At 39.9% G+C, this 144,179-nt stretch overlaps 5 protein-coding genes and 2 non-coding genes across 8 annotated transcripts; 5 read left to right on the top strand and 2 right to left on the bottom strand.

The window, feature by feature from the left end:
* The first annotated feature begins 2,316 nt into the window (after positions 1 to 2,316).
* On the top strand, positions 2,317 to 34,257 carry LOC131257145 (protein tesmin/TSO1-like CXC 5). 2 transcript variants are annotated; one of them, XM_058258204.1, is made up of 9 exons: positions 2,317 to 2,973; positions 10,168 to 10,281; positions 12,911 to 13,088; positions 13,853 to 13,924; positions 26,866 to 27,228; positions 28,099 to 28,199; positions 28,314 to 28,408; positions 29,065 to 29,493; positions 33,930 to 34,257. In XM_058258204.1, exons 1-9 carry the CDS (start codon positions 2,777 to 2,779, stop codon positions 34,139 to 34,141), a joined length of 1,761 nt encoding a protein of 586 aa, XP_058114187.1. In that variant the 5' UTR covers positions 2,317 to 2,776; the 3' UTR covers positions 34,142 to 34,257. The 2 variants fall into 2 exon arrangements, with proteins under 2 accessions (XP_058114187.1, XP_058114188.1); XM_058258205.1 differs by lacking the exon at positions 13,853 to 13,924 and having other exon boundaries at positions 2,321 to 2,973.
* A 1,788-nt stretch (positions 34,258 to 36,045) lies between these two features.
* Positions 36,046 to 36,116, bottom strand: TRNAG-GCC (transfer RNA glycine (anticodon GCC)). The gene has a single exon. It is a non-coding gene; the product is annotated as a tRNA-Gly (tRNA).
* Positions 36,117 to 78,171: 42,055 nt separating this feature from the next.
* Positions 78,172 to 98,589, top strand: LOC131257112 (uncharacterized). Its single transcript, XM_058258202.1, has 13 exons — positions 78,172 to 78,454; positions 89,151 to 89,221; positions 89,333 to 89,413; positions 90,029 to 90,157; positions 90,255 to 90,341; positions 90,587 to 90,640; positions 90,788 to 90,878; positions 90,992 to 91,062; positions 91,147 to 91,216; positions 91,519 to 91,571; positions 96,534 to 96,627; positions 97,470 to 97,567; positions 97,967 to 98,589. The coding sequence occupies exons 1-13, from the start codon at positions 78,232 to 78,234 to the stop codon at positions 98,057 to 98,059; spliced, it is 1,215 nt and encodes a 404-aa protein (XP_058114185.1). The 5' UTR covers positions 78,172 to 78,231; the 3' UTR covers positions 98,060 to 98,589.
* LOC131222481 (small nucleolar RNA R71) lies at positions 86,887 to 86,993 on the top strand. Its single transcript, XR_009160062.1, has one exon. It is a non-coding gene; the product is annotated as a small nucleolar RNA R71 (small nucleolar RNA).
* Positions 98,590 to 106,655: 8,066 nt separating the features above from the next.
* Positions 106,656 to 107,051, top strand: LOC131249139 (secreted RxLR effector protein 161-like). Its single transcript, XM_058249717.1, has one exon. The coding sequence runs from the start codon at positions 106,656 to 106,658 to the stop codon at positions 107,049 to 107,051; it is 396 nt and encodes a 131-aa protein (XP_058105700.1).
* Positions 107,052 to 113,775: 6,724 nt separating this feature from the next.
* On the top strand, positions 113,776 to 120,210 carry LOC131257129 (uncharacterized). The gene is made up of 13 exons (XM_058258203.1): positions 113,776 to 114,041; positions 115,025 to 115,095; positions 115,217 to 115,297; positions 115,968 to 116,096; positions 116,182 to 116,268; positions 116,496 to 116,549; positions 116,710 to 116,800; positions 116,914 to 116,984; positions 117,069 to 117,138; positions 117,441 to 117,493; positions 118,075 to 118,168; positions 119,049 to 119,146; positions 119,545 to 120,210. Exons 1-13 carry the CDS (start codon positions 113,966 to 113,968, stop codon positions 119,635 to 119,637), a joined length of 1,068 nt encoding a protein of 355 aa, XP_058114186.1. The 5' UTR covers positions 113,776 to 113,965; the 3' UTR covers positions 119,638 to 120,210.
* A 2,686-nt stretch (positions 120,211 to 122,896) lies between these two features.
* Positions 122,897 to 137,730, bottom strand: LOC131257096 (peroxisomal fatty acid beta-oxidation multifunctional protein). The gene is made up of 18 exons (XM_058258201.1): positions 137,492 to 137,730; positions 137,172 to 137,243; positions 136,398 to 136,460; positions 136,234 to 136,290; positions 135,991 to 136,058; positions 135,836 to 135,917; positions 135,673 to 135,728; positions 133,528 to 133,830; positions 133,315 to 133,401; positions 131,250 to 131,424; positions 129,009 to 129,130; positions 128,602 to 128,765; positions 125,782 to 126,036; positions 124,657 to 124,778; positions 124,425 to 124,546; positions 124,121 to 124,269; positions 123,773 to 123,911; positions 122,897 to 123,088 (listed from the first exon to the last, which is right to left on the bottom strand). The coding sequence occupies exons 1-18, from the start codon at positions 137,583 to 137,585 to the stop codon at positions 123,044 to 123,046; spliced, it is 2,175 nt and encodes a 724-aa protein (XP_058114184.1). The 5' UTR covers positions 137,586 to 137,730; the 3' UTR covers positions 122,897 to 123,043.
* Positions 137,731 to 144,179: the final 6,449 nt, after the last annotated feature.

Here is a 144,179-nt window from a genome sequence, read left to right as displayed (position 1 = left end):
GGGTTGGGCACTGGGTTGAGTTAGGTTGGGCGTTGGGTTGAGTCGAGTTGGGGTTTGGGTCGAGGTGGGGGCTGGGATGGGTGGGGTTGGGCCAGGGGCTGGGTTGAGCCGAAACTGTGTCTAAAGGGGCATTTGGATCACAAGTTACTTATACCTTAAGTAACTTATATTGGTTTTTACTTATTAAGGTGAGATGATTAAGTTTAAGTGAAAAAGTGAATTATAATTAATCATAAACCAAACTTGCTTATCTCAAATAAGTTACTTATCTACTATTGTAAGTATAAAATGTAACTTATTTGGTAGCGTAAGTTGCTTAAAATAAGTTACTTATGCTATAAGTAACTTATCTTAGTTTCTCCTTATTAAGAACATTAGTATATTTGGTAAATAGCTAATTTATAGGGTCCTTACTCTTACTCCAGCGGTAGACTCTTAGGAGTTTCAACACCTGGTTGAAGGTTTCGAGTACCCATAGGTGGTGAAACCCCACCATGGTGTGAGTGTGTGGCGGTGTGTGAGTACCCATAGGTGGTGAAACCACACCATGGTGTGTGTGTGTGGCGGTGTGTGAGTACCCATAGGTGGTGAAACCCCACCATGGTGTGATTGTGCGGTGGTGTGTGCGCGTGTGTTATAAAAAACAAAAAAAACCAATTCATAAGCTTTTCCTCCTTTTCTTTTCTCTTTAGCAACCTATGCAAAGTAAAAAAATACTAAACAATAAGTACTTTTAAGTAAAAAAGTTACTTATAACTAACTATAAACCAAACTTACACATCTGAAATAAGTTCATTTAGTGGCATCCAAACGGTCCCTAAGAGTGGCAACCTATCTAGCACACTTAAGGTTTATAGAGCATTTTTTAACATGTTACAACGGTTAGCCTGTTTGTTTTGTCCATTAAAAGCCAAGCCTGGGTTGCTACATAGTTTTTGTCGCGTGGGCTGGACTTTAAACCATGTTGGCCTAACCCGGCCCCACCAGTAGACTACCCTGGTCAATGGACGTGAGGTGCTAATCCAATAGATATCATACACGTGTGAACGGCGAAAAAAAAAATAGTGAAAAAATCGAGATGAAAGATAAAACCCCACAAAAAAAAATTGAGAAATTAATTGGGTTAATGGTCGGACCAGATCAGTCCAAACCCCAGAGCCTGACTTGGAAGCTGATCAACCCAACTTGGAGCTACGTTTTGATGTGGGTCCGGGCCGGGCTTGGTTAGTCCATGAGCTTATCAGACCGATAGAAAGCACTACTTAAGCATTAAGTATTTTTCAATAATCAATTCCCAAAATCATCGAATCTCAGCACTTCAATAATCAAACACGTGACCTTTTACATGTCAAATAAAATAAAAATACATATAAAAGCATATCAAGATTCTTAACATCCGACTCTAATAGCCTCTCTTATTAGCATCCGGCAGGAGTTCTTTGTACCTTATTTCAGTGCAAATTCATACGCGAGGTTCAAGTGGGCCCCACCTAGGATCACTGAGATGGTTGGATAAGAGGTATCGAACCTAATACATACTGTAAAATCGCCTTGATTCGATGATCACTACCATTCCAATTAGTCCTGCAAAAGTGATGGTACAATCACTTTTACACCTGCCGTCCATTTTTCATGCTCTTGTCTGAAAGGCCATGATGATACACTCAGCTAAACTTTAGTACATATGCGATCCAGTAAGAGATTTTCCTATCCAACGGTCGAAGTCATCGTAGGTGGGCCCACTTAGCTATTTGGCCCCATGTAGTTTGCACGGTTGTACCTTACCAAGAATTCTTACCGGACATAGCCTCCACTGTCCATTTTAGTAGTAGCGAAACACTGAATTACACCGTGCTGTTCAAGACCATGTAAGATACCGTACGCTTGAAAAAAATAAACTTACACATTCCGTGCAAATACTTAAATCCAACCGTCCAAAATATGAGGCCCATCGTGGTCCATCGCGTATAATAAAAAAAATACATTTATCTGACGATCCTAGATACGATCCATGTATAAAGATTTAAAATGGCTAGTTTTTACTTTCAAGCGTCACTTTGATGGCCACCCAACAGACAACTATGGTACTGGGTTCAGTGCTATTCTCATGTAGGTCCCATCCACACAAATTTGGATACTTGGGGCGAATGCACGTGCAATGCCGCACGTACATAGAGTAAGCGCATGAGTATGATATACCGTAATCCGGCAAAGTGCGACATAATTTCCTTCTTCTTTCTCTTATTATCCTTCTTAAATCTGACGGCTAAAAACCGACTATTTCATCATCTATGAATTTCAACCCTCCGATCTTTCCATGAATTTTACACCGTCCGATCCAAGAAAAAGCCTCATCCGACCATCAAATATTCCAATTCAATTTTCAAATAAGAGAGAGGGAGGACAAGAGAAAAGGATGTCCTCATTTGATATTTCTTCTTCTCTCCTTCCATTCTTCTTCCCTCTTCTCAATTTCCCAGCGCGAAAGAATCCCCTCCTCTATCCGTACAGATCGAGCCGCCGGAATATTAACCATAGTCGGAAATTACCGTCAGATATTCGCCGGATTCCGGCACTTCTCTGCAGCTAAAAGGGGACCTCACCACTCCTCTCTCCCTCTCGTCTGTCGATCTCTGATCAGAAGGTTCTGGATTTTTGGAGAATTTCAATGCGGGCGTCAGGTTTCTGCACTGAGGATTTGGTTTCCGGACGATGCGAAATTGTCTGAATCGAATTTCGTTCGTTTAAAATTTGTTCGTCATCAGATTCCGAGTCGATGGAGCAAAGCCTTCAACCGGCAGCGGCAGCATCGATTCCCGCGCTGGCGCCTGATTTCCCGCCGAAGAAGCTCGCTCGTCAGCTGGATTTCACGGCTTTGTACAGCAGCATGACGTCGACGCCAGCTGTCAGTTCGGGGCCGCCATCGCCACTGCCGCCGACTCTCTGCCCTCCATTGCCAGCCGTTGCTGCTGTGTGAGTTTCTTCTCAATTTGCATTCTCTCTGTCCTCGGATTATTATTATTTAAAATTTTGAGATCGGCCTCTCTCTCTCTCTTATATATGTTGAGGGTTCTAGAAAAGATTATATTGCCTTTTTTTTTTTCGTGGGATTTTTTTTTTTTGTGCCAGGGATGCTGGTATCTAGAGCTGAATTCAATAGTATTTAATATCTGATTTGGTTTAAATAAGAGAATTAATTTCGATGATAATAGCAGAAAATGTATGGAATGATTATTTTCATTTTTTGAATCCAACCTATAAATTGATGCCTTTTTCTTTTCAAAATACGCTACAAATGGATGAAGTTGAGCGGATCTGATGATGAAGATGATGGGGTTTTTTTCCCCAAGCTCGACCGGTCGTAAGCCTCACTCGACCGGTCGAGGGCTGGTGCACGACCAGTCGTGGACTGGCTTGACTCGTTTTCTAGCGAGTTAAGGTTTTGGATTTCTGAGGTACTCGACCAGTCGTGGGATGTGCTCGACCGGTCGAAGGTGCCGCCCGATTGGTCGAGGATTCTGCACGACCAGTCGAGCTTACGCAGATTTGAGTCCGGATCTTGTGCGGACTACTGAAATTTGAGGCGGTTTCGCCATGGTGCGAAATGGAGTTTCCTAAACTATAAATAGGGGTCCCTAGGGCTTTTCTAGGGTATGAAAGAGGTAATGCAAGAGGGTTTCCTAAAGCTTTGCAAGGATTTGCTAAAGGGTTTAGGGCTATCAAAGGAGAGAGAGAGAGAGAGAGAGAGAGAGAGAGAGCTTGTGGAAGGGATGTTATGCTCGTGGAGGTGATCTACTGTGCATTCAACATCTCAGCGCTTCTACGTCCTCGTGATCGGTGAGATATCTCCGTTTTTCTCTTATTCTCTCATTGCTTATCCACTCCCGTGGTTTTTACCTCTTTGAGGGTTTTCCACGTAAAAATCTCTTGTGTGGTGTGGTTTGTGCTTTGATTTATTTCATTGCATTATTATTCTATAATTCTGGTTTGTTATGGGAGGCTAGATCCTAAGGTTTTGTGCAAGGCCCCCAACAAAGTGGTATCAGAGCGACATGTTCATTGAACGGAGGGGATCGGTTTTTGAATCATGGAAGGTGGCTCATCAAGGATGATCAACCTCAATGGTTCTAACTGGACTATATGGAAGGTTAAGATGGAGGACTTGCTTTATTGTAAGGGCCTATATTCTCAAATCTTAGGCATATCAGCAAAATCCAAGGATATGTCTGATGATGATTGAAAGAAGATGGACTGGAAGGCGGTGGGGTTTATTAGACAATGGTTGGATGATTCCGTATTCTACCATGTGTCTATGGAGACCTCAGCCGCTAGCCTATGGCTGAAATTACAAGGGTTGTATGAGAGGAAGATAGCCGGTAATAAGATTCTTCTGATAAGGCGACTTGTGAATCTCAAGTTCAAAGATGGTGATTCTGTGGCTGAGCACATGAATGAGGTCAGCAATATAGTAAACCAGCTCTCCGCTATGAAGATGATCCTGGATGATGAATTGCAGGCTTTGTTATTGCTTAGTTCATTGCCTGACAGTTGGGAGACATTGGTGGTGTCTCTAAGTAACTCCGCACCAGACGGAAAGATATCCATGGAATAGGTAACTAGCTATCTCTTCAATGAGGAGATAAGGATGAAGTCTCAGAGGACTACTCAGCAAGAGGCCCTTGTGACATAGGAACGGGTGAGAGGAGAGAACAGGAAGGGCAGGAAGGCCCGAGATAAATCAAGAGGCAAGTCGAGTAACAGAAAGGATGTTGAATGCTGGAATTGTGGCAAGAAGGGCCACTATAAGCATGAATGTCGTAAGAATAAGAACGACAAGAAAGGAAAAGGAAAAGAGAAGGAAGATGAATCAGATTCCACTGTGGTCGCTTCAGATGGTGACGTTGTAGTTATTCTTTCAGCAGATCACGATGTATGTCTCACGGCTACGAGTCAGAACACCGACTGGGTGATAGACTTAGGAGCCTCGTTTCATGCGACTCCACGCATGGATTTCTTCACAAGTTGCAAGTCAGGTGATTATGGGACCGTGAAGATGGAAAATTTTGGCATATCGAAGATCGTAGGGGTCGGTGATATTTGTGTGAAGATCGATGTGGACTGCACATTGGTTCTCAGGGATGTGAGGCATATACCAGACCTTCGCCTCAACTTGATGTCAACGGGAAGGTTAGATGATGATGGCTATGAAAGCTGGTTTGCTGGTGGGCGCTGGAAGCTCATCAAGGGTTCGTTGATCACAGCCAGAGGAAAGAAGTGTTGCACCCTTTACAAGGCAAGTGTTAGTGTGTGCAAGGGCGAGTTGAACGCAGCGGAAGATTCAGCTATTGACATGTGGCACAGGCGTTTAGGCCACATGAGTGAAAAAGGGCTTCAGCTACTAGCGAGGAAGCGGCTCCTTCTAGACGTGACAGGTATACCTCTCAAAACCTGTTTGATTGTTTATCAGGGAAACAACATAGAGTTTCATTCGTTAAATCTGCTTCTCATGTTAATAAAGTGTATGCATTAGATTTGGTTTATTCTGATGTTTGTGGTCCTATGAGGACAAAACTTGGGTGGGGCATTGTATTTTGTTACTTTTATAGATGATGCATTTAGGAGGGTTTGGGTTTATGCTTTGAAATCCAAGGACGAGGTTTTTGGTGTGTTTAAATTATTTCATGCTATGGTCGAGAGAGAGACAGGTAGATCATTGAAGTGTATCTGCACTGACAATGGTGGTGAATATATCGGTGACTTCCACGAGTATTGTAAGTTCTTGGGTATACGGCATGAACAGACGGTTCCCAAGACCCCCCAGCATAATGGTATAGTGGAGCGAATGAATCGCACCATTGTTGAGAGAATCAGATGCATGTTATCCCATGTGAAATTGCCTAAGACGTTATGGGGAGAAGCAATGCACACAGCAGTGTATCTAATAATCAGGTCTCCATCAGCCCCGTTGAATGGAGAAGTACCTGAGAAGGTGTGGACTGGATAGGATCCATCGTATAGTCATCTTAGGGTATTTGGATGCAGGGCATCCGTTCACGTACCAAAGGACGAGAGGTCCAAGCTCGATATGAAGATCAGGCAGTGCGTGTTCTTGGGATACGGTGATGAAAAATTCAGTTACAGATTGTGGGATCCGACCGAGAAGAAGCTTGTCAGGAGCAGTGATGTGGTTTTCTTTGAAGATCAGTGTATAGAAGACATTGGTAAGCCAGAGAAGAACCAACCTAGTTCAGGTGAGCTAGAGGACATAGATCCGATTATTCCTCCCGTGGTGCCTGATGACGGGGGAGTTCAGCAAGGTACAGAGGATGAGGGAGTTCCTTCAGAAGATGGACCAGGGTAGCAGCCCCCACTTCATCCACCTCTTGAGCCACAGGTGAGGTCATCTAGGGACAGACAGCCGTCCAAGAGGTACTCGCCGCATGAGTACATTATGCTCACTGATGGGAGAGCCAGAAGATTGTTCTGAGGCCTTGGCCGACGAGTATAAGGGGGAGTGGTTGAAAGCTATGCAAGAGGAGATGAAATCCTTGCATAAGAACCACACCTATGATATGGTGAAATTGCCTAACGGCAAGAAAGCTTTGAGCAACAAGTGTGTGTTCAAAATGAAGGTTGAGCAGAAGAATTCATAGACGAGGTTCAAGGCCAGACTTGTGGTGAAAGGGTTCGGTCAGAGAAAAGGTATAAACTTCGAGGAGATATTCTCACCAATGGTGAAGATGACATTCATATGGGTGTTGTTTGGGTTGACAGCTAGTATGGATCTGGAGATAGAGCAGTTAGATGTTAAAACTGCCTTTCTCCATGGTGACCTAGAAGAAAAGATCTATATGCATCAACCAGAGGGGTTCGAAGTCAAGGGCAAGGAGCATATGGTGTGTAGGCTGAGGAAGAGCTTGTATGGGCTAAAACAAGCTCCATGACAATGGTACAAGAAGTTCGACTGGTTCATGTTACAGCATGGGTATGACAGAACGGAGTTGGACCACTGTGTGTTCACGCGCAAGTTTTCAGATGGTGATTTCTTAATTCTGCTGTTATATGCTGATGACATGCTTATCATGGAAAAAGACATCAAGAAGATCGACAGGCTGAAATAGGAGTTGGGCAAGTCATTTGCGATGAAAGACTTGGGCCCGGCTAAACAGATCCTAGAAATGGAGATAACACGTGACAGAAGTAGCAGGAAGCTTTGACTGTCACAAAAGCGGTATATTAAGAAAGTCCTAGAGCTGTTCAATATGAATGCAGCGAGGCCGGTCAGTACTCCACTGGATGGTCACTTCAGATTGAGCGACAGACAGTGTCCCAAGACGAATGCAGAGGTGGAAGAGATGCAGAAGGTACTCTACACGTCAGCTGTAGGAAGTTTGATGTATGCTATGGTGTGTACACGCCTAGACATAACATATGCGGTTGGTGTTGTCAGCCGGTATCTTGCTAATCCTGGCAAAGAACATTGAGCAGCGGTGAAGTGGATACTGCGGTATCTAAGAGGCTCATCTAGGTTGAGCCTATGCTATGGTGACAGAAAACCTGTGTTAGAGGGCTACACAGATGCAGATATGGCAGATGACATAGACTCCAGGAAGTCTACATCGGGGTTCATGTTCACGTTTGTAGGGGGAGCGGTTTCTTGGCAGAGCAAGTTACAGAAGGTCGTAGCATTGTCGACGACAGAGGCCGAGTACATTGCAGTCACAGAGGCATGTAAAGAGATGCTTTGGATGAAGAGATTCCTACAGGAATTTAACCTGTAGCAGGAGCAGTACGTGGTCTATTGCGATAGTCAAAGTGCTATACACTTGAGCAAGAATCCAAGTCAGCACTACAAGTTGAAGCATATAGAGATTCGGTATCACTGGATCAGGGATACTTTGGAACAGAAGGTGTTACAGCTTGAGAAGGTCCACACGGACGATAATGGGTCAGACATGATGACCAAGGCTTTGCTCAAGGGCAGGTTTGAGGTTTGTATAAATCAGGCTGGCTTGAAGAAGGTGAATCTCTCCTGAGTCAAAAAGGGGGAGATTTGATGGGATTTTTTCCCCAGGCTCGACCGATCGTAAGCCTCACTCGACCAGTCGAGGGCTGGTGCACTACCAGTCGTGGATGGCTCAACTCGTTTTCTAGCGAGTTGAGGTTTTGGATTTCCGAGGTACTCGACCAGTTGTGGGATGTGCTCGACCGGTCGAAGGTGCCGCTCGACTGGTCGAGGATTCTGCACAACCAGTCGAGCTTACGCAGATTTGACTCCGGATCTTGTGCGGACTACGGAAATTTGAGGCGGTTTCGCCATGGTGCGAAAGGGAGTTTCCCAAACTATAAATAGGAGTCCCTAGGGCTTTTCTAGGGTATGAAAGAGGTAATGCAAGAGGGTTTCCTAAAGCTTTGCAAGGGTTTCCTAAAGGGTTTAGGGCTATCAAAGGTGTGAGAGAGAGAGAAAGAGAGAGAGGAAGCTTGTGGAAGGGAGGTTGTGCTCGTGGAGGTGATCTACTATGCAATCAACATCTCATCGCTTCTACGTCCTCATGATCGGTGAGATCTCTCCGTTTTTCTCTTATTCTCTCATTGTTTATCCACTCTTGCGTGAGTGAAGAAGGTTGTAACGTTCAACTTCATAGTGGATTGTTGATCTGGACGAGGTCCCATGGTTTTTACCTCTTTGAGGGTTTTCCACGTAAAATCTCTTGTGTGGTGTGATTTGTGCTTTGATTTTTTTCATTGCGTTATTATCCCATAATTCTAGTTTGTTTTGGGAGGCTAGATCCTAAGGTTTTGTGCAAGGCCCCCAACAGAAGAAACAACATTGCATTTTCCCTCATAGTTCATTTAAATTGTGATCAAGTAATTTCCGGGAATCATATTTCTTGATTAAAGAAAAAAGGAAAAGATTGTCATTGCACAGTGAATACCAAGGGTTGGTACACACATCTCCAACGGAGGCGGGAATCTTAACACGTGTCTCAAAATGGATGGTTTAAATTTTGCATTTTGAAATGCTTGCTAGATTCCCCACCAACCTGCTTTTGGGTGCAAAATGTCTCTGGGTGCTCGCTATGCATATTGAAATTGTTCTTAAAATAATCCATCATTAAAGAGAGACTACCGGCACAATAATTACCGATTTCTCTTGATTCTTCCTCATTCCATATACTACCTTAGTTGTTTCTTATGCCCACCTCTAGCTCAAGGTTTTCATACTGGAAACCCAACTCAGACTCGATGTGGGTTCCTTGGCGGGCTGAGTTGTAACTCGATATTGAGTCCTTGATTGAATTTCCTGCTTACAAGGCATGTAATATAGATTTTGACTAGTTAATTGATTTTATCTTGTTATTAATTTTTACTTGGACTGAAAGAAACCTATAGTTACCCTTTTTACTTAGATTTAATTCAGTCAAGTTGATTATAGTAGTTTTATAGTTCATCACCAAGTTCATGATCCTGATTTTCTTATAGAAATATGGTATGCTGTATAATTGTTTTGATACATATTTGAGTATTTTCCTAAGGTCTAAAAAGAAGAGAAACCGATAAGTCCACAACATGCATCTCGCATCAGTCTCATGAAGTGGGTCCCACCTCTAAATAGCCTAATCGTTGATCTGGTGGGTCCCATCGATGGGATGGGTGATATAACAGTATCTAACCCATCAAATGGTTAACCATCATGTGAAAATGGGCAGGCAGTGCTTCCTATCCAATCAGGGAGATTTGTGAGCCATCTCCCATCGACCATAGGGTCTATGATATGAATGATTTAAATCACCAAAATGTGGACAATTTATTGGGCTGAGCAGATGTTTGATCGAATATTGTAATTCCTCAAAAATAAAAATATATTCAATGTCTCTTTGGTCAAGAAAACATTTGCAACACGAACGTTGAGGATGTACAATGAGGGCGGGTTCCTCCTAACACATTTATTTCATATGGTGACTCAGGTGTCTTTGATGATTCAGACTTCAAAAAGTCTTGGATACATCATACATGTATAAACGTGTTTAATTGTAGAGATATGCTATTGTCTATTGTGTAGTGATGTACTAATCGGAGCCCTTCCGAACAGCTGAAGTATCGAACATTGTCATTATTGAATTTTGTTCAATGTCTAACTCTAAACATTCTGATGTCTTTCTTTAGAAAGCCAGAGTCTCCGAGTTCACGCCCATGGCCCTATGAAGGAATTCAAGGAAAAGACGGTACTCCAAAGAAGCCAAAGCTATGCAATTGCAAAAACTCAAAATGCTTGAAGTTGTAAGTGAAACACCTTTTCGTTTGTGTTTTACTACTGAGGCTGGCATGGTATGTCAAAAAATGATCATATCATATGATTTAAGCTTGATGTTGCTATATGTTTCAGAAGAAATCATATTTTTATTCTTATAGTAAGGGGCTGTCTAAGTTTTGTTTTGTACAAAATTTTAACCAACTTTTGCATAATGATTTTGAGAGAGGGACAGACCGACCATTTACGTGCAATCCCCTTTGCTTGAATGGTGGTGGCTGCATTAGTTTTAGGGAGTTTGAACGGTGTTGGTGGTGTTAGGAGGAGGGAAGTGGTTAAAAAAAAAAAACCCACGATGACGGAATTAAATGAAAAATTGGGCCTTTTTTGGTTAAAATATTAATCAAGGCAATATTTTACTCTTCAGAAAAAAAGAAAAGAAAATCAAGGCAATATTTTTTCCAATTCTTATTTCTTAACTAAACATGGTTAGTTAAGAGCTAACCTTTTTTTAATATTATTTTATAGATAACTTAACCGGTGATCCATGCATCCAACCGGTGATCCATGTATCTAAACAAACCCTAAATGTTTCTAATAGGTTTATCGATTGTGGAGATCGTACCAGAACTTGTAGCACTTTTTATCATTTGTTTTGCTGGCCAATTAATAAGAAACTTTATATCACAAAATCAATATGCTTGAACTTTCTGTTAAGGAGGGCTTGATTTCCAAAAGCAAAACTTTGGGGATTCCATGCTTTGAATAGCAATATCATATAATCAACTAGGGGTTGGTTTCTCAAATAAGTTTCCATCAGTGTAAAGTGTTGCATTCAGAGTAACTTGAATCTCATGAAAGCATTAAGATTTAAGAGACCTCCAATGAATAACTGCATCTTGGAAAGCCCATTGTGTGAAACTAAGAGAATTGACCTTAAATACTGAAATCACTTGCTATTAGGATCCATAGGTGCATGATGCATATACTGCATTAGTGCCTTGAGTTCAGGGAAGGGTTGCCTCCCATAGGAATATAGCAACCTCATTGAGGACACTGGGATGGGCCCAGTTCCGAGGTTACCATAGCTGCCACCATCAATGTTATGATTGATGCAGCCTTTAGGAGGGCACATATGTTTACCCTAGGAGGGTGGCAGTCCCTACAATCCTGGGAGCAGTCCAACACTTGGGAGTAAGAATACTCCTTGAAAGTGTGGAATATGGCCACCCTTTCCCAACACCAAGCATAATCATGGACGAAAACATCTTTATCCATCTTGCTGAAAATGTTTTCATCACGTCCTAGAGATTCCTCATGGTAAACCCAAATAGGTTTGGACCTGTCTTTTTCCATGGGAGAAGCAAAAGATCCCTAAACCAGCAATGGAATTAGACTATCCCTGTCACTGACTAATTAACATGCTCCTAATAGCTACAACTTTTGCCATAAAGCAGCACTGGTTTACAAACAAGAGAAACACCACCTCTTGATCTGTACAAAGTGTAGTAGTCAGGAGGAGGCAGATGACAACATGTAGGCTGCCCCTTAATGACTTCAAACACAACAACCTGTTGAATTGGGCTACAACAGGCTGTGCTGTCCATGGTGAGCTAGGTATTGAGGCTTCCTTGCCATTGATTATACCTCAATGGAGCCCCTCCTGGGATGCTGCATGCATTATGTATTCTTGATTGAATATGACCTTCACCTTAATGATTATTGAATTAATACTCTATAGTTGCATGGGATTGTAAAGGTTCTGGGCTTCTTCTTCTTCTTCTTCTTTATTTATTTATTTATTTTTTTTTTTTTGCGAGAATCGACATTTTAGCATGGTTCAAAATTATCATAATCACTGTTTTCATCATCGTGATCTCCTAGAGACTCTGCAAAGTAGTGAATAAAGCTTGAGTACTCAAGGGGAATTTGACCTGTCTTTCTCCTAGGGAGTAGCAAAGGCTGCATAAACCATCAACAGAATTCGACTACCTGCTCCTGATAAGATAATATGCTCATACAAGCCACTTTTTTTTTAAACCATGAAGCACTAGTGTTGAACAAGAGAAGCACCATCTCCTCCCAATCCATACAAGAGCATAGTAGTGAGGACTTAGGACAAGGAAGATCTCAACATGCAGGTGGATCCCTCGTGACTTCGACCATGAGCTGCCAACTAGGAAAAAGCTTACACCTATGGAATGTAGTCACGATATGTGTACCCTCCATAATGATCTAAGAGAGGCTTCCTTGCCCTCATGAACTTGCCGTTGATGATACCCCAATGACTCCTTGCTGGTATGTTCATGCATTATGCATTCTTTGATCAAATATGACCTCAATGATTATTGAATGAATACTCTGTAGTTGCATGCGATTATAAAGGTTCTAGACTTTGTAGGTTATATATTAGTAATACACACACACATACATATGTATATAACTATATTACTTCTCATGTAATCAAAGACATGTTAGTATACACAAATGATACTGTTTGGTGGAAATGCTATCAAATTTGGCATGGCTTGATGTACCTTGATAAAATTGCATACATTGATGTGTAACATGCCTTAATTGAAAATTAGCATGCATTGCATCGCTTTATGCTTATGTTGCTGGTTTTAGCTGATGCGAATCCCAACAATGCATGGTCAGGTATTGCGAGTGCTTTGCATCAGGAATTTACTGCGAGGGCTGCAATTGTACAAACTGTCACAATAATGTCGAACATGAAGCTGAGAGGCATGAGGCCATTGAAGCTACTTTAGAGCGTAATCCAAATGCCTTTCGGCCGAAGATTGCCAGCAGTCCACATGCAACTCGGGATAGCAGAGTATGAATTTGGACTCCTTAACAAGTTTGGAATGTAAATCTTTCAGTTTCTAGGTTAAATTTAAAAGTATCTTCTTCTTTTTGTTGATGGGGTTATACTGTTTCATTGTGCACCTTGCAACACTGAACCAATGAACTGTTTATTTGTTAAATGCATGATGTTATTAAACTTACAAGCCCAACTTTAGCTGTTGAACTCTTTTAGTTTCTTCCTTTAGCATGATAATTATTGATTTAGCAAAATATGATATTCTATCTTTCAATGTCTTTTTCTTTATTCTCCATTGCTGGTACTTCGGTCATCATTTGTGATGCTAGTGATAAGTTTCCTTAAGTCTTGGGAAGTGACAACATAGCGATCTGAATTCAAAACCAAATGCAATATAAACTGAAACTTGCACTCATTATAGTTGGTGCAGTGCTCTGAATTAAAAAGCAAATGACAAGATAGTGATCTGAACAAAAACCAACTGCAGTAGACACTGAAACGTGCACTCAATATAGTCAGGAATGCGTGCATGTCCATGTGTAATTTGTGGAGCTGCAGATATGACTGATTTAAGCATTCTGTTATTCAGACTAGTTCACTGGAACTGAAAGCGTGCATGCATTCTTTGTGACAATGTAAACTTAGTATTCTTTTTCCTGTTATGTCCATCCTTAGAAACCTTTGTATTGCATATCTTTATCACCTTTTTTGTGTTTGATGTTTTTACTTCTGTATTTACCTTGTTATGTTTTTCATGCAACCTGGAAAATCCTTAGTATAAAAGGGTTTGCGTCTTCAGGGAGGCCATCACCTCACTATTAGGGTGTAAGCTTGATGTATCATGTAAGGTATTGAGTTGTTCTCATCCTTATCTGTTTCCATGTGTATAAATGCATACACCGTTTTGTAAGAGTTGGTTGTTCATTTAATCGTATGATTCTTCTTCACACGTTTCTCTTTTTATGCAGTTAATATTGCTTTCTTGTCTTATGCTAATTTTCACCATTCAAATAATCTTTTTATTTTTACTTTTATTTTTTTATGCACACACCTCTTTTTTGAAGTGAGACTAATCCGTGCGAATACACGCAATCACCCACAACCACGTGTATCGGGTAAAGCCAAGGAGGGGAATTGAACCCTCACCTATAGGGAGCAAACCTACGGTGAAGACCATTCGCCCAAACTTCAATCGCCCAAATAATCCTCTTTTTTTTTTTCCAAATCATAAACCTTTTTTTTCCAGTATTTCTCCAAATTGTAACTGATTCATAACCAATGGGCCAATATGGCATTGCTCATCTTATTTGTCTATCTGCATTATGTGTATATTGTGTCAGGTGTTAGGTCGTCTGTATGATGATCTGAGTTTGAGAAGTGTTTAGGTCATCCATGTGAGGAAAGATTGAAGAGGAGATTCATGGTGATGTTACAATGTGGCACACAAGTTTAGAGAGGGTTGAAAATTTTATTCGTCAAAGAACCCTCAGAAACTTACTGCTGTTTTCTTTCCAAGAGTGAAAAACAACTTAAATTGGAGCTTTTACAGAATTCTTGTGATATCAAAATGTCAGCCATTTATTCAAGGGTTTTGTGACACCTGTTGGTTAGAACGACCAATAGTGGATGCCGTATCTTCTCATGTCTCTTAACTCTAAAGAATGGAAAAAGACCCTTTTTTCTTTTATTTTCCTTGGTCTCAACACAAGATGTGCATAAGCCCAGGCTCATTATTGTCCCTCTAGCATGTGAGAATATCTTGAAATAAGCAAATGGAAAATAGAGGACAAATGATTTCAAGTTTCATTTATGCCATACACTGCATAAATGATCTACTGGTATGAGGACCTGTCATTTTCCAAAACCTTGCAAGGTTACCTTCGGAGCATCTAGCATTTAGTTTGATGATGTGGATAGTTCCTATTGAGATGAATCTAACCAATCTGGATCATGGCACCAATCATGCATATAAGCTGTAAATGATGCCCATGCACTTAACATACACTGAGGTGGACCATTTTGTAACTTGGGAGGCACTTCCATTGTTCAACATCAAATTGGCATCATGCAGCTTTAGCTCAAAGCTTTAAGCAACTCCATAAATATGCTTTCATTTAGTGACGAAAATTTTTCTATTGCATTATTCTACCCATTAGGTTTTATTGTTATTATATTTCAATATTTTACAGTTAGAGAAGCTGCAGTTTAGGTGACTCTTACCTTGGATTATTCTTTGTCAATACAACCTTATACTAATACAAGAACATGCATAAACAACTATCATTTGAAAATATCTTTATACGTGAGGAATAAGCATTTCTTGCACTTGGATATGTAACCTTGCCAGCATGTCATGAAATTTGTAACCATGATCTCCCTCGTTGCAGAGGACGTGATGTGTCTACCTACTTTGATAGGTTGGTGTCTTGAGTGCTGATTTCATTTTGTGGCTATCTGAGTGGATGCTACCTCTGTTAATCAACCTTCATCTAGTCACTGTAAAGACACATTATTAAGTTTACAGGATCATTTTTTTTTTACTAGGTGAACGAAGTAGCTGCTCATGCACATATCGAGTGTGAACTTCATTGTTTAGTTCTCATACCTATAGATGGCTTGGATTTCTAATCACAATTTGTGAGGACAGATACCTTTAGGAATGTGAAATATACTAGAAGTTGGATCAGTTTGGTACTTTGGTTAACTATTAATTTCCATTAGATTTTACGAAGAAAATGCCAAATGAGTGGAGGATAAGCATCATAATACATCTTGCTTTATGATTACCCGATTCACGTGGTTTGTAGGTGATTGTGTGCATCCGCAGAGAATAGTCTTGCCTAAAAAATGGGGCGGGGACAACCTGTTGTCAATAAAGAAAACCTCTTAACAAGAAAACAGGAAACGCACAAAGTTGCACCTACTATCGAGGGATTACACATTCACAATGGCAGAGGCTGGTGGAATAGAGATTAAGACAAGAAGCAAGGGGATCAGAGAGCGGTTTGGCTTCATGCCAGGGAGATCATCAATTGAAGCTCTTTTATTATTATTTATAATTTATTATTATTATTTAAAAAAAAAAAAAAAAACAATTGATGGAAATAGAGCTAAGGGGAAGAATCTCCACGTGGTTTTTATAAATCTAGAAAAAGCAGGTGATGGAATACATAGGGAGATTATAGGCTGGGTGATGAGGAAAACGGGTCACAGGAGGATATATTGACATCATTAAAGACATATGAGGGTAACATCACAAGAGTGAGAATGGCCTGTGGTGACATTGATTACTTCCTAGTAGCAATGGGCCTCCTTAATCCCTTGGCGCTGTGCACTTGTTTTAGATGACTTGATCGCTAGTGTCCAGGATAGGTCATGTGGTGCTTGCTGTTTGTAGATGATGGGGTAATGGTCCATGTAACCAGTGTAGATGTATGTGCGTGTGGGCCTATGACTGGGCCCACAGTTACACAGTTACATACACCTAGGCCTTGTGTGTTATGAGTCTTAATCTTCGTCTTTTTTCTATTTTATCTTTATTTTTATGCTTTCCTTATGTGATGCAGGACATGAAATTTAAATATGATATGTAAGATTTCAGGCTTAGATCATACTAATTCAGAACAATCACATAATAATTCCACATCACACACAAAAAGCTCAAACATTTAAGTAAAGTGGAATCTGCACGGGTCCAGGCCTACACAGGCTAGGATTGGATCAATAAAATTATGGACCAAACGATGCTCAAAGGGAAATAGAAATCAGCCTCACATGTATAGTAATCAGTTCCTAATCCAAGGGATTCCCCAATTTCAATTTAAGGAACCCTATGGTGAGAAAATGGGCAAGTAAATTAGGGATAATGCAATCTAGGGCTAGGGTTTATGAAAACTGGTATAAAAGAGAGAAAATAAGAAGGAAAACTTGAATTAGCAAACGTCCACGTGTGCGGATAGCGGCAGGGCTTGGCGCACGTGCGCACGAGCCTGGCCGCACATGCAGGCGGGGCCTGTTTCCCAAAACACTCCTTGGCCTTGGTCGGCCAGGGGAGGTCTCCAAACCCTCAAGTTTTATGGCGATTCGATGTACGGTCGAGGCGCAGTGCTCCGTCGAAGTTTTGGCCCTCCCATAGGGCCAGATTCTAGAAATTAGTTGTAGAGAGGCGAACAATTGCAAAACGGATTTGAAGCAAGGAGGGTCGTGGAATGGATGAAATAAGATGGAGGGGCGGATTGAGATAAACGTGGCTTCGCACCATGGTAGTTAGCCATTCGAAAAGGGAGGGCTTCGCACCCACTTAAATTTAGCCATTCGAAAAGGGAGAGCTTCGCACCCACTTGAATTTTTCCACAACCCAGAAACTCAAAGAGCAGAAAAACACGCAGGAATTTTTATTCAACTTCAATGAAAAAAAGAACTCCAAGGGGTGCCTATTTATAGGAAAATCCTATACCTCACAACTTGCGCCATGTGCACAACCTATTACTTGGCGATGAACTAAACTAAAATAAAAACCAATCAAAGAAATCTAAAGCGTTCATGATGTTCTAAATAATATAAATAAGCAAAACCTAAAATATGAACTTAATTCGACTAGTGGGCCATGACCATGAGATCCTATGATGGGTTTTTCTTGACTATCAGGCCCACTCTTTTGAATCAAACTTCATCTTCTAACTAGGAGGCCCTCCCTGGACGTCATCATCGAGCTAGATCGACGGTTAGAATCAGCTTATTACTTTTGAGGCTGCCTTCGTCCATTGAAACTTCTTCTTCTAAAATATAAACTTAATTCGACTAGTGCGCAACCTATTACTTCGAGGCTCCCTTCGTTCGTTGAAACTCTCCATTTTTTATGCAGTTCATGATGGGAGCCATAATGGAACTGGAACCTCGAATGAACCGCCTATAAAAGGTGGCTAAGCCGTAAAAGCTGCGCACCTCATGAATATTGTGGGGTTCAGGCTAATTGACGATGGCCTTGACCTTCTTGTGATTCGCCTATACACCCTTAGCTGACATAATAAAACTTAAGAAGATCACACTACTAGACAAAAATGTGTAATTCTTTAGGTTGGCGTACAACTTCTCGGCTCTAAGGATCCTACAAACCTGCCTCAAATGGTCGAGGTGTTGCTCCTTGGTCATGCTATAAATCAAGATATCATCAAAGTATACGACCAGGAACTTTCCCATGAAGGGCTTCAACACTTGGGTCATCACACGCATGAAAGTGCTTGGGGCGTTAGTTAACCCAAAAGGCATAACTAGATACTCGTATAGCCCATCCTTTGTTTTGAACGCCGTCTTCCACTCATCACCTGGGCGCACATGGATTTGGTGATAACCACTTTTGAGGTCAAATTTTGAGAAGATAGTAGCATTGACCATCATATCCAACATGTCATTTAGACGCGGTATGGGAAACCGATACTTGACTGTGATTTTGTTGATGACTTTACTATTAACACATCCTCCATGTGCCATCCTTCTTAGGTGTAAGAAGGGCAGGCATGGCATATGGGCTCATGCTCTCTCGAATGAAACCTTCCTCTAGGAGCTCGTTAATCTGCCTCTTCAACTCATCGTGTTCCTTTGGGTTCATTCTGTAATGCGAGAGGTTTGGTAGAGTCGCCCTAGGGATTAAATCAATGACACGCTGTATATCCCTCATAGGGGGAAGCTTATTCAGTAGATTATCAGCAAAGACATCACGAAGCTCATGCACTACCTGAATGGCCTCGATGGGTAACTCTACACTAGCCTCTGGGACACTCTTCCTAGCCACAAGGGTGTATACCATCGAGTCCGCCTCCGTTTCTTGCTCAAAGTCTTTGGCATTCAGGATATGGAGAGGTTTGGACTTAGACTTCGACTCTTTCACTTCTTTTGATCCGTTCACACCACTCTGTGTAGTGGACTCTTTTCTAGTCATATTCTTGGGTGGTAGAGGATTTAGCTTGACCTTCTTGCCCTCAAACCAGAATGTACACATATTTAAAGGACCAAATATGGTACATCCCTGTCATAGAGCAATGGTCTGCCCAGAATGATATGGCCAACATCCATAGGAACAACATCGAACCACAATGTGTCTTTATATGATCCAAACTGAATAGGAATAAGACAATGGTGCGAGATTGGAATAGAAGTTTCGTCAACTCAGGAGATTGTATAGGGTTGCGGATGGGCTTCCAGCTTTAAGCCCAAACGGCTCACAATGCTAGTTGATGCCACATTGGCATAACTACCACTATCCATGATCAACTTGCAACTCTTTCCCCCACATTTTGCATTAGTATAGAAGATCGTGTTGTGGTGCTAGTCATTAGTGCTCTTGGCTTGAGGCAAAACGCAACGCACAATTGCGAGGGTCGCAGACTCTTGCTCTCCTTCTTCCTCATCATTAGGGGTCTCCACGGGCTCATATTTTTCCTCTTTATCGTCACTCTCTGGGGGCACTATTTCTACTTGCCCATCAATAAAGAGTACTTTGGTGCCCTCTCTCGTGCCGCACTGGTGAGCAAAATGACCAAACCTCTGACACCTAAAACACTTAGTGGCCCCACTGCCACGTGAACTAGACCCAATAATCTCTTTACCCTTATCGTCCTTGGGCCTGGGCTGAACATTATTGGAAGGTTTGTTTTGGAATCTCGTGTTAGGTTTAGCCCCAGAGGGGCTGGCCTTAGCACCGGACTCGCGAAAGTCAAACCGCCTTCCCACAGACGCTTTAAGGTATTGCTCGACGTCCAACACTACTTGGTACAACTGTTCAATAGTGTCTATGTCTTTGGCGAGCAATTCTCTCCTAATGTCAGGACGGAGGCCCGTTTTAAACCGAGCAAGGGTGAGTACTAGGTCCTCATCAACCTCACAGCGGGTCGAGTACTCCTTGAATTTCTCAATATAGTCCGCAACACTCATGGAACCTTGTTGAAGAGACTGCCACTCCTCAATCAACCGTAAGCGATAAGAGAAAGAGAGGTACTTCTATTTAAGTGTTTATTTCATTTCTCCCCAATGGACTATTGAGAGTTCCCTCGCTCTTTCTTTCTTCGCTCAACCGTCACCCAAAACCTCTTTGCTTGGCCCACAAGCTTCATCTTGGCGAATTGGACTCGTCGAGTATCCGACATGTCATACCACTCAAAATAATGGTCCATATATGCCAACCAATATAGAAAGGCTTTAGGGTCCAAATGGCCATCAAATGTAGGGGCGTCTACTCTAACTCCTGAAGAGTTGTGCATCTGGGTTATATTGATTATAATGTCCCTCACGGGGTGGGTGCACAGGCACACGCACATGACTAACTCCTTGGCCTCCTCCATTCCTTGGTCTAACCTCCCGACCACCTGCCTGAGATTGGACATCTTCCCCAATGGTAGGGTTTGTCCCGAGGGAGGCCTCTATTTGGTCAAGGTTCTAATTTATGCGTTGTTCCAAGCGCTTACTCAAAGACTCGATCTGTTAGGACAGTTTGTTTAATGACTCTAGCAGTTACTCCATGTTTAGTGTAGGGTGCAAGCCAAAACCATGACTCATACGTGTGGGCATACACTTGCTAACTCAACCTAAGGACTTTCTATGACGACTATATACAACTAAATATGACTAAATGATCCTATAAGACTCTATATGAGGGAAACTACGCAGTGCTACTAAAATCGAGCAACATAGTTGTCGAAATAAGAGAATAACAGAAAGTTACAGCAATGTGAATTGCTAACTTCCTGCTAACAGAAATTTCAGCAACTAATATCAGGGACTATGGTCTGCTAACAACAGTATGTGATGAACTGGATGCATGAAGGACTCAAACAAACTAATCCTAACATATAATGTATTCCCCTATAAGAACCTTAAGCTCTGATACCAAATTTGATGCAGGACATGAAATTTAAATATGGTATGCAAGATTTCAGGCTTAGATCATACTAATTCAGAACAATCACATAATAATTCTACATCCCACACAAAAAGCTCAAACATTCAAGTAAAGGGGAATCTGCACGGGTCTAGGCCTACACAGGCTAGGAATGGATCAGTAAAATTATGGACCAAACGATGCTCAAAGGGAAATAGAAATCATCCACGCATGCATAGCAACCAGTCCCTAATCCAAGGAATTCACCAATTTCAATTCAAGGAGCCTTAGGGTGAAGAAAGAGATAAATAAATTAAGGATAATGCAATCTAGGGTTAGGGTTTATGAAAATAGGTATAAAAGAGGAAAAATAAGAAGGAAAACCTGAACCGATGAAAGTCCACGCGTGCGGACAGCGGCAGGGCCAGGCGCACGTGCGCACGAGCCTGGTTGCACGTGCGAGCGGGGCCCAATTTCTGAAACAGACTCCTTGGCCTTGGTGGGCAAGGGGAGGTCTCCATACCTTCTAAGTTTTATTGCGATTCGACGTACGGTCGAGGCGCAGTGCTCCGTCGAAGTTTTGGCTATCATGTAGGGCCAGATTTTGGAAACTGGTTGTAGAGAGGCGAACAACTACAAAACAAGCGGATTTGAAGCGAGGATGGTCGTGGAATGGATGAAATAAGATGGAGGGGCGGATTGGGATAAATGTGGCTTCGCACCATGGTAGTTAGCCCTTCAAAAAGAGAGGGCTTCACACCCACTTGAATTTAGCCCTTCGAAAAGAGGGCTTTGCACTCACTTGAATTTTTCCACAACTTAGAAACTCAGAAAGCAGAAAAACACGCAGGAATTTTTATTCAACTTCAATGAAAAAAAGAACTACAAGGGGTGCCTATTTATAGGAAAACCCTATACCCCACAACTCGCGCCATGTGCCCAATCTATTACTTGGCGATGAACTAAACTAAAATAAAAATCAATCAAAGAAATCTAAAGCGTTCATTATGTTCTAAATAATATAAATAAGCAAAACTTAAAATATGAACTTAATCTGACTTGTGGGCCACGATCATGAGATCCCATGATGGGTTTTTTTTGACTATCAGGCCCACTCTTTTGAATCAAACTTCGTCTTCTAACTAGGAGGCCCTCCCTGGACGTGTAACGTCTCGGAAAAATCCGTACAGGGACCCAAGTACCACCTCAGGCAGAAATCACCTAGGACCAAAACCTTTAGAAATTAGGTTAATATTAGCAAGTGCTAAACTAGAGTGCTTATGAAATTAGCATTAACTACTTTAAATACCATCTGCAAGACTCAAACTATGCAGTATCATTAACGCTACGTTACCCTGAAATCTAGAATCCATCCTTAAACCCGGTTGCTCTCGGGAGCACACCGAAACTTCGTATAGGACCTGGACCGCACGTCGAAAGTTCGATAACCGCAAAACCATACAGTTATGACCGCATTACTGGACTTGACAACCCCATCGGAAATCAAGTCCTGTGTATAGAAATGCACAACTTGAGCCCGGAGCAAAGTGTGAGAAATGTGAAAATATTTAGAAATAAAATCCGAATTTAAGTAATCTGAGTCGTGTCGCTTGCGGGCCAAATATAAGGATTCGGACCATCAGAATCTGACCCAAATACACCCTCGGATCAGGAGAAATGTCCCACACATGTCGGTGTACTTGTGACCCTGACCGATTGCTGGTGATCGTTAAACCGAAACTGGTCCGCCACAGCTGATCTGTAAATCCGATCGGAACGAAAACTCAGCCTGACCTAGATCCATGGTCAGGGAGCTTAAGTCCGACCGCACGTGGAAAAAGGGCCACCAGAAGTGCTCCGTTGGACCGGAACAGTCCATATTTGGATATAACCTAAGTATACCTTGACCCTGGGGCCATTTCCATCAGTCCTGGGCCTATATAAGGACCTTAAACCCTCTCTCTCTCACCCCATACGAATTTGAGAAACCCTAGGGGAGAGAGGAGAGAAAAGAGAAGGGAAAAGAGAAAGTGAGAGAGTGAGTTGGAGATTCTCCCTGGTATTCGATCCCGCTAGTCCACGCACTCAACCGCCATTTCTGTATCGCTATACAGGCGATTCCGACTCCGTACTTAGGTAAGAAAACCTAACCCTAACTTGTCTTAGGGTTTCCGACTAGCGTAATAGATGAATTAGCTAACCTATTCCCTGTTATAGGTTATTGTGGTGCCGTAGACAAGACTTAACTTTTAAAACTGAGTTCGCTACGAGTCTACCGGCGAAAGGTGCGGACTATAAACGTATAGGTTATGGTTTTCAAGGCTTTCAATGTCGGTTAATGGTTTATTACTGATGTGGGTGCTATTTCACATGCCAAATGCGATGTTTGTTTCGCGTTTCAGATATATATAAACTATGTGGAGTTTAGTGTATTCCATGTATTTGTAGAAAAGACCGTATACGTATGGAATTTGAAAATGTGTTGCCATGATTAATTGTCGTGTGTTTATACTAGTTGTATGTGTAACAACTCCTTGGTGAAGGGATTTACCCTAATACGTGCTATTACCAACATACGTCATGTACGTTGGAATATGTAGTCTAAGTGTTTGTAGAAATGTCTGAATGAGCAAGTACTTGGCATCAGGTACTTTATATGAGTATTGAGATAAGATTCTCATGTGTATGATTTCCTCCATGTAACTTATATTATAATGTCTGTTTTACTTATGAAATGTGCATGTGTAAATTCCTGTGTATGTTGTATTTCATAACATGCTCAAATAGTTGTAAGATTGGAATCATGTGTTTATTACTGCTTTGACTATTTTATACGAATACTTGTTGGAATTGGATATGTTTGGGACTACGATTTAGTCCAGGCAATCGGTATCAGATCTTGAATAAGTGGCTGAGGTTGTTTTCACCACACAAGATGCGTTCGATGAACCCGAGTTGTACTTTGATTGTCAGCAGTGGTTAGGCCACACGAAGTGCTCGTGCATTTCATGTCGATTAATTCGATGTGCGCTCGTAATAGTCGAGCTCGTCAAGCAGCCTGATTGACCCGATGTATGTTCACCATGTATGGACGCTACTGCTTGAATCTAAGGTACCAAACTCACCAGTGAAAACCCTTTTAACCTTGGTACCTCGATCCGCTAAGACTCATGAGCCGGGCATGGTGGTATGGGACATCGTGGTCGAGCTGTCGGCCTATGCTGGGGTGACGAGCCTCCCCGTATTGACCAGTGAGCAACCCAAACTCGTGAGCCGAATGCGGTGGTATGGGACACTGTATTTGAGCTGTCGGCCTACACTGATAAGGTGACGAGCCCTTTGTAGTGACCTCGAGCATACGCTAAGACTGCGTAGAGGCGACGAGCCCTTACGTGGCAACAGGAGTACACTAGGCTTGCACTGATAAGGTGACGAGCCCTTTGCAGCGACCTAGAACCGTATCATCGTATGAGATTTACTAGGATTGACAACCCTAGATTGGATCATCGTTTGAGAATTGATATAAGGGAGATACCTTAGCTTCCCAATCCTACTATATGAAAAAGACTAATAAGAACTTGGTAATCACGTTCATGCACCGCACTACATGTGCCGTTTGGCGTTGGGTAGAGCACTGAGGAAGTGACTGACATACGCGACCGTTAGATGAAGATCGCAGAGGGAGTGCAGTCGAGGGCATGCATCATTTAATCATACCATTCTTGCATTAATCAGAGTACTTAGGAATGTTTGATTGTATTGTTTTATCATTACTGCTTGACTGAATTGAGAGCATGTTAACCTTTGCTTTATTGTTCCACTGAGTTGATCATTCACTCCCACGTTACGGGACAGTGTTGTACACACCAACCAGACTCTTTCTTAGATGCAGATGGAGACCCGATTGATGAGGTGGAGGCGGACTTCGTAGATGATGAGGATGCTTTCTCCTATATGCAGTATTCTGGCGGGTTTACCTAGACCGTTCTGATCGGCGGGGCTTCAGGGTTATGCTTATAGTGGACTATTACATTTGACATTTTGTAATTTGAAACAATGCATGTAATTATTGACCTGGCAATGCATACATACTTTGGGGACCTATACTGAGTTATAACGCTATACATATTTGAGTAAGTCTTCCGCTTGCGTAGTACAACTGTCCCTGGATTATGTTTTGCTGATTTAGCTTAATCTTATTCATTTTTTATGCACTAATACAGACAACATCTAATCATCATTAAATATGTTGCATAAGTGATGCGTTGGAACTCGGGAGTTGGACTTCTACTCGACTCCCGATTTTCAGGGCGTTACAGGACGTCATCATCGAACCAGATCGATGATGGGGCCCTCCTTCGTACGTATGTATGTGCGTAGGGGAGGTGGCATGCGTGCGCGTGTGCGCATGATGTCCCCATCATTATGTCTCGTCTTCCTTTAATTTTTTTTCCTCTTAATAAGGGCATATAGTAATTGTACCCTTCTCCTATTGTTATAAATGTAGTTGGGCTGCACATGCCAGCCCCATGACCTTCTTTTCTCTCTCAAATTCTCTCCTCTAACAACCAGAGAGCGGGCAAAAGCTAAATCAGTGGTTTGGAGGAAGACTCTAGAATCTGATTCTAGAGGCTTAGAGACTAGCATAATCAAGCCGTAGTATTTGAAATGAAGTTTAAGTAAGAAGGTTATAGGGGCAAGGTGTTAGTTAACATCGATGGTTAAGAAATTCCTCAAAGCCATATGTTTCATTACATTGATTCTGTCATTCGAAAGGATGAGGAGATTGACGAGGATGTTTTGAATAGAATTAGAGCTGGCAGGAATGGATGAAGTGGAGGTGTCTCTTGAGTGTTGTGTGATTGCTGAACGTCCACCAAACCTAAGGTTAGATTTTATGAGGCCACTATTTGGCTGGCTATGCTATATGGGGCAGAGTGCTGGGCAGTTAGAATGCAACATGAGCAGAGATTGAGTGCTACAGAGATGAGGATGTTGAGATGGATGTGTGGGGAGACTGGGAAGGATATAAATAAGAATGAAGGCATATCTGAAGCAATCTAGCAGCCCTAATAAGAGATGAAGTGATGGAGAGAACATTGAGATGGTTTGGTGATGTGCAACAAAAACTGGAGACAACTTCAGTGAGGGGAACATTGATTGGGGTTGAAGGCCTGAAAATCAGGAGGAAGAGGCTTGGATTGAGGTGGTGAGAAAGGGATAAGTAGGCTTGTTCACTTACTAAAGATAGGGCCTTAGATAGGATTTATTGCACAACAGAATTTGTAAAGCCTGCCCCAAATATCTGAGACAAGATTCTGATGATGATGATCATTTGTTCAGTTTTCATGCTTTGCTGTAATTGCTCTTATTTTATGCCACACTTCTGAAGCTTTGTGAATCCTCCCTAACTGATGCAATTTATTTGCTATTCAACTTGTTCTGCGGACCGTCCTTTTCAAATGAAGAAGCAGTTTCTTCTTCAGAAAAGGATAGTAGGTGGTTGTTTGGTTGCTTATGTACAAGTGGGATTGGTCTACTTCTTTCTCCCAAGGACTCCAAATAGACAAATTGCCCTTTTATGGATTGCTTCCTATTTTCATGATATAAAAGAAGACTTTAATTGTACATCTGCCAAAAGATGTTACAGAGAGAGGTTATGCATCCTGCTTGCGATGCAATGCTGATCATTCCTTTCCTAACCTCTTTTGTTGATTTAACCCTGTTCAGTATAATGTTACCATGTCTTCTAAAGGATCGAATCTCATTCGACTTTGTATACCCTTTGATTATTTTCCTACCAAAAAGGACATCTTTAGTAAGAAAATTCATCTGTGTTGTTTGGATTTCTTTTAAATCGAACATTTTCATATCTGGTTACTTTCATTTACTTATAGACTGGTTCAATGAATCTAGGAGGAGGCGGGAGAATTCCCAGTAGTGGCAAGGCACAACAAGGGTTGTCACTGCAAGAAATCAGGGTGCCTCAAGAAGTACTGTGAGTGCTTCCAAGCCAACATTCTCTGCTCTGAAAATTGTAAATGCATGGACTGCAAGAACTTCGAAGGCAGCGAAGAGAGAAGGGGTCTCTTCCATGTCGATCATGGCAATGCCTTGACCTACATCCAGCAGGCTGCTAATGCTGCCATTACTGGAGCTATTGGATCCTCTGGCTATGCCTCCCCTCCAGCAAATAAAAAGAGGAAGACCCAGCAGGACCTCTTCTTCAGCACATCAGTCAAGGATACACCTGTTCACCGGTTTGGTCAGTTCTCACAGGTATTTTCTTAATATTCAGATCCTAAAGAGAGAAAATGTTTGATGGTTGACAACCGGCTAGGCTGGTAATTGGCTGGGCCCAGGCCAGGAAAAATCGATATTTTGAATAGGACGGGCATGAGTTCAAAATCTGGGCCTAAACCAACCCCAGGCCAGCCTGTTGCCAGCTCTACTCATGGTTGTGAATCGGAACTTCAATTGAATTAAAATGGTTTGAAAATGCCTGTTTTATTTTATTTTTTGATTGTCTTTTTGTTACTCAAAATGGTATTTGTTAATATTTTAAAAATATCTGCAAAAAATTCTTTTTAGAACTTTTTTTTTTTCTACATCTGAAAGTGCGGAAATTGCTACAATAATCAAAGTTACTTGTCTTTTTGTAAATGGCATTCTTTTACTATTTTTCATTAAAGTCATTTTGTTTCTTTTTCTTGTCTTAAAGCTCTCTTGTAATTTCATTTTAACATGGTTACTACTGCCATTGCTGCTACCACCACTAACACAGCTACTACCACCACAAATTATACGTGCAGACTAAATAAATGGTCTGCCTCTTTATCCAGATCAATGAATCAAATATCAAAACCTAATATATACCCACATGTGCACCTATTCTGTACTCACATGTGCACTGGAATTCATCACTATATGTGTTAGCCCATGAGAATTCTAATACACATAGATCCTTTACATTTTCGTTTTTGCTGGCTGCCTATCTATCCCAGATTTCATGGTTTCTGAACTCCTCTGATTCTAACTTCTGTTAATGTCCCTCGAACTCTTGTCATCCTTGCTGTGTGTAATATTCTGGATTTGGCTATTATACATATTCAAGCCATTTAACTTGACCTGGTTCCCAATGCATGCCAGGTGAATCATCTGAGGGCTACTGCACCCACCTCTTCCTTGTCTTCTGTTCCCGTAGCACGGGTTAATCCTGCAGCATTGGGGTCTTCGAAATTCACATACAGGTTTCCATCTGTTGTCCAATCTTCCAATTGCTGTGATTTTTTATGCGAACTTCTAGTAAGCTTTGCTGCTTCTTATCTTTACAAAAGTTCAACTCCATTTTGTTTGTGCTTAAGGTCTCTGTTAGCAGACATCATCCAAGCAGGGGATGTGAAGGAGCTCTGCAGACTTTTGGTTGTTGTATCAGGAGAAGCTGCCAAGACATTAGCAGGTAAATTAATAGAATATTCACACTCACGAAGCATTTCACTTTACACCGTATGTAGTATTTTCTGTCCCAAAATGAAGAGTATGCACAAATAGTAAGATCTTGTATAAGTTGTTGGCACTGTGTTGGTACTTGGCTGAGTTAGTCAGTTTGTTTAAAGAAAAACTCGACTAGGGCTTGATGAGGGGAGTCCGAATCTTCTCAGAACTTGATTGAGTACTTTATTTTTTTTTATTTAAAGATTGTGTTGAATCTGACTTATACTTTAATTATTTGAGTTTCCTGAGTGTGCATCCGCAGGGAATAGTCTCGCCTCAAAATGGGGTGGGGACACCCTGTGTTGTCAAAAAAAAAAAAAGAGTTTCCTGAGTACCCTTTCATTTATTTTTTCCTGTAAGTAGTTGAGCTTCTTCTTCTTCTTCTTCTTCTTCTTCTTCTTCTTCTTTTTTTTTTTTTTTTTGAGTAATCAATTGAGTTTTTCCGGTTTTAAATAAGAAAAATCATTCCCCTTGATTGATCAAAGTTTCAATCGAGTTGAATCGACTCACCTTTTCTGAATACTCAATTGTGTTTCTCAATGTTGGTTCAAGCTGAATCCTTCTCTGCTCTAGTGACTCTAATGTGACATCTTATTGACTGATGTGGTCGAAAATTTCCAGATGAGAAAGGCCTTACAGAGAAATCAACTGATAAAGAAAGTCAAACGGAAAGTTGCCTTGCTTCTTCAAGGCATGATGGCAACAGTTGCCCAAAAGAACCGGATGTTCGGGAAGCTTCAGCAGATGATTTTTCAAGTGTGAATCAGGGGGAAAAAATGGGCACGGATGAGTTGGGTTCGGATGGTGCTGATGTGCAGAAAGGAATGCCAATGTCTCCTGGAACACTTGCACTAATGTGTGATGAGCAAGACACGCTATTCAACACATTGGCATCACCATCTGGATCTGCTGGTCATGGCCGTGGGACATCTCTGTGCTCTCAGTACAGCAGCCAGGGCATAACAAAGATCTATGCAGAGCAGGAAAGGCTCATCTTGACAGAGTTGCGGGAGTGTCTTCTAAAGCTCATTGCCTGGGGTAAAAGACAAGGTAGGCAAGCCCCTCAACCTAACTGTAGATTTTTACTTCAGAGTCATAAACACTTGTGAAAAGTCGAATTGTGAAAGAGGAATGTTAAAATATTATATGATGCATGCTTCATGGAGTTCCAATGATTGCAGACCTAAAACGTCACTGTCCCATACACAGAACTTGTCTATGGTGATTGAGACTTTTTTTTTTTCCACGCACACACCCTCACACCCACACACACCACAATGGGTACTCAAGCCCATGACCTTAGTGTTGAAACTCATGTGAGTCTACCACTATAATGCAGCGGCATTTTCACATCGGGCTCAAGTGGGGTCGCCTGTGGGATGCAGGGGCACCCTTAGGGTGGGCGGGGCCCACGGGAAAGGTCTCGTGTTTGAGACTCTTCATCGGGGGTGATTAATGCGTATTTCACATTGGGCTCGAGTGGGGTAGCCTGTGGGATGTGGGGACACACTCGGGGTGGGTGGCCCGTGTGAGGCGGTACCCATGTGATTTGGGGGCCACCAGGGGGGTTCGGCCGAGGTTCTAACCCATGAGATGTGGGGCCTGGGCTATGAGATAAAGGAATTAATTTTCCATACTCTTAACAGTTCAAGCTTTTAGAGCAAGTGGTTAATTGTCCTGCATCATACTAAGCCATTAGTAAGGACCCAAGGTGATTGGGACTTTATTTGGTGAACCATCATGTGAATGGTCCATTACCAAAATTCAAGGTGATTAGACTAAGTCAGCCATCTCATAGATGGCTACAAAATGTTTATCTCTGCAAATCTAAGAAAAGAAAAAAGGTAGAACAGAGAGCAGTTGATATTGAATGGACAAAATTCACAACGATCAGGCAGTTAGGATTGCCTTGTCACTGACATATTTGGACTATGCCCATCTTGAATGAGCAAAATTCACAAGGATCAGATGGTTATAATTGTCATTTCACTGACATTTTCTGAACTGTGATCTGTGTGCGGCCTACCAGATTAATGGTCTTGATCATCATACACGTTTGTCACCTTTAAGTTGGGGGCTCCATTTCCTAGAATGTCTATGAAGGGTGCTTTATAGTAGCATTTCATATTGGGAAAATAACGGTGTCAATTTCTTAATCTGAAGTGTTGCTTGAAATGGCAAATGTATCATCGAGATAAGAATTTTTTCTCTATCTATCTCCAAAACAATTTATAAATATCTTTGCCAGTTAAGGGGCCAATTTTTTTATTTTTTTATTATTTTTATTATTTTTATTATTTTTTATACATTGATTCAGTGGCTTTTCCATGAGGAAAAGTACAATTTAAAAGAAAAAGTATGAATAATTCCCGTGCTTGAATTAGCTATTTTCATGCATGCAAGTTTCATGCACATGTCTATTTCTTTCATTGAGTAGGAAATGCCGAGAATTTTCCTCTTTTTTTTTTCATTTTTCTTGTGAAACTGCTTCATTGAGCATGTACCGGGCACACAACCACGTCTGTTATGTTAAAGAGGTATATGGTCCTCAACCTGAGGATATGCACAATATATGCTTGGGTGATGCATTGTACCGGTGTCGCCAATGGTTCACTGGTTTTTAACCGTTGGTCTGATGTGATTCCTGGGAGATGGACGTGTCAAAATTCCCAAGATTTGAAGATCCCGCCCACCAATCTGGGGTCTTTCTTTATAGGAACATGGACTGGTGTTGTATATCTTCCTAATTGTCTATTGAATACCACAAGTTGAAAGGTTAGGATTGTCCCACCAAGGAGATTGTGGGCAATAGTGCACCTGTGATTTGCCCAACAGACCAATGGTCTGCATCACTGAACCATGGGGCCCACTTGTACAAGTGAAAACCCAAGTTTGATATGCACTCTGATCGAGGATCCAAAACTACTGTAGTTAAAAAACTCAATTTACCTTTTGCTACACATGATAATATGATCCAACACCCATCTCACCATTCATGTGAGCCCCATTTTAATCATTCTAACACATCCACGTGCTGGGCCCACTTGGGAGTCTCTATTGCCCAAACAATACCCAGATTAGATGATCCTAACCATCCGATGCAGTCTTCAAATGCATGGCCCAACCAAAAAACTTTAGGCAGCAATCCGCTTTCAATGATCACAATTCCTTTAGGATCATCCAATCAAAGTGAATTTGGGCCACCGGCATTCCACTGCGGGACCACAAGTTGACTGTCCAGGCCAATGGATCAGATCATCCACATGTCCAATACATGGCTTTTGCTTTGTACTATGATGCATATGGGTTCTATAGGATCATTTTCTAATGTAGGGGCATTTTCACACTGGGCTCGAGTGGGGTTGCCTGTGGGATGCAGGGGCGCACTCAGGGTGGGCGAGGCCCACAGGGGAGGTCTCATGTTCGAGACTCTTCACCGGGGGTGATTAATGCACATTTCACACTGGGCTCGAGTGGGGTAGCTTGTGGGATGTGGGAATACACTCGGGGTGGGCGGCCCGTGTGACGTGGTACCTATGTGATTTGGGGCCTACGAAGGGGGTTTGGCCGAGGTCATAACCCATGAGATGTGGGGCCTGGGCTATGAGATAAAGGGATTAATTCGCCATACTCTAACAGTTCGAGCTTTTAGAGCAAGTGGTTAATTGTCCTGCATCATTTTCATTATATGCTAATTTTGTACTTATAGAGGAAATCTGGTTGTCTTCTTTTTTTTTTTAAAAAAAAAAAAACAAAAAACCTATGAAGAGAATTGTAATTGGCGTTGAAGAAAATGGTTTTCATCATCAACTTGTCTTGTTTCTCTACCGAGGACCTATATTGTTCTGGTATGCTCGGGTTTTAAGTTTGTACAAGTGGGCCCCATGATTCAGTGATCTAGTCCGTTGGTACATTGGGCTTCACTGTTGATGGTCCATGCCCCCAAAATCACCCTGATGGGAAAATTCAAACCTTGCAAGAGGATATCCACATTCAATTGCAGGATCGGGTGACTAGAATTTTCCAATCTGGTATAGTTTTGGGTTATGGTCTTTCTACATTGGGATCCAATAGATTAATGGTCTAGATCATGAAACCATGTGCACCACCTCTACAAATTGAAAACCCAAGTATACCATGCATGTCATGGAGTTGTGATCCTAACAATTCACACACACACACACACACACACACACACACACACACACACACAAAATGTATAGTGTATATAGAGGAATGGTCACAACTCACAACAAACACTAGGCAGCTCCACAAGGAGTAGCTACCATCCCCATTGGTGGAAAAGGGACTCACCCCTGAAATGATGGGACCTCCCCATGATTTCTGGCCAGCAAGGTTTGAATAATGGTGTTATGACACCATAACTGCCAATTGGAAATGGAAAACAGTTCTGGGCCATGGGAAAATAACCCCGTTTTTTATCCAAAGAAAGGAAGAGAAAAGAAAAGAAAAGAAAAGATGTTATAATCTGTTACTAGTGTTTTCGGTAGTGCTCGTAGCTTAGCATGTGGCGTAGCTAAAGCGCTGCGTAGCGTATGTAGGTAGCGTAAGCTACAGGGCATGTAGCGTAGCGTAGAGTGTGGCACAGGTAGCATACATTACCTGAAATTTCCTTTTTTTTTTAAAAAGTGTTTCTTCCATGTTAGTTCAACACCTATTTTTAAATGGTGGTGATTCATCCCTATCACATGTGGTACTACATTAGTTCAGTCCGGACCATCCAAATTATGGTCCATATCGTGGATAGAGCACTTAAATCAATCTGGACCATCCAAATTGTGGTCCATATCGTGAATTTGTGATGTTTCAATAAATTAAAAAAGAAAGAGATGGAGAGATTCAGCATGGAAATATGTGGTTGATGATCTAGATTCGCAGTCAAGAACTCAAAAGGAATTATGCATTTTGTAAATTTCATCATATTATTCTATTATTTTAATTAAAAATATTAAGTATCGTGCAGCTTACATTACAGGCTATAGATGGTCAAATGCTAAGCTATGCACTACATGCTATTTAAAACACTGGCTATAACATAATGCAATCATAGAATTGTTTTAAATGGCTTTCTATAAATAGTGGCTGTTATTTCTATGTATGACAACTGTTTCATAATAGCCATTTTTACATTACATAACACTGGTGTGACCGTGGGCTGTTACAATGGATGCTACGGGGCCTTTTCAAATCTTGATCCCCAGTTGTATAGCCAATGGGAAGTGTGGACCACCGAACTGAATCCAAAGACTGCTATACCTATCTTTCTGATTGGGGAGGCACTTAATGTATGAAATTCAAGTCTTGTTCACTTCCAGTGGAATGGAACTGAGCTTTACATGATCTGCTCTAGTTTTTTATTTTGCTCATAACCACTTTATCTGTCAGTGATATAACTAGTTAGATTATCCTTTTTTCCCACCTTGTGAATTCTAATTGATTTTTCTTCTTCTTCTGTTATGTTACAGAAACAAAGTATGCTTCTTTGGCTGCGAGAACCGAAACACTGAGTCATTCAGAACCATTTGTAGGTAATGGCATTCCAAGGGCAGCCGCCGCAGAGACATCTCCATCTGCAAATGGCGTCACTATCTCTTCTAATAACTGTCTTCCTCCCAAGGTCAGGCGCGTGTTTGGGAATGGAGAATTGAAACCGAAAATTGAGAATTTGGAGATGTAAAAGAAAACATTCAAAGCATGTCAGTGCATCTCTGTAAAATTGGGCCATGTCTTGATCTGGGCCATCTTGCAGCCATTGCTGCAATCATTAAGAGAATGTCATTCATGGTTCTGAAATCCAATCTTGGTCGAAGGATTAAGCATGACCTGACCCATTTTTGGTCATCAGCATTGCATTCAAGGTTTGCTAAGCCCATGTGCATGTGTACTTCCAACCCATCATTATATATGTCAGCACAGGTTCCCACGATCCTAGCCCACCATCAGGTGGGCCACAACATGTAGATATTCTAGCAGTGAATGAAAAAATGGATACTAGAAAGAAAAAGCCATCTTAGCAGTCCATTTGTTTCGTTCCCTGTGGCCCACCTGATAAATCAGCCTGCCTGTTTTTCAGGGAAGAATATTTATAGTCTGGCCCACATTTGTGGAACACTCAGTGGTGATGTTTTGGCCTGTGATCTAGCATTAGATGAATGGGGCTACATGTGTGTGGGCGTAACAAACCTCAATGAATTCATCGTTCCTTCCAGTCTTGTGCTGAGTATTTCTCCCTTTGCTCATGGCTCATGACGACTTCTCATTAGAGAAATGATATAGTGGGCCAGCGCATGCAAACATTCCCATGCACATGGTTGCGTATGGATGTTGGCGTTCACATCACCTATTTGGACTGTCCATTATGTCCAGTTGATTCTTCTTTCCTTACTGTGCAAAGATCACAGCAATTGGATGATCACAAAGACCCGAGACTGGACCTATCTCCTACAAACGGTCTTGTCCATCCATTTTTAATGCTGCCGACAGACAGTTTGGACGATCCAAACAGTGAGTCTTTTTCAAGGCAGGCTAATGAAATGTGGGCAGGACCAAATGAATGGTCCAGGTAAGTGATGTGGATGCTGATTAGTTCAAATGCAACTGTGTGCATGGGAGGGTTTTTATGCATTAGTCTGCTTGTGCATGGGAGGGTTTTTATGCATTAGCCTGCTGGAATTGGTGTGATTCAAAATGTAGATTTGGAAATGAAAACGTCACATTATAAGAAATTTAAGGAAATAGAAACCCATGGAAAAGAACACTAAATAACTTTGCTCATTTAACCGTGCATGATTTTATTTATTATTATTATTTTTTTTAATGGAAAATTAGATGAGGTGAATGGTTAAAAAGTGAGTACTCTTTTCTAAAAAAAGAAGAAGAAGAAATTCTTATTTTCTTTAGGGTTTTTTGATTCTTTCTATTTTTAGTTTGTGCTTATAAAATTCACAATTTTTTGAGGAAAACCATAGAATGGAAATTGATTTTCGCACGTCATATGGAAGATTGTTTCTTTCCCGCTTGAAGAAAAGTGTCCCACCAATCCAAACAGAACGTTAGGGATAATATCCTTATACTTGGGGCTGTAAATGCGCCATATGCGCACTGCGCCCAAGCCTAGCGGATTTTTTTTTCTCTCGCACCCGCGCATACCATAATGGGTAAGTGTTGTTGTGCCGGTTATTCTGTTGGGCCTTCACTAGTTTGTTGCTAGTCATGTCTACATGGCTGCACTGCTAGTGAATGTGGACCATCCATCCAGTTGGCTAAATTGTGGAGAGCCCGGGGTAAGCTGTTAGTGAATCTGGACCATACATCCGGTGAGCAATAGCCCCAATGGAAATTAAAAAAATCACACAAGGTGCAGAATCCTAGCTTTTATCCATAAAGGGTAATTTCAGCGAACCATTGCTTCCTTCAGCTCTACACATTGTACTGCTCGTCAATCTGGACTGTTCATCCAGTTGGGAAGATCCACACACGAAAACCAAACCAGATACACAACCAGAGCTTGTGTGTTCGGCAGGGTAAAAAAAAGAAAAGGAAAATCACTACTAGGAATTAAAAAGAATAATAGAAAAAAATTGCACCAGCCGGGAATCGAACCCGGGTCTGTACCGTGGCAGGGTACTATTCTACCACTAGACCACTGGTGCTTCAGATGGTGATAAAACATCTAAAAATATTATTAATCTTTTAAAATCGTACGGTTGTTTCGCACACCTGTTTTGCAGTCTAAGCCTAAAGCGAGCGGGCATGGGCCTGTTCCAGCCTCATTCCAAAGGGGGTGGGCACGGGCCTTTTCCAGCCTGGCCCATTTTCATTTCTACGTATGGTAGAAATTCTTCCAAAGGGTCCCTATGCAAAGGCTGCTAATTTCGGCCAAAAACTCAAGCGAGGTGAAGAATGAGTAGGAAGATACAGACGAAAGCGAGCAAAAAGGCTCCATCGGATTCAAAGCCATTGGATAGTGTGGGCCCCAGGCGTTGCGTGTATGGCATCCATCCTGTCCAGCAAGGCCGCTGCACCATAAAATTTGGATGCCCCAGAAGATCAGTCTGGTCTAATCATCAAGTGGGCCACAACTTAGAAATTCACAAGCCTCAAAGTTCGTGCAGCAGCCCAGTTGATGGTTTGATCAACCTGATTTTTTGGGCGACCATTTTCACGGTGGGGTGAGCCACTTGGACGGGTTGGATCACATAATCACATCAAGGTGGGCCCCACACGCGGGTACAACTAGTTGCCTATCTAGATAGGGGTACAACGTTCATTTGGTCAAAGAGAAGTGTGAGGGAATCTGTGAAACAGGCGAGAGGTAGGTACCATAAAAATGCATGACTGAGGAGAGGAGGTTGATGCGCATGGCTTTGACACTGCGACTCGTCCGGATTCGTTCAGGTCTGAGTCGACTCCAGACTCGCTGAAGAATCGGGATTGACTCGTACCGCTCCCAGATGAGTCAGAGCTGACTCGGACGAATCGTCAATCTTGGTAGCGAGAGTGATGCGGTGAGCCCGAACTAAAAAGGTGGATTTTGGACGTGAGTTGCCTGTGCCCCTGACGAGAAATTCACGAGGAATCCACCCCAACCATCTGTTTTGCTGGCACATGTTAGTACATGAACTAAAAAGTGAGGTAGATACAAAACTCAAATGGGCCACACTATAAGAAACAATGGAAATAAAAATGCCCACCATTGAAACCTTCCCGAGTTCCACTGTGATGCTTATATGCTATACAAACTGTTCATAGGGTCACTCCACTGAAATGAACTGAAAACACAAATATTAGTTTGATCCGAAACTTCTATAATCCCTGAAGGTTTCAATAGTGGACAATCAATCTCCGCTATTTCCTGCCGTGTATCTCACTTGAGTTTTCGATCTAGTCATGTTCTGAGTCCGCTGCCCGAGTATATATGAATGGAATTTGAATCTTTTGCTTGCCATAAATAAAAAAATTCTACCTATTGCAATTTAATTGGGCCATTTCATCACACTACATTTAATGCAGTGGTGTTAATAACGTCAGTAATAATGTGGACCAATTACATCAATGAAATCATGATTTCATTGCCTGTGGCACGCAGAGGATGGGGATTCATACAAACGGCAGCTATATTAGATGGGATTGGAAAAAGAATCCTGGTATTTAGGTCAATCTATTCTACAGTTGAAGCACGATTTGGGGCAGATGCCCTTTTTCTGGAAAGATGGACACTCGTCGCTGTTGCCATGGAAGTAATTTGTTTTCACATCACTCGAATAGCAAATGCTTTAAAAATGTAAAGTACATCACATGCATTCATTTGCATACTTCCATCGACGTCCGGTAGACTGCATTCATTTGCATACTTCCATCTACATCCGGTAGACGAAAGTATGCCTTTTCTCCGAAAAGATAGACACGTTGTTGCTGTTGCCCCAGTGAGCATTCTGTTTTCACATCACTTGGATAGCAAACGATTTAAATGTAAATTACATTGCATGCATTCATCTGCATACTTCCACATGTCTGGTAGACGGAAGTATGCCTTTTTGTCCGGAAAGATGGACATTTGTTGCTGTTGTCCTTACAAGCATTTTATTTTCACATGACTCGGATATCAAATGCTTTGGTCTGTTTGATTTTCCAGTGCAGTGGTAAATACCAGGTAAAATAGTAATAATTATTTCCCTGTGTATTTACAACGTATCTGATTTGGCTATTTACTTTTTTGACATGGAAATCAGAAACATTACAAAATATATATGAGTTGCACTGTGATGCATTTCACTTATCCACACCGTTCATTCATTATGCCATTTGAATTTATAGTATAAACAAAAAAAATGAGGTATATCCAAACCTCAAGTGGACCACACCATACGAAAAAGGGAATCGAATACTTACCATTAAAAACTTTGTGGGGCCACTGTTTCTTTTGGTGTGGGCCACCTGAGTATTGTATCTGCTTCGTTTTTTGTCTCATGCTTCAAAAAATAGTAGTAAAATAGATGGACAAAAGGGACATGTTATATACATTACTGTAAGAAACTTAGTTTCAATGGCACAAATACCTATAAATTTTGCAAACAAAGTAAACCATACTAATTACCTATTTCTAGGGTATTTACGCTAGCTTTGAAAAAACAAACAGGCCCGCCCAATGTGAAGAACATCACATGCATTCATTTGTTTACTACCGCCAATGTCCGGTAGACTCAATTACGCCTTTTTTCTGAAAAGATTGACACTTGTAGCTGTTGCCCTGGGAAGCATCTTGTTTTCACATCACTTGTAACGCAAGCGCTTAAAAAAAATGTAAAGTACATCACTTGCATTCATTTGCATACTTCCCTGTCGACGTAAGTATGCCTTTTTTTATAATTTTTTGTTTCTTGGAAAGATGGACACTTGTTGATGTTACTGTTGGAAGCATTTTGTTTTCACATCACTCCAATAGCAAATGCTTTAAATGTAGAGTACATCACATGCATTCATTTGCATGCTTCCGTCTACATCCGGTGTCTTTCTGGTGCACTGGGGAATAAAGAGAGACCAAAGTGATCCATCCGCTCTTGTTTTTTCTTTTTCTTTTTTGTCCCACTCGGATATTTAGATCTTCCTCTCATTTGGCCTGACATACTAAGGCAAGGTTGTGTAACATATGTATGGATTAAAGCCTATTTAGACGTGGGATTAGGTGAGATGGATTTGTTAAAATCCCTTTAAGGCGTTTTTGGATTCGCATATAGGGCTGTATTGCATTGTTATGCAATACGGCACATGTACCTCGGGCATTGTAGATTGTATGGGTGAGTCTTATCATTGATAAGCAGAATGTTTGGTATGGGATTGGAAATATAATAAGTGGATATGCCTAATTTATTGTTTGTTGAAGGATCAGACTAAAAGTGCCTTTAACTAGACCACATACAATACTTGCTATGGACCATCGATGGATTGGCTACCAGAACCTGACACCACCCAATGGTTGGTGTTCGATGCTCTGTGGGCCCCACCACGATGAATGTGTTTCATCCAAACCGTCTATCTACTTATACAGATCAATATACGGTATGATACCCAAAATGAGGTATATCCGGGATCTAAAGAGATTATATGGATCAATCTGTCTGTTTGTATGAGCCCTTCATCTGGGCCTATATGATTTAATCAATCTGTCTGTTCGTATGAGCCCTTCATTTGGGACAAGTTGGTAGCAGTTGATTGAGTGTTTTTCGACCTCCTAGAGGTCTCCACGCTCCCTGCATTATTCTTGTTTAATCGCTATGATCCATCATTGACAGGAGGGGTTGAACCACTGTCGTGGTCCTCACTATAGTCAGATGAAAGGTGAACCGTTTCAATCCCATATTCATCGGATTCAGAGTCAGAATTGAATTCATTTCTTGATCGTCATTGACCAGAAAGTGGTGATGAGTAAGCTGTGCTCGCAAATGACTCATGAGCACAGTTGTTGCCGAACATGAATGTCAGATCATTGTATTTGCCAATATGTTTCCCACACATTCTTTCTACGAATGGGTGAGACTGCAAAATGGGTAATGGAATCTCGTTAGCACATTTTCATTAAAATACTGAATTAAAGCTATATAGTATGAGCTGTGAATATTACTTACAACAATGTACCTATCCCACACTTTGTCAGTCGTCGTCACCATTAGGTTTTCACTGTCCTATCCAAACACGGAGGCATTCAGCATGTCTTGCATGGCTCAATAAAATCTTTTTAAGGTACGCAAGTAGTTTGAAATATATTTGTTCTCTAGATCAATACCACATCTATCAAAATTTTCTATTATTGTGGCCTTATATGCCTCTGGTTTGAATCCCATATAACTTTTCCGGTCGAGATTCACTTGTTCGACTAGTGCATTATTCATAAGGTCTGTCCATTGAATCCGCCATATTTTTCTACTACCTGTAGTTTTTTTTTTGCTGCTTGGTGTCATATTTCTCCTACTCGGGCTACCAATTAGCTTACTTGGTGATGCTGGGTTTTTTTAGGGGAGCTTGTCTCACGTTTAGGGGAACCCATTTCAATCTGACACCTTTTTCCTTTGTATATACTCCGTAAGAAATTCGTCTTACCTACGCATTAGTAATAGTTAATGGGAATAGGAATACATGAAATTAAGAATCATTGCGGCTTTACGAATCGACATAAAGTAAAGATTATGACATCCTGAGACAGAATATGAAGTCAGACTGTTATATTGCAGGTAGCAAGCAGGATAAGTTTATGTAATAATAAAATCCATGCACGATCTGAAACTACCATAACCATAAAATTTATCACAAATCCCATTAACCAAATACTGTTGTTAAAATAATTTTTTTTTACTGTTACACAAATAACGTTATACATAAACAGAAACTTGGCGAAGTCAATGTCGCTGTCGGGTCCGAGGGAGACCATTATTCCACATTCTATCTGCAATCTTATCCCTCTTTTTCACCCACTTTTCTCTTACTTTATTTACCACGCGAGATAAAACACGATCTTCTTCGGCCACACTTATATCCACAGGAGATGGCGAGATTTCCTTAGCACTGTCTGCAATATCTTCAACTGTTTCTGTAAATCCATCGTCACCACAAACACGAATGAAGTTGTGTACAACACAGCAAGTTATAATAATCTTTACTTGAATTATAAACTTGAACAGTGGTGTTAGAAAGTAAATTTCTATTTCTAAGTAGAGAGCATAATTCGAAGAACTTATCCTGACCCATTCTTAACTGTGTTAAACAGTCAACGTCACTCTTTTTATTGATTCTATTTATGAAGATACTTCTCTCAATATGACCACCTCTAAGAGATGCCTTCATACAATAACGCTGATAATATTCAGTAGCTCCTATAACACACGCAGACACTACAATCGCGGTTAATGCAACAGGTATTTCATTTTCATTCCATTCACTACTGGAAGACTAATCTCAGCTGAAGTCACCATTATGAGACCCCATTAGACAAATGGGAGAGTGACCTGTTATTTTTCTCAGTTATTTTCTATTTCTTATTACAAATGACACTTGATGACTATATGCACAGCTACGAATTCAAGCAGACATAAACTGAGTTCAAATCACAGCATATGAATTCTTAATAGGATTAACATATGTAAGATATATCTAAATTTGGGATATATTACAATCAGGCAGTCTCCGAAATATCGCATGTTATAATGGAGCAAAATGAATTATTGATTAGGACAAGTTTAACAGTACCATAAAGAAAAATACACATAGCCTGAAATAGGAGTGAAGAGTAAACATGTTTTGATTTTAGGGATGAATTAACAGAGTATGCTTACGCACCTATGTTCTTTGTTAAAGTGAAATGAACTGATTAGTATGAGGATCTGCACGTATGCAAATATCGTTGTCTACACCAGTGGTCAATAGTCAGACCTCAAAATATACTGATTTCAACAAGAAAATGGAAAATAGAATCAAAACGATATTGGAGCATCTTTATATTACAGCTTGCAAGACAAGAAATCTGGTTTGTTAGTCTTTCAGACATCATTCATATTCAAAGAATATTCATAGCATGATAGAATACAATAAATAAAAATAATGGTTTCAACATGCATCTTATATTTCTCATCTTACTCGGATGATGCATTCAAGACGTTGTATATTGACAAAGGAGTATTACCTTCTACAATCAACAAGCCACTGGAAGAAATAAACCCTTCAAAACATTTATGAAATAGAGGTTTTTTGGTGGAAGATGATGGAAAATAATAGCTTCTTATATGGTCATTCACGAAATAGAGTAAGCATCGGTAGATAGAGTTCATAAATCCAACACTATATGACATACAATGGTCATGTACCAGATGTCATGAGGTGAATCCATCAACTGGATTCACTTCTGATACGCATTCACCTCATTTAGATCTAGATAGTCAAGAAAATCAGAATGAAATGTATTGCAGGATACACCCTTTGCGTAGGATATAAGAGAGAACAATCTACATATAGACTCATCTCCTCCTGTAAAAGAGGGTACATGGAGAGAAACGATATCCACCACTTAAAGGATGGATATGCTCGACATAAAACCATGATCACCTTTTGTCCCTGAATGTGTAGTGGAAAGAAAATCATCTACCTTCTTTCACTTCTGTTGTTAGAGTAATCTGTATTGGGCGAAAGAAAAAGGAGATTTATGCCAGGATCAACCTACGATGAAGTCATCCCATCTTCTTCGTAGGCGAAGATGACGATGGTAACATCTGCCTCTACGTCTCAGATATAGCCGTAAAGACATAGTATCCTCTTGCACAAAGCTGGAGATGGACAGAGAAGAAGAACGAGAGCGCAGGAACCAATGACGAACTAAGCGCCGAACCTCTTTTCTCTTTACAGAGGCGGTGCAGTGCAATGAGGGAGTTGCACTGCCTGATGCATAATGAATGTACCAGCAAAATGCGGGTCGCTCTTAATGTGGTTCGGCGTGGTACTCATGCGCCACGTGTAAAGGTGGATTTCAATTCAAATTCAACCATACGATATTGTATTTTTTAATATTAAAATAATGCTGTACCACGTGAGCCGTTCATCCAAACACGCCCTTAGGGGGCATTTGGCGCATGGGTTTAAAGGGGATTAGGTGGGAGTAGGTTTTAAGATCCTATGGATTATTGCAAGGTCTTGCTTGGGACTCACATTAGGCATGAGTTGTGAACCCCTTCTTGGTGTCTGCGCTGGAGCAGGGGATTTCTGCGATCCAGCTTTGGATTTCGTGTGCCTAGTGGTCGGTGCTATGTGGGGCCCACTATGATGTGTGTGTTTTATCCATGCCGTCCATCCATTTTGAAATATAATTTAAGTACTTGATCACAAAATTGAGGTAGATATAAATCTTAGGTGGACCACACCATGGGAAAATAAGTAGTGATTGAATTACACCATTAAAAATCTCCTAGGGCCAATTGTAATGGTTATTTGACATCTAAGCTATTGATTAGGTTATAAAGACTTGGATGAAAGGAAAAGATAGTTATCAGCTTGATCCAAAACTTTTGCGGCTCCCAAAAAGTTTTTAATGGTGGGCGTTCAATCAACACTATGCGGTCCACTTGATATTTGGATCAAACTCATTTTTGGGCTCATACCATAAAATGATCTGGAAGAATGGGTAGACAGCATGGATGAAACACATACATCATGGTGGGGCCTATAGAGCACCAACCGGTAGTGGCAAGGTGAGTAGCCAATCCGTTTCCAGTCCAGACGTCTTCTCTTCCAAACGCGAAGTGGGATGGCCTCTAAGTCATGGGATTACACGACAATCCCTGACCCAATGTAATTATTACGTTTTGTTAATCCCATCCCACTTAAACCCATCTAATCCCAAGCTCCAAACACCCACTTATATATATATATATATATATATTGATATGTTGTAGGATTTAATGTAGATTTCAAAATCCACTATATGGATTGGCTTCACACTGATGCATGTGTTTTATTCATGTTATCTATCCATATGTGCCCCTTACATGTGATATCCGAGTCATATATGCTTATATGCGATCCACATCAGTTATGAAACTTGGTCCATAGATTGCAATTCCATGGTCATCCAAATGTAGGTTCTAGTTAATTTCATGTTTTTTGTAAAGGAAGAACTTCATCCCAAATGTGGGATGAGGTGGTCAAAATATCATAGTGTTAATTAATCTTATCTAATACAATTCCATACCATTTAATCCCACATAGTAAATAGACCAATGCTTCTCTCATACGAACAATTTCCTCCCAAATGTGTGAGATACCATGGTATTTCCAGATATGTAATCATTGTGCAATAATAGTGGTAATTCCATCTAATAAAATTTCATACCATTTAATCCAACGCCCTAAACAACCCAGTGTTTTATGCGTTTATTAGCTTTAGTTGGATAGGCTTGTGAGGGCTACACACTAACAGAAAGAAAGGTAGGAGTGGGCTACTTAGGCGGTAGGAAGTAAAACGATATCATTTCTTGATGTACCTATAATTCAAATAATTTATTTATAAGTACACATATTTTCAAAATTCTAAAGTACCACTAATCTATATTAAAATTTTCATTTAATGTCCAGTGAAATATTAAAGGCCATGAATATCTTGATACTAATTGCATGGCCAAAAATATCCAAATCCTTGGCCCATCGCATTATATATAGTAGAAAATTCTCTTATTAAATTCAAAATTTTTTTTTTTCCTATTTGATATACCAGTGCAAAAATCAATTTAAATGAAAATTTTGACCCAACAAGTATTTAGAGCACATGGAGGTGCATGTGACACACTCTAGGTTATAAAAATTGACTTGAAAGTCTAATTAGCAGCTATGAAATTAAATATTTCATATTAATTATACTAAAAAATGAGCAATCATTGGTGTGGATGGAAAGTCACATGAATTCACCATTTGTGATCTTTCCCTTCCAAACTTCAGTAGAATGATTGTAGCCATATAATTAGTGGTTGGGAAAATGTAAGGTCCATGTTCAGTATGCTAGAAAAGGTCTCCACATTGATATAAGACCTTCTATCATCGTGTGGCCCCAACTTTGATGGTCCATCCTTCTAAAATCACTCTGACAGGATGATTGATAGCATACGATTACTAGTTGACAAATGGATGGTTGATGTTGAATGTACTATAAAGGTTTATCCATTAATGTGGACCATATCCATCATGTGAGGCCCACCTCTTGTTGCCCATCTCTCACAAATCAGTTTGATTAGATGATTTTAACCATCCGTTATTTGTTTATGAAATGCTCAATTTACGTTGAGTGTACTCATTGATGTGATTGTGCATCTTGTGTGGCCCACCTTGAATTGCGTATCCCTCTCAAATTACTTTGATTAGATGATCCTAACCCTTCTATTAGTAGTTTGGGACATGACGGTCCAAATTAAGTTTGCTAGAAATATCTAAGCATTAATGTGGACCATCCATGATGTGTGGCCCAATTGTGATTGCCCATCCTTCTTAGAATCAAATTTGATCTAATGATCCTAACGATCCAATTAGTGGTTTGAAAGATGGATGGTTTATATTAAGTATACCATAAAAGTCTACGTACTTTTGATTGCCCATCTATCTCGAATGACTTTGATGATCCTAACCAAGGACGGTGGTTTGGGAATGGATGGTTCATGTTGAGAATATATAATAGAAAGAAATGTCTATCCATTAACGTGGATCGCCCATCATGTGGGGCCCACCTTTGGTTGTCAATCCGTATTGAACCACTTTGATTGGATGATACCATCTGATTAGTGATTTGGGGCAGAATCCAATATTGAGTATACAAAAAAGGCCTAATCATCGATGTGGACACCATGTGGGGCCACCTTTGATCACCCAATCCTTTAAAATCAGTTTGGTCAAATGAGACACAGGCGTTAGAATTATGCATTTTTAACGGCTAAGATCTTCCAGCTTAGAATTTATTTATTTTTCCACATGGTCAATCCATGGCGGTTTTTCAGATCAACGGTCTGGATATCGACTGATGGCGTCCCGGTGGCACGAGCTGATAACCGGAGGATATTGTGCTTCATCCTCGATCGAGGATGTGTACTTGCTACTTCTCAACTGGTCCCACTCATCAACAAACGCAGGAGATTTAAAATATTTAAAAGATATTTCCAGCCAATCGAAGGGTTGACTCTTTATTTTTAAAGAAGGATTTCAGGCCACCACATCGAAGGATTGGCATCTTTCCTGGCAATCTATGGGAGAGGACAGACTCTTGTCATAATTCACCACTATTTTAAAACGGTCGTGACCTTTAACCGTGCACATATGCTTCTATGGCATATACAGGCTGTTCAAACGGTTACCCTTCGAAAATTGGATGCAATAAATTTACGCTGAAACAAGGGTCATTATGAATTAACAAGTCGAAGGATATCCAAAAAATATTTATTTTTTTAGCAAAACTTTCTAAACTACTTTTGGAGTTTTTGATAGGTCGAAAACTCTTGTCAACAAGTCGACCTAACCGATCGAAGTGTCTTAACTGGTCGACTCGACAGGTCAATGGATTGTGCAGTTTTGTACGTTTTTGTATGGTTTATTTCTATTTTCGATTTTACTTATATATATGAGTGTAATTGGGATTAGAGTTAGGGCTAGACGTAATCTAAACCCTAGGTTATAATCCAGACCATAGATAGTGTTGATGTAAATATCCGGTTCGTCCTCTTTGACCTTCGTATACCTGCACAGAGAGAGAGAAGACAAAGGAGACCCTGGCTTGAGCAGGGGACCCTCCGATGCCAAAGTCAGGCCTAGATTCTGGGTCTAAGTATATTGATGAGTTTTTAGAGAGAAATCTTTTCATACCTCTCAAGGTGACAGGGGTCCTTCTTTTATAGCTGCGGGGGCATTTAATCGTACGCGGATTCTCTTCCTGATATTGTGCGCGGGATCTTCTCCTGGGATCACGGAGATAGGATCGTGCCCCTCTCGGGCCTTCATCCGATCCCGTGAGCTTCGGGGTCGGAGACCTTATCCCAAGATATCCGGGACGAGGCTTGATCTTGGATGGTCGATCTGGTAAGGAGGTCCGCCCGACGCATGCCCGGAATGCTGATGAGTCGTCCGATCCGACTCAACCTTTGTCTCGGTTTAGCGAATCATGCCTCGGATTTGGCGCATCCTTTGGTGATCCGAGGCATTAAGTCCGAGTCTGCGGACTTGTACTTTTTGTCCCCAACAGTAAGCCCCCCTACTCCGTGTGTTTCATATGACACTTAGGAGTAGTGAGCTTCGAGTCGGTCCACAACCCAGTCCGAGACAGTAGGTAGTCGTTCAATGCGTTCCGTGTGCCTTTGACGGGAGGCGGTTCGGTTCCTGACATCGCACGCGCCGTCAGCCGTCAAATCGCACATCCCGCCAATGAGGGTTGGACACGTAGCAAGGGCATTATTGTCGTCAGTCGACGAGCGCCACGTGTCGAGCGGGGGAATCGATGCAGGCATCGAATCATTTCCCCATTAATTACTTCCGCCGCATGGCCATCTTATAAATTAGTGGGGGTCCCGTATTTTGAACTTCTATTGCCATTCCTACTTTTCATTCCCTTAGGAGCCTTCTCAGTCTTTCATCTTCTTCCTTTCCTTTCTCTTAACCGTCAACGCTTCCTTTCACCATTTCCGTTCTCCTTTCTCCCTCCGGTGAGTTTCTCCTTCCTCTTTATTAGATAATAATGGCGGATAGGGGTTCTCGAAGTCCCCAGGGGGGAGCTTCCGGAGACGAAGGCGAAGCGCAACATTTTTGGACTGTTGCGGAATCGCCTTCCTTACTGACGGAGATAGCAGTGGATGCCAACGCTGCTTTTCTATCTGAGAGAGTCACTGAAGCTCCGGCGGAGCGCCCTGCTTCCGTAGCCCCGTCTCGTGGTGGGTCGTCTTTATTAACCCGCCCGGGAAGGCCTAACTTTCCAAGGGGCATGGAGGAAGATGAGGAGGAAGAAGATGAAATGTTGATTGCCGAGGGAACCTCTGATCCAGTTCCTGTCGATGAATCGGCGCACGCCGAGTCAGAAGGAGAAGGATCGGGGGAAGATTTAAGCGGTCCGGTTCCCTCAGTTTTAACTGAGGCGGACTTAGACAGAATCCGAATCGGGTATCACATCCCCGAGTCGGTCATCACCTATCTCCCCCGTCGGAATGACTTGCCGGATCACCCTCCTGCTGGGGCGGTCGCGATTTACCAAGTGTCAATGTAATGCGGCCTGCGTCTGCCCCTTCAGGCCATCGTCCGGGGAGTTTTGTCTCGCATTCAGATTGCCCCGGGGCAGATAGTCCCGAATGGGTGGAGGAACTTATTCGGGTGTGCGGTGTTGTGGGCCGAGATGGAACAGCCACCGCTTACAGTCGACGAATTTCTCCACCTGTACCAAGTGCGAGTGAATCCGAACTACCCTGGCTTCTACGTCTTCGCTGCTTGGCGAGGCGGAGGCGGTTCCCTGATCACTGACCCTCCCACTTCCAACAAACATTGGAGAGAGCGTTGGTTTTGGGCATGTGGTCGCTGGGAGACTGATGACTCCGGGTCTCGTGTTCCTCGGACATTTCAGAGAGCAGGTGACTTTGGGTCTTCTCTCTCTCGCCCTTTTTCATTTTTTGCAATATTCTGAGTCTGACGGGCTTGTGTCTGGCAGACATTCCGAAGAAGCGACCGAAGCTCGGCTCCAGTGCCTCGGCTCGGATCAAAGAGTTGAGGACGTTGGATCCGGCGGATAGGTCTTGGAAGGTGCTTTTACAGCCGGAGCGCCTTCACCTTACAGGTCTAGACTCGGAAGTCACAGGTAATTGAAAATGTATCTTCTGAATTTTTCAAATTTTCCCTGACTTACTTCGTTTTTTTTTATAGATCGGCCCGAGGCCCGTCCCAATCTCAGGATTGTTCACAAACCGGCTCCCTCAGAAATGACTAGAGCTCGTCCTCCCCTTAGGGCAGTCACGAAGTTGAAGGCTTCGCCGCGGTCAGTTCTTCTGTCGGAGCCTCGGCCGCCGAAGAGGCAAAGGGTCGTGCGGAAGGAGAAAGAGCCAGCGAGTTCTTCTGCCCCTTCCGTCATCGTAATTTCCGACCCGGAAGAAAGGGCGGAGGAGACGGCGGCCGCTGCCTCGGAACCTCAGGCGGCACCCGACTCGGTACACATTGAGACGGATGTTCCGAGACAGGAGGAGGAGGCCAGGGCCGCGTCTTCCAGAGGGGAAGGTGAGATGAGGACCGCGTCCTCCAGAGGGGAGGAGACGAACCAGGAAGGGTCGTCTGTCCTGCAGCAGGTGGTATCGGGGATGGTTCCCTGGGCCTTAACCCACGGGGGCGAAAGAGAGTTCGTGAGGCTCTACAACGCTCCGTCATCGCAAACCGTCAGCCATGCAGCAAGGGTGCTTTTTGAACTTGCTCCCTGCTTGATTAAGGCCAGCAAGGAGCTATCCTCGACTCATAGGCTGCAGACTCTTCTGTCGGAAGCCGAAGGGCGGCGCGAGGAGGCCGAAATCCAGGTCGGCGTCCTGACAGGCGAGGCGTCCCTTGCCCGGAAGGCTGCCGAAGATGCGAGAGCAGAAGCGGCTTCCTCCAGAAGAGCCTTGGATGAAGCGCAAGCAAAGGTTGCTCGGGTAGTGGCTCTTCTCTCTGAAGCTGAAGAAGAGAACCGGCGAGTTCTCGCAGTTCATGCTTCGCGCGCAGATGACTTAGCTCGGGCTAAGCTTGAGGCGGCGGAGCATATTCAGCAGGCCGACGAGAAGACTCGGGAGGCTGAGAAGGCCAGGGACCAAGCCGTCCAAGCTTTCCTTGAGTCGGCGGAGTTCGAGGACGAGAGGGACCGCTTGTTCCAAAGCGGATATCTGGAATGCGTCAAGGATATAAAGAAATCTTTTCCTGACCTTGACCTTTCAGAAATCGAGGGCGGAGCAGCCTCGGAATCCGAGAATCCGGACGCCGCTGCTGAAGACACTGCTGCTGGGGACGAGGCCGGTGCATGAGGACAGTTACTAGGGCCCTTCGATTTTTTTTTGCTTTGATGTATTCACACGTTGTATTTGTATGTGTTTTGACAAATGAAAGAAAAATGCTTAGCTTTATTCATTTGACTTGACTTTAATCCTTCTTAGTTCAGAATCTTTAAACGTTGAGTACCGATCTATGGACAGTAGACCTTGAGGTGTTCAGCGTTCCAAGGGTGAGGCAATGGTTGTCCGTTTAGGTCTTCTAGCCGATACGTTCCTGGTCGGATGGTGCCCGAGACGATATAGGGTCCTTCCCAATTGGGTCCCAGCGTACCCGACCCAAATTCCTTGGTGTTGGAAAATACTTTCCGGAGAACCATATCTCCCATTCGAAACCTTCTAATCTTAATTCGGGTATTGTAGAACCGAGCCACTTGTCGTTGCCGCGCCTCCGTGCGCAGCCGCGCCACTTCCCTTTGTTCGTCCAGAAGGTCGAGTCCGAGTGCAAGGAGTTCTTCATTCTCTTCTGCATTGAATGAGGTGATTCGAGCCGAAGGTAATCCGATTTCAACGGGAGTGACGGCTTCCGAGCCATAAGCTAATGAAAACGGAGTCTCTCCTGTGGCTGTTCGAGCTGTAGTTCGGTAAGCCCAAAGAATTTTCGGGAGCTCTTTGGCCCATGCTCCTTTGGCTCGGCCAAGCTTGGTCCGAAGATTTTGCTTGATAACCTTGTTAACCGCCTCAACTTGTCCGTTGGTTTGAGGATGATGAGGTGAAGAATAAACGTTTCTGATTCCGAGGTTGTCGCACATCTCGCGAAAGCTCCTATTATCAAATTGCCTTCCATTGTCTGTAACAATGGTACGGGGTACTCCGAATCGGCAGATAATGTTTTTCCATACAAACTCGATGATCTTCTGCTTGGTTATTTTAGCTAATAGTTCTGCCTCGGCCCACTTCGTGAAATAGTCCACTGCTACCACAGCAAACTTGGTCTGACCTTTTCCCATAGGGAGCGGTCCTATAATGTCGACGCCCCACTGTGCAAAAGGCCAGGGGCCAGTCATCGGTGTCAGTACCTCGGGTGCTTGCCTCGGAATTGCCGCGAACCGTTGACATTTATCACATTTTTGAACGAGCTTGCAAGCGTCATGTTGGATAGTAGGCCAGTAGTATCCTTGTCGTAGGACCTTATGGGCGAGAGATCGCCCTCCAGAGTGGTTTCCGCAGATTCCTTCATGGATTTCCCGTAATACATATTTTGCCTCGCTGGGTTTGAGGCACCGCAGCAACGGGGCGTAGTAACCTTTCTTATAGAGGGTTCCGTCGTGTATGGTGTAACGGGAGGCTCGGATCTTAATTCGTCGAACCTCGGCGCGATCCTCAGGCAACTTTCCTTCGTCAAGGTATTGACGGATTGGATCGATCCAGGATGGTCCCGAGTCGATTGTGTTGACGGCCTCGCCAATTGGTTCATTTACACTCGGCTTGTCAACGTATTCGATAGGGACGGACCTGGGTATATCATCTTCATCGGCGGAGGCGAGCTTTGCTAATAAGTCGGCTTTGCTGTTTTCTGTGCGAGGGATCCGAGTGACACGACAGAGCTAAAATCCATTGACAAGTTCTTTCGCTTTCTCCATGTATGCTCTTAATTGGTCTTTCCGTGTTTGGTATACACCGGTAACTTGATTAACAACCAACTGAGAGTCGCTGAAAACGCTTAGGTGGGTAACTCCCATACTAGCGGCGAGTCGGAGGCCAAGTAACAATGCTTCGTATTCTGCCGTATTGTTCGACGCCTGGAATCCGAGTCGTAAGGCATACTGTATATAGGTATTATCGGGAGTTTCCAGCACAACCCCCGCCCCACTGGCCTTCGCGTTGGAAGAACCGTCGACATACAGTTTCCATGGAATAGGGCAAGGGGGAGCGGTTGATGTCGGAACTGCACCGTCCTTCGGCGCATTATTTACTGAGAGTTCGGTTGGAAGCGTCCCCTCGGTGATAAAATTAGCTACGGCTTGCCCTTTGATTGCTGCCTTTGGTCTGTATTGAATATCAAACTCACTCAGCTCGATAGCCCATTTAGTGAGTCGGCCGGAAGCCTCTGGCTTCTGCAATACCTGGCGAAGCGGAAGATCGGTCATCACGATGATGGTATGGGCATGGAAATACGGCCTGAGCCGGCGAGAGGAAATTATTAAAGCCAAGGCGACTTTTTCCAAGCTTGGGTATCTCGTTTCTGCAGGCAGTAACGCTTTGCTGACGTAATAGACCGGCAGTTGCTTTCCTTCGGATTCTCGTATCAAAGCCGAGCTAACCGCTGCCTCGGATACTGCTAGGTAAAGGAGCAGGGACTCCCCTGATTCGGGTTTTGATAAGAGAGGCGGAGAGCCGAGATATGACTTTAATTGTTGGAATGCCGCTTCACATTCTTCCGTTCAACCCGTCGTTTGCCTTCCTTTCAATTGTTTGAAGAAAGGGAGACATTTATCCGTGGCTCTGGACAGGAACCGATTAAGTGCTGCGACTCGCCCGGTCAACCTTTGGATGTCCTTAATAGTTTTGGGGGATTCCATATCAATCAAAGCCTTTATCTTTTCAGGGTTTGCCTCTATTCCTCGCTGACTGACCAAGAAACCGAGGAATTTTTCGGAGCCTACTCCAAAAGCACATTTACTCGGATTTAGCTTCATCCGGAACTTCCGTAGGATTAGAAACATTTCTTCCAAATCATTCACATGATCTGCCGCGTGTATGCTTTTGACAAGCATGTCGTTGATGTATACTTCCATGGTTTGGCCTATAAGCCGGGCAAAGATTTTATTAACTAACCTTTGATAAGTTGCGCCGGCATTCTTCAAACCAAATGGCATCACTCGGTAACAATAAAGGCCTTTGTCGGTGACAAAGGTAGTTTTTGATTTATCTGTTTGGTGCATTATAATTTGATTATACCCTGAATATGCATCCATGAAGCTAAGGAGCTCATGTCCGGCGGTACTGTCTACTAGCTGGTCTATCCTCGGAAGCGGAAAGCTATCCTTGGGGCAGGCTTTATTTAAGTCGGTATAGTCAATACAGACTCGCCACTTCCCGTTGGATTTCTTTACAAGCACGACATTCGCGACCCACTCTGGATAGTGTATTTCTTCTATGAAATTGGCCTGGAGGAGTTTGTTGACTTCTTTCTCGATGATGGCGTATCGTTCAGGGCCGAGCGGTCGTCGCTTCTGTCGGATCGGTCAATACGAAGGATCGACGCTGAGTCGGTGAGTCACCACAGAGGGGTCGATCCCGGGCATATCTTCATGACTCCAGGCAAATACGTCGGCATACCTACGGAGTAGGGCTATCAGCTTTTCTTTCAAAGGGGAACGTAGAGACGAGCCAATTCGTACCGTCTTGGATCCATCCGTCTCGACCAAGGGGACCGAGACAAGATCTTCGACCGGCTGTCCTCGCTCATAATTCTCGCCCCGAGGGTCCAATGATTCGATCGTTAATATGTTGGTCGGACTTTTGTCGGCGGCTCCCTTTACAGCTATCATATAGCATCGCCTCGCATCTTGCTGGTCTCCTTTGACAATTCCGACTCCCGACTCCGTCGGGAATTTCATTGAAAGGTGGTATGTGGATACCACGGCCTGGAGGAGACTCAATGAAGGTCGGCCGAGTATTGCGTTGTATACTGAGGGTTGATCGACGACCAGGAAGTCAACCATCATCGTCGTCTGATGCGGGGCACTACCAGCAGTGAGTGGTAATGAGACAATTCCTTCGGGCAGCACCTGTCCTCCGGAAAAACTGATCAACGAGGTCCGAACTAGGCGTAGCATGGACCGTTCGATCCCCATTTTGTCGAACGCCTGAGTAAACAACACGTCTGCAGATGACCCCGTATCGACGAGTATCCGGAATACTTTTCGGTTAGCGATCGCCAGGGTGACGATCAACGCATCATCATGGGGGTGATGGATACCTCGGGCGTCTTCCTCAGTGAACGATATGCAATATCTTTCCCTTTTCTTCTCTTTTGGTGGCCGATCTATAATCATGAGCTCGGACTGAGGCTGACTAAGTTTTCTTGCATGATTCCTTCGTGCATTGTTTGAGTCGCCCCCACCTTGTGGACCGCCGATAATCGTCCGGATTTCTTCCATAGGCTGATTCTCGGTCGGGCGTGCCTCAGCTGCTCCAGCTTTAACCATATGTTTTCTGAGTTGGCCGTCTTTGATGAGTCGTTCGATCTCTTCTTTTAGGTGACGGCAATCACTTGTGCTATGCCCGTGATCACGGTGATAATGGCAGTATTTATCCTTGTCTCGCCGATTAGGATTACTCCTGAGCTTACCGGGCCAGTTAACAAAGCCTTCGTTTTTTATTTCCATCAATACCTCTTCCCGAGTCTTGTTCAGGGGAGTATATGTGGAAAATCTTCGATCCGGCCGTTTTCCTGACCTTCGCTCATCACGCGCCTGATCATCCTTGCGTTTCCTTCCTCCGGCCGAGTCGGCTTCCTTTTTGGCCGACTCTTTGGCCAAAGTTTTAGTTTCACGCAGGATTCGCGCTTCCTTAGCATTCGCATACTTGTCCGACCGTGCCATAAATTCTGCCAGAGTATCGGGGGGAGTTTTGTCTAGAGATGCCAAGAATGGTTTATCTCTAACTCCTTGCATGAGCTCATTGAGGGCCGTTTCTTCTGAATATTTTCGAACCTGAAGGGATTCGAAATTAAAACGCTTGATATAATCTTTCAGTAGCTCTCCCTGCTTTTGAACTACGTTGTTCAGATGTGCAGGGGGCTTCAATTTCTTCTTTCCGCCGATGAAGTTGGTGAGGAAGGCGTCGCTCAGCTCAGCGAATGAACTGATGGACTTTGGTTTCAACTGTTTGAACCATAGTCGAGCTACATCGGTCAATGTAAGAGAAAAGGCCTGACACATTACTGCATCCGAGGCATCGTGGAGCTCCATGTAGGTTCTGAAGCATTCAATATGCTCGGTCGGGTCGGTCTTGCCTGTGAAAGGAGTGATTTGAGGTAATCGAAACCTCTCGGGCAACCGTGCCTTCAATACCGAGTCCACAAAGGGGGACGCCTTCGCTTCGGACCCGGTTGAATATCCATTCCGGCCGTGTTTCATGTCCGCCATTTCTTTCCCCATCTCTTCCCGCACTTCTCTTTTAAAATTTTGAATATCGGCTTTCCAAGGTTCACTGCTCTCTGCCGTGCCTTCGATGGATGGGCGATTACGCCTTCTTCGCTCTATCTCGTGCCGAAGATCAGTCGGGGGTAGGGAAGCGTTGGCTGACTGCTCTGAAGATGGTTCTGATCGGCCTTGGGGTTGACTCGGCCGGAGAGACTGTGGCGCGGAAGGTTGAGGATCAACCGCCGTAGTTGGTACGTGCGCCTGGGGTTGTGTTGTCTCCCCTTGAGGATGTGGGAGCGGCTGCATTTGTTGCTGATACATTCGTTCCAGCATCTGCTTCATCACATTCATATCAGACCGGATTTCTTGAACCTCCTTATCCAACCGTCCATCGTCGCGACCTCGCGACTGGATCCACCGGCCCTTCAATCTCATTCAAATCTTCCTCTGGGACCGTCCTTCTAGTCATTACCATTGAAACCAATATAGAGATATGAGATGGCTTTTTTGTACGGTTCCCATAAGCTATTGATGCAAATATCTGGTTCGTCCTCTTTGACCTTCGTATACCTGCAAAGAACAAGACAAAGGAGACCCTGGCTTAGCGGGACCCTCCGATGCCAAAGTCGGCTAGAATCTGGGTCTAAGTATATTGATGAGTTTTTAGAGAGAAATCTTTTCGTACCTCTCAAGGTGACAGGGGTCCCTCTTTTATAGCTGCGGGGGCATTTAATCGTACGCGGATTCTCTTCCTGATATTGTGCGCGGGATCTTCTCCTGGGATCACGGAGATAGGATCGTGCCCCTCTCGGGCCTTCATCCGATCCCGTGAGCTTCGGGGTCGGAGACCTTATCCCAAGATATCCGGGACGAGGCTTGATCTTGCGATGGTCGATCTGGTAAGGAGGTCCGCCCGACGCATGCCCGGAATGCTGATGAGTCGTCCGATCCGACTCAACCTTTGTCTCGGTTTAGCGAATCATGCCTCGGATTTGGCGCATCCTTTGGTGATCCGAGGCATTAAGTCCGAGTCTGCGGACTTGTACTTTTTGTCCCCAACAGATAGTTTTGTAGAACCTTGATTTAACCATACAAATTCATAATCTGTGGTAGGGTCCAAGTCTAAGGGCATGCGCACTTCCTAATAACACTAGAAGGCAAGTCGACAAATAAAGTGATGATTCTTCTCCTTGAGCTTTTCATTTTTTCATTAGCTTAAGTTATAGTTTTTATGTTAATTTATAATTGATATCTCCAGTTCATAGTCACATGTGTTAGCTGGTGGAAATTGAATTGTTGTATTATATGCTTTATGATTATCCTATATAATTGCTCATGCTTGTGGATTTCCTTTTTGTGGATTGCTTATGAACTTAAACCGGTACATTAGTGGAAAATTTTCACATATGAATGTACATCCATACTTGGGATGTAACTTGATTAGTTATGATCATAATGGACCTTCGACTTGGTGGTTATTAAGTGGTGGTCTATATGGATCATTGATGTGGGCCTACTATCGAAGGTTGTTGTGTCCAATGGTTTTCAAGGATGGTCTTTTATCACATGGTTCTGATACTCACCCCATGTGGCCTACTTTGATATCGACCAATGTGGCTCTGTTATAGTATTTTTCCTATATAGGTTCGATGTTTTATACCATGCAACTATGCGATGGTAAGCCCTATATACTGTAATATGATTGGCCACTAGCCGACAGGTTTCCGTTAAACATCCTAAGATGGTAGTCTCATGAGCTGGGGATGGTGGTATGGGACCTATGCCCGAATTGTCGGCCTACGCTAGTGACAAGCCCCCGTAGTGACCTTTCAGCTTATTTAAAATGGCTGGTTATAATTGGATTAATAACGGATTGGCTAATCATGTATACATAGCATAGACCAGCATCTATTGCTATCGTACGTGATGTACGTATGGTTTCCGACTGGATGATGTACCCAGGTTCGATGATCCCGACTGGATGATGTTTCCTACGTTTGATGATTGCATGGGTGACGGCCCACTGTCCGCACGGATGAGCATCCCTGGGGCGTGATTACATTCACGCACCCATGCATCTAATAAGACTATATCATGTATTGATTTGTATGTTTTGCTTTATAACTATGCTTACCTAATGCAACAGTGTGTAATCTTGAGAGGAATTCACACTGAGTTGGTCACTCATCCATCAAATAAATATAACCGTACAGGTAGCACAGGTGGCTTAAGTGATTTTCAGGTTCGGGCTGATGAGGAGCCGGGTTCAAGTGCCAGAGTTGCATTACTGTATCTACCTTGAGAAGCTGAGGGATCTTACGGCTCAAATTTGCTTGCATTCTACTATTTCTCATGTATTGTATCATGTAATTTTTGTATTTGTTAATTTTGTAGACATTGGTTTGTATAAGTCATTATGGGCAACCACTTGTATATTCTAAATGGAATTTGAAATTTCTCTTTATGCTTACTTGTCCATTCTACTCTTATCTGCTTACTCTGACTTTGATAAAATAAAAATATATACTCGACTTTGACCATCCTTTAAGGTTAACACTCGGGTTTTTGGAAAACAAGTCATGTACTCGGGTCCTGAAAACACGGGGCGTTACAAAAAACTCCTAACTCTCATGAGAGACGGTACCATCTCTACGTTCATATAGGTGAAATCTTTCCAGTGTCTCCGTTACTATAAGACACTTGTCCTATAGACTAGATTTCATTAAGAGTTCTAAAACTCAACCCTCTTTCGTAACGCTCAACACTTATCTATTATGAATAAGGTTTTATAATTTAGTGCTGAAAACTTTTCACATATCAGTGACTTGTTCTTACCCATTAAACCTAAAATTAGAGATTTTCTGACTTTAGGTTGGGTTACCATCATTGGTAGAACTCTAGTTGAAGAGTTTTAACCCTATCCCTCTAGATGTAGCCTTTACTACATCTCTCGGTAGAGGTTTAGTAAAAGGATCTGTCAGGTTATTGCTTGATTTCACATAGGAAATAGCTATGATTCCATTTTGAATCAATTGTCTGACATAATCACGTCGAAGACTGATATGTCTAGACTTTCTATTATATGTGCCGCTATAGGCTCTAGCTAATGTGGCTTCACTATCACAATGTAGTACACAGCCGATATAGGATTTATACAGAAAGAAATTTCTAATAGAAGATTCCTTAGCTACTCAGCCTCTTTGCGTGTTGTAGCCAGGGGTATAAATTCAGACTCCATAGTCGAGTACGTTATGTAAGTCTGTTTCTTGGATCCCCAAGATACAGCTGCACTTCTTAGGGTGAATACCCACCCTATAGTAGACTTGTTGTACCCTGCACTTGATATCCAGCTTGCATCGGTATATCCTTCCAATATGGCAGGAAACTCTGAATAAAATAGTCTTAAGTCTTTGGTTGCTTTTAAGTAACCAAGGACTCTATTGATCGCATTCCAGTGTTCAGTACTGCGGTTACTAGTAAACCTACTAAGTTTACTCACAACATATGTAATATTAGGTCTAGTGCATTGCATAGCATACATAAGACTCCCTATAGCACTCGCATATTCTAATTGTGCAACTGTTCTTCCAGTATTTTCTTTTAGCTTGATACTTGGATCAATGGAGTTTTTGCTTCCTTTATATTTAGATAGTTAAACTTGTGTAGTATCTTCTCAATATAATGAGATTGACACAAAGCATAACCCCCACAATATTTTTTAACTTTGATACTTAGGATGGTATCAACTTGTCCGAGATCGTTCATTTTAAATATGAAAGATAGAAACCTCTTTGTTTCAGTCACACCTTCCATTTTATTATTTATTATTAACATGTCATCAACATACAGACAAATAATAACAATAAAATAGCTACCATCTACTTTAGAATATATTCAATTGTCTGCTACATTATGCTTGAAACCATGAGATAGTATTTTTGAATCAAACTTCTCATGATACTGTTTTGGTGCTTATTTTAATCCATACAAAGATTTGACTAATCTGTATACTTTGTTTTCATTTTCTAATAGAATGAAACCTTCAGATTGTTCCATATAAACCTCCTCATTGAGGTCACTATTCACGAATGCGGTCTTTACATTCATTTGGTAGATGTGAAGATGATGTATAGAAGCCAGCACAAATAATATCCTAATGGATGTTATCCTATCTACAGGAGAATGTGTCAAAATAATATATTCTTTCTTTTTGTTTAAAACCCTTAGCTACTAATCGAGCTTTAAAGGTTTGGATAGTCTCATCAGTGTAATATTTCTTCCTAAATACTCACTTACAACCTATGGGTCTAGAACCTAGAAGTAAGTTTACTAGTTCCCATGTTTAATTTGACAGTATGGATTCCATTTCATCATTTACAGTTTCTTTCCAGAAAGCTGAGTCTCTAGAGGATACAGCCTCTTTATATGTTTTAGGATCATCTTCTATAGTCATCACTATAGGTATTTTTCTAATAATATTTTCTCTATCTCACTCTACAAGATGGAAAATAACACGTTGTGAGTCTATGTAGTCATCTCCTAGACTCTTCTTTATTCTTATCCTTTGACTCCTACGAGGTTCAACAGGAGCTTCCACTATTTGTGGAGCTGTACTGTTTGGTTCTCTATCAGAAGTTTGGATTTCATTATCCTTTGACTCCAAGGATAGTGAGTTCTCAAATAACTCAACGTCTCTTAATTCTATTATTGTATTAGATTCTATATCTAGAAGTCTATAAGCTTTACTATTTTGTACATACCCTACGAAGGCGCACTTAATAGCTCTTAGTCCTAACTACGAAGGCGCACTTAATAGCTCTTGGTCCTAACTTAGTTCTTTTTAGATCAGGAGTTCTGCAGTATGCAAGACACCCCCATACTTTTAGATATCCTAGGTTAGGTTTTTTACCTCTCCATGTTTCATATGGAGATATTTTATATTTGTTTAGATGAAATTCTGTTTAGTATATGGCATGCTGCAAGCAGTGCCTCACCCCATAGATTTAGTGGTAACTTTGCTCTTATTAGCATTGAGTTGACCATTTCTACTAATGTTCTATTCTTCCTTTCAGCTATTCTGTTTTGTTGAGGTGTGTACGGGGCTGTACATTGATGTATCAGTCCATGTTCTTCACAGAAGTTATCGAATTCATTTGAGAAGTATTCTCCTCCTCTATCACTACGGAGAATTTTTATCTTCTTATTTAGTTGATTCTTTACTTCTGCTTTATATATTTTAAACATGTTCAATGCTTCATCTTTGTTCTTTAACAGATAAGCATATACATATCTAGAGCAATCATCTATAAAGGTTATGAAGTACTGTTTACCTCCACGAGTAAGAATGTCATTTAACTCACAGATATCACTATGCATAAGATCCAATACTTGAGACGATCTTTCAACACTTGGAAAAGGTTTTTTCGTCATTTTGGATCGTATGCACACTTCACATTTATCGGTTTCATTATCTATTTATGAGATTAAACCATTCTCAGCCATGAACTTCAAGGTACTATACCCTATATGGGCTAGTCTATCATGCCACAGTCCAACGGATTCAACCATATACACAGAAGTGCTACTTTCATTCAGAGAAAACTTAACCATTCCATTACAAGCATATCCCTTTCCGAAAAAATTTCCATTTTTAGACAGAATCAGTTTACCTGAATCGTAACCACCCTTATGCCTAGTTTTTTCAGAAGATCCCTAGAAACTAAGTTTCACCTCATGTCTGGGACATGCAGTACATTAGTCAAAATCACTTTCTTTCCAGAAGTGAATATCAGTTCGACAGTTCCTTTGCCGACGACCTTTGATCGGACTTCATTACCCATTTGGACTTCTTAACTATCGGTCAATTCCTCATAGGTTTTGAAGGCTGATTTGTCGTAACACACATATACTGTAGCGGCAGTATCATACCACCAACCTGAAACTTTGCCTTGGATGGTATTCGCCTCATTGATCATAGCCACAATATCGCTTTCTTCTACTGCACTTGCCTCTTTTTTAGACTTGCGATATCGGTATACTCTAGCATAGTGCCCGGTTTTCTCATAGACATGGCATGGGCCTTTGAACTTTTCGTTCTTCTTTTGGGCATTTTTCTTGAATTTCCCTTTGTTGGGTTTTAGCGAATCGTCTTTCTCGGGATTCTTGTTATTAGTGTTCTCTACTGCATGTACCTTGGACGAGGCATTCACGTTATCATTCTTTTTATCGCGGTTACGGAATTCTTCCTCAATTCTATGGTATTTCTGGATTTGTTACAGTGTGTAGTCTTCAGTTTTATGCAGCAACTTCTTTCTATAACCTTTCCATATCGGAGACAATTTAGCGATTATAGCCCCGACTTGGAATGATTGAGGAAGATCAATTTTTATCGCTTTGATTTTGTTTACTATTAGCTGCAGTTCTTGGATTTGGGGTAGCAGTGGTTTATTATCTACTATGCTGAAGTGAAAATACCTGGCGATGAGAAACTTGTTGGTACCTTCTTCTTCAGCCTTGTATTTGAACTCCAAAGCGGCCCAGATCTCCTTTACTGATGATGTTTATTGGTACAGATTGTACAGGCGGTCAGAGAGCGTGTTCAGAATGTGTCCTTGACACAAGAGTTCATCTTCAGCTCGTTTGGTGCAGGCAGCCACCTGTTCAGGTGTGTCTGTGTCGGATGCTTTAGGTTGCGCTTGCAGATTTGGATCTAATATGTAATAGATCTTCAGCATCGTCAGGAGAAATTTCAACTTGTCTTGCCATCTTGTAAAATTGGTTCCATCAAACTAATTAAGACGTATCAAGTCCTGATTCATCAACTTGATGAATGAAACACTGTCGGCTTCCATCAAATAACGCTTTAAGATTGTTGGAAATTATACAAATTGATATAATTTCTGTATAATGTGGAAACCAAAAATTGTAAATAAATCTGAAATATGGACAGGTTGAAGCATGTCTGAAACGCTGTCCTTAAAGCGTTATTTGCCCCTACTCAAGTGAATTGAGTATGCTGATTTGTTACAGGCAAATCGCTTCTAGGATACGACGAGCCTGGCGTGGGTCTGCGTTCAGCAAACACGAAGGCCCACCTATTGGAACTCTATTACACTCAATCTGACAGAAATACAATAAAAGAAAAATCTCAGAAGAAAGAAAAAAAAGAAAATTATGATTTAGACCACTGCACTAGTTAAGTCTTCAGCCACTGGTTCAGTTGAACCATTCTAGACCACACCGTTGGTCTGTTCTTCTTGCAAAGGTTTAACCGTTGCTATTTTGCTGGAATTACTGGAGTATAGATAGAGAAGTAGTGAGCTGTCTCAATTTGTATGGTAGTGCTGGATTAGGTTGTGAGATGGTTTGGAAACCCATCCAGGCCCTCCTTTTATAGGCTATGGTGGCTAGGAGTTATGGTCCAGGAAAATAAATCCCATGACCATTTTCTGGCTGTTGGAGAAAACTAGCCGTTTTATGGTCGTTTTCTGACTGTTGTACATGGGCCATTAATCTGCTGCATGCTGACTGTTGTGAGACAACAGCTAGCCGTTTTCTAGCTGTTGTGCCAGCCATGCAGCAATTCAACTGGACCCTGCACTTATGACACAACTATTACAATTTTTTTACAACAGCTCTTTTTTCAGCCCTCGATATATTTTGGAGGACTCTCATTCAGTCCTCTAGTCTCTCCTTCACCCAGCCATCTGCCTTAGCCACTTAGTCGCACCGCGACTCGCACAAGTCTCGCTCCGGTTCGCGAAGGGAGCGACCCGCACACGTCTTGCTCCGGTTCGCGAAGGGAGCGACCCTCTGCGACACGATGCGCATGTGCGAAGTGCGCCACTAGTACCTCTATAGCTACACTGCCTCACATGCCCACGCCCTCGCACCGAGCCAGTGCCTGTGCCCAAGCCCGAGCGCGAGCGGCTGTTCCAGTGCTACGCGCTAGAACACGTAAGGTCCATAGTCCTTGGAATAGGTAAGTAAATATTATAATACTCCACTCTTTTCATTTAAACCATTTTTTATTCTCTTCCCTTTCCCATGTGGGACTATTCTTAAAAACCCGTAAAAGGTGTTTTTCAAACATATATTATATTATATTATATTTATTTTAAAATATATATTTTATATAAAATCAACATTTTTTGTAACAATAACTGGCCAGATGGAATATAAACAATACGGTCTATCTGGAATTTCTAATAGCCCATTGGTGGGGTCCACCTGAGTTATGGATGACCCGAGCACCAAAAAAACACTCGGATTGGAAGATACTTGCCGTTGAAAATTCGCTCTTGCTTTCCTTCCGACTTTTCTATTTTCATTATTAACTTTATAACTGTTGGCCACCAATTCAAGCTTTGGGATTTCTCATTTGTGAGATTTTCGTTTCACGGGGCCATCTATAGTGGCCCCCTAGTGTAAATGATTCAGATCACTAACCGTGGGCCCTACTTGTGCAAAACTGAGACTGGAGATGACGCACAAACACTCACCGGAACATTATACAATATTTAGAGAGGAGTTACTGGATAATACTCAGAGAAATTGACGACTGTCATCCAACCTTTTACCCATCATCTTTTTTACATGCTCCCAGACTAAACAATTATGTACGGACGTACTATTTGCAGAGGAAAATACCCGAAAATACCCTTACATTTAAGTGGCACAGTGAGTCCTTGCCCTTACTCCGGTGGTAGACTCTCAGGAGTTTCAACACCTGGTTGAGGGTTCGAGTACCCATAGGCGGTGAAATCCCACTACGGCGTGAGTGTGTGGTAGTGTGTGTGCGTGTGTCAAAAAAAAGTGGAGAGTGAAACATAAAGCTATAGATTATAACCGTAGCTCTTGTAACACATAAAATTAAACGAGGTAAGCATAAAATTCAACGAGGCAAACCTATAGCTACAAATTATAAGCGCAGCTATTTGCAGACAAACATGAATTTTGAGTAGGCTCGAGGCTCGTTTAATTTCATGTTTGCCCGTATAAAGCTACGGTTATAATTCGTAGCCTAATGGAACACATGAAATTAAATGAGGCAAACATAAAATTCAACGAGTCAAACCTATAACTACGGATTATAACCGCAGCCATTTGCAGACAAACATGAATTTCAACTAGGCTTGGGCTCGTTTAATTTCATGTTGCCTGCTTATAGCTACGGTTATAATTCGTAGCTATAGGTTTACCTCGCTGAATTTCAAGCTTGCCTCGTTTAATTTCATACTACTTGGTAAATTTCGTCATCCAATAGCTACAGTTAGAATCCGTAGCTAAATATTTCATGTTTCTTCCTGCATACAAGGTATTTTCTTATGCATATATTATGTCCATAGAGAATGGTTTTGTTTGGGAAAGTAAAGTTTAGGAGCGGTTAGAAAAGATGGCGGGTAAAAGGTGGGGTACACAGTCGTCAGGCCGGTGAAATCGGATTGCGTACTTTGTTACTCAGTACGCTTTCATCGTACTGAGAAAACTCAGTCGGGCCTACCTTGAATGTGTGTGGGTTATCCATGCCGTCCATCCGTTTTTTCAGCTCATTTTAGCAGTTGACTCTAAAATATTCTCAAAGCTCAGGTGGACCACATAAGAAACAGTGGGAATAATGACTTCCACCGTTGAAACCTTGATAGGGCCCACGGTGATGTTTATTTGTCATCAAACCCGTTCATTAGATCACACAGACATGGATGAAGGAAAAACACAAATATCAGATTGATCCAAAATTTTGTGGCCCCAAGAAATTTTTCTTCGGTAGAATTTCAATTCACACTCTTTATCATGGTGAGGTGCACTTGATATTTGGATATACTTTGTTTTTGGGTTAAAGCCCTCAAATTATCTATTAAAATGGATGGATGGAGTGGATAAAATATGTAAAATCATGGTGGACCCCACAGAGTTTGCACAATATGCAATCTGCTTTCCAGGCTGGTTGTGACTTTTGACGCTCCATGCCCATGCACCAGCCTATCATGTGGCTAGAAATACCGATATCCAATCTTTCCAAGTGGTAGGCCCCACAGATGAGTTATAAATAGAGCTGGGCATTTCTTACGCAATCCGGTGGATCTGACCCGATCCGACCCGTTTCGATCCGAATCGACGGCTTAGATCGAGCCTGATCGAGTCTGTTCATCCAGATCCGATTGTTTTTTGGGTCGAGTTCAGGTAGTGGCCTATCCAGACAGATCCGATCTGAAAACCGAACCGAAAGGATCCGGACCAATCCGACTCGACCCGACTCAGAGCAGGTAGTCGATAGTATAAATACTATTTTTACCCAAAACCCTTTCCCCCCAAATCGTTTTTACCCCTCTTTTCTTACCCTACCCCTCTCTGCCCGTTCTTCTTCCTCTCCTCTTCTTCTTCCTCGCCCGGCTGCCCATGGTCATACCGATATGGTTCCTGGCCATCATCTTTCCCTTCTTCAGTCCCATCAACTCGGCCGTGGGAGCGCTCCTGGTTAGCTTCACTGTCTACATCATCCCCTCACTCGCGCATATCCTCACCTACAGAAAAGCCTCTGCACGTCAGGTAACTGTCAAATCCCTTCCTACCTTTTCCTTCTACTACCCTTGCCGCTGCCCGTCCACAATGACCACAATGTCCTCCCCTATTCTATCTAGAATACTTGGTTTTGGTTTTCTAGTTCTACGACTGGGGTTTCAACGTCGAATAGACCGTCCAAAATTACGGCTTCGACGGTCTATTTCCCATTGACGTGAACGATTACTGTATATCTCTTGATTGGCTGCTTAATGCCAGTGATTAGTGTTGTTTTAGGCATGGGCCATCAAGGTGCGTTTGATTAGGCCTATGGTTCGTGATCCTGACCATTGATCTTATTTCCCATTGAAGCGAACCGTGTCGTACTCAATCCGATCTGACTCAGTTTTCCTAACCGAGTCAGACTCAGATTGGATCAAGCCATGTACCATTCGGACCTGTTCGAGTCAAGTGACCTGGACTCGGTCCCGAAACGGATCGAGTTCGAGTCAGGCTAATGAGATTTCGAATAGGGTCGGGTTGGACCTAATCCGATCCGACTCGGTCCAATGCCCAGCTCTAGTTATAAACTAAGAAAATGTTTAGTATGGCAGATTAGGTGAGACCCGGATCCATCACTGACTGTGGGACTTAGGGTGATGTATGGGCCTTAAATCCACACCGTCCAACCATTTTGAAAGCTCATTTTACGGCATGATTCTAAAAATGAAGCTGACTCAAATCTTAGGTGGACCACACCGTTGTAAACAGCTGTTATTGAATCCTCACCATTAAAAGCTTCATGGATTCCACCTGAATGTTTATTTTCCATCCATCGTGTTGATAAGGTCACAAACACCTAGATCCAAAGCTTTTGTGGCCCACAAAATGCTTCTAATGGTCAATCACTACCGTTTCCTATACTATGGTCCATCGGGAATTTGGAACTACATTTTTAGGATCATGCCCTAAAATGAGCTTTCAATATGGATGGACGGTGTGGATGTAGTCACCTACATCACAGCGGGTCCCACAGTCAGGGGTGGATCCACTTAATCCGCTATACTTTGTGTGAACCCCATAACCAACTATGTGGGTGTGAGATCTTTTTATTTCTTTATTTATTTTTTTTCTTACACACGCACACACACCCCACACACTCACGCTAGTGTAATTTACACAAACATGCTTAGGGCTGTACACGAGTCAAGCTAACTTGAAAAGCTCGCTTGACTCGGCTCGACTCAGTTCGGATTGACTCGGCTTGAAAGGTCGACTCAAGGCGAGTCAAGCTTGTTTACTAAAGCTCGAGTTGAGTTCAAGCCAAGTTCGAACATGGTGTATTTCAACTCGACTCGACTCGAAGCTCGAGCTCAACTTGGCTCGAGTAATATATTTTAATAATATATAATATATATATTATATTAATATTAAATTATATATATATATATATATATATATATAAAAGTTTAAAAAAGAAGTAAAACTTAAAAGTTTTTACTAAAAAATCCTACCCGACCCTACCCGGCCCCATTCCCTCTTTTTCTTTCCCTTATCTTACTGAGGTAAACTCGACTCGACTCGAGATAAACTCGACTCAACTCGAACCACTAGCTCGACTTGAACTCGACTCGTAAGCTTTGGCAAACAAGCCAAGCTTTAATGTTGAGCTCGAGGGCGAGCTCGAGCTTGAGCTCGAACTCAAGTATAGCATGGATGAGTCAAGCCAAGCTTGGCCCACCTCGACTCGACTCGGCTCGATGTACAGCCCTACACACGCTAGTGGAATTTCACCACCTATGAATACTCGAACCCTTGACCGGGTGTTGAAACTCCTGAGAGTCTACCACCCGAGCAAGAGTAAGGATCCGTGGGTGTGGGATCCTGACATGTCGCTTAATTGGTCTAGTTTAGGTAGGCTCATGTAACACCTCACACCTGCCAGCATTAGTAGCAAACTGACGTTGGGATCAGTCCCAGCCTCCGATCCCTCTCCCGCTCTCTCTCTCTCTCTCTCTCTCTCTCTCTCTCGCAGCGAGCTCTCACACGAGAGATTCTGTTAAAGAAAATCCAGAAGAAGCTGATTTATATTGCACCAGAAATTCCCATATCAGGCCCCAAAAACCTAAAAATATTATATGGACATTAAATATTCTTGGATTTTTCTATTCTTTTCCAGGGATTAGTTAGGAGAGTCATCTTTCCGCCATGCAAGCGGCAGGCAAAGATATCGAAGTCCATCGTCCATATAGTGAGCCTTACCCACCAAAAAAAAAAGAAGAAAAGACCACATTTATAGAACAATTATAGACATCAAGAATTTAATTGTCCAGTGATTAGCTTATTCAACCATAATGTTTATTTGTCATCCAACCTGTTGATAAGGGCACATGGAACTAGATGAAGGGAAAACACGAATATCAGCTAAGGGCACATGGAACTAGATGGAGGGAAAACACGAATATCAGCTAGATCGAAGAACTTATTTTGCCTCTTGAAGTTTTTAATGGTGGCCATTCAATCTCCACTTTGTAGCCCACTTGATATTTGGATCTGCTTATTTTTTAGGATCCTGCTCTAAAATGAGCTGAAGAAACTGATGGACAGCGTAGATATACAATACACATCAAGGTGGGCCCTGCGATCAAGGCAACACCCACTAATTTGTTACCCAGAAACCTAATCTGCTCCGTTTGAAAGTGGTTATGGTGAGCCATTGGAAGTTTAGTTATTAATGGTGGACGTTCAATGACCACTGTTTCCTGTGGTGTGGTCCGCTTGAGATTTGGATCTGCTTCACTTTTCGGACCCTACTCTAAAATGAACTGGAAAAACTGATGGATAGCATGGACATACAAAACATACATCAAGCTGGGCCCGACGGTCAGGACAACACTTACTAACATGTTACCCGGGTAGAACCTACTCATTCCCTTTTGGATGTCAAACAATTATGGAAATTGTGATTAACTAATGTTGATAAATACGAGAGAGGGAAGGAAAAAGGGTTGCTGGCTCAAGTGGACCCACTGTGGGGTTTGTTTGAAATCCACCTTGACCACCATGTACGTCAACTTATGTTAGGCAAATGACCCAAAAATCAGCTCCATCCATGATTAAGGTGGACCACACAATTAAAAGTAATGTAAAAGGCAAAAGTCGCCCTCCAAACTGTTTCCCAGAGTAGGGGCCCCACATGAATAACTAATTAGTCTAATTTTGGGCCCTAGGACTAAGTTTTAGTGTTACGTTTTATAGTTGGAGTGAATTTAATACAACAATTACAGCGGGCTTTGTAAAAATTAAGTGTGGACATCTCTCTCCCAGCTATCTCTATTGTTATGGACCACGTCAAATACAAATCTGTTTTATTTATTTATTTTATATCTAAGCCTCCCCTGGAATTACACATCTAAATGTGAATAAATCTCACATATACATTATGGTGGGCCCTTCACAAAACAAGGGTGTGCATCTCTCTAGGCATCCGTTACTAACAACATTTTTTCTCCAAAAGGGAATTCCTAAGTCAATTTGTTGTACCACAAGCTATATTCTGCTCATATGATAACTTTGGAAGTAAGTGCATGTAAAATCCAACCCTTTCATTAGGTTAGCCTTGACATAAGGACCGCCTAGTGCAAACCTCGTTAGCACATACACATTAATTAGATCACACCATGTAAAAAAAAATGTCTACACATCAGTAAATAGCAAAATACACCACTTAATGATTAGCTCTTATGAAGTTTTTCAAAAGATAATAATAATCATGATGGGTCAATCTATATTAGACAGATTGAATGTGGTACACACATGAAAGGTTGGAAGTTATCTTTGGTTGGACCTTAACCTATAGCCATGCCAGTTGTACTTGATATCTTCTGAATAAAATGAGTTTTAGGAACACCCTCCCTTATTTTTTTACCAGGCCCACCGTGAGGTGTAAGAAAAATAAAAAAGGCTAACATGTAATTCAGGTGGGCCACAACAAGGGAAATGATTAAGAGAGAGACGTTCTCCATTGATTTTAGAGGGCCCACCATAATGATTATATTAAATCCACTCTAACTATTAGATATCACACAAAACTTTACAGCTAGAACCCAAAAAATTATTAATATTTGTGAATCAGGTGGGGCACACAAGGGAAACAATTTGGAGGGTAGGGTTTCCTTTGTACACTTTTTCAATCTTCTGGATGGAGTTGACTTTTACGGCAATCCAAAATTTGGGTGATGCACCCGATGGCCAAGGCAGATTTCACATCAACACTATCGTGGGGCCTGTTTACACCTTTTTTTTATTTTTTCAAATCCTCGTGAACCAATAGGAAGCCACCACATGTCAGTAGTACATGCCTAACAATGACAAGATTGTATGCGCACTCGAGGATATATTTCACCCCTCATCTTTCCACGATATGTCACTTACCAAAAGTAAATAGGCATAGAGCCATATGCATATTTCTAGGAAAGATGAAGCGACAAATGACACATAATCCTAATTCGTGTGAATGAGGTAGCGTAATTGACAAGTTTATAAAAGACCCACCAGGGCAATGATCTTATCACAAATCTAGATATGCTTGGCAACGCCATCTCTCCCAATCATTCTAAAATGCAAATCTTCTCATAAACAATCAACGCTCTCACGACAATTACAAAGATTTGATAATAGGATCAGCATAAGAGTAGATGGGAACCAATGGAATGAGTCTTGATCCTGATCCTAATCCAGTAAGACTGATCCTATAAGATCCATGAATCTCAACAGCCATGTGGGCAAGAGATCTGAAAACTGTTTCTAATATTTGATGATTTCTAAGCAAGGATGATAAGAGAACAACTAGACATTGTGATTGCGAAGAATCCTATATCAGCATGGAAACTCAGCTAGGGTTTCACCGCCTCTCAAAACTAAAAAAGGAGAATGTGGTAAAGAGCTCTAAGTGTACACCAAACACAATCAATCTACACAGTATAACATTATTATTATTATTATTATTTTGTAAAATCTTAACTTATTTTTAGTCCATCTGCTTCTATCTAGCCACAATGTAGAACATTTTGAGTTTAAGTTAGCTTAGATCACTATTGTCTAGCGCCATCGTTGCAGTATGATTAGGAGTAGAATAAATATTCGTAATCTTCCATTGCCGGATCCTGATTAATTAAGTACTTGAAAGGTCAAATCCCCAGTCACATCCTACTGGCCTTTTGCCTAGATTGTATGTCCATACAAGTGGTTTGGATATTTATCTCTCTTTTTTCCCCCTTCTCTAGTTTATTTGTTTCTCTACCGATTGTACCAAGCATCAATTATAAATCAACAAAATTCACATTGTTTTTAGCCTTTAGTTTTAAATTTATTTATCTTAATTCCATTGAGAAATACATAGGTTATAATTACGAGTGAAAGAATGAGTACTCAAGACATAAGGAAGAAAAAAACCCCATTCATAAGGACTAACCCCTACTCTTTTACAATTCACCTGATCGTTGTTACAACTTATGGTTGAGAAAGCAATCAAGTCCTTAAACCTGCTCTTAAATGGCCCATCTCAACGTGGAGGTACTAGCGTTCAGTCAAACTCGAGTCAAGTATCACTCTCACATGCCTGCACTATCCCCACGCTTTAACTAAATATATGCCCTTGGTAACATGATTGATTGAATTGCCCAAAGAGGGTTCAACCAAACCCCTATCCTTTACAAAGAGAGGTAAAATAACTATATTTATTAACATTAATTAACGCTTGTATATAAGTTGATTGGATGTATAACGACCAAAGAATTCCCCTTTTCCAACTATCAAATATATTGGATAATCCGATTCAACTGATCAGTGGCCCTCAAAACGAGGGTAGAAAACTTGAACAGCCATGGTAAAGGGAAGAAAAGTGATGACTGGGATTCATACCAACAGGTATGGTTTCTGAAACATAGTCAATCCGTTATAGTTACCACTTGATGGACCGTCCACATTGATAAATTACCTGGCCACGTGTACGGCAGTGAATGATTATCACATCTTCTGGTTCTCGTGGATTTGCCGTTTCATTTCCCGCGAACCAGACTTCCGCGACCAAACAGATGATCTTTGAAACCGCGATTCTCGCCATCACCATGATTCTCTCTGTCCCGCCCTCGCTTATACGGCTCACGTGCCAAAGCCACCTCCGAAATTTCCCGCCTATTAATACTCCTACCATAACAGCAGCAGTAGCAGAAGTGTTCTTCTGGAAGTTGAAACGGGAAAAGCGGCCGATGCATTGAAGCTCTGCTCTGATTTCATCCAAGCTCTTCGCAGTCGGCGATCGGAAGAAGGTAAAGGTCGATTCCAAAAAGCCTGGAAATCTCTGCTTTCTCTTCCTTTCTAGTGTTGAATTACCGCGTACATCAGAAAATGCATGGTTTGATTACGCACTGGAGTCCGTACATATGGGGCCCGTTGGTCCGTTATCCGGACCGTTGATCCTCTCTGCTGTGGATGGGCCATGGTCGAAAAATCATTTTGATGCGATGATCTTATCCTTTTAATCGGTGATTTGCAAGTAGATGGATGGAGCATCGCCGGAAATTTACACAGATTGAGTGTTGAATTTGCCACTGTTGACTGTTTGCCTCTTAACTATCTGTTTGATTGCCGACAATTTGATGGTCAGGATTGTTTGATTAATGTAATGTTGGTCCTCCTACATGCACCGTATGGTCCACAATTTTATACTGTCTGGATTGATGTACATGATGCCACGTATGCAGTTGTCCATTGAGACATCCTTATAGTGTAGCCAACGCACTGTGCACTAGTCTAATAATATGAAAGGCCCATTTTGGTCACAATGGTTTGATCGTTGATCTAAACCATCCATCATGTTTTTCTCACCCTTGATCAGTAAAAAATAAAAATAAATCACTTTTGTTGGAAGTTTCTAACCGTCCATCCAATGGTTAGCAAAATGGACATCCAAATTGACCCAACCTTGATCGCCTATTAATATAAAAGAATCACTTTTGTCAGATGATGTTAATCGTTCTTATCCACGTAGATCATACCGTAAATGATCAATTTGTTGACCTAGATTATCCATCATTTGGGCCCCACCACTTGATTGTCCACCCCTCTAAAAAATCACTTCTGATGGGTGATCTGGACCGCCATTCAATGACTGATGAAATGGATGGTCAATTTTAATCATAAGATAAATAGTCTGATCACTGATCTAGACCATTTATCATGTAAGTCCCATCCATGATGCCCAATGCTTTGAGAGAATCACTTTGTTGAACGATCCTAATCTTCTATCGATCCTACAGAATCGACAGATCTATTGGTGAAGCTACAATTATTCCTATGATCATTAATCTTTGATATAAATTATGTGGGTCCCACCCTTGATTGCATCTCACTCAAAAAGTTCTGTGGGCCCACACTATGATATATATATATATATATATATATATATATATATATATACCCACACTTTTCATTCATTCTGCGAGGCTGTTGGAAGGCATGAACCTAAAAAAAAGTTAGATTCAAAGCTCAAGTGAATCACACCATTAGAAAAAATGGAGACACTAATTGCTACCGATTAAAACATTTATAATATGATGTTTATTTGCCATCTAATCTGTTTGTAAGGCCATACATGCGTGGATGAAGAGGGAAAACAAATATAGATTGATCCAAAACATCAAAACTTATGTGACCCATGAAGTTTTGAATGGTAGGTGCTCAATCCCCACTTCTTGCTATAGTTTGGTTCACTTGAGCTTTGTTTATGTCTCAATTTTTTTTATACCAAGCCATAAAATGATTTAGTAAAATGGACGGATGGTTTGGATATAACACATACATCATGGTGAGGCACCAAAAATTGGTGACATCAGCACACCACGCAATCGGCATCAGTTTGGAAAACGGTGATGTTTTTGCCTTGAAAAGCAGTCCAAATGTTTAACTTCTGGCTCCCACGGTGATGCATGTGACATACCCATGCCGTCCATCCAAAAGTGGACGGTGTCGATAAGTCACGTACATCACAGTGTGACCCACTTATATTTCACAGTAATTATGTAGGTACGATGCATCAGGATTTTAGATACGTGAATTAAAAACACAAAACAGGAACGGGTCTGATTCATTGAATTTTATAATTAGTCGGCGATCTCATTTGAAAATTTGTCCTGGTGATTCGTTCATGTCATTTGCATTTTCTGCACGCATCTGATCCATGACTGAGATTCCCAACAAACGTGCTGACTTGTACCCGTGGTTGCGTGTAACGAGTGCATTAAGAGGTCGAGGATTAGCTTATGACAGGCTGAGTAGCGGGATTCTCTACGGAAGTGACGTCACCAAGTTCCGTGGGCTTAGCATCATGCATGTGTTGTATCCGCACCGCTCATTCATTCGGAGAGATGAGCCTATGAGTGACGTGGATCCACAGCTAGAGTGGAATCCACCACAGAAAACAGTGGGGATTAAACGTCTATCATTAAAAACTTCTAGCGACCACAGAAGTTTTCAATGAAGCTGATATTTCTTTTTTCCCTTCGCCCATGCCTGTTTTAGCTTATGAACATGTTGGATCTCAAATAAACATCATGGTAAACGGTAGGCATCACTCTACTCACTTTTTTATGTGGTGGGGTTCACTCGAGCATTAGATCTGCATCATTATTTGGATCATGTCCTAAAATGCTCTCTCCAAATGGATGGACGGTGTGGATACAACACATACATCATGGTGGGGCCCACAGAACTTGATGACGTCACTTCACCATTCAACCTGACGTCACTTCACGCTCAGTCAAACTCACGTAAGAAAGGACCTATTGTTCACAAAGCTTTCTGGTAATTACCGTGTATCACTCCAAACCCAATTACCGTGTATCACTCCAAACCCTTGAACCGATGGGGATCCTTATTTCCACCATACATCTCATGCATCGTTCCTATCCAAAACTCAGGTGGAACACACCACAGGGAGCATTCCGTGTTTTGGTCCACTTAAGCTCCGGAATGGCCTGAGCTTTGTTGTACCCTTTCATCCTGGTAAGTTGCACCTGATGACTGGCTGGATGTAATATAAACAACACGGTCCATCTCAAATTTCTATAGCCCTTTAGAGTGGCCCACTTAAGTTATGGATGGCCAAAGCACCAAAAAATCACTCAGATTAGAAGATCCTATCGGTTGAAAATTCGCTCTTGCTTTCCATCCGACTTTGGATGACTGTTCTATTTTTGCTATTAACTTTATAACTGCTGGCCACCAATTGAAGCGTTGAGATCTCCTATTTGTGAGATTTTTGTTTTACGAAGTCATCCATGGTGGGCCCGTAGTGTAAATGATTCAGATCACCGACCGTGGGCCCCAGCTGTGCAAAACCGACTGGAGATTGTGCACAAACACTCACCCGAACGTTGTACAATACTTGGAGAGGAGTTACTGGATACTTGAGCCGATTGTGACTTGTGAGGCTCCGTGCCCATCCACCAGGCTATCCCATGGCCATAAATACCTAAATCCAATCTGTCCAAACAGTGGTCCCCACAGGTGAGTTATAAACCAGGAAAATGTAAGTATAGGGGAGTAGTTGGTAGAGCCATTTTCGGCAGTATTACTGGAAGGGGAAGATATCGATCGGGATCGTCCATCTAACGAGCTTTATTGTGTATAGCCCAAAAAGAAAAAGGACCATATTTATAGGACATTTACTGACATCAAGAATTCAAATGTCCACTGATAGCTTATTCAACCGTAATTTTTATTTGCCATCTAACCTATTGATAAGGGCACACACACTTAGATGAATGGAAAAATAAATATCAGCTTGCTGCAAAACCTTTTTGGTCCCTTAGAAGTTTTTAATGGTGGGCATTCAATCCCTACTATCAGGTTCACTAGAGATTTGGAACTGCTTGATCTTTGGGACTTTGTCCTAAAATGAGCTAAAAAAATTGATAGACAATGTGAATATATGATAGATTTGATAATCTCAAATTACATAAAATTATAGATATATAATTACGGTAAAATAGAACGAAATAGAAAAACAAAAATATAATATTAAGGATAAGTTGAAGCACATGTAATCACGCTATCCTTGGAGCGTTATTTGCATATTCTCAAAATAATTAAGAATACTAACAAGTTGCAGGTAAATAGCTTCCAGAATATGACTAGCCTGTGTGTGGTTCTGCGTTCAGTAAGTATGAAGGAACCATTGATGGAACTCTGTACATATAGTTTTTCTGATAGATAAAAATAAAAATAAAAATTCCAAATGTAAATAGAGATAGAAAGTAGAGGATTGGATTTACTGGATTAGACTACTACACTGGTCTAATTCTTGTAGACGTGCTGGATTAGACCTCTACACTAGTCTAATTTTTATAGACTTGTTAGCTCATGTTCGTATTGAACCTATTGGATTGATCAGAGAATACTTGGAGCTTACCGTTTCGTATGAGAGAATGAGTCAAATTATTTATGATGTTGAAATGAACCAACCAAGCTTGATTTATGTAGAAAAGGGTGGCTTGATCAGAGAACACTTGGAGCTACTCGTTTTGTTCTATTGGTGAGAAATTAGCCGTTATTTGATAGTTTTTGATTATTTTGCATGTGAGATAATGGCTACATGCTAGTTGTTTAGACACAGTGGCTATCCGTTTATGACTATTAGGCTAGCCACAAACAATAATTTCTACATGATCTAGTTAATTACTGCATAAGTAGTTACATCAGACATCTTAAACGACTCCACAACTCCTATACAAGGCAAAGATGTCTCTCTCAAACCTCTTACTCATAGCACTATGAACCCAGTCACTTAACTCATCTCTCTTAGCCATCGTCGCACTGCGACTCGCACCTACCTCATGCCTGAGTGACTTACCTGCAATGCGATGCACACGTGCAAAGTGCGTCACTAATACCTCTACAACTACAGTCTCACATGCCCACCATTGAGTACGTGTTCCAGTGTGAAAACAAGTAAGTTTTGATACTCTGTCTCACCTAGTAAATATTAAGGTTCTCTCTTATTCCCAAAGGTGAAAGACCAAGTTTTTTTTAAAAAAATTTATATATATATAAAAGCAAAATCATTTTTCATAACATATGGTACATATATCAAGCTGGGCCCATGGTCAAGGCAATGCCCCCTGACATATTACCCAGGTAACACCTAATCCGGTTCCCCATCTCGTTAGTGTCAAAATTTATAAAGAGAATATATGAGGTCCTACTAGACACCGAACCAGCATGAGAGTTGTAATTAATTAATATTAAAAAATATGAGCAAGGGAAGTAAAAGGAGTTGCTATCTCGAGTGAACCGCACCATGGTGTTTATTTGAAAACCATCCCAACCTCCCATCCATGATAAAGGTGAATTACACAATTATAAGTAGAGTGTACAAAACTCACCTAGCTATTTTCTTTGGTGTGGCTTACACGAATCACTAATGACCCTGACTTTTCTTTTTCTTTTTTCCTGTGCGACTGCATTTTAATGTGATTTTTAATAGTTGGGGTAGATTCAATGCAATAATCAATGTGGGTATTATAAAAATCAAGGATGAACATCTCTTTTGACTATTTTCATTCTTGTGGCTCCCACACTTGATTTATGCATCAAACTAATTTTTTGGATTTGAACCTACCATCAAATTATTTCATATAATGCTCTAAATGGATCTCACTGCACATCACAAAGAGCCTATTTTAATTAATAGAGCTCCTAAGTCCAACTTATTGTACCAGAAGCTATAATCTATGACAGATGATAACTTCAAAAGTATTAAGTGCATATGAAATCCAACCCTTTAAATAGGTTGGCCCTATCACAAGAATCTCCCAACGTAAGGGTTATTCCTATGATCCTATATACACCAATATTTAGGCCATGCCATATAAAATAATGTTTGGACGTGTGTAAAGCCAAACAGACGTGTGGTCCACTCAATGTGGTTGTTAAGAAGTTTTTCAAAAGATAATAATCAGGAAGGAGTCATCCTATTATATGGATTGGATGTCATATACACATGAAATGTTGCAAGTAATCTTTAATAGTACCTTAACTTGTATGGGAGCAGATGGTACTTTGAACTGGAGGAAAAAAAAATTTTACGGTGCCGTCCTTGAATTTTTGAGGTCCCCACGATAATGTATACGTGCGGAGTCCATGTTTGCGTAAAAGCAGGAAAATTGTAGTGGTTGCAACGCGTTACTATAGACTGCATTTAATACTATACAGATGACTGCCATGACCAACGATGATATAAAAAAACCGGAAAAGTCATGCTCGCAGACGAAGGATCTTTACTCGTGCGTGAGATAAACTCTGACCTTTAAATGCGTGATATTTGCCTCGGAGATTATTAAAAAAAGAAGTGATGAGAGGGATTCACTAACAGCTACGGTTTCAGGCAATCCGTTATGGTGGCCACTTGATGGACGGTCCACGTTGATAAATCACCAGGCCACGTGTACGGCAGTAAATTATTATCACATATTCCGGTTGTCGCGGATTTACCATATCATTTCCCGCGAAGCAGACGTCCTACCAGACCGATTATTTTTAAAACCGCGATTATCGCCATCGCCATGATTCTCTCTGTCCCGCGCTTGCTCGTCCGGCTCACGTGCGCACGACCGTCTTATCACGTGCCAAAGCCACCTCCGAAAATTCCCGCCTGTAAGTACCCCTACCTACACAGCAGCAGTTCCGGAAGCGATCTTCTGGAAGCTGAAATGGGTGATGCGGTCGATGCCTCGAAGCTCTGCTCGGATTTCATCCAAGTTCTTCGCAGCCGGCGATCGGAAGAAGGTAAAGATCGATTCCGAAAACCTTGGAAATCTCTGCTTTCTCTTCCTTTCTAGTGTTGAATTATCGCGTACCTCAGAAAATGCATGCTTTGATTACGCGCTGGAGTCCGTACATGTTGGGCCCGTGGTTCCGTGATCCGGACCGTCGATTTGATTCTCTCTGCTGTGGATGGTCCAGGGCCGAAAAATCATCCCGATGCGATGATCCTAACCTTTTGATCGGTGATTTGCAAATAGACGGTTAAGAAAATAGATAAATAAAGATGCTGCACCGATCGACGGGAAAAGGTGAACGATCTAAGCGTTCTTCAAATTTCGGAGTTCTTTTTAGCTTATCTAGAATTTCAGATCAATGGTGTGGGCACCGAACCATGAGCCCCATGGCTCCGCTTGTGCTGAATGCTATGTCTCGTCGATCTATGCATTTGCTGGACCGAGGACCTTTAGATCCTTTACCTATTTTAAAATGGAAGTGCTATATCATGTTCTGGCAATATTCAAATGATCTCCTATATTTTCGAAATATCTTTGATATTATATTTATCTTCAGTTTAATGATACCAATAACGTTGGTAGCGATATCGATAACGTCGGTAGTATCAAAAATTTTAAGTATTAGCAATATAACACTAAGTATCACTAAAGTATCAATATCACTAATGTAATCATTAATATTTTATTTTAAGTGTCGCTTGTATTATCAATGCATCAATATCGCTAATGTATCGCCAATATTTTCGACTATGTAAATTCTAGGTAATACTTGTATCATAAGTATATTGACGATATTTCAATAATATCGGCAATGAATTAATATCATCAAAATTTTGTTTATTAGAAAAAAGTTTATTTAAATTTTTTTTCATGGACACATGATTGTATGTAGTGTTCAATTTGTTATTGATAATATCTCAAAATTATCAATATCGTAACATGTGCGATATTGGGACCACAATCTTCTCTTTCCTTTCCAATTGTTGATAATTTCTTGGTAAAATATCACGTGTTGTTGATATTTTGCAATATCGATGGATGTTTGAATGGAATGTTGGATAGTTAAATATGCCGGATGGAATAGTTGAATTGATTTCTTACAACAACACATGCTTTTAAGTCACCATTAAATGGAAACTTGTTATGTATCTATTCTTTTTGTAATTTTTTTATTTCTACATATGCAAATATGTACATTTTAACATCACCTAAAATTTTGCTGAAAATTCCACCATTTTTCTCATGTTTCCTCGCATTTCCCGTCATTAGCGATATTATCGGCAATATCGATATTGTTTCCGTATCTTTGGCTAGCGAAACTTATAACGATATTGATACTTCGAACACTGGTTGTGGGTATGCCACACCATGCTTGAGTATTAGTAATGTATAAGCAGTGCATGAGGCACACACTTATGCTCATAGACCGTCCATGTTGTGGGCCTTGTCATGGACGGAGCATTGCCTGAAATCCATACAGATTGGATGAGTGTTGAATTTGCCGACTCTTGACCTTTTCTTTCATAACTATCTGTGAGATTTCATAACTATCTGTTGGATGACTGACAATTGGACGGTTAGGATTGTTTGATTAGTGTAATGTTGGGCCTCCTACATGCACTGTATGGTCCACAATTTTGTACTGTCTGGATTGTATACATGAGGCCACATATCCACTGACCCATTGCCATGACATCCTTATTGTTCACTCCCCAAGTATAGGGTTGTGATGTAGTAATAAACTCGGTGAGACCGAGGTCGAATCCCAAGGGACTAAACCTTGTACGTAATCTGAAAATAACTCGAACTAGAACGAGAAAAAGATGAAATCTAAATCAGGTGGATTTGAGGAATAATGGTGAAATATTAAACTAAAATATGTAGAATTCAAAGGTAGGAAACTAGGGATTTAGAGGATCCACTTGTAGAGATCAGGAAGATTTATACTTGATTCATGAACTCAACTAGACTTCGAGTCCCACCTTTATCCAGTTGGAAGATATACCACTAAAACACAATCTGAACTTCTTTTGATCTAGTTTTCAAAGAGATGAAAGGTATGAGAATTAGAGTCGATTCTATCACAAAACCATACCCATGAGACAAAGTAAATAACAGAACTAAACTAATTCATAACCAATCAAAAGATGCATGAATGTTAAGAAAGATTCTGTCATCAAACCATGTCCAAGGGGCAATGGTGAACAACAGGGCTTCCTAATTTCACGACAAAAAAAAATAAGGGAAAGAAAATACTCAAAGCCATCGCAAATCCGATTAAATCGGGTCATTAAACAGTATCATGCGTGTAAATCCAGGCAATAATTGGGGTCTAATATATAATATTTGACCCTCAACACAACCCCCAACCAGCATTTTGCTAGCCCCGAGCAAGGTATGCGAAAAATAAATTGAGAATTACAGAACAATTTCTATGAACTCAAGTAAATTTTAAAAATAATCCAGAAATAGAAGTCTAAGATTCATGATTGTTGGCATTACTTTCTCCTGAAATCAAGCTCACGGTAAATTTCATAATCAAGTTCAAATATTCATCTATTAATTAGAACAATTCTAAACATCGAGTTCCATGGGAGTATAGTGTAATCACGGCTTACCATCATTAAGAGATCCAATTGTCAATTCTATGATACATTGATGATCGAATGAGCATTCAAGACAACCAAAACCTAAACCAGAAATTGCCTTACAATTCTTTTTTCTTTTTTTTTTCCTTTTTTTTTTTCATTCTTCCAGCTTTTGATTTTTCCGTCGAGGGGAAAGGGAATCGAATCCACACCTATAAGGAGCAAACCTATGTTGAAGATCGTACACCCAACCCTTTCCTGATGACAACTATTTTTTAGCTGGGTATTCTTTTTTTTTTTCTTTTTTTCTTTTTCTATATTCTTTGTATTGAACAAGATGGACAATTCCCCGGGTTGGTTCCTTCCATGCTTATTGAACACCAAGTTACAATTCCATATCGAACTGAAACCTTAATGTGCAAGCGAGATGTGTCCTGTGAATTCATGACTCAATCAATGTTTACAACTTCTAATAATGGATTAACAATTCAAACTTAGCTGTGAAATCTAACAGGTAACTAATTCCAAGAGTCATAAATTACCAACATCATGTATTTTGCAATTCCAAGTGTCCCAAATAGCTATCAAAATCACTCTGAATTCATATGAAATTCCAGAGAAATTTTAAATTTTCACAATTTTCGCTCAAGACCAAGAAAACACTGATTAAGACTCCTAATCTCCCACTCCCAACCTAAAATCTACATTGTCCTCAATGTAAAAAAAATAATCATGCAATGCATATGGGACAACGAAAATATAAGAGTGATGGAAAGATAGTACCTGAACGAAAGAATCAAGAGGCTTTCCAAAGATATCTACGTAAGAGTGGGTCAGCACAAGGGAGAAACAAATAGAAGTAAAATAAAAATAACAAAAATAAAATCCTACCTACACCACTTTCGTAGGTACTCTCGATTGCATTTAGCTTATACAACAAGCCTTTAAACCCCTAGGTTGCCCCTAGTGGACGAGTTGTAGTCTCGTGAGGGTTTGCAGCAATGTTACCCACAAACATTGAACTAACTAACTAAGAAAATGAAACGGAATGAAAAGCTGGGTTGGCTCCCAGGAGCGCTAAGTTTACCATTTATCCTAAAGCAACATAAAGGAAACTACCCTAGTCTTATGAAAATAGGAAACCTACCTATACCTCCATCAGACTAGGAGATCAATCCTGGTAAACAGGATCAGTCAGAGGTATGGACATGTCCTCTGAATCAAATTTCTCGATAAATGGCTTTAACCGATGTCCATTTACTTTAAACTCTTTGCCATTGTCAGGATTTCTTATCTCAACGGCCCCATGAGGATACGCAGTGACCACAATATAAGGGTCAGTCCAACGAGATTAAAGCTTACCTGGAAAGAGATGTAATCGAGAATTATATAAAGGGACTTTCTGACCAGGTGTGAATAATTTTCGTAGAATACGTTGGTCATGGAACGCCTTCATTTTGTCTTTGTAAATTCTCGAGTTCTCGTACGTATCGTTCCGGATTTCTTCAAGTTCATTTAATTGAAGTTTACGTAGCGAGCCAGCGTTGTCCAGATTGAAATTCAGATTTTTAATCGCCCAGTACGCTTTATGTTCCAACTCTACAGGCAAGTGACAAGCTTTACCATAGACAAGTCTAAAGGGAGACGTTCCAATAGGGGTTTTAAAAGTAGTACGGTATGCCCATAAGGCATCGGTTAATTGGATTGACCAATCTTTACGATCAGGGTTAACCATTTTCTCTAAGATATGTTTGATCTCCCTATTGGAAATCTCAGCTTGTCCACTTGTTTGTGGATGGTATGAGGTGCTCACCTTATGAGAGATACCGTATTTCTTCATTAAGCTCTCGAATGGTCTATTACAAAAGTGTGAGCCCCCATCACTAATGATGGTTCGAGGCATCCCGAACCGCGAAAGAATGTTCTCTTTTAAGAATTTAATGATCGTGTGATGGTCATTATTTCGGTACGGAATTGCTTCGACTCATTTAGTGACATAATCTACGGCGTGCAAAATATACAAATTTCCAAATGATTGGGGGAATGGTCCCATGAAATCGATGCCTCAGCAGTTAAATGTTTCTATGATAAGGATAGGATTTAAAGGCATCATATTTCGACTAGATAATGCTCTCAATTTTTGACAACGCTCACAAGCCTTGCAAAACTCATGAGTGTCCCTGAACATATGGGCCAATAAAAGCCACACTGTAAAATCTTGGCCATGGTCTTTTTAGCAGAAAAGTGACCACCACAGGCCTGTGAGTGACAGAAAGAGATGACACTCTAGTGCTCATCGTCTGGCACACATCTCCTCAAGATTTGGTCTGGGCAATATTTAAATAAATATGGATCGTCCCAGAAAAAGTTGCGTACCTTGGTAAAGAATTTCTTCTTATCTTGTGCAGTCCAATGCGTCGGTATGGAACCTGTGGCAAGATAATTGGCAATATCAGCGAACCAAGGCGAATGGGAGACTCTGAACAGTTGTTCATCAGGGAACATATCATTGATATGGGTCGCCTCAGGGGAATCAGAGGTATTAGGGCGAGACAGATGATCGGCCACTACATTCTCTACTCCATTTTTATCTTTAATTTCCAAATCAAATTCTTAGAGTAGAAGGATCCATCGTATCAGGTGGGGCTTAGAATCATTCTTAGAAAGAAGATACTTAAGTGCCGTATGATCTGTGTAGATAATGATCTTGGATCTGATCAAGTAGGACCTAAATTTATCCAAAGCGAACACTACGGCTAGGAGTTCTTTTTCCGTACTCGAGTAGTTCACTTGGGCAGAATTTAAAGTTCTACTTGCGTAATGAATGACGTAGGGCCTCTTATCTTTTCTCTTGCCTAGAACCGCTCCAAGAGCATAATCAGAAGCGTCGCACATAAGCTCAAAAGGAAGGCTCCAATCGGGTGGCTGCATGATAGGTGTAGTGGTTAACATGCCCTTAAGCTTGGTGAAAGCTTCCTGGCATTGCTCAGTCTACTCGTATGGTGCATCTTTTTGAAGTAGATTACATAAAGGACGAGAGAGGAGACTAAAGTTCTTTATGAATCGCCTGTAAAATCCTGCGTGTCCTAAGAAGGATCGCACGTCTCTAATGTTCTTGGGTGGAGGTAGGTTAGAGATAAGATCGATTTTTGCCTTATCCACCTCGATTCCTTTGGACGAGATAATATGTCCAAGGACAATTCCCTTATGAACCATGAAATGGCACTTCTTCCAATTAAGTACCAAGTTCTTTTCTTCACATCTTCTCAGCACACATTTAAGACTCTCCAAGCACTCGCTGAAAGATGAACCGAAAACAGAGAAATCGTCCATGAAGACCTCTAGATATTTCCCCACCATGTCAGAAAAGATACTCATCATACATCGCTGAAAGGTGGCAGGGGCATTACATAATCCGAATGGCATCCTTCGGTAGGCAAAGGTGTCGTAGGGACATGTAAATGTGGTCTTTTCCTGATCCTCAGGGGCGATTTCAATCTGATTGTAGCTTGAATATCTATCAAGGAAGCAATAGTAAGAATGACCAGCTAGCCTTTCCAAGATTTGATCAATGAAGGGCAAAGGAAAATGGTCCTTCCTTGTGACGGTATTCAGCTGTAGTCAATGCACATTCTCCAACTAGTAGTAACTCTAGTTGGTATGAGTTCATTATTGGCATTGGCTACGATGGTGATCCCGGACTTCTTAGGAACCACCTGCGTTGGACTCACCCATTGACTATCAGATATGGGGTATATGATACCCACATCTAATAGTTTAAGAACCTCAGCCTTAACCACTTCCCTCATGTTTGGATTTAGTCTACGTTGTGATTGCCGAGCTGTCTCAGCATTATCCTCAAGATAAATGCGGTGAGTACAAATCGAAGGGTCGATTCCCTTGAGGTCCGCTATCGTCCATCCAAGGGCTCCCTTATGCTCAATGAGAGTAGATATAAGCATACTCTCCTGTTCTTTCTCCAGGTGGGCAGAGATCACCACCGGGTATGTCTCATCTTGACCTAAATAGACATATTTCAAATCAGAGGGCAAAGGTTTTAGGTTAAGCTTCGGTGGCTTGAGGTTAGACAGTAGAGGCACTACATCAGTTTGGGGCAACTCTTCAAATTGTGGCCTCCACCGGTTAACTTCAAGTACCGGTGCAGTATCAAGCAAGGCACACATCTCCCTAATCATGTCATCGTCAAAATCATGAGAGTGGGCCAGGCACGTCTCTAAAGGGTCAGAGGATAAGGTCAGAGGTGTCGTATCTTCCACTAAAGAGTCAATCATGTTAATGTCGTGAAAATCGTCATCATCCTCTAAGTTTCTGCTGTTATTGAAAAAGATGTTTGACTCCAATGTCATATTCCCAAAAGACATAGTCATGACACCATTCCTGCAAATGATAATTGCGTTTGAAGTGGCAAGGAATGAGCGACCAAGAATGACGAGGATCTGAGTGCTCATGTTATTGATGGGTTCGGTGTCCAGGATGATAAAATCTACAGGATAGTAAAATCTATCAACTTGGACCAACACATCCTCAATTATCCCTCTTGGTACACGAACAGTGCGATCAGCTAGTTATAGTGTAGTTAGGGTGAGTTTTAATTCACCCAAACCTAACTGTTTGTATACCGAGTAGAGAATCAGATTGACGCTCGCTCCTAAGTCAAGAAGTGCATGATCAATTCGATGGTCCCCGATTACACATGATATGGTTGGGTTACCGGGATCTTTGAATTTCTGTGGCACGTCTTGCTTTAGGATGACACTCACTTTCTCGGTCAAGAAGATCTTCTTTTGAATATTCTGTCATCATTTGGTCATGCATAAGTCTTTCAGAAATTTGGCATATGAAGGTATTTGTTTTACGACATCAAGTAGAGGAATGTTGACTTTCACTTGTTTCAACACCTCTAGGATATCCTGAGAGTTAGAGAGAGGTTTTGGTGCAACCAACCGTTGGGAAAATGAAGCAACTGGCTTCTCTAGAAGTTCCGGTTCTAATTTTTCTGGGGCTTCACTAGATCCATTATTGTTGTCCTCTTCTAGTTCTTGAGGCTTTTCGGGCCTAACCGGAAGGGTTTTATCAATGATCTTCCTACTCCTAAGAGTGGTGATGGATTTAACGTGCCCCATTTGATTTGAAGAGCTAGGATCACTTATCTCGTATTGCGATTTAGGATTGGGGAGCGGTTGTGCAGGAAGCATCCCCTTTTCTATAACCGTCATAAGTGAATCCATCTTTTGTATAAAGTCTCGCATTGCATGGGTCAGCTCAGTTCTTCTTGAGGTTTTCCTTGATTTGGATTTTGATTGAAGAAACTTTGAGGGGTAGCAGTTTGTCCATTTCTCCAACTAAGGTTTGGGTGATTTTTCCAACCAGGATTATACGTATTAGAGGTTGGTCCATTGAAAGGTCTTTGATAATTATTTACGGCATTAGATTGTTCATTCAACACTTCTCGAAAGGCAGGTATTGTAGGGCAATTTTCAGTTGTATGAATGTTGCAATCACAGATGCCGCAAACACTTTCATTAACCTTATCCTTCTTTCCTTCCATGGCCTCAACTTTCCTTATGAGCGTAGTCACTTTACACTTGAGATCATTCTCTTCTTTCAAGAGATACAATCCACCTTTCTCCTTTAATTGAGTCGGCCTAGACGTGGTGTTCGACTTTGGGTAATAGTCCCATGATTGTGTTTTTTCAGCAAGACTATCAAGGTAATCCCATACCTCGTCAACATTTTTATTAATGAATTCTCCATTACACAGTCTCGACCATTTGGCGCATGGAAGATGTCAGTCCATCATTAAAAAAAATTTGTAATGCGCCACGTTTCAAAGCCATGTTGTAGGCATGAACTGACCAAATCCTTAAACCTTTCCCAACATTGGTAAAATGTTTCATCCTCCTTTTGAGTGAAGTTCATGATTGCTTTTCTAAGGGTAATCGTTTTATGATGTGGAAAGAATTTCTTTATAAATTCCCCTTGCATATCATTCCATGTGCCAATGGATCTAGGACGCAGTGAATGTAACCACGTCTTAGCCTTCTCTTTTAAGGAAAAAGAAAAGAGTCTCAGCCCGACTGTGTCCTCAGACACATTTTGAAAATATAAAGTGGCTCTGATCTCATCAAACTCTTTCAAATGTAGATATGGTTCTTCAGATTCAAGCCCATGGAACTTAGGAAGGAGTTGGATAACCCCTGGCTTAATGTCCATATGTCCTGTATTTTCAGGAAAAATCATGCATGAGGGCGTACTCACCCCCGCTGGTTGTAAATAATCTCATAAAGTACGTGGCGGGGGTGCTTGATGCACCTCATTCTCATCCTGAATGTCCTTCACCCTAGGTTGGGGTAGAAGAGGTTGGTTTTCAGCCATCACTTCAATTAACTCAGGGGATTTCGAGTGGTGTCTAGTTTTGCGATGGATAGTCAACCCCTCAACCAATCCTCCTTCAGTCAAGAGACGTCGAGTGTTGTTACGGGCCCACTTGGGCATGAAACACTCACAACCCTCAATCAAATTCGAAACCTAATCCTAAGAAAGGAAAAGAAAATCTAGAAAGAAAGAGAGAGTTGGAAAGAAGTTGCCACAAAACAAGTCAGTTTCTAAAGAGAAGGTCTAGAGTTAGAAAATCCTTAAAAAGAAAGATACAAACAAACCAGTTTTTAAAAGAAGAAATTCCTAAAAGAAAGTGAAAAATTTTAAAATACATTAGGAAAGTCCTAAACTAGAAAGTAAGTTATTAAAAGAGATCTGAAAAATTAAAAGAAGAGAAAGAACTCACCAAATTAGAAATTTCTATCTTAAAGGCCTACAAAATAGGAAAGTTAGTTTCTAAACAAAAATTCTATAAGTAGAAAATTAGAAAACAAAATTAGATTCTAAAAGAGTTAGAATTAGAAAGTTACTAAAAGACAAAAATAGAAAGTTAATTTCTAAAAAAGGAAATAACTAACCTAATTTCTAAAAATAAAAGAGGAAAGTTTCTAAAAATAAACTATTTCCTACAAATAGAAAAATACTAGAATTAGAAAATTTCTAAAATTCAAACCCTAATTTTGAAAGTAGAAAAAGTAGAGAAATTAGGAAGGAATTACCAATTTAGAAACTTATGTCAAGATCCTACAAAATGGGCAAACAAGTTAGTTTTAGAAATAAAAATCTAAAACTAAAGTTAGTCAAATTCTAATCTTAAACTAATTCTAAACCTAATTAATTTCAGAGAATCGCAACCGTCAGTCCCCAACAACGGCGCCAAAAACTTGTTCACTCCCCAAGTATAGGGTTGTGGTGTAGTAATAAACTCGGTGAGACCGAGGTCAAATCCTAAGGGACTGAACCTTGTACATAATCTGAAAATAACTCAAACTAGAACGAGAAAAAGATGAAATCTAAGTCAGGTGGATTTGAGGAATAATGGTGAAATATTAAACTAAAATATGTAGAATTCAAAGGTAGAAAACTAGGGATTCAGAAGATCCACTTGTAGAGATCAGGGAGATTTATGCTTGATTCATGGACTCAACTAGACTTCGAGTCCCACCTTTATCCAGTTGGAAGATATACCACTAAAACACAATCTGAACTTCTTTTGATCTAGTTTTCAAAGAGATGAAAGGTATGAGAATTAGAGTCAATTCTATCACAAAACCATGCCCATGAGACAAAGTAAACAACAGAACTAAACTAATTCACAACCAATCAAAAGATGCATGAATGTTAAGAAAGATTCCGTCATCAAACCATGTCCAAGGGGCAATGGTGAACAACAGGGCTTCCTAATTTCACGACAAAAAAAAATAAGGGAAAGAAAATACTCAAAACCATCACAAATCCGATTAAATCGGGTCATTAAACAGTATCATGCATGTAAATTTAGGCAATAATTGGAGTCTAATATGCAATATTTGACCCTCAACACTTATGGTGTAGCAAACACACTGCGCACCAGCCCCTCTGAAACTATAGGATACTTTTATTTGAGTTTGATAAATATATAGCTCAGGAAAATTTCCCCATCTCTTTCCTAACTCTTATCTGAAAATGGAGTTTTATTATGACAGAGGTTTGATTCATCAACTTTTTCTTTCGCAGTTCCTCTATCTGTGGAACCTTCAAGTCCTGTTACAGATCCCTTAGATCAGGGAAGTCCAGCTTCCCGTGAGGTCAGGATTTCCTTTGAAGTCTTTTGTAGATTTTTGTCCATTCTGCATCTTATCATTGATTTTTGTTCACGTGCGCACGCGCGTGTGTGCTTCTTTTGTTTTTTTTGGCAGGCGATGGAGTCTTGCCCCAGGGAGAATATTACAAATTTTAAGGATGTGTTGCAAGAAGAAAACCTTTACTTAATTACTGAGGTAAGTTGTTGATTTAGTTTTTAGGTAATGATATTTGAATACTGTTATTAATTGGAGGAATACTACTATGGTGGCATTCCTTTGGGATTTCCATGGAGTGCTGCCCAAAATATCTACGCAGAACATGTGGCAGGTGTGTGTGGTGATTCACGATTGTATTGTTTAGTGGACCATTATGTTAATGTACCACAGCTAAAAAATAAGGGTGATTGGATCATCTAGTTTATACCGTATACATCAAAATAAGTGTTGCATGTGTATCAGTTTGCAAATAGATAGACTGTGAAAAAATGAGCAACAGTTCACTCTCAATGGAGGTACGAGTGAATGATGAAAACTTGAGGTCAGCTCTTTATCATGGGATGGAAATTAGACTTAATTTATTTATCTATTTTTTCAACGGCTAGACCTAATTTTTTCCATTTATGAAAAATGAAATTTGGATACTCCCATAATCTTAAATTCACATAATTTGTCCGATACAGCTGATTTTCTTGTCATTATAGCAGCTTTCAGTATCATTTAACTGGATTTATTTTTTTCTGAATTCTGTCAAGCCCACATCTTTCTTCCCCCCCTTTCATCAGCTATTTGTTTGTTTATTTCCATTTGTAGGCTGATGAGCAAGGACGCCTGCCTGTGCTGATCTTGAGCATGAAGGAAAGCAGACAGAAAACCAGGCCAGCTATTGTATTTCTGCATAGCTCTTACAAAACCAAGGAATGGGTGCGGCCATTACTCGAGGTACAAGTCAAACACTGCTGTGAATTTTCTCATCTCTTTGTCATTATACAGAATTCACAACAGCATGGCTTCTGAACTGCCAATTTCATTTCCTTAGGCGTATGCTTCACGAGGATATATAGCTGTTGCCATTGATTCTCGCTACCATGGTGAACGGGCCAAAAATACAACCACATACATAGATGTACGTAATCATCCGCAGATATCATGTGTTAGTTGAATAAGGAGATTTTTATTATTATTATTATTTTTTCATGCAATCACGATCTTCAAAATAAAAATAAAAAATCAGTACTATATGGTGTTACTTCTTTTCGTGCTTCCATTTAAAGTAGCTGGAAATTTAAATAAACAGTTATTTAGCAAGTATCATGTCTTAATAAAATAGTCAGTTTCAATTGCTGATTGGTTTCTGGAATTTGAATGCAGGCTCTTGTATCTTCTTGGAAGAATGGCGACACAATGCCTTTCATATATGATACAGTAATACAGTGACCTTTTGTTTTCTAGCGGATCATATGTGCTTCTTTTTTCTTCTTTTTTTAATAAATGAAGTTACATTAAGTTTTAGCCATGAACAATTCTTCCATGGGATTTTCAATGAATAGGATTATAAAATCACCATGGCAGGTATGGGACCTGATAAAATTGGCAGACTATCTTACACAAAGGGAGGACATTGATTCTTCTAGGATAGGGATTACTGGTGAATCTCTTGGAGGTTAGATAAATATTCATTGAAGTTATATTGAGGGCGGCTTGAATTTATAACACTTACATATTACAATTGAAACTTGAAAGATATGGATCTCATTTACCATTTCCTTCATGCAGGCATGCATGCATGGTTTGCTGGTGCTATCGATACCCGTTATGCAGTGGTTGTCCCCATAATCGGCGTTCAGGTGGGCAAGATGAATGATTTCTTGTGATTTCTCGTTATGTACCCAACACATGAATTGAAAAAGTTGCATCTATATTGTTTGCAGGGATTTAGATGGGCCCTAGATAATGATAAATGGCAAGCTAGGGTTGACAGTATAAAACCCATGTTTGAAGGTGAGATTACAGATGTCAGTCCTTTTTACTAATCCTACCTGCACAACTATCTGGCACAACCTTGTGTATAGCTGCAACGAACTCTCTCATGCTCTTAAAAAGGCTTCCTATTTGATATGCTACATATGTAGCAAGTAACGTGGCTTGGCCAAGCCATTGTCAGGAATCCAGGATGTGCACTAGGTGTCCTGGTGACTCCGACAAACCTAGCATGTTGATGCGTCTGTTTGCATTAATTAGCAAATACATATGAACTCACATGCTTCATTTTAAATATAAATAGGTATTTCTTTTGGTTGCAGAAGCACGGATTGACTTGGGCAAGAGCACAATCGATAGAGAAGTAGTGGAAAAGGTTAGAACCATTGTTTTAGTTTATGTTATTAGATGCACCTATATCTTGCAAGGAAAGTCTAAGTGTCACGCCCCAAAATTCGGTACCCGAGTTGGCCAGACCCGACTCCGAATCTCAAGACATGATTCAATTTTAAACATTCACAACCACACTTAATTAAAACTCATTACAATAAACAATATTCATCAAATATAATCTTTAACTATTACAGCCTAAACTCACTTCTAAGTTCCTGCTATACAATTTATTATTATTGTTTTTTTAAAATACAAATACAGATATGGCTACCACTAAGCCGATGGTTAGATCCTCAGTCTGCTTCGCCTCGACTAAACTCCAAGACCTGAAACACTGTTATTTTGGGTATGAGCACAACCGCTCGTGGGATCTTATCCAACCAAATATGAAAATTTTAAATTTATATCAAACGAATAAATAATAAAAGTACTTTCTGAAATTTCAAAACATGAATCAAAATATTAAATATTTCATATGACATGAATGCGATGCTGGAATCATAAATACTTACTGAATGCCACACTATTATAAATTCAAGAATAAAATTAAATAATCACCACATCTTACAACACCGTACCTAGGTGTATGACCACGTTGCATTAACGCCCACACACCAGTACCTCATGGTGAGGGACTCATTTATACGTTAGCTAGTCAGACTACTGCTCCAGTTGTACCTCTGACGTATGTCCGCGCACATAATTGTACTCATACGCCGTACACAAAGGAGACTCCGAAGGATCCAACGGGTTTTAGGGTCTTTCACCCAAGGGACACGATTGCCCTACTTGCTAGCTTTAGGGTCTCTCACCCAAGGGACACGATTGCCCTACTTGCTGGCTTTAGGGTCTTTCACCCAAGGGACACGATTGCCCTACTTGCTAATACCACAATCAGTTTCTCAATTTTCTTTCTTTTTTCATAATTCCGAAATCAGTATAGATGAATGCATGTCATGAATTATTCCAAAATCAGTAGCAAAATAATTTAATTATTTAAATCCCTATACAATAATGCAAGTTCTATACAAATGTGTAGAAATTCGATGCCGTAAAAATTCAATTTCTGAAATTTACTGAAACATCAAGCTATTTTCTTTACCATTTTTTTAACCAAAATTTAAAATCAAATTAATTAATATTATTTTAAACCAATTAATTTAAATCAATTACTTAAACACAGATTTAAGGTCTAAATCTCAACATCAAATTTCAGAAATGAAAGTTAGATTAAAATCTAACTCTACAAGTTAATCAGATTCAGTAAATGCTAAAATTTAGAAAAGTAGATATTACGTATAAAGGAATTTGACAATATTAATTTAAAGTCTTTATGTCAAATAAATAAAATTTCTAAAATACATAAAATCAGAAAGTTCATAAATGGAGGAGAATCACCCACCTGATATTTGGATCGTCGATTTCTGGACTAAACCATACGCCCACGACTTACTTAGCGTCGCATGCTAGACCTGACCCACGCTTACGCTCTCAACGAGTTTCTTCCACTGACGCAATACATAGCATTAACTTGCTGTCTACACTCGCTGGATGCATGAGAAGTCGAGTTTCAGGACACCATCTACCAAAAGAAAATAACACCTAAGTGGTCTATTTAATGAATGGTTTGGATTTCAGGTTAGTCTATTTAACCATGGCTGTTTCCAATCAATGTTTTCTACTGTTCGTGTTGTTGGGCTGATATGGTATGTAAGATGAATCACTGTTTAACAATCAAAAATATCAACAAGATAAATTTTTATTTCAAATTAATAATTCTAAATATCATTTTGTTAAAACTTTAATAATTTAAATACTTAAATAAAATATTATTTTTACTATTATTTAATTTAGGAATTACAATGAAATAATGTACAAGAAATTTTATTTAAATTCTAACTTTAATTAAATAAAATTTTTTTACTTAAATAATGTAAAATATTAGCATAAAAATATTTATTATTTTTATTTACTAAATTCTAAAATTAAATTATTTTATTTAGCACATAAACTTAACAAACAAACACACACACACACACACACACACACACACACACACACACATATATATATATTGAAATAACTTGATTATTTTATAACAAATTTTAATTTCTCTTTGATAATTCATTGAGAATGTATATTTAGGTTTAATCGGTAAAATATTTAAATTTTAATTTAAACAAAAATTTTGAACTACAAGGAAAAGATATATATATATATATATATATTAAAAATCTAATATTATACTTTATAAAAATTTTAATTTAATAAAGTTTCAAATATACATTAATCACTAAAATTTCAAAGTATAAAAATCTAATCAATTTAGTTTTAATTCCAAAATTTAAAAAAAAAAAAAAAATTTAAACTTAAGTTCATTGAAATTTAATTTAATTAACTCTTCAAATTTTAGAATTAAAATTTAGATTTTAATCTTTACAGAACAAAAATTATCACAGTGATTTCTATAATATAATATTAATAATGTAATTAAATTATTATTTGATAATTTAAAATTTATTATTATTATTATTATTATTTTATATAACTATTTAAATCTAAATTCAGAATTGTATTATTATTTATTTTTAAATCTAAACTAAATAAGGTTAAGAAAGATATTAATTTGGACTTTGAATACTATTATTATTATATAAATTATTTGTTACCACATTATGTCAGTATGTTTAACCTTGTTTTATAATTGACTATCTAAATTAATAAATTTACTTTTGTTTGATACATTTAATATAATTATTATATTACTTTTATGTTAAATTGTTAATATCATTATTTATAAATTATTTTTTAAAAAAAATAATAAATTATATTTATCACAACTTTTATATATTATCAAATAAAACTTTTCTATTTTGTTATTTATAATATAATCATATAAATAATATTAACTACATGTGTATTAATTATGTAATATAATATTATCTTACACATGTTTACTTTAATTATGTTATATATTTTGTCATTATTTTTTTTTTTTTTTTTTGTAACCTACAATTATATTGCATTACTACTATATTATTACGAAACATAATATTTATATTTTACTATACCTTAATGATCTTATAAACCCTTTTATTTTATTTTATTCTATTATATATCATATTAATACTGATTACATATTACAATTATATAATTTATAATTTGTTATTATTATTATATATTTTTATTTTATTTTCATAATCATATTTGCTTATATATACTTATCAATCTTACATCACTTATATACACAATTCTACGTAATGAATCATCAATTCTTTAAATAATTAATTATATATTCTGTTTGTACTGTAAAATATTGTAGGATATTATAATTTATTTGAAATTTAATTTAATAAAGTTTTTGCTTAACAAAAACATTTAAGAATTAATAAAATAATTTTAAATAAATTATTTATTTTATTCTGTAAATTTATTTTATTTCATTATTAAATATTAAAAAAAAAAATAGAAATTCCTAAATCAGTAGATTCCCTACAAAAAAAAATATTCAACTGACAATAATATTTCTACGAAAATTTGGATTAATTAAACATAATAAAACTGAAAATGGTAAATTTCAGGTTAAGATCACCTACCTTAAAGTCTGACGATCCGGTCCCGCTTTAATCCCTCTCTTGATTTACAGCGCTCTCTCTCTCTCCCACTCTAATTTTTTTTTAAATTTGATTGATTCCTTCGATTCTTTCTCTTTTTCTTTTTGTTTTTTTTTTTTATAAATGATGCGTAATGGAATGGAGGAGTGGAATTATGGGACGGTTTCATTTAGTGGGAGGTTCGGCGGCCATTACCGTACAAAAAGGAAGAAAAGTGGAGAAAGTGGTTTAGTCGTGCGGAAGATATAACTTTCATTTTTTATTTTTTAAGATATAGTGGGTCCCATTAACAATAATTTAAATCTAATCCGTCCATCATCTTGGTCTGGCCAAGAGAAGATATAAGACAAAAAATGAAGCTGATCCGAAACTCAGGTGAGCCACACACAAGCGGACGGTGGACTTGGTTCCCACAAAAAATGGGTTGTTCTTGATTTTTATTTTATTTTTTAACAACAATCTAGTGGTTAAGATCAGATTAATCTCAGTGCAGAGTCAATAGTTGATGTTGGCTAGATTTGGATTAGTTAATAATTAAACACGTGGTCTTAAGTATATGAATTGAGAGAGTGCATTATAAATAAACTTAAATATATTCTACTAAAATCATGTAATCATTAATGACATTAATTAATAGTTCACACTAAGCAAAACGATCACACATCAACGGTCACATTTTACATGAGCCGATAGATGCATGTGTGCATGGGTGCGTGGATGTATGCATGGGTCTATGTGTGTATACTCCAATGAAGGCAATTGTACATATATGTATGTGTACGCACGTGTACCAAAAATTTGGATCATTACACTAAGTAGTTTCATAAGGCCATGTTTGGATGCACAGGTGAATGCGGCATTCTGATTATATTCAAGCAATGTTTGACATATCATCTGATACCGGTACATATTGCCTGATGCATATAGGTATCGGAATGATACGGCTGTATCAGCCTGATACATCCTAGTACAAGGCAATATGGGGCAATACAACCCCATATTGGTTGTGAATGGTTCGATACACAAAATCGGATTTGCAAACCATGTGTTCAAGTCCAACTTGTAAGTAATGCAGGCCCACAACATGGAGTCTAAAGGAGGAGATCACACTCTGGTTATTCCATTTATTAGACTAGTTACCGCAACCCAATACGATAGTGGATCCAAACACATCAGTTCTGTTTTATTTTATTTTACAGATATTCTGGATCCCCTGCTAACTGGCATTATATTAATCTCCATGCCACTAACCTCTTCTCTGCCTATCGCTTATTTCTGCAGAAAATCTCATAAGCTGGAGTACCATCTTATGTTATTTGTTGTCCAAACAGGTCTGGGATAGGATCGCGCCTGGTCTCGACTCCCAATTTGATTCTCCTTACACTGTTCCGGTCATTGCCCCACGCCCTCTGCTCATTTTAAATGGTATGTTTGCTTCTAGTCATGGTGTGCCGTAACGGCTGTCATGGGGCCATAAAGGCCGTTATGTAAAGGTGACGGCGGCAACCGTTACACGTTACGGGGTCGTAAAGGCTATAACAGCCAAATGAGTCATAAAGGCTATTACAACCCCCATAACAGCCCGTTACATCCCTATAAAGGCCTTAACATCTCTGTAACAGTCCATTACAGTGCCGATACAGGTTTTTCAGTTTTTTTCTCAATTTAAATAAATAAATAAATAAGAGAGACCATAAAGGCCATTACGGGGCCATTATAGCCCATATCATAAAGGTAACAGTGGTGGCCATTACTGCCACTGTTACCGTTACGGAGTACCTTGCTTCCAGTACTTCAGTCACCAAAAGCTAGATTTTGGGAATTGGCATTGGTTTTATCATGAAATAACCAAAACACCTAATTATCAAAATTTTCTATGTTGTCTATTTTCACTTTCGACAATGTATCTTTAAGGCCTGTTTGTGAGCTTGGAAAATAAAAGTAGAGAAGTGAGATTTTCTTTCAAAGTTATTTTACAAGAAGGCATTTGTGGAGAAAACAAAATAACAGAAAGGCTGGGAAAGTTTTCGAGGACTTATTTTTTTCTATGAAAATGCATTCATGGAAAATGTTTTTCCACCAAAAAATTAACTCCAACCTGTCAAAAATGTCGTTTTCTTGGAAATTATTTTCAACCAAAACAAGCAAACCTAAAGAAGCCCACATTCAACATCTTTCTTTCATTGGTGGATAGTCTTCCATAGGTTTTCTTAATCTGGATTTTTTTTCTCTCTTTTCCTGTCGATGCATTGCCTTCAAACATGTAGGAGCTGAAGATCCTCGTTGCCCTCTAGCTGGTTTGAAACTGCCCGTATCGAGAGCAATGGAGGCTTATAAAGAAGCCGACTGTCCTGAAAATTTCAAGGTATAGACTATTTATCACTATCCAATGCACAAAGTTGTGAAGACTTCTCATAGACAAACATCTTTGTTTTACAAACTAATTAGTATATAGGAAAGCCCGGATTCCAGAAGAACTGGAACACACCAACCTTAGCCAGGGATGGTGATTGCCACTACAGAATACCCAACAAAGCAAACCTAACCACACTCAACATCAAGAAGCTGAACTTACCCGTAGTCAACTTCACTTGAATAAGATCAAGCCGAGTTACTGCACATCTCAGTTAATCAGACCACACTCAAAGGCTGGACTGTTTTGCCTGGCAAGCTTTATTAGGAATGATCAATTGCCAAAGTCCTTTTTATTGGATTCTTGTTGCTGAGTTTGTTAAAATGTTGATTTGCCTTACCTTTATCCCAGTTGATAGCGGAACCTGGTATTGGGCATCAAATGACGGCGTTGATGGTGAAAGAAGCAAGTGACTGGTTTGACAAGTTCCTTAAGAGGGGATAAACCTCATCATGGTATTCTTCTCCGGTGCTGCTCCTAGCCTTGCTACACAGCCTCTCTCTGAGATTTATTATCTCGTGTACCTAATAATCTATTGTGATGTTTTAAAGAGAGATTATCTGGTGGTAAGCACTACTGCCTTTGTCAAGAAGCACTCAATCTCTGTATGCATGTCATGCATATACAAGATCCAGACTTTCATCTCTTGGGCCCTCAATTAGCCAGGTGAACATACCCACTGACTGGATGCCATTTGAAGAGATACCTAGGCAACGCATTCAATGAGCAGAAATACTCTATGGTCATCTGACTGGTGTTATCTATGGCAATGGCCCATCCAAGGTGGGTAGCAACAGCTGAACTGTCTTGATCTTGCATGTGCAGACAGAAATTTGAGTGCTTGATAATTAACTAAGATAGTAGTGTTTAGCATTTGGATCTTTTCTCACTGTAAGTTGTCAGTTTGTATCAATAAAGACCATCAGGATGTATCTCTACTCCTATTTGTTTAAAGAGCTCGAGAGAGCTTGTAATATCTCCTCTTCATGTGAGTATTGTTTGGAGTATTCCCGATAGTATCTGTATTTCCAGCTCAGCGATACCAATAACATTGGTAGACTCAGAAATTTCAAATATCTGCGATGTATTGCTAAATACTACTAATGTATTGATATCGTTAATATTTCCGACTGTGCAAATTTTAGGTGTCACTTGTATTGCCAATGTATCAGTGATATTTTGATAATATCGCCTATATATCGATATCGCCAAAAATCTGTTTATTAAAAAATTTTCATTTCAAATTTTTATGGGCCTATAGTTGCACGCAGTGTCAAATCCTCTATTGTCAGGTAGGTCGTGCAAAAATGAAAATAGACCTCTGATTGTCAGGTAGGTCATGTAACATGGACCATTTGGCACATTTTCCTATACACGCGAAGACCATCTGGTTTTGCACTATCACACAGTGTGGCCCGCCAGACAAATTTACCAGATCTCACTTTCATGTAGACATCATGGGATTGTAGCGTCCACAGTAGCTTTAGTAAGTTTTCACTGCAGAAATTTATGACCTTGATCTGAGCACATGGCCTTTCAGGCAGAAAACTGAGTGTCTGTCATCCAACATATGCTTAGTCAGTTGTCTTGCTTACGAGGACCTATCATCACGACTGTTGATTTTCTCTGGAGCGATTGGAGCTGAGAATCCATTCGAGCCAGGGGAGATTGAATAGAATAGGTGATGCTTATTTATCATGCATGGATAAATGCTGCGTTGTTCAAGAGTATCCCAACATTATATCGAAATATCTCCAATAGTATTTGTATCCTAACTCGGCTATACCAATAACATAGGTAGTATCATAAATTTCAGATATCAGTAAAGTATTGCTAATATTTTCAACTATGTAAATTTTAGGTGTTGCTTGTATTGTAAACGTACCAATGTTGCGAATGTATTGCCGATATTTTCAACTTTGTAAATTTCGGGCTTTTGTTTTTTTTAATTCATTTCAATTTTTTTATAGAGACATGGTTATATGCGGTGTTCAAATTGTTGTCAATAACATAGGCAATATCGTGACACGATTTTTCATTTCCTTTCTAATTATCAACAATTTCTTGATGAAATTTATGCTGTTAATATTATTTCAATGTTTATTAGATGGAAGGTTGGATGGATAGATATGAAATTGACAAGGTTGTTGGATCAATTTCTTACAACAGCACATGCATTTAAGGCTCCTATTAAATGGAAACTTGTTATGTTTGTATTATTATTATTTATTTATTTTGCAAGTGCACATTGGCATCGAAAGAACAGCCGGAGCATTACGTTGCAAGGAAAGCTACTAGTAAGGAAGAGGCATTGTAGGAGTTTACTACGCTTCCCAGCCTACCCACAGGTTGGCAATGGACGGGTTTGGTTGGTCATCCCCAACCCCAACCAATCTACTAAACAAGCCAAGAATCTGGCCCAAACCCATCCACAACTAATTACCCTGGCGCCTGGCCAATTGGTAAATATATACATACAAATATACATGCATGATGCATATCCATTTGTGTTTATTGTCCATCTATTAATTTATTTTTACTTTTAGGCTGGATCAGGTCATGTCATAGGCCCAGCGTTAATGCCATTGGTAAGATATTTGGGTGGGTTGGGACAGGTAAGAGTTCAACACAAGCACCGTTAATGAGCTATTTGGGTAGGCAACATTGAGGAGGGTTTAACCTGAGCACCATTAATAAGCTATTTGGGTGGTTGGGTTGGTGGAGTTCAACCTCAGCCTGATCCATTTACTTGAACGAGCCACATTTTCTAACAAAAACATAACCCACGATGGATTTACCAAATCAAAGCTTTCTTCTCCACTAGTTTCCCGAGCCTGAGCCATTTGCACATGAAAGGCATGTTATCAAACCTAATATTTTTAAATTACAGATTTGTAATTTTTGTAAAATAATAAAAGAAATCGAAAGTATTAAGGACAGGCCGTGTGATCATGATATCCTTAAAGCGTTATTCGCCCCTTCTCAAAATAATTGAGACTACTGACAGGTTGCAGGAAAATACCTTATAGGATACGACGAGCTTATATGTGGTTTTGCGTTCAGCAAACGCAAAGAAATAACTAATGGAACTCTGTGTATATAGTTTATTGGCAGATAAAATCTTAAAGAAAAAATCCAAATCAGAGAGAGCCAGAAAAGAAATAGTTGGCTTAGAACACTACACTAGTCTGTTTCTTGAGAAGTTGTTAACTAATGGCTAAGGTTTATATTGAACCTCGCTGGCTGATCAGAGAAGACTTGAGTTGTTACTAGTTGGTTTGTACGAGAGAGTGCCTCAATTGGTTGGTGATGGTCCAATGAACCATCCAAGCTTTGTCATTTTTGTTATCACTATGCACCAAGTAATACCCTGTCACAATAGTATTAAAGGATTCTCATCTTTCCTTCTTTTTGTCTTTTAAAAAAAAATTCCTTTAAAAACTTACAAAGATTCTTTAACAATTTATATGTTCTTGTTACCTTTTTTTAATGTAGAATCACATTGGAAAAGTGGCATTTGATTTTGTAGACAAAAAAAAAAATGATATTCTGATTTCTAACCATCATTCCACAATACATGCAAGTCAACATGATTGTAACCATCCATTAAAACATTCAAGATAAGTCATACTTCAATTTGATGTTTTTACCACTTAAGAAGCAAAGAATCATCCAACAAGTAAAAAAAAAGGCTCTATAATTTAATGTTGAAGAGAATATATATCCTTTAATCTCTTCTAAATGATTCTTAAAGCCCCCAACAGTTTAAAACATAAATTAAAAGCCAAGTGAAGGTTAAAATAGGAGAAAACAAGTAAGACTTGAATCGTAAATTGTTGGATTCAAGTTAGAAAATTGTAGTATTCATATAAAAATGGAATCAAAGGTAGGATTAAAATTGTCTTGCTTAAGATTCGACAGAAATCGTAAATCGTAGGATTTTGACAACACCGCTCACGAGCAATGCTGGGCTTAGTAGAGGAGTTGCTTCCTTCCTGGCATGAAATGAAGCTTGGGAAGCACGAGCAAACAGTGTGGATATTATCTTTGCTAACTAGGTTGTGGTCTATTTGGGGGGAAGGGAGTGTGAGATGCTTCTATTGGAATGTATAAAGAGAGTGGCCTACTCATGACCACAACCTTTGTATTAAAAAATAACTTTTCATATTCCACACCTTTTCAATTTTTAAGAGGTGTCTCTCCACATTCCAAGAATGACTTTTCACATTCTTAGAAGTGACTTTTCCCATTTCATCTCTTGAAATTATGTAATGGAATTGAAGATTCTGATTAATTGGAAAAGATAAAGAGTCATGTAATTACTTGGTTCCTTTGATGGGTTGGAACCAAATTATCTATAAATTCAAGGCTCCTGGTCCCTTTCTCCAACTCAACATTTTTCAGTTTATCCCCCATCTCCATTCACGCATCAAAGAGAGTTGAGGAGAGAGAAGACCAGAGTTAGTTGATCTTGGTTGTTGTGCAAAGTTGAGAAGACATAAACCATTGAAAGCGATAGCTCATCAACATCAAGCTTCTTCATCGTCTAATTCAATGGTGCAAGGTACACTCTCTAATTTGTACAACTCTTTGGTCTTCATTTTGTCAAATGTATCAAGTCAAGATCCTGTGGATTTTATGTTATTGTTAAACCGTATATAAAAGTTAACATGTGGTATCAGAGCTTAGGTTCAGACTGATGTATTTGGCAAACAATCTTTATTAGCTATCCATGTGATGATTTGATTGTCATCTAACATAAGATTGTCTTCTTGCATATCAAGTGCATATTTTCTTGAATCATAATGATAAATAGCCAATTTTCAAGATTAATGCAATTGTGTTGTCTATTGGTAAAATCATGCCATCTGGGATTCACCAATCGACAACGCAAAATATTCGAATGGCTTAAATATAATGGTTCACCAGTTAAAAAGAATCGATGAGCTCACATTCAATGACTTAATCTTGCACCCTTGATATGCATATGCATGTATATGATAGTCATTATATTATCACATGGAATCATGTTTTTGGCCTTATTCATATTATGATTGTCATCTTATTAAGCCCATCATGTATGTTTTTGGCTCACAAGCTAACATGTAGTAGTTTGCTCAAATCATTGTTATTGACCAAAACAGATACAGTGGGCCTTTAATGACACTATAATCCAACAATCACCTAAGTTTCTCTTAGGCCACTTATGTAGATGTTATTGACTCTAATTAGAAATCTATAACTTGGAATAGTTTGGTAGTCACCAAAGTGATCCAGCTAGAAAGATTTATGGATATCCAATTGGAATTATTGATCTTTGAAATCATAATTTCAAGAATAATAGCATCGCAATCGTGGTTTTGCTATTTGGATATCATGCATCGGTAGTCCAAAAGTACGATCATCTTTAAGTAATTGCAAAACCGGTATAGGGTAATGAAATAAATCATTCTGATTGGATTTGGGTTGGAATATCTAAAGGTATAAACCCATCTCCATCGTAGCATGATTGATTAGTTAGCCCTATGGGTGATGTTGCTCATCCTAGAGTGGACCAATAGCAAGTTGTAGTCTTGACTCAAAGGACGAATTATAACGATGTAATGAGTCGCTCTTCAGAGTAAGTTTAGAAATGCTTTTTAGAATTACTAAGAATTACTGAATTAGCATGTTAATCTTTTCAAACAGGTCTCACCTCAACTTCAATTCTTTATAACGTTCCTATACTTACTGGACCTAATTACTCGGATTGGCATGAGCAAATTTTATTTGCATTAGGCTCTATGGATTTAGACTTGGCCTTGCGCATTGATGAGCCAACTCAACCCACAGCTAAAAGTTCTGTGAAGCTAAAACTTTATATGAAAAATGGGAGCGATCAAACCGATTGAGTCTTATGTACATAAAAATGTCGATCGCCAAACATATCCGCGGTTCCATATCATTGTCCATGAAGGTACAAGAATATCTTACATCTGTGGAAAAACGTTTTGTGTCGATGAACAAATCATTGGCTGGAACACTCATGACAAAGCTAACAACTATGAAGTACGATGGGCTAAGTGGTGTGCAAGAGCACATTCTTGAAATGGTGCACATAACAGCGCAACTTGAAGTCTTAGATATGAAAGTTAACGAGCCTTTCCTCGTACAATTTATTCTAAGTTCGCTTCCTCAGCAGTTTGGACCATTTAAGATTCATTATAGCACCAATAAAGATAAATGAAATCTTAATAAACTGCAAAGCATGTGTGTGCAAGGGGAATCGTGACTTAAACAAGAGGGAGGACATATCGTCCACTTTGTGTCACAGGAGAATAAAGTAAAAAAGAGAAAAATTTAAAAAGGGCAAGAGGGGTCCACCAAAGAAGAAGAATAACCCCACACCTGATGCAGCCAAGGATAACAACGACCCTGACAAAGTGAGATATTTCTTCTATAAAAAGAAGGGACACCTTCAGAAATATTGTCAAAAGTGAAAGAATTGATTCAAATCGAGAGGTAATAATTTAACCTCTGTATGTTTTCAAACCAATCTTGTCGATGTTCCTTTAAATAGTTGGTGGATTGACTCAGGTGCATCTGTCCATGTTTCAAATTCAATGTAGGGATTCCTTTCAAGCCGGAATCCAAGTGATGGAGAGAAGAATGTTTATATGGGAAACCGGTTGGAGTCTGAAGTACGAGCAATCGGCACCTGTAGAATCAATTTGAAAATTGGCTTTCAATTGGACCTAAAAAATGTTTTCTTCGTACCATTTATATTAAGAAATCTTATCTCTTTATCTACATTGGACAAAAAAGGCTTTAGCTTTCATTTTGCAAACAATCATTTTAGTTTATATAAAGATAATACTTTAGTTGTTACTGGATTTTTGAATGGTAATCTTTATCAATTAAACTTAGATTCCATATTTGAGCAATCTCTCTTTACTCTGCGTGTGAATATTGGATCGAAACGTGGCCCGCCTAATGATACTTCCTCGTTGTTGTGGCACCAACGTTTGGATCACATATTTAAAGACAGAATTATGACGTTGGTGAGGGAAGGGGTGTTGACCACTCTTAACTTCACGAAATTCGGCATCTGTAGAGATTGTATAAAAGGAAAGCAGCTTAAAATTAACAAGAAGGTGCCACACGCAGTAAAGAACTCCTTGAATTGATACATACTGATATTTGTGGACAATTTCCACCTTCTATTACTGGAGATAAATATTTTATCACCTTTATCGATAACTATTCACGATACAGTTATGTTTATTTACTAAAAGAAAAGTCAGAGGCCATAAACGCTTTTACAAATTTTTAGGCCGAAGTGACAAATCCACTAGACAGAAATATTCAAATTGTGAGGTCAGATAGAGGTGGTGAGTATTATGGTAGACATACTGACTTGGGTCAAAGTGAAGGCCCATTTGCCAGTTTCCTCAAATCGAAAGAAATAGTTCCTCAATATACGACACCGAGTACACCTCAACAAAATGGTGTTGCTAAGAAGCATAATCGGACACTCATGGATATGGTGCGTAATATGATTAGTAATTCCTTTTTGCCTGAATCCATGTGGAGTGAAGCTCTGAAAACAGTAGTGTATATCTTAAATTGGGTTCCTAGTAAGGTTGTCCCTAAGACTCCTTTCGAGTTATGGACAGGAAGGAGGCCTAGTTTGAGACACCTACACATTTGGGGTTGTCCTATAGAGGCTAAATTGTACAATCCACAAGAAAAGAAACTTGATCTCAAAACCGTGAGTTATTTTTTCATCGGATATTGTGAGAGATCAAAAGTCTACAAGTTTTACTATCCTAATCACAGCACCAGGATCGTTGAAAATCGAATTGCTAGATTCTTGGAAGATGGTGATGATAGTGGGAGTGATAAACCACACAATGTAATATTAGAAGAAAAACAGGTATCAATTTCACTACCCGTACCTTAAAACGATACTGTTATTCCCCAGGACATTGTTCATAACAATGAGGAACAACAGCTTAAGAATGGACCACTCCATAAAGAAAATGTCAAAGAACCGATAAATGAAATGTCCCAATCGAAAGTACGAAAAAGATCTCATAGAGTAAGGAGATCAGTAATTCCAGATAATTATATTGTTTACCTCCAGGAATTTGAATTTGATATAAGAGTTGCAAATGATCCACTAACATTTTCACAAGCCATTAATGATAAGGATTCTGATAAGTGACTAGATGCAATGAAAGATGAGTTGAAATACATGAACGACAACAAAGTTGGGAACTCGTTCAATTACCCAAAGGTTTTTAAGTAATTGGTGGTAAATGGATATATAAAACTAAGCGCGACTCAAAGGATAAGGTTGAATGATATAAAGCCAAATTAGTTGCCAAGGGATTCACTCAAAGAGAATGTATCGATTATTACGAAACCTTCTCTCTAGTATCTAAAAGGGATTCACTCAGAATCATTTTGACACTAGTGGCTCATTATGATCTTAAGTTACATCAAATGGATGTGAAAACGGCATTTTTAAATGAGAACCTACATAAGGAAGTTTACATGAATTAGTCAGAGGGATTTATTGATCAAGGTAATAAACAACTAGTATGAAAATTAAATAAATCCATATATGGACTTAAACAAGCTTCTAGATATTGGTATCTCAAGTTTAACCACATAATAGTTGCCTTCGATTTTGAAGAAAACACTGCAGATCGGTGCATATATCTGAAGGTCAGTGGGAGTAAGTTTATCTTTCTGGTCCTATATGTGGATGATATTTCTCTTGCTAGTAATGATCTAAGCATGTTACGTGAAACTAAAAAAATTTCTCTCCGAGAATTTTGAAATGAAAGATATGGGTGCGGCTACTTTTGTAATCGGCATTGAGATATATTGAGATATATCACGTCGACTGCTTGGACTATCTCAGAGAGCCTACATTGATAGGATTCTCGAAAGATATAGTATAAAGAACTGTAGAGCTGGTGATGCACCTATTATTAAAGGAGACAAATTCAGTCAGGACTAATGCCCAAAGAACGATATAAAGCGAGCACAGATGAAAGATATACCCTATGTTTCTGCTGTAGAGAGCCTTATGTATATGCAAACATGCACTCAGCCCGATATCAGCTTTACTGTTAGAATGTTAGGCAGATATCAAAGTGACCCTGGAATGGATCACTGGAAAGCTGCAAAGAAAGTCATGCGCTACTTACAGGGAACCAAGGATTATATGCTCACATATAAAGGATCCGATCAGTTAGAAGTGATTGGATATTCTGACTTCGATTATGCCGGATGCATTAATAGCAGAAAGTCCACATCTGGTTATATCTTTCTGCTTGCTAATGGGGCTATTTCATGGAAAAGTGTTAAGCAGACATATGTCTTTACTTCTACGATAGAAGCAGAGTTTGTGGCGTGCTTTGAGGCCACTACTGAAGCAATTTAGTTGCAGAACTTCATCTTAGGGCTTCGGGTTGTCGACACCATTTCGAAGCCACTGAGAATTTATTGCGATAATACAGCAGCAGTTTGTTACTCCAAAAATGATAAGCATTCTAGTCGAGCAAAGCATATTGGAGTTAAATATAATTTTGTCAAAGAAAATGTTCAAAATCATTTAGTGTCTATTGAACATGTAAGGACAAACCAGATGATTGTGGATCCAATGACCAAAGGATTATCGCCAAATGCCTATAAGGGTCATGTAGTTGAAATGGGCCTAGTTAGGATATGATGTACATTGGTCATTAACTTGATGTAATAGACACTATTTACATTAAATTACATTTTCATACATTCTTATTTATCCTTACGTATATATATTTATGGTGGATGTAAGTAAGATATAATCGTTGGACCATTATGTTTAACCGGCCTTATGCTTAGCCTGTTAATCTTCTCATTTAGCACCGGATTAGATGTAAATTGCTAGTGGTGTAATACATGGAAGGGAGTATGTCGCTAAATGATGTATGACCGCCATGATTCACATTAGTAGTTTCATTTAATCAAGGTATTATGTCTTTTCTAGTGTGGTGTCATTGGAAGTATCTTTTCAAATGTCTAAATTCAAGAGAAGTCAATTTTTTATAAAATCAATATATATATATATATATATATATATATATATATATATATATATATATATATATATATATATATATATATTTTAAAATTCAAATCTAGGGAAAAATCCTCATGATGTGGTCATATAGGCCAAGTGGGAGAATGTTGGAATGTATAAAGAAAGTAGCCCACTTATGACCACAACCTTTATATTAAAAAATAACTTTTCATATTCCACATCTTTTCAATTTTTAAGGGGTGTCTCTCCACATTCCAATAATGACTTTTCACATTCTTAGAAGTGACTTTTCCCAATCTATCTCTTGGAATTATGTAATGGCATTGAATATTCTAATTAATTGGAGAAGATAAAGAGTCATGTAATTACTTGGTTCCTTTGATGGGTTAGAACCAAATCATTAATAAATTCAAGGCTCCTGGTCCCTCTCTCCAACTCAACATTTTGCAATTGATCTCCCATCTCCATTCACGCATCAAAGAGAGTTGAGGAGAGAGAAGATCAAAGTTAGTTGATCTTAGTCGTTGTGCAAAGTTGAGAAAACTTAAACCATTGAAAGCAATGGCTCATCAACATCAAGCTTCTTCATCGTTTAATTCAATGGTGCAAGGTACACTCTAATTTGTACAACTCTTGGCTCATCAACATCAAGCTTCTTCATTCGTCTAATTCAATAGTGCAAGGTACACTCTCTAATTTGTACAACTCTTTGGTCTTCATTTTGTCAAATGCATCAAGTCCAGATCATGTGGATTTTATGTTATTGTTAAACCATATATAGAAGTTAACAACTTCAACAACATCAGCTCTTCCTTGTCCCTTGTGGTTAGAAGGGCAAAGAATTGCTTGGCAGGTTGGATCTCTTGTATAAATGCTCTTAAAGATGGCAATTTTTCTTTCCTTTTAAGCTGGGTTGTTTGTTGGTAGTTCTTTTCAAAAAAAAAAAAAAAAAAAATCTCAAATACTCTTGAAATCCATTTAGGAAAACAAATAGGTGTGGATTAACATCACATAATGTATAAATTACCGATTCACCATCCATCAGATGGTCATAGACTTTATTTGTTCGTTTATGATAGATCTAAGTGGGATCCACCTTTGGTTGCCCATACCTCAAAAATATTACTTTGATGTGATGATCCTAACCATTTTATAAATGTTGGGAAAATTGATGGCCATGATTATAATATAGAAAGGTTAGATCAATGATGCGAACCATCCATCATTTAAGACCCAACTTTGATTGCCACTTCCTTTAAAAAATAAAAATATAAATAATAAATAATAAAAAATTCCCTTTGATCGGATGATTCTAACCATCTCTCTATAGCCATGAAATAGCAAAATAGGCAACTCACATTGATTATAATAAAGAAGGTTTAATAAGTGGTCCGGACTGTCGCTCTATGATGGTCCACCTCTCCTAAAAGACACTTGATCTGATAATCCTAACCATCTAACCAGTGGCTAAAAAAATTGGATGGTCCATATTTATCAAAATAAAGAATGTTCTATCAATGATCTGGATTGTACATCATCTGCAACCCACCTTTGATTGTGCATCCCTCTGAGAAGAGTCTTTGGTATAATGATATTAACCATCCGATTGGTGGCTAGAAACCTGGACGGCCCATATTAATTATAGAGCGAAGTTCTAATTATATATCAGGATCATGTGGGCTCCCTTTATCACTGATCTCTTTAAAAAAATCACTTTGATAGGATGATCCTAGCCATCAGATCATTGGCTGGTAAACTAGATGATATACATTTTATTTTATTTTTATTTTTATTTTTATTTTTTGGGTTTGTTTGTTAGTATGCACCCATGTCAGTACACACACTCCACTGTGGAGGTATCTCCACTCAGTCTACCAGTTGAGATATGGATCAGGGTGTGATGATATACATTGATTATAACATAGAAGCTCTAGTCATTGAAATGGTTCGCCCATCATGTGTGGCCCATGTTTGATTGCCCATCCCTCTTGAAACAATGATTATGGTGTTAGGGTCAAAGGTCAACGGATGGGAGGAAAAAGGGTCAATGAAACAACCAGTTAAATAATAAAACGTGCTAACTTGTACTGGGCTGCTGAAAGTTGGGCAGGTTGGGTTGGGTTGGTGCTCAACCCTAGCCCAACCCAAGGTTCTTATACCTCAACCTTAACCTAACCCAACCTCGGGTTGGGAATTCTCAATCCAAGTGGGTTCGTTCAGGTTGATGGTGGATACATGCTAATATTTGAATGATTGCATTGGTTTATTATATTTCAATATGCGTCTTATTTTTTATATCGATAATTTTATTAATTATATATATAGTTATTTATTGTAACAAACTTCATTTATTCTAAACAAACAAGCTAAAATATAGGATAACTACTTATTTAAAAGTCATGTTGTGTAGTACACAACATATTTGGGAGAGAAATCCAACATATCTTGTTAGCTTGAGTCATCGGAAATGATGTGGACCAATGAGACTCGACAATACTAAAATTTTCTATGTCGTCAACACATACGATCCACACTCAACTATAATTTATAAGTAACTTATATGTTGATCGGGTTTGAGTTGGGCAACCCAATAGGCCAACCAAGCCCAACCCAAGTTTTATGGGATTGGGGTTTGTATGGCCCAAGCCCAGGATCGAACTATATACATCCGCCCAAGCCCAACCCAATGTCAGGTCGGTCACGGGTTCAACCCGCCCAACTTTCAGCCCCAACTTGTACTCTTGGTTGCGTGTAACGAGTGCATGAAGAGGTACGTGTGGACTCAGTCAAACTCGCGTAGACAGTGCTTTCTGGTAATTACCGTGTTTCGAGCTACTTGGAACCTATCCATGAACTTTCTATTGAATCCAAACCTTGAAATTGATCGGGCATCTCATTTCCACCGTTCATCTCATGCATCGTTCCTATCCAAAACTCAGGCGGAACACACCACAGGGAGGATGACTGGCTGGATGTAATATAAACTACACGGTCCATCTGGAATTTCTATAGCCCTTTTGTGGGTCCACCTGATTATGGATGGCCCAAGCATTGAAAAACACTCAGATTGGAGGATACTAACCGTTGAAAATTCGCTCTTGCTTTCCATTCAACGTTGGACGACTGTTCTATTTTCACTATTGACTTTATAACTGTTGGCCACCAATTGAAGAGTCGGGATTTCGCATTGGTGAGATCTTCGTTTTACGGGGCCATCCATGGTGGGCCCGTAGTGTAAATGATTCAGATCACTGACTGTGGGCCCCAGCTCTGCAAAACCGACTGGAGATGCTGCACAAACACTCACCCGAACATTGTATAATATCTCAAGAGTTACTAGATACTCGAGCCGGTTCCCATGCCCATGCACCAGGCTATCGCGTGGCCAGAATTACCTAAATCCGGTCTGTCCAAATAGTGGGCCCCGCAGGTGGGTTATAAACCAGGAAAATGTTAAGAATAGCAGATTATTTAGTAGAGCCATCTTTCTACCGTACAAGTGGCAGGGAAAGTTTCGAACGGGATCGTCCATCTGGTGAGACTTTGCATATGGCCAACAAATACATGACTATATTTATAGGACAGTTATAGGCATCAAGATTTTGAATGTCCTCGGATAGCTTATTCAAACGCGGCGTTTATTTGCCATCCAACCAATTGATAAGGGCGCACACATCTAGACGAAGGAAAAATATAAATATTAGCTTGATCCAAAACTATTTTGGCCCTATTGAAGTTTTTTAAGGTGGGCATTCAATGTCTACTGTGTGGTCCACTTGAGATTTAAAACTACATTTTTTGGAATCCTGTCTTAAAATGAGCTGGACAAGCTTAGGGATAGTATGGATATATGAAATACATCAAGGTGGCCCTATTAATTAGTGTTAATAAATTTGGGTGAGGGAAGGAAAAGGGAATGTTGGCTCGGGTGGACCGTATTATGGCATTTATTGGGAATCCACCCCAACCAATATGTGCATCAACCCATGTTACGTCCAAGACCAAAAAAATCAGCTTCATATGTGATTAAGGTGAATTACAAAATTAGAAGCAATGTACGGGGTAAAGCTTACCCTCCAAATTGTTTCCTTCATGTGACCAACATGAATCACTAATGGAGCTGATCTTTGGGCCGGGAGATTAAGTTTTAGTGTGGCATTTAATTGGGTTGGATTCAATGCAAAAATCATGGTGGGCCCTATAAAAATCAAGGATGGACATATATCTTTCCTCTATTTTCATTGTGGTGGCTCGCCAGCCTAATCTATAGATCAACTAATTTTTTGGATATGAGCCCACCATGAGACTATACAACTAATACTTGAAACCGATCTCACATACGTGTCATGATGAGCCTTATGTGGTGCTCATGCGAAAAATAAAAAATAAAAAAATAGAGTTCCTGAGTCCAAACTTGTTGTACCGTAAACTATAGCTCACCTATATCATAAATTGCATATGGACTCGAGCCCTTTCAATACATTGGCCGGCCCCACCTTAAGAATCAGCTAGTGTAATGGTTATTTCTATCTACACATTAACTAGGGCACAATATATAAAATAATATCTTGACATTGGTAAATAGCAAAACACCTGTGATCATGATAAGGCCAACCTATTAAACTAATCGGATGTCATGTACATATAAAAGGTGGGAAGTAATCTTCTTAATTTATAATTCAATAGGTTGTACTTCAAGATTGAGACAAAATTTAACCAAGGCTGGTCTTGATTTTTGAGGGGCCCACCATGATGTATGCCTAACATACATTCTGACCATAAAATGTGTAGCATTTTGCTCCCAGCCGAAAAAAAAAAAACGGAAGCTTGGCTGTGATTGAAGTGGGACACAAGGGAATATTTAGAAGAAAGATGTCAACCCTTGATTTTTACAAAGCCCACCGTAATAATTATACTGAATTCACCACCATTAGATACCATGCTCAAGCTTCAGCTTAAGTCCAAAATCAAGTCTTTCAATGATTCAAGTGGGCCGCATAGTAAGGAAATAATTTGAAAGGTAAGCATCGTATTGTACAATGCTCTAATTATATGGTCCACTTAAATCACCGTGAGGAGGCTGATTTTTGGGCTTGGGCGTAAATGGGGTAACTTATTTACTGTCGGGTACATTTCATATCAACACCAAGGTTGGACCAGCCAAGCTGCCATCCTTTTCCAAAGTGAGGTGGAATGACAAGACTACGATATATTTATTAATATTAATTAACTCTTAATTTCTAAGTTTGTTGAGCTTACAGCCGGTTGGACTTGAGAGTTTAATTAAATGATATTGGGGGCCGTTTGGCGCATAGTATTAGAGGGGATTAGGTGGGATGGAGTTGCATTTGGTCCTGTGCCAATTTTGGGTAGATGGGAAAGGCTTGGAATTAGATTAGATGGAATTGCATATCTCCCTTTTCAAATCCATTCAATGTTAGCAAGTTGTGTAGGTCTCACTATGATGTGTAGGCTAAATCCACACTGTCCACCCATTTTTCGAGATCATTTTAGAGTATGGGCTAAAAAATAAGTTGATCTAAAGCTCAAGTGGACCCTACCATAGAAAGCAGTGAGGATTGAATACCTACCGTTGAAAACTTCTTTGGAGCCATGTAAGTTTTGGATCTATCTCATTTTTCCGCTCATGCCATAAAATAAGGTTATAAAGCAGGTGAACATTTTGAATATAACACATGAGTTTTTCTCAATAGTTTCAAATGATGGTGGGTATTACAAACCTAGTATGGAATTAAGCTTATCTCATGTTAACAGAGACCATGGCAGCCATACGTAATAATTATATTTTTTGAATCTCATCCCACCCATTCCTTCCCAATACCATGTTCCAAACACCCCCTTCGAGAATCCGGTTCAACTGATCAATGGACTTTAAAACGACGGCAGAGAATTTAAACAGTCGATGTTGAAGTTAAGAAAAGTGACGACTGGGATTCACTAACAGGTATGGTTTCAGGCAATCCGTTCTGGTTACCACTTGATGGACGGTCCACGTTGATAGATTACCGTCCACGTGCACGGCAGTGAATGATTATCACATGTTACCTGCCACGCGAACCAGTCGACCTACCAAACAGATGATGTTTAAAACCTCGATTCTCGCCATCACATGATTCTCCCTGTTCCGCTCTCGCTGGTCCGGCTCACGTGCGCCCGACCATCTTATCACGTGCCAAAGCCGTCCGAAAATTCCCGCCTATAAATACCCCTTCCGACACACCAGCAGTAGCAGAAGCGATCTGCAGGACGCTGAAATGGGAGATGCGGTCGATGCATCGAAGCTCCGCTCGGATTTCATCCAAGTTCTTCGCAGCCGGCGATCGGAAGAAGGTAAAGATCGATTCCGAAAACCCTAGAAATCTCTGCCTTCTCTTCCTTTCTAGTGTTGAATTACGGCGTACCTCAGAAAATGCACGGTTTGATTACACACTGGAATGTGTACATGTGAGGCCGGTAGCTCAGTGATCCGGACCGTTGATCTGATTCTCTCTGCTGTGGATGGACCAGGTCTGCAAAATCATTATGATTCGATGATCCTAACATTTCGATTAGTGACTTGCAAATAGACGGTTAAGAAAAAAAAAAGATGCAGCACCTGTCGACATTCGACGTGAAAAGGTGAACGATCTAAGCGTTCTTCCACTAAGGGAGTTTTCGGTGGCTCATCCAGATCTAAGATCAATGGTGTGGCCACCGAACCATGGGCCCCACAGCCCCACTTGTGCTGAATGCTATGTCTTGGCGATCTATGCATTTGCTGGGCTGAGGATCTTTAGCTCCTTTACTAATTCTAAAATGGAAGGGCTGGACCATGTTGTGGGTATGCCACACCATACCAGAGAATTAGTAATGTATAAGCAGTAAATGGGGCGCATACATATGCCTATATAGACCGTCCATTTTGTGGGCCTTGTCATGGATGGAGCATCGCCTGAAATTCACACAGATTGGACGAGTGTTGAATTTGCAACTGTTGACTGTTTCCCTCATAACTATCTGTTTGATGGCCGACAACTGGATGGTTAGGATTGTTTGATTAGCGTAATGTTGGGCCTCCTACATACATTGTATGGTCCACAATTTTTTACTGTCTGGATTGTATACATGATGCTGCATATACAGTGATACATTGCCAGGACATCCTTATGGTGTAGCAAACGCACCGCACACTAGCCCGATCTGAAACTATAGGATACTTTTATTTGAGTTTGATAAATAGCCTAGGAATATTTCCCTATCTCTTCCCTAACTCTTATCTGAAAATGGAGTTTGGTTATGTTATAGGTTTGATTCATCCACTTTTTCTTTCACAGTTCCTCTATCTGTGGAGCTTGCAAGTCCTGTTACAGATCCCTTGTATCAGGGAGGTCCACGTTCACGTGAGGTCAGGATTTACTTTGAAATCTTTGTAGAGTTTTGTCCATCCTGCATCTCATCATTGATTTTTTTTCCGCATGCACACCTGTGTATTTGTGTGTGTGCTCATCTTCTTTTTTGTTTTGCAGGCGATGGAGTCTTGCCTTAAGGAGAATGTTACAAATTTTGAGGATGTGTTGCAAGAAGAAAACCTTTACTTGATTACTGAGGTAAGTTGCTGATTTGGTTTTTCTGTAGTGATATTTGAATACTGTTATTGATTTTTTCCTTTGGGAGTTCCATGACTTGCTGCCCAAAACATCTGCACTGAACATGTGGCATATGTGTGCAGTGATTCATGATTGTATTGTTTAGTGGACCATTATGTTAACGGACCAATATGACTATCATAGTGTCGAACTAGCTTATACCGCATACATCAAAATAAGTGTCACATATATGCATCAGTTTGCAAATAGTAGGTTAAAAAGGACCCTGAAAAAATGAGCAACAGCTCGCACTCAAATGGAGGTATGAGCGAATGATGAAACTTTAGGTCAGCTCTTTATCATGGAATGGAAATTAGACTTAATTTACTTGTCTATTTTTTGAATGGCTAGACCTAATGTTTTCTGCTCATGAGAATTGAAATTTGGATACTTCCCGAGGGGTTTATAAAACTAATGCTTTTACTTCCATAAGTGTGGTAGACGACAAGAAGTGAATCCCTGGATTTGATCAAATATCTTAAATTCACATAATTTGTCCAACATAGTGATTTTCTCGTCATTATAGTAGCTTTCAGTATCATTTAACTGGATTTTTTTTTCTGAATTCTGTCACGCCCATATCCTTTTTTCCCCTTTCATCAGCTATTTGTTTGTTTATTGCCATTTGTAGGCCACTGAGCAAGGACGCCTGCCTGTGCTGATCTTGAGCATGAAGGAAACCAAACAGAAAAACAGGCCGGCTATTGTATTTCTGCATAGCTCTTACAAAACCAAGGAATGGTTGCGGCCATTACTCGAGGTAAAAGTAGATTTTCTCATCCCTTTGTCATTATACAGAATTCACAACAGCATGGCTTCTCAACTGCCTAATTTCATTTCCTCAGGCGTATGCTTCACGAGGATATATAGCTGTTGCCATTGATTCCCGCTACCATGGTGAACGGGCCAGAAATACAACCACATACAGAGATGTATGTAACCATCTGCAGCTATTTTGTGTTAGTTGAATAAGGAGATTTTTTTCATGCCGTCACAATCTTATAAAATAAATGAATAATCAGTACTATGTGGTGTTAATTTCTTTCGTGCTTCCATTCAAGGCAGTTGGAAATTTGAATAAACAGTTATTTAGTAAGTATCATGTCTTAATAAAATAGTCAGCTTCAGTTGCTGATTGGTTTCCGGAATTTTACTGCAGGCTCTTGTATCTTCATGGAAGAATGGCGATACAATGCCTTTCATATTTGATACAGTAATACAATGACCTTTTGTTTTCTAGCGGATCATATGTGCTTCTTCTTCTTTTTTTGTTTTTTCTTTTTTTTTTTTTAATCAAGTTACATTCAGTTTTAGCCATGAACAATTCTTCCACGGGATTTTAAATGAGTAGGATTATAAAATCACTGTGACAGGTATGGGACCTGATAAAATTGGCAGACTATCTTACACAGAGGGAGGACATTGATTCTTCTAGAATAGGGATTACTGGTGAATCTCTTGGAGGTTAGATAAATATTCATTTAAGTTATATTGAGGGCAACTTGAATTTGTAACACTTACAAATTACAATTGAAACTTGAAAGATATGGATCTCATTTACAATTTCCTTCATGCAGGCATGCATGCATGGTTTGCTGCTGCTATCGATACCCGTTATGCGGTGGTTGTCCCCATAATTGGCATTCAGGTGGGCAAGATAAATGATTTCTTGTGATTTCTCGGGATGTACCGAACACATGAATTGGAAAAGTTGCATCTATATTGTTTGCAGGGATTTAGATGGGCCTTAGATAATGATAAATGGCAAGCTAGGGTTGACAGTATAAAACCCGTGTTTGAAGGTGAGATTACAGATGTCATTCCTTTTTACTAATCCTACCTGCACAACTATCTGGCACAACCTTGTGTATGGCTGCACCAAACTCTCTCATGCTCTTAAAAAGGCTTCCTATTTGATATGCTGCATTTGTAGCAAGTAACCTGACTTGGCCATGCCATTGTCAGGAATTCAGGATGTGCACTTGGTGTCCTGATAACGCCGACAAACCTAGCATGCTGATGCATCTGTGTGCATTAATTAATAAATACATATGGACTCACCTGCTTCATTTTAAATATAAATAGGTATTTCTTTTGGTTGCAGAAGCACGGATTGACTTGGGCAAGAGCACAATTGATAGAGAAGTAGTGGAAAAGGTCAGTACCATTGCTCTAGTATCTGTTATTAGATGAGCCTATATCTTGCAAGGGAAGTCTTAAGTAGTTTCATGAGGCCATGTTTGGATGCACAAGGGAATGCCGCATTTAGATTATGGTCAAGCAATATTTGACACATCATCTGATACCAGTATGTATTGCCTGATGCGTATAGGTATCGTCCATGAATGATACAGCTGTATCAGCTTGTGTCAGCCCGATAACTCCCAGTACATGGCAATAAAACCCCGTATTGGTTGCGAAAGGTTCTATACGTAAAACCAATTTGCAAACCATGTGTTCAGGTCCAACTTGTAAGTAATGCAGGCCCACGACATGGAGTCTAAAGGAGGACGTAACAATCTGGTTATCCCCATTATTAGACTAGTTGCTGCAGCCCAATCCGATAGTGGATCCAAACGCATCAGTTCTGTTTTATTTTATTCCACAGATATTCTGGATCCGCTGCTGACTGGCATTCTACTAATCTCTATGCCACTGACCTCTTCTGCCTATTGCTTATTTCTGCAGAAAATCTAATGAGCTGGCTTACCATTTTATGCTATTTCTTGTCCAAACAGGTCTGGGATAGGATTGCTCCTGGGCTAGCCTCCCAGTTCGATTCACCTTGCACCATTCCCATCATTGCCCCACGGCCTCTGCTCATTGTAAATGGTATGTTTGCTTCCAGTACATTGTCATCATGTGCGATTGCATATGCAATGTATGTGATCGCATACAGCATATGCGATTGCATGTAGGCCAACAATTGGCACATTATTGTATTTTTTGTATATATTAAAAAAGAAAACAACTTTTTGCCTAAAAAAAAGGCTTCCAAACCTCCCCCATTTGCAATATTGTCACTCCAAAACTCTCTTACTCTCTTCTTCTGTTACATTTCTTAATTCCAAGTGCTCTCTCTCTCTCTCTCTCTCTCTCTCTCTCTCTCTATGTTTAATTGATTTTATTTCTCTCAAATATATTTTAAATATGTAGAATTAGTTATCTATTAACTTAAGAAAGTTTCCCTTAATTTCTTTATATGTGTGTGTGTGTGTGATCGCACATGCGATTCGACGACAGTGTTTCAATACTTCAGTCACTAAAAGCTATATTTTGGGAATTAGTTTTTTTTAATCATAAAATAAGTAAAAACACCTAATTATCAAAATTTTCCATGTTGTCTTCTTTTTTTTCTCGTTTTTGTCTTTTTTTAAACTTTTGACCATGTCTCTTTAGTGCCTGTTTGAGAGCTTGGAAAATAAAAGTAGAGAAGTGACATTTTCTTTCAAAGTTATTTTCCAAGAAAGCATTTGTGTAGAAAACAAAAGAATAGGGGGCTCAGAAATTGTTTTTCCAAAAAAAAAAAAAAGTGAACTCCAATCGGTAGAAAATGTTGTTTTCTTGGAAAGTATTTTCGACCAAAACAAGCAGGCCCCCGAATTCAACATCTTTCTTTCATGGGTGGATAGTTTTCCATAGGTTTTCTAAATCTGGATTTTTTTTCTTTTCTTCTCTCTTTCACTGTCGGGCATTGCCTTCAAACATGCAGGAGCTGAAGATCCTCGTTGCCCTCAAGCTGGTTTAAGACTGGCGGTATCGAGAGCAATGGAGGCTTATAAAGAGGCCAACTGTCCTGAAAATTTCAAGGTATGGACTATTTATTACTATCTAATGCACAAAGTTGTGAAGACTTCTCATATACAAACATCTTTCTTTTACAAAGGCAGGCAGGCCTGGATTCTAGAAGAACTGGAACACACCAACCTTAGCTGGGGAAGGTTATTGCGGCTATAGAATACCCAACCAAACAAACCTAACTGCACTCAACATCAAGAAGCTGAACTTACCCAAGTCAACTTCACTTAAATAAGATCAGGCCGAGTTACTGTGCATTGCTGTTAATCAGACCATACAGTCCATACCACTAAGGCTGGACTGTTTTGCCTGTCAAGCTTTATTAGGAATGATCAATTGCCGGAGTCCTTTTTCTTGGATTCCTGTCACTCAGTTTATTAAAATGTTGATTTGCCTTACCTTTCTCCCAGTTGATAGCAGAACCTGGTATTGGGCATCAAATGATGCCATCGATGGTGAAAGAAGCAAGTGACTGGTTTGACAAGTTCCTCAAGAGGGGATAAACCTCATCACGGTGTAATTGTCTGTTGCTGCTCCTAGCCTTGCTACCCAGCCTCTCTCTCTGAGATTTATTATCCCTGAGTATCCTAATTATCTATTGTGATGTTTTAAAAAGAAATTATCTGGTGGTGAGTACTACCGCCTAAGTTAAGAAGCACTCAATCTCTGTATGTATGTCAAGCATGTACAAGATCCAGACTTTCATTTCTTGAGCCCTCAATTAGCCAGGTGATCATACCCACTGACTGGATGCCATTTGAAGAAAAGTCCAGCCAACGCATTCAATGAGCAGAAATACTCCATGGTCATCTGACTGGTGTAATTTATGGTAATGGCTCATCCAAGGTAGGTACCAACAGTCGAACTGTCTTGATCTTGCCTGTGCGGACAGAAATTTGAGTGGTTGATAAGTAGCTAATATAGTAGTGTTTAGCATTTGGATCCTTTCCCTCTGTAAGCTATCAGGTTGTATCAATAAACACCTACAGGATGCATCTCTACTCCTATTTATTTAAAGAGGCGAGAGAGCTTGTAATATATCCTCATCATGTGAGCATTGTTTGGAGTATACCCGATATCATCTGTATCTCCAGGTCAGCGATGCTGATAACACTGGTAGTGTTAGAAATTCCAAGTATTGGTGACGTATTGCCAGGTATCGCCAATGTATATATTGATATTGTTAATATTACCAACTATGTAAATTCTAGGTGTCGCTTGTAGTACTAGTGTATCTGTGGTATTTCGATAATATCACCTATGTATCGATATCGCCAAACATTTGTTTGTTAAAAAAATTTCATTTCAAATTTTTTTTTATGGGCCAATGGTTGTATGCAGTGTTCAAATTGTCAACGATAATATCAATCATATCGCGATATTATCGTTATTACAATATGGGCGATATCGAGATCATAGTTTTGTTTTAACGATTTCTTTGTGAAATAGTGTTGTCGATATTATGAAATATCGATGGAAGGTTGGATGGATGGGATAGTTGGGCTAGTTTTTTACCAAAGCACATGCATTTAAGCCCCCTGTTAAATGGAAACTTATCATGTAATCATTCTTTTTTGAATTTCTGTATTCTTAAATAGAGGAATGCTCACCTGCGCACCTTTGCACACATGTCATGGGCACATAACCTGAACATATCGGGCTGAAACTTGGGCCATAGCGTTTCAAGGGGTGCCACATCACGTGGACCATTCAGATTATGTGCCCATGACGTGCAAAGGTGTGCATGGGTAAGCATGTAAGAAGGTACGCAAGTGAGCATTCCTCTTCTTAAATATGTGTATTGTTGCATCTCTTGAAGTTTCATTGAAAAATTCCATCATTTTCACCATGTTTCTCCAACGTTTCCCCTCTCCGTTATCAGTGATATTATTGGCAATATCAATATTGATTCCATATACCCTGTTCAGTGAACTTGTAGTGGTACCAATACTTCAAACGCTGCATGTGAGAAGACCTGCTGTTGTCCACTGCTGAGTTCTCTATGGCCATTTTCAACTAAATCAAAGGCTAATGATACACTACCACATCAGCCAACCCTATGGCCACTTATCAACTAAATCAAGAAAGCAGAAGCAAATCGAGATATCAGGTGATCTACCGTGCGGATGGGTGATACACTGCCATATCAGTTGGCAATGTACGGATTTGGTTGACCGACCCCCAAGGCCAACCCATCTACTAAACAAGCCAAGAATTCTGACCCAAACCCTATCCACGACTCGTTACCCTGTGTGCTCAACATGATCAACTAATTCAAACCAAGCTTAGACCTTGCATGACCCGATTCAACTTTAATATTGACAAATGAGGGGTTGAAAGGCACTCCCAGCCCTGGCCAATTGGTAAATGTATACAAATATACATGCATCATGCGAATGCATTTGTGATTAGGCTGGATCAGGTCAGGTCGTATGCCCCGTGTCAGTGCCATTGGTAAGCTATTTGGGTGGGTTGGGTTAGGTAGAGTTTGACACGAGCACCATTGATAAGCTATTTAAGCAGGTAAGATGGAGGAGGGTTCAACCTGAGAAGCATTAATGAGCTATTTAGGTGGGTCTGGTTGGGCAGGGTTCAACCTCAGCCTGATCCATTTTTACTTGAACAAGCCATGTTTTCTAACAAAAACACAACCCACGACTGATTTACCAACTCAGCTTGCTTCCCTTCTAGCTTCCTGACCCTGAGCCATCTGCACATGAAGAGCATTGGTTTCAACATGCTATGCTTTACCAACTCACGAAATCTTCCCTCCTTGCCTTCGGTTACATCTAGAATGACTTGATCAACTCCCTGGCCCCAAACTGTCATCCAGAGGTCCGGACCAGTTGAGCTGCAGACCAACCCAACCCATTTCACATTGAGCGATGGACAGGTGAACCAGTCCAGACTATTCATCCCATGAAGGCCACCGTGGATGATTTGTTTGGAAATTTGGATACTCTTATACCATTCCAACCACAAAACCACTAAAGCCACTGGTTTATATGCATCTCTGTTGTCTTCTTGTGTATACCTAGAGCCCAATTAAACATCAACTGACCACACTGAATTCCCTTAGAAGGATATACATGCAATCTCTGAGGAATCATACAATGCAGTAGGTCAAACTTTTAGCTTGTACAAGTGGACCCCATGATTCAGTAATCCAAACTGCTGATGTTGATGGGCCTCACTCTGACGGAGCCTGCACAAGAAGTCCCCAACATCGGAAGACACTTAGAATAATTTATTTGGCCTTTTGAAGTTCAAAGTGAACTGATGTTTCTTTACTAATCATTTACCAAGGCCACTAGCAGTCTTGAGAAATTTTTTTTTCCCTCTAGAGGATATTTGCATTGGTTATCCAGAGTGGGCCCATCGTATCAATGATTCAGATAACTGAACCATAGGGCCCCACTTGTGCTAACTGAAAGCCCAGAAATGTACAAGCATTCTGCATGGAATCTAGAATTCTCCAGTTATGTGTGTGCGTGTGTGGTGTTTCATTCAGTTATCCAGATCATTAATCCTATAGGCCATGCCCCAACATCTCCTCATGATGGAGCAATCCTAACCTTCATTGGGTGCCCTGCAATTAAATGGTTACGAAAACAAATACATCAATCTTCCATATTCCACTGATGGAAAGACCAAATTATTAGATGCCGATGATCATGCGATTGCGATCAGGGGATTCTTTTTTTCATAGCGGTGAGTGGACATACACAAATGAAAGAAAGAAAGAGGAAGTGGACATTGATATACAGAACATTTTAAGTGCATCTTTATTCCTTGAGGGATTTCTCAAAGCCTCAGTCAGAAAAAACGGAGGAAAAAAAAAAAAACACCTTATTTTCCCACATCTGGTGTGTTGAGGGTACTCTGGCATACCTATGATGGAAGCTTTCATTACAGGCGTGCCCTTGATCCTTGAGAAGATGGAGAAGGTGCGCTCTGTAGAAAGGCGAACATTTTAGCACAATATATATAAATATTATTATATAAAAAAAAAATTTAAAAAAAAAAAAAAAAAACTGCAGCCATCAGCATTCTGTATTTTACTAGAAAGAAAGTTTTAAGCTACACCATAGAAAGAACTTATTAACAAAAAGAGTTAACCACACCATAAGCAACTGATCCATAGATACCATGAGGTTGGAGTGGCTGATTTGCAACACCCAAGAGCCCATAAAAAGAATTTCAAGATGTTTGCCTTTCTGATTTGACAAGAGATTGGCATGTGGTGATTGAGAATGTCAGTGGGAAAGCAAAGGTGTAAACAGATAATCCATCCTCCAGTGGAAGCCCAATTACGAGGGTGCTGAGAGATGCCAAAGGTTATATGGTGCGGCATTCTGTGGACCTATCAGCACAATGGGTTAAAACGAAAAGCCTTGGGAGTCTGCAGATCTTCTCTCTCTAGGCATTTATTTTTTTAAGGCAACTCTCAAAATGTGGTTTCATGGGCATGATTGGAGTCTCTCTTTAGTTAGGAAATTTTATCATCGCTGGACTCTCAAAACATTGCCAGCAACCTAGCCAAAAAGGAAATTCTTCCACCTCTCTCCTAGGTAGGAGAGAGAGAGAGAGAGAGAGAGAGAGAGAGAGAGAGAGTAGGGAAAAAGATAGCGTTCATACCAAAGCCATGCCTTTCTTTGCTCTTTCCTCCAAAAATTGGGATGGTTTAAAAAATCCACCATATGCTTGTTCCCACTTCTTGAGTTTTTCATATATATACCCAGATCCAACTGAGTCTCCCCAGAATACAATACCGCCCCTAGAAAAAAGAAATACTAAGTGAGTCATATGTCCCAAAATGAAGATGGCTATATCATGCAAAATAGAATGGCAACCCCAACATAAAGAGAGAATATAGAACTGTGTTGACTCATTAATTGATATTAAGAACCATAACCATAATAGAGAGAGAGAGAGAGAGAGAGATCCACATTCTAAATCCAGCTAAACTGGAAAATAGTTGCTCACCGATAAGTGGGAAAACTCATTCCAAGAACAGATGCAATGTCAAGGTCTGATGCTCGAACAACAACTCCTTCATCCAGTACTCGGCACGCCTCATTCACGACAGGAAAGAGAACCATTTCCACAATTTCTTGGTCACTCACAGATATAGGCTATCAATTGCATATCACCAAAAAATGTTAGGCTTGTTTACACAAAACAAACATAGACAGGTGAGCCTGATCAGTGAATTATTTCTTTGCTGAATTAATCCCGAATTTGAACTTGCTAAAAACATTAATAACAGCATAAAGAGAAATGGATGAACCTTTCCACCAGGCATGATGTTACAAATCCGTATAGACTCCTCAATAATTGCTTGAACACTAGGATCAGGTTTTGGCTTGCTTCCCTTTTCATATATATAGTATCCCTTTCCATTGTTTTTCCCTGCAACAGCGAGCATTTCATGAAAAACCCAAATGGCACGACAACAGTGTTACCAGCAGTGATAGGCATTAAGATCACTGATGTGTGTAAATTAAAATTCCATTTAGTACCGTTTCTTCCACTTTTCACCAGTAGATCAACAAGCATAGTCGGGAAAGTGCGATCTGGGAAGGCAGAAGCGAACTCTTTCCCCACCGCCAATGCTACTCCATATCCAGCCAAGTCCTGAAGCCTGTTAAGTGTAAAAGTGCAACACTTCAGCTTAGCTAGAAACCACCCAAACGTGTGCACATGCAACTATACACAAATGGCATGCAAGGACTGCAGACAACCAAATCCCCATTGCATCACATCTGCATAGCATCGATGCATAGGAAGGCTGGTGGGTTCCAATAAGGGATGAAGTGTCAGGTTTCCAGCCATACACTTTTTTCGTTTCCTTCCAAAGCTGGAAAAAATAAATAAATACATAAATAACCCAAAAGGAAATCTTGAAGGTACCCCTATGGGATGTGGCACAATGTCATTGCATCTAGTGCTACCATCACCAATACAGTAGTGATTCAACATAGAAATCACATAAAGACTCAAAAATGTTTTTTTTTTTTTTTGAAAGACTCAAAAATGTTATCTTTCAAAAAAACAGAAAACTCAAAAATATTGGGAGAAGGGAAAGAACGGATGAAGAACAATTAACGTTGATTCCAACAGAACCAGGGGAGTTCTAGAAAGAGATATGAAAGGAAAATGAAGGAGATCCATACAACACATACAAATGGACAAAACTCATGACTAACCAAGACGGTCCATTACAAGTTGGGCCCGGAGAAGTGTTAAACAATCTGGGACAAGGGCAATAGTGCAGTATGTGGGCCCCTTGGGAGAGGACCAAGGTGGACGAGTTGATACCCTGTCCTATGTTCTCTGGTCAGCATCTCTTTTGGCTTAAGGTCCAACGAGGCAAGGGTGCTTTGAAGGCCAGATCCAATTTTTGGAAGATTTATCTTCTACACAGACACGGTGTTTAAGCTGATCATGATATACCAAGGGCAAGTGGGGATGGACACACCGAATGGAAGTGTTATCAGCAGCCTACTGCCAGCAGGAACGCTGGACCTCATGCCACTAAACAATGTTACCACATACTTATTTGCCAAGTAATGATCCAAATAGATTCACATGTAAGCACGCATGCATTCATCAACTCATGCAATACTGAGAGCAAGAAAGATTACTGGAAAGGGCCCATCGGCATGCCAAAACTGCTGATTGCTCTGTCAATTCTGAATACGTCCACTCCTAGATTTGCCAGTATATGTGCTCCTTGAGTGTATGGGAAGAAGGTGCGGTTAACAGCAAAGCCGGTGCAGTTTCCGACTACAACAGGAACTTTCCTTATGGTCTTCCCAACAGTCATGAGATCAAGAATCACTTGTGGCGAGGTATTCGCTGTTCGCACGATTTCCAGGAGAGGCATCACATGAGCAGGGCTGTTCATTAAAGAGCATATCAGCACTGAAGTGTGTCTTAAGATTAACGCCTGTTGAATAGGCATATATAATGTATAAAGAGATGTAAAATGCTGAGATATCTGTATAGGCCATAATAAATGAATTCTCCAAATCTATATAAGTCACCAAAATAATATTGCTCTACAGAAATACGTAATTCAAGGTCCTGTTACATATAATGATCAAACAATCTGATGATAGCTAAAGCTAATTTACTAAAATCAAATAAAGAACACACCTATGAAAATACCATTTTCTTGGTTTTTTTTTTTATGTGATCTGCCAATTTATAGGTATAAGGCCCTGCTGATTATAGTAGGAAGTAGCCCATCGGATGGATTGTTACTTTAAATTAGTTTAATTGTGAGCATTGTGTGGTCCATTTGATTAATGGTTTAGCCTAGTGACAGTGGCTGAGATAACTTACTATTGGATCATTGGATGTGTGATAGATGGTGGATGGTGTTGATTATATCATTTCGAATGCAAACTGCCAATTTATAGGGATAAGGCCCTGATTATTATAGTAAGAAGTAGCCCATCATATGGATTGTTACTTTAAATTAGTTTAATTCCGAGCATTGCATGGTCCATTTGATTGATGGCTTAGATTTGTGTGAGTGGCCATGATGACCTACTATTGGATCATTGTATGTGTGATAAATGGTGGATGGTGTTGATTTTGTTTCAAGTGCACTAATAATGGGGGCATGATGATCTTAATAATAATGGGAATATTAGGAACCTGGCCGCTTTGCTAGCACTTGTTGGTTGCACTCTCAACACATGCCCAGTGGGACTCTTCATCTGAAGACAAACGTGGTTCTGGCAAGGGCTATTAATTACACATTTTTGGTCTCTCAAAAATGCATAATTGTACTATTGGATCATTAAGTGGGATAGTCAGATAGATGGTGGATGGTGTTGATTTTGTTTCAAGTGCACTAACAATGGGGGCAGGATGACCTAATAAAAACGGGAATATTAGGAACCTGGCCACTTTGCTAGCACTAATTGATTACACTCAACACATGCTCAGTGGGACTCTCTTATCTAAAGATGGAAACGTTGTTCTAGTAAGGCTATCAATTATATGTTTTTGGTCTCTCAAAATTCAAATCAAATAAGGATGTTGGGAGTTGGGCTCCAAACCCAGTTGGTCTCTTGGGGTTCCCCTTCCATATATGCCAAAAGATGCACCACAAAAACCCTGAATTGTTAGAGTTTACCTATCAGTAGAGAGATTTAGAGATCCCACTGCTCCCTAATTCATTGAGAGTGATACCATTCCAGTTTTCTACTGTGAATCTAAAGTCTCCGTGCTAGTTGTTTCATTACATCACTCGAGCATCTGCCTATTCTTAACCGCAATGTCAGGTATGTGTTTACAGTTTCTGATGCTTGTTCTCTTATAATGTTTAACATGGGATGTCAACTTGAAAGCATTTGATTGTAGCAATCTGATTCGCTATCTATCAGGTATCACCGGCAAACTGTATACACTGAGTTCCAGGCTACAGAAATAAGGCCATAAGAGTCTTGTTAAGCTCTTTAAAACCAGTCCAGACAGCCCTCTAATTTCCATTTCATTCACGTCACAGTCCAGACAGCCCTCTAATTTCCGTTTCATTCACATCACAGTCAGTGATCAGCACAAGTTGCGAACACCTCCCATGTCATCCCATATGATACTCCTCATCCCAGTTGAGCAGACGTTTCTCCACATGTCACCATCAAAGTTAAATTTCATCATTCCCATTAGAGGTGACTTCTACAACATGTTTCTCCTCTGTCGTACCAAAGTGTTTCACCCCTTCCAACCACCTGCTTTCAAGGTCATCACTTCTGATGCCCTGTGAATTCCTTGAGAATCAAGGCCAGGAATTACAATATTGTTCTCCACCCTTCCAAAATTCCTCCTGCAGACACCACTTTATTTTGGAAAAATCTGCCACTTCTTTCTTTCAAAGAGACCACAAGGACTGTCATCTGGAGAGATCTTCTGGAGAATTCAGCATCTAAGAGATCTAAATCCAACTTGTATGAGTCACAATCCACTTCAGTATCAACCACACAACCTTGAACAAGTTGAGGAAGCCTGTCCACAATCACGCCACAAAAGACAGTACAAAGTACAGAAACAGATGGTCAACAGTCATCATGTCTCTCAGAAACATGATGCAGCAGTTTGTGATGATTCTGTCTACTGCAGAGATTATCAACAATCAAAACTGTATAACACCTGGAGGTCCAGGAGTAGACCAAAAACTACCATCCAGGGACGTCCCGGAGTAGACCAACTATTATCCATAGGGATCTCCAAGCAGCTGGTTTTATGTCATAATAAAATAAAATAAAATAAAGGTCGAACCAATTTTTCCAATTACAAAGCCCAGGGATACTTTTGCTTCTAAATTTTGGTCATTTCTTAGCAACTATTTACACAGAAACACCGGTAGCTTCATGGTTTGCTAGTATAAACTGTGCGCATTCCTACCATGAATCATGCTTCTCTATAAATCAACATGTACAACACACACGTACCTGAAAAAGTGTGCTCCCAAGATACGATCTTGAGAAGACGTCTTTTCTCCAACTAAATTGAGATCAATAGTGGACGTGTTTGTCGCCAAAATGCAGTGAGGAGGGCAGACCTTTTCGAGGTCGCTAAATATTGATTGTTTAAGAGGAACATTTTCAATAACAGCCTACAGAAAGAGAGAGCAAAGCTTCATCAGAAAGGTTTGTTAACTTTCCGGAAAAGAGAACAATCAAGAGACATTAGAATAGAATGTAATATTAGTATAGTGGATCACAAGTTTTTAACCACACAAGATTTAAATTTATAATATATATATATATATATATATATATATATATATATATATATATATATATATATATATATATATATATATAAAGGAATATAGAAAACAAGCAGAGGGGCTAACCTCTATGACCATATCCACATGTTTAAACTCGGAGTAGTCCAATACACCTTTAAGAAGTGACATGGCCTTGTCTGCCTTGTCCTTTGTCATCACTCCTTTGGTAACTTGGCCTCGCAGGTTTGCTGGTAAAAATAGCCCAGGAGTCTCTCAAAAATTATATAATTAACAGTAACATTAAATAATAATTTAAATTTATTTTTTTTTAAAAAAAAAAAAAAAGAGCCAGTTGGTAAGAGACCAGAATCTCAACAATTGAACTGTCAACTATTTTATATGAAGTTGCAGTTGTTTCTAGGGAATCCTAGAGAAGTTTCTCTGTCTCCTCTTTGTACAAAAATGTTTTTCTCATACAATATGGTCAAAGCATTTTTGCCTAGCTGCCTAGGCTATCTCCTAGGGAAGCAGACAAAGATACATTACATAGGTTGTAGCTACTACCTAGCTCAAAAGTATCTACGTGGTCGTCTGGTGATGTTTGGTTTGACGGTTTCTATTTGTTACACTACATGTTTTGTGTGGAAGTATGAACCAATAAAAAAGAAATCACAGTTTTCTTTTTCAAAGATCTCCCTTCCTATAAATGAGGCAACCATGGATATACCAAGGGGTTGTTTGGATACAGGAACAATTTAGGAACTGGTTTTAAAAAAAGACTGGAACAAAAAATAATAGTTTTGTTCTATACAAAATTTTGACTCAGTTTGGCAAACATTGTCTGTTAATCTAAAACACTGACCATTTGCTTTGAGCTGGTGGATCATTTGTTCATCCACTACCTGTTTGCTCGTGAGGTTTGGGCTAGCTTCCTCAAAAGTTTTTGGTAACCCGTGAGCAATGTTGTCAAAATCGTTATCATATTGCAAATCCTAATAGGGGTTAGAAGGGCAAAGAATTGCTTAGTAGTTTTTCTGTGTGGGTTGTAGCGGGTGCATATCCATCAGATGTTCATAGACCTCTCATGTGAGATATATTTTCACTTTATTTGTTCGTTTATGATCCATCTAAGTGGGACCCACCTTTGGTTGCCCATACCTCATAAATATTACTTTGATGTGATGGTCCTAACCATTTTATAAATGTTGGGAAAATTGATGGTCGTGATTATAATATAGAAAGGTTAGATCAATGATGCGAACCATCCATCATTTAGGACCCGACTTTGATTGCCACTTCCTTTAAAAAAATCCCTTTGATCAGATGATCGTAACCATCTCTCTATGGCCATGAAATAGCCAAATAGGCAACTCACATTGATTACAATAAAGAAGGTTTAATAAGTGGTCTGGACGGTCCATCATTGTGAGGCCACCTTTGTTTGTCCATCCCCCTTAATAGACACTTTGATGGCTTATTAAAAAAAACACACACACACACACTTTTCATATGATAGTCCCAGGCATCCAATTAGTGGCTATGGAATTGGGAAATCCATATTAAACTAGAGGTCCAACCACTGATCAAGACTATCCATCATGTGACGCCCATCTATGATGGTCCACCTCTCCTAAAAGACACAATCTGATGATCCTAACCATCTAACCAGTGGCTAAAAAAACTGGATGGTTCATATTTATCAAAATAAAGAATGTTCTATCAATGATCTGGATTGTCCATCGTATGCGACCCACCTTTGATTGTGCATCCCTCTCAGAAGACTCTTTGGTATAATGATCTTAACCATCCGATTAGTGGCTAGAAACCTGGACAGTCCATATTGAATATAGAGAGAAGCTCTAAGTATTTATCAGGATCATGTGGGGCTCCCCTTTAATCACCAATCTCTTACAAAATCATTTTGATAGGATGATCCTAGTCATCTGATCATTGGCTAGTAAACTAGATGATCCACATTGATTATAACATAGAAGCTCTAGTCATTGATGTGGATAGCCCATCATGTGAGGCCCATGTTTGATTGCCCAGCCCTCTTGAAACAATGATTGTGCTGTTAGATTCAACGGAAGGGAGGAAGAAGGGTGAATGAAACGACCAGTTAAATAGTAAGAGAACACCCCCTGTTTTGACCTGGTTAAAAACTTTTTCCACCTCCTTTACATTCACCAAACACAGTTAATTTTTTGATAACTGGTTAAAATTTTAACCAGTCATGTATGTATTCAAACAGGTCCCAAAGCACTCAATCACTTGTGTGAGTATGGTTGTCATTAGCATAATAACTGGATGGATGTTACTAATGGAAATCCATTGTTGATAAGGAGCTTTACCGTTTCAAATACAAACCTGCAATCATTTTCACTCCCTTCTGCAGGTAATCCAGATTTACTTCCTTGAGAACGACATGTATATTGCTTAGGATAAGAGCTGTAGCTATGCCAGAACCCATCAGACCCCCACCAATTACAGCAACTTTCTGTATACGCCGTGGTTTGAGTCCAATATCAGTTACATTCGGTACCTGCACAAAACATAAATGGAGAAATTTCATGGATGAAGAAGACAGTTGCTGAATCAATTACATATAGAGAAGAAGACCAGATAACAATTTTTTGAAATCCCTAACAAAACAAATGACACAAACCAATCGAAGTTTTAAGGCTTAAAACTGTAGTACATGATCTCAATATAAGTGCCACATTTTAAGACCTGACAGGATTAATGTGGATGCAGATATATCAGCCTACTGTAAAGAAAATAGTAAAGATTCAGCACGAATAACGACTTATGACATGGACCAATTTCATTCACCATTGAGGCTTTTATTTCTTGTAACCTCTCTCTTTAATAGAATCATTTTTTATCAGGTTAACCAACACAGAACAAACCAGCAAAAAGAATTTTTCTGACCCACACGCACCCCTACACATGGATACACATACCATGCTGGCCCACACACCCCTCTACACGTGGATACATTTACCAAGCTGGCATATATATATATATATATATATATATATATATATATCATGTAAGACCTACCATGCAGTAAACTGGACGAAAATTTCAGGCTGGGAAACTACCAGATATGGGTAATGTGAAAGAAAACAATTAAGGTTTTTTTTTTTTGAACCGTCTATTTTTTTCATTTATGTTTAGCCTATTTGATCCTGGACCAGGTTTCTGTCCAGATGATCTGCATGGTGGATCCCACTCCCACCTGACATATGGCTCAAATGAGACATGTGCCAGGTTGAATGTGTGCCTGCACGTAGGGGTCTGCGTGAGGTTAGCACATCTCACAAGAGAGAGAGAGAGAGAGAGAGAGAGAGAGAGAGAGAGAGAGAGAGAGAGAATACTTTAAGATATATAAATGCATCGAAATAGATGTAACAGGTAATGATAGCAAGAAATGGCATATATTGTTGGATTCTATTAGAAAATATGGTTTCCTCATTCTCCCAAAAATAAAGAAAAGGGTTCTTCATTCATAAGATGGAATGGGACTGTTGTATCACTTATATGATTTTTTTGAGTTGCATGGAAAATACATGCTTTTATTTCCATGATAGTATGCTTCCTTCGTCCTCCCTGACTATCTTTCAGTATTGCATATAGTAATGTTATAACCCTTGTGCTTCAGCCAAGACACTTTTTTTTTTTTTAGAAAGGACGAAAAAAAAAAAGAGCTCCAACAGGCTTCCCATAAATACATTGGAAGCACTAGTCAATTCCAAAACTGACCACCTAGCCTTGAATAACATTTGCTCGATTTGTTTTTAAACAACCTATTGTTGTGTTCAAACCACTCCCATACAATGGCTGTAAGGAAAAGGTGCCAAATCAGCTTTTTTCTTCCTTCCCAACCGAGCAAAAAAAAAAAAGATCCATAAATAAATAAATGAGGCAAACCATCCCAACTCCTTATGACAGAGTTACAAAGAGAATCACAATTCTTCCTTCCTGACCAAGCAAAATGCCATAGAGAACAGATCCACTACCTTTTCAGCCAAGTCATGATATAAGTGAATCATGCTAATAATAAAATACTAACTTTCAAAAAAAAAAAGTCAACTGTCACAACTCATTACAACAGAGCTACAAAGCAAATCACAATGAGCAAATAATTGGCAATACCAATGCAATTCACCTAAAAATCAAACAAGAAATAAGAGGAACAGCTTCCGCTAACAAAACACATTCCAAGCATAGAATTCCTCCAACCAAATGTTGATAAATGTATAGGAGAACAGCTTCCACTAACAAATAATCAGAAAAATCTTCCACCAAAATGTGGCCAAATGTATAGGAGTCCCAAAAGAGAAGCTGCTCAAGAAGAAAACAAAATGCATGCCTGAACAATAAGTTGTTGAAAGCTAGTTGCATGAGACCATTCAATCAAGAGAAATACCTTTGATGTTGCACGTTGAGCAAAGAAGACATGAACAAGACCTTTCGAAGTGCTTGCTAGAACCAATTCTTTGAACGCTTCTGCTTCCTGGAGTGAAAGAATCTTTCCTTTAGTCATAGTGGAGTTAGAGATTGGAGCAAGATCATCATTTCTCTTTACATTCTGATAAATTGCTCATATGATAAGAGTTGTACAGAAGAGAAGCAAACATACTTTCAAAACACCAGCATATCCTCCCTTAACAATGCCCTCCTCAATCACATCAAGGCACACCTGATGCTGAGGCATGTTTGGAGCAGTTTGTCTTGCTCGTTGCCTTGCAGCTTTCAATACCTCACGTGCTTCCGAAAAGGAACCAAGTTTATCAGTTCTACGAAGAGAAGATATCCAAGGCTTACGCCTCTCAGCAATGTCTAAGGCCCAAAGTCGCGATACTCTCAGCAACTCTTCAGAGGATACAATAGCATCAATAAGACCTAGCTCCTTTCCTTCCTTGGCCTTTATTGGCTTGGATGACTGCGTGGAACAATTAATAGGGACATTATAAGCATTACTCACTCAAATGTGTTTAGACTTTGAAAGGCAACATGAAAACTATAATTTATAAAGAGCCAAAGACATGAACTATATACATGTGCAGTGAAAGTGCTTTGAAACAGTAACCTCATGATGCAGTATTTGAAGGATCAAATCCGCAATTGACTGTCTAAGCAGGTATAAGCAAAGCAACAGAAAGTATGCTATCATTTATCATGAAATCACACAGAATCCCAACATGCCCATACCACGTGTGTACAAGAATAAGACCAGATTGGATTCCCACTTGATCACAATCGCAAGGATCCATCTTTCTGATCAGTTTATACATGCATATGTTATAAGGCAACCTCTACACACAAAATGTAAGTGCATACACGAGCATATGCCTGTTCATATAGCCCTACAAACAAGGCACGTGCTTAGTTTAGTAGTTTTAGAAGCATTGAAGATTGAACAGTTTGTTTTAAAACCCAGAGTGGACCTGATGGTTGGACTTGGACCAGTTTGGACGTAGACCAGTGTCCTTTTCAGGCCAGGTAGCAATAGGAACCGGTTTTGGATTTGGACCACCCTGTTCATACAGGTTTTCCAGTTCAAACTTAGAACTGTTCGACCTGGGCGATTTGGACTAGAACCATCATCATTTAGTTTTTTTGTTTTTTTTTTACTTTAAAACTTTAACTAATTTAATCATAACATCATGGTAATGCCATCGGATGACCCGGTTGAACTGGAGATCAGACCAGTTTGGACTGCAACGCCCACAAAAAAGGGTTTGCCTCCAGTCTTGGGATGTTCATGCAGGTTTCCAGTTCAACCTTAGAACAGTTCGACTTGGGCAGTTTGGACTGGAACCATCATCCTTTAGTTTTTTACTTGTAAGTAACTTTAACTAATTTAACCATAACATCATGGTATAGCCATGGGATGACCCGATTGGACTGGCAATCAGACCTGTTTGGACTGCAACACCCACAAAAAGGGGGTCCACCTCCAGTCTGGGATTTTAGACATTGGTATTGAGTCTTTCCTTTAAATTCCCTTAAGCCCACATTGTATGCAAACAGCTAATAGTAGCAGAACTCAAGAGAAAAACCACATACAAGAGCTTATGAATATGGCAATCAGCCATACACAATGCAACAAATATGAAACTTTTGAATGCTTTCCAAAAAATTGAAAGTTTCTCTATATGGTAGAGATATTGGCAAGAGTTACTGTAATCTCTAGCTCAAGGCTAGAGGAGTATTGCGAGGATCAGCCCTCGATGTCTCTATATTTATTTGAAACTTCCCATGTCTCGTTTTTCTTGGATTGTTGGGTGAGTTCAAGCATCAAATCTGGTACATGACTCTTCTGAAGTGCAATTAGTTTCTTTAGATTCTTATCTCATCAAAATATCACACTCAAAGCTAATTTAATAAATGAAACCAATGTATAAGTAATGACCACGGTAACATAGTGCCAGCTCATTTCCAATAGCAAAACAGCTTACGACTTTCAAGAATGCATATGAGGCCCAACCGAACACGTATTCTGAACACTGGATCATATCTAGAGGCCAGATGACCAAGAACATTAAAATAAAATAAACACCATGATTTTCTTTAGCTGGAAATAGTTTTTTTTTTTTTTTTTTTGTTGCTGCTTTTATCAGCAAAATGAATTAAACACTTCTTAATAAGAAAAAGACATCTGTTTGGAATCTAGATTCAAGGATCACTCTGTATTTATCTGCCAATCAGTTGTGTTTCTCGACACCAAAAATTAGTCTCTAATGTCTGTGGTTACCAGTGAAATAATGAAGATAAGACTTACCAGCATCATCTGGACAGCCTTTGACACCCCTACCAGTCTTGGGAGGCGTTGGGTACCTTTGAAGAAAAAATGAATATATCATTAAGATTTATGTTGCATGTGACACACCTAGAATAATGTAAACTCAAGAGACCTCATCGAATGTAAAAGAAAGCAGCAATACCTCCAAATCCAGGAATAACTCCCAGTGACAGTTCTGGCAAGCCAAGTTGAGTTTCTGGAGTAGCAATTCGCGCATGACATCCCTGTAGGAAGTTAAACACGATGAGAATTAATCGATGTAAGAATATAACCTATGACGTAGCAGTAACCACAAACCATTGTCATTTCTAAGCCACCACCGAGTGCGAGTCCTTGAACAGCAGCAACAGAAGGCTTTTTGGCATCTGAAGATATCAAATCCATATTGAGAACACAAGCATATAGATAATAACAGAATCATTTTGACTATGATAGTTAATAGGTTGGTAAGCAACAAAAGAAATCTACTGCCAAGCAAACATTCTATATTTATGATAATATGAAGCTGCAAAAGACCCAAATAATCATTCAGGTAAAGACCTTCAACTATGTCGATAAGAAGTTCAACAGATACATCTGGTAAAATTGAAATATCTCCTGCAAAGGCAAAAGAAAAAACTGATAAGGCACCAATTGTAAGAAATAGAAGAAAATGTTAAGTTGGCTTAGTTCATGCATGTGCACTAAAATGTATGAGGCCATACCGGTCTTGTGGATGATCTGGAAAACGTTGATATCGAAGCCACCAGAAAATTTCCCACCCTCGCCTTTTAAGAAAGAAAGAGCCAAAATTATTATTAGAGAAAAGAAAAACTGGCAAAAGTTGAGAACTCAGAAAGAGAAAAAAAAAAAATCGTTATTTCAGAATTGAGTAATTCAGTTATCTTTTTATGGTTGAATCCTTCACTGAAATATATGGGAGTAAGAACATGCATGATAGACAAAACTGGGAGTACTGCACGTCTATTTGCCTTTGATATGTGGATCGTTGAGAACAGTTAACATGTCCGTGTCATATACTTCCAAATTTTAAGTGTTGTAGTCATATTCAAACCATAACCATATCTAAGTAGCATCCTTGCTGTATATGGTTTCATAACTTTTGGCTACCCTAGGTGATAAGGACTCAATGGAATGCATAAAACAAAAAAGTTCTAAATATCCGCAGCCAGAGACATAATCCAATTCTAGTTTCCTCGTAACAATATAATGCAAATCACTGAAACTTTGAAGTCACTCCAGTATCCTCTCTTTCTCGTGTTTTTCTTTTCATTCGTCCAGTGTGAAATTTCTTTTCTGCCTAAATCCATTATATTTTTCTAATTTCAAATAGCACTCTAAGCTAATATAAATCTACCAAATCACTACAGAAGTAAAATATTGAAGGGAAAAAAAAAAAATCAGCATCATTTCCAAAGCACCAAAGGCATCAAACAACATGGGCACACAAATCCGAAAGCTCGGTTAGTAAAGCTTACCAGTTAAAACGATCGCTTTAACGTCATCTCTCCGCAATGCTTCAGTGTATTTCTCCTTCAATCCCGCAATAACTACACTCAAAGCAATCAAATCTCAGTTCCAGAGCAAATCAAATTCCAAAAGGAAATTGATGAATTCGCTGCAGCGACTAAAGACCAATCAAGCAACGAAATCCTAAAACAAACAGAACCAAACGCAACCTGAAACACCACGATCATAAATCCTGACTCTAGACATGAAAATCTACGGCTATTTCATCAAAATCCATAGAATCAAAGAAAATTCAAGGGGGGGAAACAAAGGAGACGGTTGATATTACTCTGAGGAGCTAACGCGTTGACGGGAGGATTGCAGATCGTGATGACTGCAACTCCGTCGGTTCCGACATCGATCGTGACTCGCATGCCTGACATCGGAGCAGGTTCAAAGCCCTGGAGATAGGGTTTCTGAAATGGAATTCTACCGCGAGAGAGAGAGAGAGAGAGAGAGAGAGAGAGAGATTGATTTCTAGTCTTGATGAGATTGGCTTCTATATTTATACCAGAAAATGGAGCACAAGAGCGGAGCCCCTATGGCCGACTGAGATTTTATTAAAAATGAAGCACATCCAACCGGTTGGACTTTTAATTTTTCTGTTCAATCAACGAATATTTTACAGATGTTTATGACACATCCAAGCCGTCAAAAAGGTTCTATATACCACTAATATTATCCATATAGTAATTAGCCTCCTTTAACCATTATATGGCCATTAAAATACTTACTTACTATACCAATGGTTGTAAATTGTTTGTTTTATATTACCCTTTTCATTATTAGAATGGACTGAATTTTTCACTAGGAGATCGTTATGATGAAAGCAAAACATTGGATGGGTTGGATTTTATTGGAAAGATGAAAATTTTGAGGTTATAGGCTGATTGGCCGGTAACTTCTTGTCTAACCGGTTGGATGGGAGCATTTCTAGCTGAACGGACGAGGAAATAATTAGAATTGTAGATAAGTCCATATAATACCTTTTTTATTTTCTCTGAAGTAATTAGAGTTATAGACGAGTATGTACGAAGCCTTTCTGATATTTTCCGCCCGGAAACTTATTTTGCGAAAAGTAACCTTTTTGGGTCCGGATGCCAATATTTGAAAAAAGTAAGAGTATTTTGGTCTTTTGAGGTTTATCCATACGGCCTTATGCCTGTTTTTCCACTTAAGGTTTTTTTTTGGACAAATGAAATTAGTGGGTGATACCTGAGGTCTATACGCCTCAAGAACCAACTTTCTCCGGCTGAAAACTTATTTTGTGAAAAGCGACTTTTTAGGGTTCAGACGCTGATATTTTCGCCAAAATACTTCTATTTATTAGGATAAGCAGCTGAAAATTTAAGGGTATTTTGGTCTTTTTTGATTCATTCATATGATTTGAGGTCTAGTTTCGTAATTAAGATTTTTTTTTGGGTGAATGAAATTAGTGGGTAGTTCGCTGGGTCTATACGCCTCAAGATCCCGATGGAGGAGAGTTATATAATACTCTTGCAGCGTATGAAGCTTCATACGCAGGTACTTATAAATTGTTCACATGGCATATGATTAATTCAAATTGAACAAATTAAATTGTGTAAAATACTGTCCCTAAGTCAAAGTCTAAAAATTGGATTGTTTTAAACATTTTAACCTTTGATTCATGGACACTTGTTTGTTGAAACAGGACTATTGGATTGTTTTATTTTTAACCGTCCGATACATGTTCACTAATCTGATATCCAGATAATCAAGTAAGCACGGATCGAGTCTATAAAGTTTCTCTTAAAATGAGAAGTTTACTAGCCCCACGCGCAAACTTCTACACGCACCTCTACACAATCACACACGGGACAGCCTCATACGTGTGCTGAAAATCCAAACTGTGATGAGGTGGGACTCACATTGGAGATTATCTGACAGAAAAATAAACTAGTTTCGTTATCATGTAGACCGGATAACAAGAATTTTTTTATCGTCAGTTATTTTACCGGCCAACGTGAATCCTGACGGTTTGATTGGCCTAATCTTTTGGTCAGATCTTCTGAATGGGCCGGCTCATCTGATGCACGCGTATGGAGGGAACGAGTGAGACTCGCAAACCTTGGAAAAAGGTTCATTGGGACGCGGATTTCCTGATAAAGCCCTAGGCAGTAAGTTCCTGTGCAAGGATACTGGGTGGGGCCCACCGTTATGTTTATGGAAAATCTACCCCATTCATGCTTTTTTAGAACTGACTTTTAGGGCATTCGAACAAAATTGGGATGGATCCAAAACTAAAACGGATCACACAAGAGGAAACAGGGGGGATTCAGTGAGAACCGTTGAAACATTCTTGTGGCCATAAAAGCTTTTTTTTCAGGCTAATTTTTTATATTTTCACTTCATCCCTGTGGTAATCAACTTATAAACGGTTTGGATGGCATACAAACATCAAGGTGGAGCCCAGAAAGCTTTCAATGGTAGGTATTTCTTTTCCCAATTTTTCATCTTTTGTGTGGCCCACTTGAGTTTTTGATCCACCTAATTTTTAGTCACATGTCTTAAACTGATCTCTCAAAACGGATCAACAGAGTAAATTTCCCACAAACATGGCGATGGCCCCACCCAGCTCCTCACCCAGGTTCACTGTCGGATTGCTGGTGTACCCCCCAAACCACCGACCTAACTGGTGTGGTACGTGTCGTATGAATACGAGCAATGACGCTCCTCGAGCTGAACGGTCCAGAGGATATAAAAGTTACATGGGCCACAATAATGTATTTAGTATATTTATACGGTTCATCCGTTTTTCTAGCTCATTTTGGAGGACAGAATCCAAAACTAGACATATTTAAAGCTAAAGTGATCCACACTATAAATAGCAATAAAATAATAATTTTTATTGTTAAAATATTCAAAGGCCTGCCATGACATTTATTTTTCATCCAATATCTTCTTAAGGTTATAAGGACCTGAATGAAGAGAAAATACAAATATCTTTTTGATCCAAAACTTCCATAACCCGAAAAGGGTTTTAATAGCAGACATATGATCTCCACTTCTTTTTTTAGTTGGGTCCACTTAATCTTCTGATATGTATTTATTCTCTATTCAAGCCTTGCCACAAGCTCACCAAATAGATACTTTGGATATAACACGTACCCCATAATGGAACTCATGGAACTTAATAACTTCAGCACACCAGCTAGGGTACTTCACGTCGAAGGACCTAGCTAGAGATGGACAATCCTATCAGGGGATCTGTCACCCACCTTAATATACATGTTTTATATACTTAGTTTATCCATTTCAACCTATTATTACAGGGGTGAGAACTAGAAAAAAGAAGAAAAATCTAAATATCAGGTAGACCATACCACGGTGAAAGAAACAGCAAATTAAACAGTTATAAGGGAAAATCTTTTTGAAATAAATTAAGAAGTTTAGGATATATTTATGTTTTTCTATTTTTTACCGTCCATCTAACCTTATTAAATTATCAAGGGCAAATAACAAGTTTCATGGCAACTAAACATCACTGTATATCCCGAGAACGTTTCAACATCAGCAGGTATCATTGTTACCACTGCTTCTCGTGGTTTGGTCCACTTGTGTAAGGTTCAAATTTCAACAGAGAGTGGCCCAAATTACAAGATCAAAATTACATGGCTGCCATCACCTTTTTCGTTTTTATTTTTATTATTTTCCCATTCAGTTACGCTGCATCGACTTGGACAGTCTGGATACCAGTGCGTACTGTTGACCAACCATCACCATTTTATAAATGGGAGTGGATTGGGTGTTACCCTTACCGTGGGGCCAGGTTGATGATCTGTTGTATATCCACGCTCTCCATCCGTTATTTCAGTCCATTTTAGAAGTGTCCCAAAAATTAAGAAGATTCAAATCTCAGGTGGACCACACCATTGAAAACAGTGGTGATTAAATGCCCGCGGTTAAAAACTTCCAAGGGCTCACCTTAACTATATTCGCAATGTTTATTTACCATCCTACCCTTTGATAAGGTCAAACAGACCTTGTGAAAGTAAAATACCAAGATCATCTTGATCCAAAATTTTTATAGCCTATAAAATAGTTTTTAATGGTCATCACTACTATTTTTCTAGTGGTGTGGTCCACCCTACATTCTGATCTATTTAATTTTTTTGGATAACATCCTAAAATGAGCTGAAAAAACAGATGGATAGTATAGATATACAGGAAATTCATCAAGGTAGACCCCACACGGTAAGAGTAACATTCCCTCAAGTGTTACCCGGGTAACACCTAATCCGCTCCCTCACAAAATGGCATGACTTTTATTTTTTTTTAATGCAAGCGTCCAGTGATCAGATTCAGACCTTGAATGTACACTTCGAAAAATACAAATACCCGTTTGGATAGTACCACACGCATTCCCACCTCAAAACACGTGGCAAGATGACGCGTGTTGGTTAGTAAAAGCTGATGACACCTACGCGGATGACGCGGTTTGGCTGGTGTCCCCACCACCATCCGGCTAACTTGTGTCAAAGATCTATGACCCACCATGATGTATAAGTTTCATTCACACCGTCCATCCATTTTAGGGCATGAGCACAACAACAAGTTGACCACACTATAGAAAACGGCAAGGAGCGTGATGTCCACCGTTTATTATTATTATTTTTTTTACACACGCACACACCCCCACACACTCACGCTGGTGTAATTTCACCACGCATGGGTACTCGAACCCCTGACCGGGAGTTGAAACTCTTGAGAGTCTGCCACCCGGGCACGAGAAAGGACCCAGTGATGTCCACCGTTGAAACCGATACTTATCATCAAGTGAATGTTTAATGGTCATCAAACATTCACTTGATCCGAAACTTGTGTTCCTAAATGAGCTTTGTACGGTATGCGTTTAATCTCACCGTTTCTTGTAGTGCAGTTTACATAAGCTTTAGATCTACCTAATTTTTTACCTTACTCATTCCCTAAAATAAGCTTATACAATGGATACACCCTGATCCATGGCTCAAGTGGTAGACTGACACCTTGATCCGTGGCTGAAGTAGTAGACTGAGTGAAAGATACCTCGTTTCAATAGAGCTCCTGGTATCGATTCTCTAGCGGGGGTAGGAACAGTGAAGTGTGAACTGGGGTGTACTAGCAAAATTTATAAAAAAAATGAGAGCTTCTCCAATGGATGGACAGTACAGACAAAACACATACATCGGGCCATACTTTGTAAGAGATATACCAAGGATACGGATATACGTGGGAAGACTAATTAGAGCCAACCGCCTATTGTCCACGTAGAACATAGATCCGTGGCGACTGCTTTTTGTCCCATGTTAACTACTTTTGTACACACGCCTACCCGATAAGTGTACCGTCTATAGGCCCTGCCGTCTACAGGTTGGGGCCCACATGATGAGAAATTTGGAGATTGCACTTGCTGTCACGTGCCATGTTTATATGCCTGTAAAGATGGGTATGACTAAAAGGCTGGAAAAAAAAAAAACAACCAACCATGCATATTAAATGGAAATGCGAGTTTATCCATGGCTTCATATGCCGAGCTTAGAATAATTTAAAGCCTAAACAATGAGCCCCTTTGGGGAGTTTGCCCATGCATGATAAGGACCCACAAATGAGCGGCATGGATTGTGATATTACATGGCCATTCATGTGTGTCTTTATCCCCTGCGTGTAGAGACATAAGAATACTAGGATCCCACGCCACATTCGCCGTTGTCCCCACTCCCAAGTGCCACCTAATCCTTTCTTTTAGAGTAGCAAGTATCTTTGCACGGTATGGTAGGCTTTCGGTTCTCAGTGGTGTGAACCATGTTTCAGAAATTCATACGATCTGTATGTTGAGTCCAACCGCGGATTGAGGCATTCACGCATAATTTCCCTGGGCATCCCCAAAATAAGTGTTGTAGGTGAAAATAGACTGGCCAATGAAATAAGGTTAGGTCAGACATTTGTGCGCACACTAAAATCACTAAACGACTATTATGATGAAGACCTCGGCCTGAGCAAGAAAGAAGCTCGAGCTCGGCTACGGTAAAGATCTCGGCCCCATCCCCGACCTGAGCAGGGAACTAGCTCGATTTCAATGGCTTAGGTCAAGTCGGCAAATCAGCCATCTACTTAACACCAAATCATCCAGGTTGGAGAACCAATCTCCAAAACAGCCGTATAGGCCACCTTAGCTTCCTATCGCACGTCTCCATTAGTTTTGACCCAACTTTGACCGACTCTATCCTAGATCGCAGTCGAGGATTTCTAAAGTCGACTACAACACGGATCTCTGCAATATCCTTGGAAACAAATCTCTATCGGGATTCGAATCCCACTACAATACGCTCTTACTAAACAAGGAATATTCATCTACATCACCGCCTCTCCTCACCTATAAATAGGAGCATTTCTGATAGTGAAAGGTACGCACAATCTTAAGCCTAAAATCTTGTTTACGACCAGACTTAAATTCCCTACTTGACTTAGGCATCGGAGGGTCCCCTGCCAAAGTCAGGTCTCCTTTGTCCATTCTTTGTGCGGGTACTCAAAGGTTCGGAGAAGGCTATCCAAATTTCTACATCAACAATAAGTATGAGAAACGTCTTCAACTGCATGCATGTCATGTTCTGCTCCCCACAGCGTGCCGGTAGGCAACAAAAAGCCCAATGAGAATCTTCTATCTTAGTCTTTTATACTAACATGTTGTTGTTGCTATATAAATAAAGATGATTGGATGAGAGGCAGGTAAAAAAAAATTTCAACTCAATACAGTATTAGAGCTGGAGAACCAGGTCACTATTTCTTTCTCTCTTACTTGATTTTTAGAGTTGAGCTTCCAGACTTAGGGTGTGTTTGGCCCATCGAATTAAATAGTATTGAATTGTATTAGATGGGATTAACACCATCATTGCATAATGATTGCATGTCTAGAAATGTCATGGTATTATGACCATCCAATCCCATGTTTTGGATAAAATTCTTGCTATAAGGAAAAC

This window comes from Magnolia sinica, chromosome 1, assembly GCF_029962835.1.
Source record: "Magnolia sinica isolate HGM2019 chromosome 1, MsV1, whole genome shotgun sequence".
Lineage (NCBI taxonomy): Eukaryota > Viridiplantae > Streptophyta > Magnoliopsida > Magnoliales > Magnoliaceae > Magnolia > Magnolia sinica.
Note: the sequence above shows the minus strand (reverse complement) of the source record. Positions and strands in the feature narration are given on the sequence as shown.

Bases quoted from the DNA above. Each gene is read 5' to 3' on its own strand.
- LOC131257096 (XM_058258201.1), bottom strand. From the start codon at position 137,585: ATGTCAGGCATGCGAGTCACGATCGATGTCGGAACCGACGGAGTTGCA. The intron at 124,270-124,424 runs GTTCATCCATTT...TGCAATTGATAG, and splicing joins ACATCATGCCTGGTGGAAAG to CCTATATCTGTGAGTGACCA. The intron at 123,089-123,772 runs GTATGAACGCTA...GCCTTTCTACAG, and splicing joins CAAAGAAAGGCATGGCTTTG to AGCGCACCTTCTCCATCTTC.
- LOC131257145 (XM_058258204.1), top strand. From the start codon at position 2,777: ATGGAGCAAAGCCTTCAACCGGCAGCGGCAGCATCGATTCCCGCGCTG. The intron at 2,974-10,167 runs GTGAGTTTCTTC...GTCTTTCTTTAG, and splicing joins TTGCCAGCCGTTGCTGCTGT to AAAGCCAGAGTCTCCGAGTT. The intron at 13,925-26,865 runs GTATTGAGTTGT...CAATGAATCTAG, and splicing joins AGCTTGATGTATCATGTAAG to GAGGAGGCGGGAGAATTCCC.
- LOC131249139 (XM_058249717.1), top strand. From the start codon at position 106,656: ATGAAAGATATACCCTATGTTTCTGCTGTAGAGAGCCTTATGTATATG.
- LOC131257129 (XM_058258203.1), top strand. From the start codon at position 113,966: ATGGGAGATGCGGTCGATGCATCGAAGCTCCGCTCGGATTTCATCCAA. The intron at 116,801-116,913 runs GTTAGATAAATA...TCCTTCATGCAG, and splicing joins TACTGGTGAATCTCTTGGAG to GCATGCATGCATGGTTTGCT. The intron at 116,985-117,068 runs GTGGGCAAGATA...TATTGTTTGCAG, and splicing joins TCCCCATAATTGGCATTCAG to GGATTTAGATGGGCCTTAGA.
- LOC131257112 (XM_058258202.1), top strand. From the start codon at position 78,232: ATGATTCTCTCTGTCCCGCGCTTGCTCGTCCGGCTCACGTGCGCACGA. The intron at 91,063-91,146 runs GTGGGCAAGATG...TATTGTTTGCAG, and splicing joins TCCCCATAATCGGCGTTCAG to GGATTTAGATGGGCCCTAGA. The intron at 96,628-97,469 runs GTATGTTTGCTT...TCAAACATGTAG, and splicing joins CCCTCTGCTCATTTTAAATG to GAGCTGAAGATCCTCGTTGC.